At 35.7% G+C, this 144,179-nt stretch overlaps 2 protein-coding genes and 1 long non-coding RNA gene across 7 annotated transcripts; 1 reads left to right on the plus strand and 2 right to left on the minus strand.

Moving 5' to 3' along the window:
* Window positions 1–24,862: 24,862 nt before the first annotated feature.
* On the minus strand, window positions 24,863–34,399 carry LOC126828009 (outer dense fiber protein 3-like protein 2). Its single transcript, XM_050557592.2, has 5 exons — window positions 34,270–34,399; window positions 31,851–31,952; window positions 28,015–28,122; window positions 26,189–26,281; window positions 24,863–25,020 (listed from the first exon to the last, which is right to left on the minus strand). Exons 1-5 carry the CDS (start codon window positions 34,307–34,309, stop codon window positions 24,863–24,865), a joined length of 501 nt encoding a protein of 166 aa, XP_050413549.2. The 5' UTR covers window positions 34,310–34,399.
* Window positions 33,289–103,806, plus strand: LOC126827648 (neuromedin-U receptor 1). 5 transcript variants are annotated; one of them, XM_050557085.2, is made up of 2 exons: window positions 33,289–33,540; window positions 98,633–103,806. In XM_050557085.2, exon 2 carries the CDS (start codon window positions 98,645–98,647, stop codon window positions 99,893–99,895), a length of 1,251 nt encoding a protein of 416 aa, XP_050413042.1. In that variant the 5' UTR covers window positions 33,289–33,540; window positions 98,633–98,644; the 3' UTR covers window positions 99,896–103,806. The 5 variants fall into 5 exon arrangements, with proteins under 5 accessions (XP_050413042.1, XP_050413043.1, XP_050413041.1 ...); XM_050557086.2 differs by lacking the exon at window positions 33,289–33,540 and adding an exon at window positions 61,306–61,475; XM_050557084.1 differs by lacking the exon at window positions 33,289–33,540 and adding an exon at window positions 61,741–61,937.
* A 12,818-nt stretch (window positions 103,807–116,624) lies between these two features.
* Window positions 116,625–118,187, minus strand: LOC126827343 (uncharacterized). Its single transcript, XR_007682670.2, has 2 exons — window positions 118,027–118,187; window positions 116,625–116,851 (listed from the first exon to the last, which is right to left on the minus strand). It is a non-coding gene; the product is annotated as an uncharacterized LOC126827343 (long non-coding RNA).
* Window positions 118,188–144,179: the final 25,992 nt, after the last annotated feature.

The following is a 144,179-nucleotide window of genomic DNA, read 5'->3' on the forward strand; positions in this document are numbered from 1 at the left end:
GCACATGCTGTTCACCGGGACCAGCCCTATAAAATGCACCCCATAACTGGTTGAATCATTCACACTAAAACGTCAGCAGCATGCCACGACCCACGACAGCCCAGAGGAACCAGGCCCTTGGAAGACTCGACGCTGGCCACACTGCCCAAGCTATTGCCAATCACTTCCAGGTCAATGTTCGGACCATCTACAAGCTTCAGCAACGCTTTCGGGCCACCAACACCACGGATGATCGCCCCCGAACTGGTAGACCAAGGGTTACCACAAGGCGACAAGACCGCCATGTTGTGCGACAGCACGTCCAGAATCCCTTCACACAGGCATCTGAAGTGAGACAGCACGCCAGACAGTGTGAACACACCGAAAACCCATCAGTCCCGATACAGTGCGCCGACGTCTCACCAGAGAGAACATCCATTGCCGTAGACCTTACCGTGGACCGATCCTCACCCCTCGCCATCGATGTGAACGTCTATAGTGTGCCCAACAACACCAGAACTGGCGACACGGGCAATGGATAACTGCTCTGTTCACATATGAGAGTCGGTATTGCGTATCAACTGCAGATAGCAGGACCAGAATATGGCGTCGACGTGGCCAACATTATTCTGACCAATGTCTCATTGGGAGGTCCAAGCATAATGGTTTGGGGTGGAATCGGACTGAAACAGAGAGTGGGTCTTGTGATGTTCCCAAATCTTGGTCCAGGGAGAGGAGGCGGCATCACAGCAGTGCGCTACATCAATCAAGCTCTCAGACCCCACGTCATACCACATTTCGCAAATCATCGAAACAACGTTTTCCAGCATGACAACGTCCGTGCCCACACCGCCAGAGTTACTCGGAACTTTCTACAGCAGAACGGTGTCAACAGTATGCACTGGCCAGCCCTTAGTCCGGACTTAAACCCGATTGAACATCTTTGGGATGAAATTCAGAGGAGACTTAATAACGTCGTACCGACCCCTAACACAGCCGATGGATTGCGCCAGGCTTTTCTGGGAGTGTGGTCCCAGGTGCCAATGGCGTTCATCAATCGTCTGGTCCACTCCATGTACATACGCTGCGCTGCTGTTCTTGACAGTAATGACACTCGCAGTGGACACACCAGATACTGATGTATAGACTGTACAGACTCTAAATCTCATCGTAATGTCTTGGAATTGTGATGAATTAAACACTAATGTGTCAACATACTGTTCACAAAAAAAATGCTTTGATCCATTTAGTAAGTCGTTTTCTAGAATGATTTGATTAAAGTGCCTCTCTGATTTTGAAATCGTACTGACGGTATTTATTATACGCCCACATTTTCGTGTAGACGTACATTGTCGTCGCCCCTGTCCGCCCGCCGTCCGTCCACAATTTGTTTGTAAACACTCTACAGGTTACAATTGGACGGTCTAGAGCACAAGTGATCTAACTACCAACCGTTTTAGTTGGTTGTTAGATCACTTGTGCTCTAGACCCTCCAATTTTTATCCGATTTTGACGAAACTTGAAATATAGGTCTATCTCCCTAAGATCTCAGTTCCTGTCGATATTGGTATGTATCGGACCATAGCTAAATGGATTATGGCCCCTGATTGTACGAAAAATCACGTTTTTAGCTTGTGGAAGCTCTAGAGGTCACAATGTTGATCCGATTTTGATGAAACTTGAAATGCATGTTTATAACCGAAATATATTGGTTCCTTTTAGTATTCGCGCATATCAGATCGTAACTTCCTGAATTATGGCTCCTGATTGTACGAAAAATCACAATTTTTATTCGATTTAAAAAAAAACAACGTGTGGATATATCACAGTTATACACTGATGGTTGAATTCAAATTTCGTAAAAATCGGACGAAAACTGACGGACATAATGGCCGCCCCTTGTATGCAAATAGTGTAAAATTACGGTATATCAAGGTTGTGGACCCTCTAGAGGCCACAGTACAGTTTTATACGATTTTGATGAAACTTTAAATATGTGTTTTTATCATAAAGATCTTGGCTCTATTTGATAATCACACATATCGGAACATAACTTCATGGATTATGGCCCCTGAATGGTAGCAAAATCGCATTTTTAGCTTGTGGATCTCTAGAGGTCACAATTTTTTTTCCGATTTTAAGAACCGTTTAGATATATCACCGTTCCAACATAATGAATGTTGAATTGGAATTTCGGGAAAATCGAAATGAAAGTGCCCGTCAAAATGGCCGCTCTTTGTACGCAAATTGTGTATAGGTATGTAGTACAAAGGTTATGGACCCTCTAGAGGTCACAATTTTTATCCGGTTTTGATGAAACTTAAAACATATCTTTATATTCCAAAAATCTCAGTCCCTTTTGATATTTGCGCATTTCAGACCATAACTTTCTGGATTATGGCCCTGATTGTACAAAAAAATCATTTTTGTTTTTAGCTTGCCCTCTATTCATCTCTTGCAAAATGTGGGCGTATCCTGCCTGACAGCCACTGGTTTGCTGTTTAGTATACTTAAAACGAATTAAAAGCATTTTGTGGCGTAGATAGTGTCAATCTGATTAAAACACAGATCCAATTTCGTTTCGTTTTTATAGTTCAAAATTTCGATTTTACTTGTCTTTACTACACAGTCATGTAGTGTCGGCCATAGAAATTTTAAAAAACGAAACGAAATATATTTTAATTAGATTGAGATAGTGTGTAATTAAATCCGTTTCGTGTATTTTACTTCCCTAGGTAAACTAATTGAATCTGATAAATGCCGGAATTTAATCAGTTGTGACGTAAACACAAAAAAAGCATATAAAATGTATGTAAAAGTACATGAACAAAAAGAAGAATGGTATTTAATAATTTATATCCAGAATGTCAATAGTATCACACATAAATAAAATATGAAAACGAAGTTTACTTTGTGTATACTTAGTATATGTCTTATGCTGTCAAATACTGACAGAGACGCTGCAATTTTATTCTTATTTAGTAAGTATGAATATATAATAGATGTTAACTTAATAAAGATACATTATGTACGATTTAGATAAAAAAAAAGGCGTTTTTGCAGGAAATAACCGATTGTTAAGTACCATTATTATCTCAGTGATGATAACTAATCTTTGCTACTTCATTCATCAGATACTAACCTATGAACATACACAGTTTCAATGCTATACCTGAAAGAAACGTTGAATTATACCTATTTTTCTGAAATCACCCAGGATGGCCCATCGGGCCTAATGGTGTGGGTCGATGGACCACCACATGGGGACCAATGGACCGTTCAATGCTTACAATAAGATATACAAACATTCAAGAGCTTTCATATAATTTAATCAAAGAATAAATAAAAACTATAATTTTGGCACATTTTTGTTGAAGTAAGATCATAATACCTGACCTATTCAATACCATAGTCATCAATAGAAACATCAAAGTGTATAATTCCTTGTGGCCTTTTTGTGGTATTTAATTTTATTGGTTCGGGCTACTGAATGAGATGAAATGGGGTTTAACGTCCTACTGTTCTGCTCCGATTGGGCTAATGAAGACGGGAATACGCCATGCAGTGTGCGATGACGGAAATTTTGCCCGGGCAGCAGCACTATGGCCTATTCTTCTCTTCTATCGAATTCCAACTCCCAAAGAATCTCTTATGTGCATGCCAATGTATACACGGCACCTAGACAGCTGTCCTTGTCGGTCCCTCCCGTTCTGCAACACAGACAAGGGAAAATCCCGATGAACTTTCTCGGCCAATGCAGGGACCGAACACGCGGCCTCCAGCATGCAGCTATTATATTTGAGCCTGTTACACTTACATCGGTCCCCACAGCATTTAAATATATGCTTAGCTGTTTTTACTGTAGAGTAAGTCACTCTGGCATTTTAAGGGCAAAGCCTAGATAACTACTAGGCATATGTGTTGGTGTAAAACACATCTTAATGACACTTAAATACTTTGGGACATGAAAAGTATTGCAAAACACGAAAGAAACACTTTAACTGTGATTAAATGTACTTGTGAGGCTGTTAGGCAATGTGTTGATAGCACTCTAGGCAAATTAGCAATATAGGCCTATTCTAGGCTAGGTCAATGTATCATAATGAAGGCCTATAGATTTTGATTTTGCCATTCACATGTCTGATACAAGGGGTGTCTCCCCTACCGTAAAAATGACCGAAATTGATCCGAAAACCACAGTTGACCTTGACCTCGGAGATTCAAAACAAGGTCACCACAAGGTCCCTATGATTGATTTACTTCACAATTTTCGTGCTCCAAGTTGTGGGTAGAGGCCTGCGCTGACCGAGTGTGCCACGCCCACCCCAAACTGGGGAGATGGATCAAGGTCATTTGATCCGACATAAAATTATGACCTTTTGGTCGAAAATCTCCCAAAACTTTGGGTACCATCAAGCCACAAAGGTCAAAGTCAAGGTCCAGAAGATCGGTCACGGAGCTGTCACCTGAAAAAAAGGTCATGGCCCTAGCTGGCCTTTTCTGCCTGCGGCAGTCACTTAAGCGAAAGGCACGTGACCAACCACAGACTTGGTTAAAATTACATCCGCAACCCCGAATCTTCATCTGAACGCCAAGAACCCATGGATGGGTCCTGAGTTTAGGTATTCGCAAAATATACCGACCCCCGGGGAGTCGCCCGTTGACCTCAAAATTGACTCCCGGTGACCCGAAATGGGCGGAACGGACCCACAAAATGTCAGTTGACACTTATCTTAAAATATGTTAATGTAGTTGCAGACAAAAATCTTATCAACATTTCCTCAACGCTAACATGTTTATATAATCGAAAATTTCAAAATGATTTTGGCCCCATACCATAAACTGGTATGTTCCAAATTTAGAAAAATGCAAAATTATTGTTTAATATAGGCGTATAAAAGTAACTTAATAATGTATAATCATTAGGGAAATACAAATATACGTGTAAATCAAAACCTCTTATCTATAAGTAAATAATTGATTAAGAAATGATCTAATCTATTCAACAGATGAATTATTTGAATTTTGACCTCGTTCTACGTCCTTGTAAAGTATTATGTTACCCAAACACAACTGACAATATAAACATGTGAATATTTATATCAATCTTTGCAGGCTTTTCTGACCACATTAAACAATATCTTACAATATTACATGGGTTTTGATAAAAAAAATATAATGTGGTTGCTTACAAAATTCTTAAAAAAAAAATCTAGACCACACCACATCCTCCATATATTTGTGTCGAAAATTTCAAAATGATTTTGGCCCCATTCAAATTACCAGAAACTGGTATGTTTCAAGTTTAGGGAAAAGGGAAAATTTAAAATTTGGACTTGTAGCATGACGGACCGACTGGCATAAAACATCTACCCCCCCCCATATCATATCATGTTGGTGTGTCGAAAATTTCGAAATAATTTAGACCCCATTCAAATTCCCATAACCATTTAAGTTCCAAGGTTAATAAAATGGGAAAATTTAGAATTTTGTTCTGTAATATGGGCAAAAAACACCCAAAACAAGTTCTTGTATATCAAAATGTTACTTTAAAACAACATTTTAAAATTCACACATAAGGGATGGTGGTCACTTCTCTCTATGACAAAATAAAAACAAGTTAAAACAGGAAGTCCAACTGATCGATGTTTGGTGCCATTACTGCAGATAGAAAAAAAAATTGTGGGGGAAAAAGGATCTGCTTACTTTAATTGGCAAAGCGAAATTCTCGCAGTAAAAACCATATAGGTGGACCATTAGATTATATAGAGATTAAAAACTGTTCGTGCGATTATTTCCATTTAAAACAGTTCACTACTTCAACGTTTCAAATCATATATAGTCTGCAGTCCATTCAAATTGAGGATTACTCTTCTCAGACAAAAGTTACCTGAAAAGGGAAAGAAGAGCCAGCAGAAGAACAATTTTAAACATTTATAATAAATACATGGCATTAAATTTTCAACAACAAATAATAGATTTATATGCATTGTTACTGTTAATAAATGGTTGGATTATGTTATCCAAAGACAACTGACAAATTCAAAAATGTGAGTGTTTGTATCAATCTTTGTAGACTTTTCTGACAGTCTCTTGTGACTGGTATTATATTGAGAGCCAGCTACGCAACCCTAATCGGTGCTTGTACGTGAGGAGTGGGTTAACTGTCCAACTTCGTGGGATTTTTCTGGGTACTAAAGGCCCATACACTCAAGTATATTATTGAAATAAAATTGAACCATATGTTGATCCTGAAATGACCTAGTTCATGTCGAATGGATGTTAAACCCCCACCTCTCCAGGACCCCAACTCCCATTTAGGAAGTGGGAGCCATAATTCCATAAATGCTCTGATCAACTGGAAGTGTTTACTCACTATTGGCTTCATATTGTAAAACAAGTGGTTGCGATGTAAAATACTCCTACTTTTTGCAAGAGGTGGCCCGAGAACAAGCTAAAAAAAAATAATCGATTTTCGTACAATCAGGGGCCATAATCCACTAGGTTATGGTCCGATATGCATCCGATATGCATGAATATCTATAGGAACCTAGATCTTTAGGATATAAACATACTTTAAGTTTATCAAAATCAGTTAAAAATTGTGACCTCTAGAGGGTTCACAACCTTGGTATTACATACTTTTACACTATTTGTCTACAAGGAGCGGCCATTTTGTCGGGCAGTTTTGATCCGATTTTTACGAAATTTGAACTCAACCATCTTTATAGTGCAACAGTGATATATTTAAATGTTTTTTTAAAATCGGATAAAAACGCAATTTTTCGTACAATCTGTTGCCATATATACTTTTATGCTATTTACTTTCAAGGAGCGGCCATTTTGTCCGACAGTTTCAGTCAGATCTTTACGAAATTCGAACCCAACTATCATCAGGGTGTAATGATGATATATACAAACATTTTTTAAATCGGTTAATAATTGTGACGTCTAGAGGGACCATATGCTAAAAACGCAATTTGTTCGTACAATCAGGGGCCATAATTCAGGAAGTTAAGATCTGATATGTGCAAATATGGAAAGGTACCAAGATCTTCGGGTTATAAACATGCATTTCAAGTTCCATGAAAATTGTGACCTTTAAAGTGTCCATAAGCTAAAAACAACCAGGGCCCATATTCCATGAAGTTATATCCGATACACGCCAATATTGAAAGGAACCGAGATCTTTGGGAGATAAACCTATATTTCAAGTTTTGTCAAAATCGGATAAAAATTGTGACCTAGCTGCAGAGTGTCCACAAACAATATACATCCACATGAAAATGTGGGTTTATAAGCGTATAAAAATAAATTGATGATCCTTGGCAATATGAAGACAGTACGTATTGGGGTGGATTCAGCCGTGAGAAATTTGATATCTTCCTAAAAATGCAAATCAGGCATCGATACTGCCAGGATTACAATATATATTACATACACATTAAAATGTCATGACTTCGGTTCAAATGAAATATTAACAAGACAAAGCTTTATGGATATAACAATAATCGAAACATTATTTCATCAAACTTCGTCAATTATTGTCCTGTAAAAAGGAGAAGTTTTGGATCTGTCAACTTCTAGTCTTCATGTTGCGTCGCAATAATGCTGTGTATTGTTTTCCTGTATAAAAAAATATATGATTTGCAAATATTTCTTGAATCTAGACCTTAGGTGTTCGGCCCTGTCAGCTTAAGAGGGTGCAGAAATGAGATGCCCGAACATATTCCATCGCGGTCTACGAAGCCGTTAGTGCACCAACTAGAAAATATTCAAAAATATGGCATTACTTTTGAAACCGAAATCACACTAGGATGTGTCTGCCTGAATTTTAGATTTTTTTCGGGAGAGGCAGAAATGAAATGGCAGATAAATTCCCGATTTTATTTCTCGGGCCCGCGGCTGGTAATGTCGGTCCCCGGCGGAATTCTTATCTCTGGAGTGCTAATTCAGTCTTTGAATACTGCGACCTTTGGTTTCGAAAACAAATTCAACTCCAGCAAAGCAGAGTGACTAGTCTTGGAGTGACGCTAGACACTGTTTATTACACTGATTTTATTAAAAACCAGTAGCTGGCAGGCAAGATACGCCCACATTTTGCAAGAGATGGATGGAGAACAAGCTAAAAACAAACGGGATTTATGGTCTGAAATGCGCAAATATCAAAAGGGACAGATCTTTGGGATATAAAGATATGTTTTAAGTTTCATCAAAATCGGATAAAAATTGTGACCTCTAGAGGGTCCACAACCTTCATATTGCATACTTTTACACAATTTGCGTACAAAGAGCGGCCATTTTGTCATTCAGTTCCATTTCGATTTTTCCGAAATTCAAATTCAACCTTCATTATGGTGGAATGGTGATATATTTAAACGGTTTTTAAAATCGGAAAAAAAAACATTGTGCAAGCTAAAAATGTGATTTTCGAACAATCAGGAGCCATAATCCAGGAAGTTACGATCCGATATGCGCGAATATTGAAAGGAATCAAGATCTTTGGCTTATAAACACGCATTTCAAGTTTCATCAAAATCGGGTGAAAATTGTGACCTCTAGAGGGTCCACAACCTTGATATACTATATATTTACACTGTTTGCATTCAAGGGGCGGCCATTTTGTCCGGCAGTTTTGGTCCGATTTTCACGAAATTCTACCTCACCCGTCATTAAGGTGTAATGGTTTTATATTCAAACGTTTTTTTTAAATCGGAATAAAATTGTGACCTCCATTGGGTCCACAAGCTAAAAAAACTTGATTTTTCGTACAATCAGGGGTCATAAATCAGGAGGAAGTTACGGTCCGATATGCACGAATTTATCGAAAGGAACCAAGATCTTTGGGTTATAAACTTGTATTTAAAATTTCAACAAAATCAGATAAAAATTGTGACCTCTATTGGGTCCACATGCTAAAAACGTGATTTTTCGTACAATCAGGGCCATAATCTATGAAGTTATGGTCCGATACATGCCAATATCGAAAGAAACCGAGATATTAGGGAGATAAACCTATATTTCAAGTTTCGTTGAAATCGGATAAAAATTGTGACCTGTAGAGTGTCCACAAATAATTGTGGACGGACGGATGTCCGGACGGACAGGGGCGACGACAATATACATCCACATGAAAATGTGGACGTATAAAATTTTTTATCCATTAGTCAATTTAAGGATATCAATTCCCGAAAAATTAATTAAATGAATAAACCAAGAACAAACGCACAATTTCTTCAGACCAAAAAGTCATGTGATTTCGGACCTGACTAGCAGGCAAAAAGGTTTTCCCCCAAAAAATATTATATTTCTTCTTTTTTTCACATCAGATGTACACCTGGAGCAGTCCGCCATATGGTCAACGAAATTAGAAAGATGCTGTTTTGGGTTAACCAATATGGCGTTGATGGCTTCACCAAAATAACGTTATGCCGCCTCCATGTCATTAAAGCTTCTTGCTCATTACAGTGTAATAGTGATATTTTCAAAAAAAAAATTTAAAATGGATAATAATTGTGATCTCTAAAGGGACCACAAGTATAAAATGCGATTTTTAGTACAATCAGGGGTCATCATTCAGGAAGTTACGATCCAATATGCGCAATTATCGAAGTAACCAAGATCTTTGGGTTATATAAACATGCATTTCAAGTTTCATCAAAATGAGATGAAAATTGTGTCCACAAGCTAAACATGTGATTTTTCGTACAGCCAGGGGCCATAATCCATGAAGTTATGGTTCCACATAATTATGTCAATATGGAAAGAAACCGAGATCTTTGGGAGATAGATCTATATTTTAAGTTTCGTCAAAATCGAATAAAAATTGTGACCTGTAGAGTGTCCACAAATTGTGGACGGACTGGCGGACAGGGGTTACGATAATATACGTCCACATGAAAATGACGGTGTATAAAAACCAACCCTGTAAAAATATACATAAATGGAATTAATATCAATAACATTTAATTTATAATACATATAATTCACTTTAAAATACAAACATTCACACTGTATTATATTATTATTCTATAGTATATATTTAATTCTATACTAATATCTTTACAATAAAAATTACTATGATATCTCTAAATATTAGATACCTATATAAAAGTAACATACCTTGAAAGGGGTTTTAAAGATCTGTGTTGAAACAACACTACCATATAACACTAGCAGCTAGAAGGTATCCTATGAATCTATGATTATTTTATGCTAAAACTAAACTTAAACCTAATTACTAAATGTTAATACTTTTTGCTTAATAGCTGTATATTCGTACAACCAGGGGCCATAATCCAGAAAGATTTAGTCTAAAACGCGCAAATATCGCACGGGGCTAAGATCTTTGGGACATAAACATATTATATATATATTCTTTGAATGGCATTTAGTAATTGGAACATAATCAAAAACACACTTTTATGGATAACAATTACTATGGTTTATTTCACTGCGACGTTTCAACAAGGTTTCACAAGTCGTTATCAAGCATATATACAAATAGATAAAAATGAGAAAGATATGAATATCTTGGATAAATACTTAGCTGTGTTGTAATAGACCGAGTCAATGGAACATATGAGGAGTCTTGCTTTGATTGGATTTTTGTGAATCTTAATTGATGCTCTAGCATATGGTGGGTGGGGGTGGTCTGGTTTAAACTTGTTGAGGATGCTGTTGGTGATCTTTTCTTCTTCCAAAAGTGACTTCAAAATTTTCCCGTAATTTTTAACATGTGTGTTGGTTGGATCTTTTCTGAGGCGTCGGTAGGTTGAGGTATCTTTAAGTAAGTCTTCAACAATGGTATGATATTCATCTGTGTTTATTACTACAGTAGCTTTCCCCTTATCTGCTGGCACGATTGTTATCTTTGGATCATTGCGTAGTTCCTTTAGTGCCTTCTTCTGCTTCTGGGTGATGTTACTTGGTTGCGGTTTGGCTTTAAGAAGTAGGTCGGTTACTTGATGTCTGAGGTATTCCACTTTCCCACCTGGTGCTAACTGTCGCAGTCCCTTTTCAATATTTGCTATAAAGGTATCTGTATGAGGTTTTTGATGTACTGGTAAGAAGAGAGAACGCCAATATCACCACCTCAGTGTACCGAAAACCAACACATACAGATCAATATATCCACTACCAATCTAATCACCCCATCAGCACTAAAGCAGGCATTATCACCACTTTAACCAAAAGAGCCAAGAATATTTGTGACCCTGAATCCCTTCCCGAAGAAATTCAACACTTAAAAGAAGTATTCACCAAGCACAACGGATACCCAGAACAAATGGTCAACAAGCTCATCAATGCCACACTATTCGACCTACCAAAACCTGATAAACCCAAAAACGATAAACCCCCAATTAGAATCTTCATACCCTTCCACGGCAACATCTCCCACCAAATCAGAAGATTATTGAAAAGGGAAGCACATATTGAAACCACTTTCTTGAAGGGCGCAACAACCAAAGACTTGGCAAAAGCGAATGGAAAGTTGAACCCCACCAAACCCTTCTCACCAAAAGGCTGTGTCTACAAAATTAACTGCAGTTGCCAGGAAAGTTACATTGGAGAATCTAAAAGACCATTAGATATCCGACTGAAAGAACACTTGTCAAAAGCCCCCACCAATCAATCTGCAGTTGCTGAACATCTGAATGACAACCCACGGCACCGGGTCGATTGGACCAAAGTTAAAACGTTGGCTGTGAACCACCACAACAAAAGAAACAGAAGGATACATGAGGCGATCAACATTAGAAGACATGAACCGAAACTGAATCGAGACCCAGGCGTCTATATCCCCAGAGCATATGACCGCATTATTAAATTGTAAACACAGTCCCCCTAAGTAATTCCCCATGCAAAACCATATGTAACTACTGGCATTTTCCAATACTGAATTGATTGTATATTCCATACCCACAACCCTCACATTTTATAATCCTCTGTTATCAATATGTAAAATTTGTATGTTTCAATTATTTTCTACAATTTATTTAGCTAATCACAGTATTTTATGTCTATGTAACGAAATTACAATATCTTACCACTCATATTTATAATTATAAAAGGTTTCATCATAGGGCATTCGGCTTAATTTATCGTTATTTATTTATATTTTACTCCACACTTTGATATATATTTACCTTGTAAATACATATATGCAACTTATTACTTAACTATAAAACACAACCATAAAATTCTATATTTCTTAACTGTTATAATTAATGTAAAGATTATGGTTTCGATATAGTTCTATAAACCCTCAGTTTGATCTTCTTGAATGTTTATTTAGTCAATCTTAGTATATACTGGTTTCAGTTATGGTACAATGTGTATGGTTTCAATATTTGTTAATCTGGGTTAATCCCCTCTTTCATCTTTTAATTGTACAATAAGCCAACTCTAATATATATGATTATGCACCTTTGTTACATCAATAGCTTGTTATAGCTAATCATGCTCACTCACCTTGCATTCCATTGGATAGTTCGCACTGATGTTTGTATATATATTCATATCTTTCTCATTTTTATCTGCGATATCACCTCGGTGGAAGCGGACGTAAAATACAACTAACCCATCATCATTTTTATCTATTTGTGTATATGCTTGATAACGACTTGTGAAACCTTGTTGAAACGTCGAAGTGAAATAAACCATAGTAACTGTTATCCATAAAAGTGTGTTTTTGAATATTATATATATATATTTATATATAATATTATTTTACTGTGTATGTAAAGAATAATATATGGAATTTACACATCTTACATTCACCACATCCCCAGACAATACCAATCATATTCAAATACACATACCTTAATTTGATCAATGAAGACTTGACCAAAAGTATCCTCAGTAACTGCAATAACTTATAAACTTTGGCATGAAATACAAGTTTAAGATTTAGAGAATAATCTTATGTATCTGACACCTTCAAAATCCTAAGTTAGACTGATTTAGATTGTTAAACCTGTAACCCAGGAAGTTGGGTTTGTTAGGAAAAGTATCCAAGGAGAAGATGAGATGGTAGTCACTGATGTTGTCACAAGAACCTGTCCAGAAGATGAACATTCAGTGGCTATCAAAATAAGGGTCAAAGATCAGATGAAAGTGAAAATTTGTTAATGTTTATTAAGCTGCTGTCAGTGTACTGCAGTGTAGGCTAAAACCTATTTATAATTAAAACAACAAAATTACACACTATCACAATCATGTGTTTTTTTCAACATGGTGTCCATCCAGCCACAATTAAGAACTGTTTACCATCGAGTTTTATGGGAAATATCAAATGACTGCAAGGCATGTTGAATTAATTACAGACCCCAAATTAGGCTAGATTAGCTTAAAAGTGTACCGCATGAAAATCATACAGCAGTGTACCGTACATCTTTAGGTATTACAAAAACACTCTGACAGACATTTCTAGTGGTGGGGTACCCCTGACAGAGCTATGTAATTGCCAGACATTTGTAGTGGGTGAGTATCCATGACAAGAGTTATCTAATTTCCAGACCGCAGCTAGGCTAGATTAGCTGAAATCTCTACCACCTAAAACAGCTTTGAAGTTGTTCAGTGCTACCACATGAATTATGAATGACCACTGCCAGACAGTTTATGTGGTGGGTTACCCCTAACAGACATGCCCCAAAATGCCACGCCCCAAACTAGGATAGCTTAGTGGGCACTGTTCCTGTGTTCTAAAAAAATAATTTTTTTGCCAGGATGCGTAGAATACTAATACCTAGCACGTATGGAAGAGGCAATAGCCAAGTTTGGGGGCTTCGTCCTAAAAAAAATTATATATATAGACCTAAATGAAAATAAACAAAATGGCCAATAACCTCTTTTCGAAGAGAATGTTACTGATAGCCGAATCCCCTTCAACTGTCGCTTAATACGGCATGCAAAGTATACAAGCATAATTGGATATTATTGTTTCAAATTCTATTTTCTCCATGGGTCGGAAAAATGACAACTACCGAAAAGCGACGATTCTAGAGTCCGCCATTATTTGTGTTATTGCACTGCCGCCAAAATGTACGAAAGTGAACGTAAGCATTTGAAATTGAAATGAAATTGTACCATTCTATCAGGGATTCATATTTTGATACCGTTACGGTACTTGAAAATAAAAAATAGACCTATTGTAAACGCAAAACCTTATTTTCATTCAGTCTTTGATGATCAGGGATTCATATTTTGATACCGTTACGGTGCATGAAAATAAAAATAGACCTATTGTAAACGCAAAACCTTATTCTCATTCAGTTTTTGATGATATGAAACTAAACTTGATTACTCAATCAACAATCTTAATCCCCTGACCACTGGCACTAAGGTGGTAATTAATAACACTATCATAGGAAATGTGAATATGCCGCATGTGTTTTGGATGTTTTGTTACGAAAAGAGTTCATTGCGTGAGTTAGATGGCGAGAAAAAATATATAAACATTGTTTTATTTATTTAAATTTGTACTACGATTTTCGTCTTCAGCACCCCTGAAAACCTTGAGAATGAAATATTAATTGACAAAATAGCAAATAAACGGCATGGTTGTTATATGATTTTGTTTTGAAAGGACCTTTAACTACCTTTTTCTCAAAACTAATTTTTATGGCTTGGACAGTTTCAAACGGACACAGCTCGGCCAATTTTGACTGATTTAAACCATGTGAAATAACAATAACTCAATTTTCCAAATTTCCTCATTGCGACTCCGTTTGCCCTCATAGGTCACATATTTTAAGTTTCATCAAAATGAGATGAAAATTGTGACATCTAGAGGGTCCACAACCTTCATATTATTTACTTTTACAGAATTTGCGTACAAAGAGCGACCATTTTGTCGGGCAGTTTCGTTTCAATTTTCCCGAAATTCGAAACCATCATTATGATGGAACGGTGATATATTTAAACAGTTTTTAAAATCGGATAAAAAAAATTGTGAACTCTAGAGAATTTACAAGCTATAAAATACGATTTTTCGTACAATCAGGGGCCATAATCCAGGAAGTGACGGTTTGATATGCGCAAATAGCAAAAGCAACCGAGATCTTTGGGACATAAACATATATTTTAAGTTTCATCAAAATATGATAACAATTGCGACTTCTAGAGGGTCCATAACCTTGGTATGACATCTGTTACAGTATTTGCGTACAAGGAGCCGCCATTTTGTCAGGCAGTTTTGGTCTGATTTTAACGAAATTTGAACCCAACCGTCATTAAGGTGTAACGGTGATAAATTTAAACGTTTTTTAAAATTTAATAATAATTGTGACCTTTAGAGGGTCCACTAGCTAAAAACGTGGACAAATTTATATTAATGATGAAAGAAAATAGGGACCCACGTCTTATGATAAGACAAGTTTCCTGAAAATTTCAGGAAAATCTGATCAAAACTGCAGCCTCTATTTATGGGTTATAAACATACATTTCAAGTTTCATTAAAATGAGATAACTAGCGGTTGCTAGGCAAGATACGCCCACATTGTGCAAGAGATGGATAGATAACACGCTAAAAAAAAATGCAAATTTTCGTACAATCAGGTGCCATAATCTGAAAAGTTATCGTCTGAAATGCATGAATATCAAAAGCGTCGGAGATCTTTGGGATTTAAAGATATATTTTATATTTCATCAAAATCTGTCAGACAATGTGACTTTAAAACTATATGAAATCAGGGAGCAGACAATTTGTTGGGCAGTTTCGGTCCGATTTTACGAAATTCGAACTCAATCATCATCAGGGTGTAAATGTGATATATTTGAACGATTTGTAAATTAGGATAAAAAAAATTGTGACCCTTAGAGGGTCCACAAGCTAAAATCGCGTTTTTTTCTTACAATCACAACATCGCGGTGTCGTCGCCTTGTGGTAACCCTTGGTCTACAGTTCGGGGGCAATCATCCGTGGTTTTGGTGGCCCGAAAGCGTTGCTGAAGCCTGTAGATGGTCCGAACATTGACCTGGAAGTGATTGGCAAGGGCCTGGGCAGTGTGTCCAGCGTCGAGTCTTCCAAGCGCCTGGTTCCTATGAGCTGTCGTGAGTCGTGGCAATGTTGCTGACGTTGTTGTGTGAATGATTAAACAACCAGGTATGGGGGTGCATTTTATAGGGATGGTCCCGGTGAACAGCACCTGCAGCATGAGTTACAAGAAAATCATGGAGAACACATTACCATCTCAGAAATCAAGTTGCGTTTTTGAGAACATTTCCTGGGTTCAATTCTGTGCTCAGGTAAAGTTGGAGATGTGGTCACAAATATACAATAAAAACATTTGGCAAGTTTTATGCAATGCGTCTATTCAGAGTAACATACCAACCTGACGTTTCTTTTGCTGCTTAGTATATATATAAAAGACCGGTCTTCATTAATATATTATATAATTTGTTGTTAATAAATACGCATTTAGAATAATTTTGACTTCTCTCATTTAGGCTGAGGCTAACTGCTAACCTTGTCTGACGAGAGTTAACTTCCCTTTGCCAACTTCGTTTGCAATTAACGATTTATGGTATTGGTCGATAAAAATAACACAATCATCAAGGGCGGATATCTTGAAAACGTCCCCTCCCCTTAGATTAACCCAGAGGTTCGTGGAGTAGAACGGAATGAAACCACTTGGGATGCCGGAAAAGCCAACGGATGGGAGTTATGTAGCAAAACGAATCGGACTATGAGCTCTTTTGTAACCCCCTAATTTCTGAGCCAAAACTCTATGATGTTTATAAGCCTTTGTTTTTTTTAAATTGAATGCGTATCCATAATTAATGTCTGTCGCATGCTATCTCGTAAAGAAAGGAGGGGGAGGGGGGCTTCTTCAGATAATCTATTATGATAACGCACTCGGAGTCCCTGAACACAAGGGGGTCACGGCGGGTAAGACGCTGGCTCGCTAGCCTGTAGGTCGAAGGGCTTGACAGGGACAGCTGTCTAGTCGTTCGGATGAGACGAAAAACCAAGGTCCCGTGTACACATTGGCGTGCACGTGAAATATCCCTTGACAGTTGGAATTCGATATAAGAGTAGGCCGTAGTGCCGCTGTCCGGGCAAAATTTCCCTCATAGCACATTGTATTACGTATGCCCGTCTTCGTTAGCCCAGTTCGGAGCAGAACAGTAGGACGTTTAACTCCATTCCATTTCATTTTCCCAGAACACAAAGCCCATACCCTTGTGACAGTCTTTTGAACTTGGGTCAAATTGATAAACTCTGGTTTCACACCGAGTACCAATATTTGTTTTTGTTCTCCAGTCAACATTGTGTGCACCGAACGGGCAGACATTGTGTTTATGTGCAAATGTTCATGGATTATTTTATTCTCCCCAATGGTGTTTTACTAATGTCATGTGCAGTAGCTAATTTATAATTAGAGACTTTTGGCAAACGTAAATTCCTGGTCCGTATCGCGTATCCGTATGACTTTTGCGTGTGACGCAATCGATGTGTGTGTATTTCTTATACGTGATACCAGCATAGACGTCTTTGCGTGAGGCGGCACACAGATGCGGCAGCGCGTATCGAACAGCTGTCATACGGAAAAGGTCCGTATAACATTGTCGTCTTTTCACCGTCTTTTTGCGACTCTTGTGACGTTCTAATGTAGTATCATAGCGTTTTTGTGAATCTATGTGCATCCTAGAACTCGAAGGTGTATGCATGTATTTGATGTGATTTTAATCATGATAAAGACTGAAACTTAATCATTATTTTTGATGGAGTTTTTTCGGAATTATCATACTTTTCTGTCTGCCTGTCTGCATGCTGGTTGACCTACGTGCTAAATTTATGGAGGTGGGACCTTGCAAATCTATAAATGATTTTATTCTATGGTAAAGGGGTATAAACTTTCTGAAATGAAACCAAAAATTGCAGCTGTCGATGATTTTTAATAAGATTCGACATTATTTTTTTTAAATAGCTCAGCGACTGCTGAGCTACCTCCCCCCCCCCCCGGGAAATTGTAGGCAAGGCACTTCGCTAGTACGGATCGTGATCTTGGTAGGTATCTGCTATCATGAAATCAGCTCAGCTCTGAGACGCACACGTACGGGACGGGAAAATCTGCCAAAACTCTAAAACTACTTTGACGTTACGTATCACGTATACGATATGGATACGCGATACGGATTGGAAAAATTCCGCTTGCCAAAAGTCTCAAATGCCTATTACAGTTACTCCTATGTCCTGCATTACTGTGTCGAGAACAGCAGCAGCTTTATCTTGGATGGTCACTTCACAAGGGCGACTAAGCCGTGGTTCGTCTTCAGTGTGGATCCTACCCCTTCTATACGAAAGAAGCACTGCCATCTAATGTTTGTGCCATGTCATCATGAATTTGCTTTGGCCTAAACTTTTTCATATAAAGATACTTATGCACGGCTTTGCATTCGATTTTCTCCATTTTGAAAGCAAATGCGAGGGCCATGGTGTTTGACAGTTTGACAGCTATATACAGGAAATTATAGCACGTGGAATTCATTGGCGTTTTTGTGAGTCGATTAGATTAGGTTTTGATTTGCTAGTACGATTTGGTATGATTTCGATTTGATTAGCTATGGTCCACAAATGTGAAATTTGATAATTACGATTTGGTAAGATGGCTGCCATCACGGACACCGATCAGAAAAAAAAATTGTCTTTGCTAATTATTGATGACTTGTTAAAGACAAATGAAGGTTATCTACGCAAAAAAGGAAAAATGGTTGCCGTTAGAAACAATCTCCTATGTCCAACAAGTTCAAGTATTTTTTTTTGAAAACTGAAGTGACAAAACATGTAAAAAGTGTCCTGAGAAAACCTAGGATCGAGGAATATATTGAAAAAACTGTGAATGAATAAAATTGTTTAGAGGTGATCTAACATTCTTGTGGACTATAAAGTTAACATTAAACACGTCAAATGCGTTTTAAAAAAATATTTTTTTATGGAGAAAAACAACAATAAGCATTAAAAATTACTTACGACGTCGAACATTCCGCCATTTTGAAAAGTCAAATCTAATCGCCTAAACACCTCCTGGGACGATTAGGTCGATTTGCCTATTCAGTTGAGTTAAATCGTCTCACAAATGTAACGATTAGCATAATCAACTTGGTTCACAAATGCGTATAATAGCCAATCCGTCTAATCTAATCGGTTCACAAAAACGTCTCATGTTTTGCATGTCAAGCACATACTGAGATTCTGTTTTCTCCATTTTGAGAGCAAAATGAGAAGGTCATGCTATTTGATAACTATATATAGGAAAATTTTCATGATTTGCATGTCAAGCACATATTGAGATACTTTACTAGCAACACGGACCGGTTGGTTGAGTTTGGTCGATCCGTTTATGTTGAAGCCGGAAACTTTTGAGACACCCGTCGTAATACTGTATAGTTAATTTGAACTCGTTAGCTCTCTCATTCATAAAAGATATATTAAAAAAAGTTAAATATTTTCTGATTAACGAAAGAAATAATAAGTTGCAATAAAATGCTCTATATATGAAAAGCGTTAAATGGTAGGGTGGTTGACAGTTCTCAAATACTTGTGCTATAAAAATTACCGTTTTATCAGCCTGTTTCATCTGTGATCACCACCACCTAAATGAGCAAAGTTTAGTCACGGGGTCGCACGTGCACTGAAGGCAGCAAACATTCGCCCAAAATGGTAAATCACCTGACAATATTCATTCACCTATTTATCAGTGAAGCCACGAAAAAACAAAAATCTTCTTTACACGTTGGACTTTTGAAATACGTAGTTACGAACTTGATTAAAACTTTGGCTTAAACTCAGCGATTTTATTTCTTATTTAGTTGATTGTACCCAATGACGTAAGACTATGAAATTTACTTCTATTTTACCGTAAAACCATGTGGTTAGTTGCCGCCTTAGTGAGTTAAGAAGTTAGGTTGTTGCCAGCTCTAAATACACACAAAAAAAATGAGACCGGAAATTAACTGAACGAAATGTATTTCCGTAGTCTTGATGACCTGGCGCCTGGTACGTTCGGGCATTTTTATTCGCGAACTCTTAGGGTTTTTTTTACTGGCACGCGCACAGGGACTTTTTCTTTTTCTTTTAACAAGTACCCAAATCGGGGATTTCGGGCGGAGGTAGTTCGGAGGTAAACAGTCTGTGAAGTACAACATTTGCCACTCTACCTGTGTATCGCTAATTATAAACCGAATGTGTGAAGACAGTTCATACATATCACTCAAAAATTTTTCAGTACAAACTCAGTTGATTCACGCTCGATTTGCTACTAAACAAACCCATCGGTTTATTTTCTCAACAGTGTGACCCGAAGTGACCGCGGATTTATTGACCTTGTATGAACTTATCCATAGCTATATCCTTACACCGAGAGAAATTATCTAGTCTCGGTGAAAAGAACCATGGTCATCTGGTAGAAAATTACTTTTGTATTTTTTGGAACGGAAAACAGTGTTTTTAGAAGCAAACTAACCTGCCGCACGTGAGGAAGTCATTATACTAATAATAAAAGGCGAGACACCTCTTTTTGCGACGAAGGCTTATCACTGAGTAGTAAACCGTCCACAAACAATAATATAGGAAGCCTAGTGACAGTGTAGTAAGTGGGCTATAGACTATAGGTTTGAGTCGAGATTACTGGCTTTCAGTTTACTCTGTTTTTGCGATAACCAATTATGTGAGAAATACCATACTGACATTCGGTTTTTAAAAGTTGTACGCGAACTAAATGCGTTTGTTAGATACTGATAGAGCAGCCCCGAGTCGAACAATCGCCGCCCGAGCTGTCTTCGTCAGCTAGTTTCACAATATCGTGCAATAGGTGTATTAATGTGATTTTTAGGATTAACCCCGCAAACAATGCCAAAATAGTGTTTTCACTGCTTACAGAAAACTGAAATTTAAAAAAATTTTTTTTTATGAGGGTGACACTCCCTATCGAGCTGCCGCTCGGTCTGCGCAGCCTCATGCCTGGCACATACTGTCAACATTGTATATTTTTCCGTTTCCGCCCTTCCCCCCACAATATATATTTCACGGCTACGTTGCGACGGTACCAGCATACCCAGTTGTTGACACCCATTACATCACTCCTGTCTAACAAATCATAAAGCTGTGGTGTTACGGTGGCGGCATAGTATTTCACCGTAACACCACAGCCACTCTAACCATTCATAATACATCTAACTACCCCTTTACAGCACTTCACTCCCTACACATTTCCCCTCGTCCTACTTTCCCAAACGTCACTGGCATGCGCACAGGTACTATTTCTTTTTCTTTTAACAAGTACCCAAATCGGGGATTTCGTGCGGAGGTAGTTCGGAGGTAAACAGTCTGTGAAGTACAACACTTGCCAATGTACCTGTGTATCGCTAACTATAAACCGAATGTGTGAAGACAGTTCATACATATCACTCAAAAATTTTTCAGTACAAACTCAGTTGATTCACGCTCGATTTGCTACTAAACAAACCCATCGGTTTATTTTCTCAACAGTGTGACCCGAAGTGACCGCGGATTTATTGACCTTGTATGAACTTATCCATAGCTATATCCTTACACCGAGAGAAATTATCTAGTCTCGGTGAAAAGAACCATGGCCATCTGGTAGAAAATTACTTTTGTATTTTTTGGAACGGAAAACAGTGTTTTTAGAAGCAAACTAACCTGCCGCACGTGAGGAAGTCATTATACTAATAATAAAAGGCGAGACCTCTTTTTGCGGCGCAGGCTTATCACTGAGTAGTAAACCGTCCACAAACAATAATATAGGAAGCCTAGTGACGAGATTACTCGCTTTCAGTTTACTCTGTTTTTGCGATAACCAATTATGTGAGAAATACCATACTGACATTCGGTTTTTAGAAGTTGTACGCCAACTAAATGCGTTTGTTAGATACTGACAGAGCAGCCCCGAGTCGAACAATCGCCGCCCGAGCTGTCTTCGTCAGCTAGTTTCACAATATCGTGCAATAGGTGTATTAATGTGATTTTTAGGTTTAACCCCGCAAACAATGCCAAAATAGTGTTTTCACTGCTTACAGAAAACTGAAATTTAAAAAATTTTTTTTTTATGAGGGTGACCCTCCCACACACTCCCTATCGAGCTGCCGCTCGGTCTGCGCAGCCTCATGCCTGGCACATACTGTCAACATTGTATATTTTTCCGTTTCCGCCCCCCCCCCCCCCACAATATATATTTCACGGCTACGTTGCGACGGTACCAGCATACCCAGTTGTTGACACCCATTACATCACTCCTGTCTAACAAATCATAAAGCTGTGGTGTTACGGTGGCGGCATAGTATTTCACCGTAACACCACAGCCACTCTAACCATTCATACTACATCTAACTATCCCTTTACAGCACTTCACTCCCTACACATTTCCCCTCGTCCTACTTTCCCAAACGTCAACAACACATCTCATACATCCAGTTCGCTGATTAACCCTTGTACCACGTCTACTGGATGACCTGGCGCCTGGTACGTTCGGGCATTTTTATGCGCGAACTCTTAGGTTTTTTTTTACTGGCATGCGCACAGGTACTATTTCTTTTTCTTTTAACAAGTACCCAAATCGGGGATTTCGTGCGGAGGTAGTTCGGAGGTAAACAGTCTGTGAAGTACAACACTTGCCACTGTACCTGTATATCGCTAATTATAAACCGAATGTGTGAAGACAGTTCATACATATCACTCAAAAAATTTTCAGTACAAAATCAGTTGATTCACGCTCGATTTGCTACTAAACAAACCCATCGGTTTATTTTCTCAACAGTGTGACCCGAAGTGACCGCGGATTTATTGACCTTGTATGAACTTATCCATAGCTATATCCTTACACCGAGAGAAATTATCTAGTCTCGGTGAAAAGAACCATGGTCATCTGGTAGAAAATTACTTTTGTATTTTTTGGAACGGAAAACAGTGTTTTTAGAAGCAAACTAACCTGCCGCACATGAGGAAGTCATTATACTAATAATAAAAGGCGAGACCTCTTTTTGCGGCGCAGGCTTATCACTGAGTAGTAAACCGTTCACAAACAATAATATAGGAAGACGAGTGACGAGTGTAGTACTGTAAGTAGGCTATAGACTATAGGTTTGAGTCGAGATTACTCGCTTTCAGTTTACTCTGTTTTTGCGATAACCAATTATGTGAGAAATACCATACTGACATTCGGTTTTTAAAAGTTGTACGCGAACTAAATGCGTTTGTTAGATACTGACAGAGCAGCCCCGAGTCGAACAATCGCCGCCCGAGCTGTCTTCGTCAGCTAGTTTCACAATATCGTGCAATAGGTGTATTAATGTGATTTTTAGGTTTAACCCCGCAAACAATGCCAAAATAGTGTTTTCACTGCTTACAGAAAACTGAAATTTAAAAAAAAATTTTTTTATGAGGGTGACCCTCCCACACACTCCCTATCGAGCTGCCGCTCGGTCTGCGCAGCCTCATGCCTGGCACATACTGTCAACATTGTATATTTTTCCGTTTCCGCCCTCCCCCCCCACAATATATATTTCACGGCTACGTTGCGACGGTACCAGCATACCCAGTTGTTGACACCCATTACATCACTCCTGTCTAACAAATCATAAAGCTGTGGTGTTACGGTGGCGGCATAGTATTTCACCGTAACACCACAGCCACTCTAACCATTCATAATACATCTAACTATCCCTTTACAGCACTTCACTCCCTACACATTTCCCCTCGTCCTACTTTCCCAAACGTCAACAACACATCTCATACATCCAGTTCGCTGATTAACCCTTGTACCACGTCTACTGGATTTAACAGGGTTGTATGATTAAAGTAAACTTACGGTACTGGTCACAGCAATCGAATTCTAATCTTTTTAGGGCGTGTGTCGTTGTGCTCTATTTTAGATGTGTACTTATTTTCATATTTAGCTGTGATAATTATTGGAAACATAATAGGAATATTATAAATGGTATTTAACATCCACAATATAAGTTTAGTAAGCACTTTCTACATCTTGCGTTTATATGAAAGTTTCAATTATGGTCTAATGCATTTATAAAAAATCAGCCGAAAATGTTACTGATATTTGGAGTTGTTTACTCTCTCTCTCCCTCTCTCGTTCAAAAAACTTGGAGCTGCGCATGCGTACAAACGTTAAATTCAATCGTTATTTGTACGTACGTTAAAAAATCCGAATATTACCGAATTGAGTATTCCTTCCAGATCAAAATTTGATATTTTAATGTAACCAAGAACTGCAAGTCGTATTGTCACTAAGATTTAACTCCCTTGATAATGGGAGGCGATCATACTTTGAAGCATTTAAAAACACATTTCCAAATGGTTACATCCTCAAAAATCAAACGTGGTCAGACTTCCATTGTTGATGTATGAAGTTTTTATTGTAAGCCTTATCATATAATGTTTATAAGCCCCAAATATTGTCTGTCAGTTAGATTTTCTTCAAACCCTGAACCACTCTATGGTCGAATTCTTCTGACCTCGATAACTTTTAACAGAACATCATGGTTTCGACTATTTTGTGCTTTTATGATAATTTCCCAGACTTTACAACAGGGCTTTGTTCAAACATTTTGCTTTGATATTTCGGACAATGGTACGTTTGATCCGCCTGTTATCGGACCATCGTATATGGGATTTGCAAAACATAGAACTACCAGCAAATAACTGTCCTGTATATATTTATGACAAAGTTAAACCCTCAAAATAACCCGAAGGTTTTACATTACATGTAAAGATAAAGAATACAAAATATATATTTGGATAAAATTAATATGTTAAATATTGTAGATGGATATATAAATAAAAGTATAGAATATATAAAAATAACCGTGAAACAAAAATGATGGCATCAAAGACAAAATAAAACTATTACGCCGATGTAGCTTCTGTTAAATTTGTAGTTCTGAAACCAGAATACATCCACGGAGTAGGTCTTCCTTTAAAGCAGATGCCCATATTTGTTGGGATACCCTTTTCTGTTTGATTTGAAGGTGGTACGTGGGCATTCGGGGCTGGGTTAGTAAAGCCTTAAAATATACAAAGGAAAATAAAAATGCGATAACGCACATATTAAGTAGTGGGATAATGTGAAATAAATAATGGTAACACCTAGAATCATCTGTCGCACAGGAATTCATCCATTGTTAAATAAATCAAATGGATTTTTCCATATTAGTGATGTAGAAAGGAGGTCCTGTCAATAAGGAACATCGGCTAGTCGTTCTGATGGGACGAAAACCTAGTTCCCATGTACACGTTGGCGTGTACCTAAAAGAAACTTTGACAGTGGAATTCGTTGAAGATTAGCCAGAAACGTCCTGTCCAAGTCAAAATTCTTTTCATTATCCCGGTTGATGCAGAAGAGTTTGGCCCTTAAACCCCATTGCAACCAATTTCAGAACAGTTTACAGAATATTCTGAAAATAATGTTATATAGTGCATCTAAGTGTGCCGGATGCGATGCGACAATGTAGAAATATCTTGTTATCGTCACCATGTTTCATGAAAATTAATAATTTGTGATGTTCGTGTCATTTCATCTAATACATTTAGTGCAATAGATCACCGGCATATAATCAATTGTATCAATACATCTGTTGCACAAAAAATTCATTTGATTGATTACACGTTTTTCTAAAGGGTTCTATACGCCGCTTTTGACCCAAAAGTTATAGAGAAAATGCGTGTTCAGAAAGAGTATAAATAGATAAGATTAATGAAACAATTTTCTTATTGCAGTAAGTAATATCCAATGAAAAGCGGGTAGCTATTGCTTGATTTTTCAGAACCAAATGACCTTGTTGTATTCGTTAATATTTTCTTACAATGGCAATTACTCACTCCTCTACGGGTTATAAATGTTTCAGGGACTAATTTTCAGTGCGATGTAAGTCATTTTGGTCCTTAACAACTAACTGGTGGCCACTGAGATTGAAAGGTCCAGGCGGTTTTTCTCGAGCCCTTCTACCAATTGGTGTAAAACGACTATCAGGGACGTCTTAACAGCGTTGTATGCCCCGGGAAAAACAGTGGACTGCCACCCCCCCCCCTCCTACACAAACACTCACAGGAATAATAATGTAAATCATCGATAACATTAAACACGTATTGAATGCATTGTTAAAACGTCCACTCGACACAATCTAGGATACAAACTAGACCCCCCCCCCCCCCGGGTGTAGTTAGTATACTAACCTTTAAGATCTTTAGTGCGTTTAGACATGGAATGACTGGGGGCATTGCGTGGTAAAGTTGGCATATATGCTGCTGGTCCTGGACTTCCTTTACCTGCAAGTAACAATGGACAAAGAGCTTCCTAACTTTTGTACATGTATATTTCTCGCCCAGCAAAGCATAACGGTTTGAATCTAAAATGATACATGATCGCAGATGAATCTGAAATGTGTCAGAAAACTGAAAAAAATTATTTAGGGAAATTTTTGCTTTTGACTATAAATTTTTTAGAGGGGAAGACATATGTACAGGAGAAAAATGAATTGAAACGAAATGGCAAGTGTAACTCCAGGGGAAATATCCGTAACCATTATTAAGATCAATGGTGACATAACCAAATACCAGAGTTGAAAACAAAAGGTGATTCGCTTACTCTTTTGGGAGACTAAATGTTCAACTAATCATTTCTTATTTACATTAGAGAGACATACGAGTTATAATCTATCTTGTAATTCAGCAGATTAGAACAAATAAAATGAAGGTTAGATAATAAAACGATGTTCATAGCCCATTTCAAACTGTGACTTCGCGCTCTAGCTTTTATAATTCTGATAAAATGATTTGCGGTCTGAAAAAAAGAACCGATTTAAAATAACTTTGGAAAGAATTATGTTTCAGAATATTGCCTTCACGTCGGATAGATTATAGCTATTAGTTTCCAAAGATATTTTTCCCGTCTTGTTGTCGCATTAATTTTCAGTTTATTGCAGACTGTTGTTTATTTTGTAGTAGGAAGTTATCATCAGATCTTGACTTGCCATGAATACATTTTACTTTGAGATTTCAATATGTTCAACCACGCTACATTGTTTGGTCGATATTATTTGTTTAAGACAAGTTGATAAGCACTTAATTTTGTTTTCAAACATAACCTACGTGTTTGTAAGTGTGCTTTGATTGGTTGCAGGAAGGTGTCGTGCATCATGGCACCATCTGTTAACCTAATAATGTCTCTCCAGGTTGTTTCCGTAGGTTTATCGAACTATTGCAGAGACGTCAATAATACAGGTGATTACTGTAAAATATCCTATCATCACAGTCGGTGGTATTTGTTTTTTGAATTAAAAACCGACATCAAAACAGAATAATACATAGAAAAAGCAAAATCAAAGCTAAACTGGATTTTATTTAAATGACTTGAATTTATAGATATTTCCAATATTATTACCCCATTCTGAACAGATCATTATATGGTTGATTACAAATACCTAAACCGAGATTCAGGTGACCTTTCAGCCCACTCGAAATCTAAGTCAATTCGGTGATATAGAGAGTCCATTATGGGATTGTCATGTGAATAAATGTCTAAATAATAATAATCTTATTAACGATGACTATCCATTTATTGTCAAATTTAAGTACACAGTAGAGCAGCTAGTAAACAGCGAAGATCAGCCCTTTTCGTCAATGTGGCTGCCAAATCCAACTTCGGATCCAATCCACTGTTGACCGACTGAAGAAGGATCTCGCAGTTTAGTGTAAGGAATGGGTGTTGCGTGATACTGCTTTGCCATGCTAATGACAGTTACTTGATAAATTGCTCTGATAAGTCCACGTACTATTTTGTCTTGAATACATTTACCGACTTTGAGTTTGATCGACGATTGCCTACTATGTATTTTTGCCAGTGCAGTCAAATAAGAAAAATATAAGAAATTATATTTAGTTACCTACATAGACTAAGGTTTTGTTAGTGGACAGTAATCTATATTTTGCGTGCCAAGTTTACAATTTTCTGGCAAGAAGAGACACATTTTCATACAACTGAGGAGTGTAGGTTTACTTACTTAGATGAACTCTTTCAATGCGTTTACCCATACTAAATGCGGGTGCCGTAGAAGCTCCAGGTTTCTTGAATTTTTCGACATAGTATCTATTCGGTCCAGGACGTTCTTCTGAAGAAAAAAAAATCGATTATATTATAAAAGATCCAAAAATTCAGCAATTGTCAAACTACCAACACCAACGGCTGTGCAGTCTGCATCTCCCATCTGAGTTTGGGACCACCTATTTAGAATATTGTTGGGACCCACAACAGCAGGTCGATAACTAACGAAAGGCCATTTTAAATCGCTCTATAGCCAAACCAATAGACCCGTTAAGTCATCCCTGTATTAAGACCCGCATAGATATTGGTATCGAATTAATATTATTCACTGAAATCCCTTTATGAATTTTTGTCCCGAACCCTTTCTCGTTTAGTATTGAAATTTTGTGGCAGCCGATGAATTCGAAATCTCCTATAAAACCGTTAATCTCGATTTTTACTCGAATACAGCAAATAATACCCTCGTCTTACTTTTAGATCAATGGAGACTAACAGGTCTAGAAATTGGTATTACCCGGTATTTTCTCTTTGTCACGTACCAGGTCTTTGGTTTTGTTCTTAAGGTTATGATAGAATCACTGGGAATCTGAAGCACCGTGGCATAGTGGTCTGGGTGAATGTCTCCAAATGCATCATCTTTATTAATTCATAAAGCAGTGGGCAATTGTTGCATTCATCAGTAGAACATTTTTGAATTACCACATTAATTACTATACTAAACAAGCTGTTGACATACAAGATACGCCCAGAGTTTGCGAAAGATGGCAGAGACACAAGCTAAATATAATAAAAAAAAAAGAAAAAAAAGGCTATTTCACTTCATACAATAAAGTGCCACAATCTAGGAAGCGAGATCTTTGGGTTATAACCATACATTTTAAGTTTCATCAAAATCGGATAAAAATTGTAACTTTCCTAGGGTCCACAAGCTAAAAACATGATTTGTAGTACAATCAGGGGTCAATCTAGGGAGTTAGGTTCTGATATGCATCAATGTCGAAAGGAGATGAGAGCTTTGTGTTATAAACATTTCATGTTTCTTCAAAATCGAATTAAAATTGTAACCTGTAGAGGGTCCACAAGCTAAAAATGAGATTTGTCGTACAATCAGGGGCCATAATCCACGAAGTTATTGTCCGATAAATGCCAATATCGACAGGATAATAACCGAATAAAAATTGTGACATGTAGAGTGTCCACAAACAAATGTGAACGGACGTCCAGATGTGACAGACAGGGGCGACGATTTTATACTTCCATATGAAATGTCATATTTCGTAATTCAAGACACACATTATAGACCAATAACATAAATACACCAGTGAAAATGTTTGATGCGTCTATTAAAGCAAAAATAAGGTCTTCTGGGATTGAAATAAGAATATGGTAAACAAATCATATGACTATGTAATGAATTATGTTTTAATTGCTTCGCATATCTTTTTCCCCGCGGGAACATTAATGTGCTCTTGAAGGGTTGCTCGATGACGTAGCTTTGGGACAATTTGGCGGGGAAAGACAACGAGGTGCATTTATATTATGATAAGCGGACTCAATATCGTCCATTACAATCACGGGCTTGTCATTTTTAGTAAACGTCACCATGGTTACTATATTGACTCGGGTGTGTTTTTAATTAATTTATCAATTTGTTTACTAATCGAGGATTGTCTGAGAAGGTACCCGATAGCCAGTAGTAGAACCATGCGTCTATGAGTCTAAATTTCCTGCTAATGTGTAAACAGGGTTAATGGTGGTCGATGAAAACACGATAATGTATTTGTTTTGCTCTAATATCACTAAACAATTTAGATATTGGTCTAATAAATTGTAATACCAAAGAGCCATAAACCAGAACGCCGACAAGAGAAATTCAGTCTTACTTTACAAGCTTAGTACATGTTTGCAAGCGTTCAATTGCTGATAAATATTCACAACTGGATATTCTTAATAAATTTGAAAATTGATATTCACGAGATAGTGTTCCGTGATAACGTATAACACAACAAATAGAATTTCAGAAAGATCAATAAGGTCATAAATTATATAAGAATACATCAATACTTTTTACTCCCACGCCCAATATTTTATATTTTAATTATGCATTAATATTGGAAGGGTAAATTAAAGATCTTGCAAAGCTATCAGTAGCGAATTTTTGCTATATCATTGAGATGAGTGAAATCGTGCCAAGTTAATGCGTCAGCGATACTAACTTTCTTATTCGCTACAGGTACTATTCTGAAACTGTTTTTGAAATTATTTCTAAAAATAATTAAAGCATTTCAAAATAGAATTACCACAATGAAAAGAGCATAATTGATTAGAAACTACAATAAAAAATTGAAAAGTTATATATAAACCACTTTATATACACTCATATTACATGTGTGCTTTTAGTCCCAAGGAATAGAGCTATATGCACTTGAAGGGATTAAAATTTCTTACATTATCCTGTCTAAAAACGCCTATCACACGCCATATTGTTTTGACTCGATTATCTCACAATACTCACTAGATGTAACACTTTCATTCCGTTTTATTGCATACAAGACATTATTTAATTCTTATACAACCCCCAATGTCACAAAATTGGTCATTTCATAGCGTTATTATTTACAATTCCAACTTTAAGCGCTGCTTCGTTGGACTGGATGTGAACCGAATGCTTGGTTATGGGAAATCCCCTTTGTTTCATTACCTATTTCCTGACAAAATCTGGTACAACAGATAGTTTAACGAAGCGACTGTGTGATCTAGAAAGTCACTAATGAAAACTATATGTGCATTAACCAATTGGTGATAATATATCCAATTCCTAGAAGTAAATTATTGCCTTTCAAAAAATAAACCTATCAGATTGTAGCATATGCTAATAAAAAATGCACTGATGCATATGGTCCAAATTTATGTTTTGGCGTTTGGTATAGGTTAAGCAAAGCAAGACCACAATCTTTTATTCAGATAGTTATGTATGTTTGTAGGGGTATGGGTGTGATTTGGATGTCCCTGTTAAAATACAAACATACCAACCCTCACGTTATAATCAATACTAATATAATAGTACCCGCATTTAGATACAAGCAACTTACATAAGAATAGTGTTCACTCAGATATAGGTAACTTACCAAAGAATATTGCTCACATTCAGATATAGGTACTTACTAGAGGTATAATACTGCTCATGTTTAGATTTTATTATTTGTGCTCATAGTCAGATGTATGTAACTTACAAGTATAACACTGCTCACGTTGAGATACAGATAACTTACTAAAGGTACATAATAGTTAATGGTAACTTACTAAAGGTACACTAGTGCTCACATTCGATACAGTTAACTTACTGAAGTTCAAGGTATAATACCCCATTTAGAGAGAGAGAGAGAGAGAGAGAGAGGGTTTAACGTCCAGTCGACACAAACTAGGTCATTTCGGGACTAACACATGGTTCAATTTTATTTCAATAATTCGCTTGCGCGTAGGTGTCTTTGGCAGTGGGAGGAAACCGGAGGACCCGGAGAAAACCCACGAGGTTGGACAGGCGACCCTACCCCTTGTCACGTACAACCGGGGAGGATTCGAAACCCCGCCAGTTGACTCAATGACAGACGCGTGCAAACCATTCGGCCATCCCCCCACCCCCATTTAGATACAAGTAACTTACTAAAGCCATTCAGGTATAATAGTACATCAATTCAGTACCAGCTAACTGGCATAGTTCTCATACTCATATACAGGTAACTTATATTACTTACATCCAAATCAAATAACCTATTTAATACCAGTATCACTTACCCGTTTGCAATGGTTTACTTCTGCGGCCCATAGAAAATGCCGGACTATCATTCTTTATAAATTCGTGCACTATTAGATAATTCGCAGGTCCTGGAATTTTATCTGAAAATAAAGAAAACATCTTGTTACGTGAAAGTATGTTTAACCATAGATCTTATTTCGGTCCATGGTTTAACAAAAACTTTTTTGAATCTATTTGAAAATAACTTCAACACAATAATATATTGAGTTGGTTGAGTGTTTATTCATGTCAGAGAGTAATGGCTGCTATTTTAAAACCATTTTCTCCTGATATTATTTTAATATCGAATATCACATGTTAATTTTTAATATGCCCTTCTTTATCTGGAACATGGCTAATAATAGATTCAAACTTTTACCGGCATAGTCCAAATCAAATAAAGATTGCCATTTGTTATGTGATTAAATTGAGCAGGATGTATTCATTATTTTAAAAAGAAAAGAGAGCGCACTATTCTAGTCACGATTTAACATAATGATTCTAAAAATAGTCGCCCGATTTATAATAATACAAATGAATTCATAGGACGTGAACATTATGAACAGCGCTCTATGAATACATTTGGTATATTAATATTAATTTATCTGAACTGGCTAAGAAAGCTCTTGAACTTTTTACAAAAGTTTCCGGACTTATGTGCTGACATAATATTTAAAAAATATTTCACTCTATTTGGTTTCGTCATATGCTTTAGATTACAAATCTTCATGTTCTCTGTGTTTTAGCATACCAGTTTAGAATCTAATTGACATCGTCAATCCCCCCCCCCCCCCACAACCATTTCTAATCTTGAGGTGCATTTGGAAGGATGGCGCGATTTAAAGTGTTCAAGATTACACCGCTTTAGATGGTGTTGGATTCTAAAATCATTTGCATGATGTCAGATAAGGAAATATATCCCGATTAGCTCAGGAAAAATTGCTCATTAACCGTGTTGCATGAGCGCCTCCACCCGGCTCCGAAATAAAACAACGTAATATGCAACTTCCTTTTGTAAACCTTTCTTAATTCCTTTTATTGCAAATTTGTTTCTTAAAACCTTGAGTTTAGTTTATCTAAACATTATGAGGTTATTGAATCTGTAGTAAAAACAAAATAAATCTATGGTTCACTTATACCATCATTAACTTTTATTTTCTAGAAGTAAATAAGGTTATCATAAGGTATGTTGTTCATGAATTGGGTCTCCTGTATGGTTGCTTTTTCGGGTAGTATAAGTATATAACGTTGTGTTTTTATTAGTGTAGTATTATTATTGACTTACCAAGGCATATATCGATATCGAAAATACATTACTGATATTTGGTTAGGTAACAGATGTTGCGAGGATTGTCAGCTCATTTAAACACACGGCATGTCTGTTGGTAGTGCGGTACATAATATGTTATCTTATAGTTAAGTTGATGACAGCATGACGAACCGACTCCATTATCAGATCAAATACCAGTAATTATTATATCGGTGCCAGTAATAGATAACCAAACATTATTATGAAAACAACTATTTTGGTTTCAGTGACTCGATATGGAAACAAATGATTCAATCGTTACATGGGTAGTCGATTGGTAGGAAATATTTTTACCGCGAAGTAGATATAAATAACATACTAAGTTATTAAATTGGTTTGAATCCGGATGTATTAAACCTGCCGTATGTTTACCATATAAGGTAAGTACATTTCATGAAATTACATGCATCAGATTGACAATTATCAAAACTCTAATAATTAATTACAGGTGTCAATTTCAGATTTTCATGTTGATGATGGTACACGTGAACCATAGACTTTTTTTTTACAGATTCAGTAACCTCATAACGTAAAACAGTTCCTCTCGATTTGTATTAATTTATATTTTCCTGGATATTCCTTTTATCCACAAGCAGAACAGCAAGATGGGCAGGGATTTGGGACCAGTCCAAAAAGTAAATATATGCTGCATTGTGACGTTTAAACCACATTAAAGTATGCACTATGTAAGAGCTATATCTGCCTACTGCAGGTCTTGTTTTAAATTTAGTATTCTTTAGACATTTATTAACATGACAAGATTATAATCAACTATCTAGACCACCGAATGACCGAGATTAAAATGGATTTGAACCCCCCGCGAGATTTTAAAATTTATCTATAAAATGGACAATCGAGGCCAAGTCTCGGGTTTCAAGTACCAATCTTACGATAATGAAGGACCTACACTATATCTCCAAACAGTCATTACTTCTCTAAGAATAAAGTCATTTGAATGAAATTTTTAATATATTCAATTTTCTTTATCTATTTTAAAATTATTATAGCAAGAACGTCCAGCTCTTTATTTAAATCTTTCAAAATGCATCTTAAAGTAAAACCGTCTACGCCTGATATGAAAGTTACTATACTTCTAAACGTAAGCTTACCTGCATCAACATTTAAATGTTTACTTTCGGGATAAGACATGGGAGTTCTTTTACGACAACTGTATGCTGGATTCCTTGGTTGTATTACTTCCGGTTTCGTATGATAATCCGCTGGACCAGGTTGGTAGTATTCAACTATTGATAAAACGCAATTAAAATTTTAACAACATATAAATATCGCTTCCGGCCCCAAAACATGTTACTTACTCTCAGGGCTTTTCGTAATCGTATGTTAATGGCCTTAGATACCTGTACCCGATTCCTAGAAAATTCTTATGCACGTTCTTGTGCTTAGATTTTAAGTAGACTTTGCATTTAAGTAAATTTATCTTATTTTGATTTCCCAGAAAATTCTAAAGAACTGTCTTGTGCTTAGATTTTAAGTAGACTTCAGTGTAAGCACAAGCACGTTATTATGTGTTCAAAGAAAAAACTTAAGCACAACTTCGTTCTTAAACATTGTCAATCTAAGCACAAGTCCCAAGCAAGGTATACGGCTTGCTTACCAACCTTAAGCCTATTTTTGCTTCAAATAAGATGGCTGACCGTAGAGTTATTCGGCGGCATTTCCTACATCTTTTGATACCAAAGAGACAATTGAAAGAAAGAGAAAATCCTTTAGAAACATGTTCTTGAGAAGAATGTTAGAAAATTTCGCTTCTACCCTTAAACAATTTATTGTCCCCCGCCTTGCGAAGAAGGCAGGGGACTATTAAAGTGGGCCTGTCTGTCTGTCCGTCCGTCTGTCTGTCACACTTTTTGGGACACAATAACTATCTTTCTAATTGAGCTAGAATGTTCAAACTTAGTGTCGGTGTTTATTAGGTCAATGCCTTGACGGAGTTTGAAGATTTTCTGCTTAGGGTAAGCAGAGATAAACAATTTGATTGGTTGATGCTTTGGAACACGATAACTTTAGTTCTAATTAAGTGAGAGTGATGAAACTTGGTGTATAATTTCATTACATCAATTTCATTACATCTATCTGATACAGTGATGATACTTAGTGTATATTTTGATTGCTCGATACTTTTGAAAAAAATAAATGTGCGATTAAGTAATATGTGTCATCTATTCATTTTGGGATTTCGGCGGGGGACATAAGCCTCACTGTTGGCTTGTTTATTTACCAATTAGTAAACAACACAAACACACGGGCGACTTTAAGATCATGCGCTCTCACAATTATTCAGTCCGTTTGCATGTGCTTGCGTTTTTTTTTTGTTTTTTTAGCTTGTGGCACATTTTATATGTCAACAGGGGTCATGTCTAATGCATTTAAATCGACCATTTGCCGGGAAGCAGACGACCAATTTATGACATAATTCGCATACCAAAATTGTTTTCTTGACGTTAGAGAGCATCGTAGTCTCAGTTTACCAGTCACAATGTGCTTAGACTCATACTTGACTTGTGCTTATACGTAAGAACGGTCTATAAAGTTTCTTACGTAAGAAAAAGTGAAACATGACTTGTGCTTACTTTAAGAATTTTCAAGGAACCGGGCCTTGAAATAGTAATTATTGAACTTGATACGTAATAACCATCACGAAAACATGGTTTATACAAAAAATATTTGATATGCAAAAACATCAGCATTTGCTCAATTCTTATATTCACGATTAAACACAAATATAGATGACCATTGCGTTTCAGTTTAAAATAATTTTCTTTAGGATTATACACTTACATACCATTTGTATCAAACCATCTATATTTTAATGTTTTCGCATTACTTTTATCCATGAGTGTTGATTTTAAAGCATAAGAATTTGGTGCTGGACCATATCGACGTCCTGTAAATGTAGAACAGAGCAGACATATATAATAATTTATTGCATGAAGTGGTTGGTAACCATTCAGATTTAGGGCCTGATTAAGCTTGTATGGGGTCCCTGGTTGGAAATGTCATTGGAACGCTTGCATCAACAATGAAAAGGGGGACATATTCTGGTCATTGTCCGTCACATACTAACACAAATGCAATGTGTATGTCAGTATGGCAAATACACTTATTTGGCACAAACATATACAATACAATTATGGAACAAATTCTTTTAAAACTAATTCCGGGGACTCCGACTGCAGCCCAGTTAGCCCTTCCTCCACCTAAACCCGGTCCAGTTTAGATCTTTTAGATGTTTTTCACTTCTAAAGTTAATCGTTTATTTTTATATTTATTATATTGGATTAACAAAGAACTAGAAACCTCTTTAACGCCCAACCACGACAAATTCCTGAAATCTTTTATTATAAGTGTGTTACTCCTACACGAGTCAAACAAATAGAAATAGTTAGAGTTTCAGGGCTTATGAAGAGGGGCATACGCCGGGCAAATCTTAGCTGGCAGCGATCTCATACTCTTATTTTGACCTTGGTTTATCGTCACATCCGGATGAATAGACGTTATGCCTTCCATGGCGGTCTGCCCAGCACCGCTGACACGGAAAGTCAGACTAAAAAAGTTCCGAGGAGCTTTCACCAAACTTTCCCAAAAAGTCAAAAACATTTAATCCAATTCACACCCAAGTGAAAACGACCTTTCTCATCGATATATCACAATTCGATTGTTTAAAATTACATGTCGTCCGTCATCGATTCTTTTGATCAACATGGGCTTGCAGGTTCGCTATTTAAGCGAGAAATTGTAATAGGGTACAACATGAATATCTTACCGACCCTGTAAATCCTCTCTTCTGGCTGTCATTGACTTAGCAACAGCAGTGCCTATTGTAGATCCTACATCATACTTATTGGGTGATGGAACATCGTCTTGCATTGCTAGAAAACAACCAAAAATTAATTAAAGGAGCTAAATCGCTATTCTTTGGCACCTAGAAATGGACACAAATGGGTCGCAACGCATATAAAAATTGTAATATGAATGTATATATAAAATGATTTACATTCAATCGTTTCTGTTTCTACTGTAATTTCTAATCAGTTATATTCAGCGAAGAGTCTGAATTGAATGACAATCTTTGGCGCCTGGTTATTCCTGTCTGCACTGGTAGTATTTTCCTACATTGAATATGTTCAGCCTCGTTCACCGAGTCGCTTTATACAACTGGCACTCGAAAGCATTCTGGCACTGGATTCGTGTGCGAATATTAAAATTTTCATTTTGTCTTATATTGGATATCAAGGGTGTCCAACTTTTCACGGTCAGATAACAACATGAATGTTGATTTAATTGACTAATAAGGCGTGTTTGCAATATCGAAGACTGTGGATGATACTGAATTAAAGAATTGTCTTCTTTAAAGTCCCAACATGCTATACAAAAACCATTTTGGTCCAAGAATTATTCCAATCTACAAAGTTATGGTTATTTTGAGTTTACATTGATTTCTATTGGTTTCTCTTAAACAAACAGTATAAGTAAAATCATTGCGCTTTTTATCCTAAGGTTCGCTAGGGTTAATTTTAATTCTCGGATGTGTTTAATTACATAATTTCAACCGTCGTTACATTAAAATAGTACATAATATATTTAATATATTTGAGTCAATGCAATTGAGTAGGCAATTAATCGGATCTTCGAGTGTAATATCTGATATCACTGATTGTTCTTGTTTTTAGTGAATAGTGTATTAAATGCAAGGCGTATGAAGCTGTTGTTCCACTCAGCTCACCGTAATCAACTAATACAGGGATTAAATGCGCGAATCCAGAGAAATGGGGTGGCAGGGGGTCAATTCATGGGTCAGGGATCCGAAATAGGATGAAATGACGACGTTCCGTACTGTTTCTAAATTTTACGGGGAGACTACCCACACCGACCCCATCCTTTCACCTTTGCGTCCCTTTTGCGTCTTGGGCGCAATTCTCTCCCACCCCTTGCTGAAACCCTGGATTGGTTGCGGCTTCAAAAGGACTTTAAAAAACACAATCCTTATAGAAATTGTCAATGATACACGATAGGCTGACTATTAACAACCCGACAACAAATCTTCTCAAACCATTACAACAGTACGGTTTATCTAGTTAACGTATAATTATATTATTAAAATTACAACCAGTATCAGGCAAGAAGCAGACTGCATACCGTTCGTTTTTTGAACTTTCAAAACAGAAAGCAGCAGAGAAAATTATTTATTTGTCACCTGCGACCATCTTCACCGATTTTTAAATTGCAGCACAAAACGCAGCTTTTGATGTATTTGAGTCCGAACTGAAAGGTTGCCTTTTTCATTTCCGACAAGCAATTTGGAGAAACATACAGAATTTGACTTCAGAATGAATTCTCGTGCAATTCAGTTTTTCTTGTCGAATTCCACTTTTATTGTTAACCACATTTCTGTGAAGCGGACTATTAATCCTTTTTTGATAATCCCCATGCCTGCCTGTCATGAGAACAATAACGAGACGACCCCATAGTGACACGTTGGTTCTTTTCAGCAGCATGTTTTGAAAAATAACAACAATCAATATAGCAATCAAGGTTTGTGATGGGGGAATACTACATATTAAAGGCTTCCTTAATAAAGCAAATAAACCAGTATTTACAGGTTTATCAAACCTTTCAGAGATATTCTTTTGGCCAGTGAATAGGCAGGGCCCTTGCTGTCTTCTCTAATATTATAATTAGCAGGACCTGAAAGTATTAAGTAAATCAAGAAGAAATTATATCAGTTATACTAGCTGAATTTTAAAATTCTTAACTAAGCCTGCACTTTATGCAGAAAATCATAATTAGAAAATATAAGCCATCGTCATAGACAACGAACATTCCTGAAAATCCGTTACCTAATACCAGCCGAAATCAGGAAAATATGTAATTAATAGATAAAACAGAGACCCATTTGATTTATAATGCAAGGATGGATCATTACTAAATACCTGGAAAATCGTTGACTTGAACTAATGATTTACGACTATTTCCAAACGATTTCTTGGGCCCTCGACCCCAATAAGCAGAATTCGGTCGATAATTTGGTCCAGGAGTTACAAAGCCTTGAAATAAAGAAATAAAGCAATACATAACTTTTCGATTTCAGTAAAGTGTTCAAATTGGGTTATAATAATATACTTCTCCCCTATGAAGTACATGATATCCCTCTATAAGCACGATTCCTCAAAATCGTAGTAAAAACAAATAATTTCTATCCTGTAAAGCCGTAATGACCCAGAAGACCCAATATGCATTTTCCACATTTAAATTTAAAGATGCCTAATGCAAGACCAGAGAAAGGGCTGGCTGTGCTTTCTATAATAGTTCAAGCACCGATAATTTAAAATAAATATATTGCCAATTACTTTATCTTGAGCGACGTTAAAAACAGTTGATGTTTTAACAAGAAATTGACATAATTGGCAGGTGGAAATATCCGCTCACAGTTCATATTCTCGATTGTCGAATACCATTGTCATGATAATATATACTCTTAAAAAAAGTAGGGGATATTGAAATGCAAATACCTATGCAGGTTGTGATATGATAAATAGTCATGGACACTTGACATGCTTTGAGAGTATGTTCACAGATGAAGAACTTATCGCCCCAACAGAACCACTGAGCTGCATGTGCGACACGCAATAGCGCCATACACGTGAGAGGGGTTCATTGTCAAATTTGATTGATGAAGGGTTGATGAAAACTGCGGCTTGCTGGTTTATCCTATCCATGTTTGCTTTCCTATCGGTTCTTGCATACGATTTACCGTTTAGCGCATCTTTTCTTTAGTGTGTTACGCTTAATTTGATCGGGAGACGTGTCCGTCGACGTCAACGTCAACCGACACCATTGCAAGAATTGGCCGTGGCACTGCAAGAGGAGTGGGTCAGATTGCCCCAAATCGTGATTGGACGGTTGATTAGGAGCATGCCACGACGAATTGCTGAATGTCTGAGGATTGGTTGGGCAATTACTCATTATTAAGACAAAAATCAAAAACGTCTATTTTCACTTTTGACAGTTTATCTCTTTGCGAGGAGTGAAATGAGGCCGTCAGATAAGTGTTCATGTGTAGGCAATTGGCCTGTTATCAACATGCACTGGTTACCTCTAATAAAAACAGCAGTGCATTTCCGCAGTTTTGTATTGTTTCTAAATATCCCCTACTTTTTTTGAAGAGTATACAAAGCCTCGATGGTCCGTCCATTTATCTGGGCTCTCCAGCCATATTAGCGTCTAACTGAGATGCGGCGTACATCGCCAAACTTACTCAATATCTAAACCACCCGGTGGTTGATTACCGCACAGAAATAGGCTGGTTTAGCTCTCGCATAATGCCTGTTTAAAAAATAAATAACGTAATAACTTTGATGATAAAAAAAGGGGAATCAAAAACTATTTCAACGCATATTTAAACATACAAAGTAAAACAGGGAAGATGATTTACCATATACATCTGCCGGTGTTGCAAGACTGCTTAATGTTCCAGCATTGGCATGTCTATGTTTCATACTGCATTTGGGTCCCGTTGTACCCACATCATTAACTTTAACACTGTACCTAGCTGGTCCCATGCCGGATGGTGCTTTAGCAGCTAAATAAAATAACATTGTTTTAAAATGTCAATTACTTATGCATCAAACAGTTGTTACTAGCATGAAATTGTTAACAGTATTTGTTCAAATTAATTTAAATGCATTCACATCAAAATAGAACGAGAAACTGGATACGATAACAAGCCAATTAAAGCTTAATAAAGCTGGCATCACATGGCATGAAATTGGACTTAATGTATGTGCAAGACTTCAATCTAGTTTATTTCGATACGAAAACAGCCACAAAGACAAAATCTACTAATTAACAAGGATATCATTAAACAGTAAGTGGAATGTTTTTCTCTTTAACTTTGAAATGTAACTCCAAAACGCTTGTTTTAAATTCATGATTATGCTTAAATTACATGAAAATAACAAATCCTCTCCACACCGTTTCCTGTAAAATAGACGGTCTTAAGAAGATAGTTTAATCTTGGGTTCATTTCGTGTTCAGAAATTGGCAGACTTTAAAGTCAACGTTTTAAATACTTTCTGAACTTCCATTAATTGGACAAACATACCCCCTTTATGCCCATTTAAAGGAAACGTTTTTTTTTTTAGTTTTAGTTTTAATAGTAGTTACCATCATCATCATACATTGTTCTGGATCGCCCTTTAAGTGATATCTTTTTATGTTTCCATGCCATATCTCCACCTGTACTATAATCTGCTGGTCCGGGAGTATTTTTATCTGTAATCGAAAACATGCCTTATAATTACATGTAGTTATAACCTAAATGCGACCTCCACCACCCCAAACCAAAACCAACAGCTTTTTTATTTGTGTACAATTTGTGTTGAGTGAACGTTAAACTCTATTTCTATTCTCCTGTGAAACATTAAAAACCGGCAATACTATACATTAAAACATCGAAAAACACAGGAAAACACCGGAAGACAACCGGAAAACACCGGAAAATACCATTTTATACTGAATACCGGAAAACACCGGAAAAACACTAAACACCGGAAAACACACTAAATACCGGAAAATACCCTAAATAGGTAACCCGGAGACTGGCACTCTAAATAGGTAACCGGGAGCCTGGTCCTCTGTGTGCCTAGGTTAGGGTTAGGGTTAGGGTTAGCTTCCGGTTTATAGTATAGCCCTTCTCCGGGTTACCTATTTAGGGTGGTTTCCGGTATTTAGTGTGTTTTCCGGTATTTAGTGTTTTTCCGGTGTTTTCTGGTATTCAGTATAACATGGTGTTTTCCGGTAGTTTTCCGGTGTTTTCCGGTATATAGTATAGCCCATTAAAAACCTGTTGGTTGAAATTATGCAAATTCTGTTTCACTTAAATGAATTTTCCATACGACAAAAATTAACAAGGATAGTCAAAGTAAATCAGCGCTACCTACATTTCTCGAAACAATCTTTGATGGGCCCCTTTTAATCCGACAGCATCTAAAAGCCGAAAAATTATCTACCGTTGATATTTTGATTTTGTTTTCTTAATTAAATAATCAATTTGGTTTCATTTTAGTGGGGATTATTTTCCGATGACGATCAGCGGTTTAACTTACGTTTTGAAAGTTTCTGTCTTCCCACCACTGAATAATGAGGAGGTTCTGTATGAGTAAAGGTGATTTTAGGAGAATAATCTGCAGGTCCAGGAGCAGGTATACCTAGAAATATCAGAGTAACTACATCAAAAAAAAAAATGATACTAATGGTAACAATAAAGACGTTTCCAAAAACGGAGGTCGTTACTGTAATCATATTTTCAAACTTTTTAACTTCTGCAGAATTAATTAATATTAATTTTAATAAGAAAATAGTTGTTACCTAAAGATGTTAAAGGTTTTTCACCGGGTTTGACAATATATTCTCCCATCGCTGTTCTTGTCACTGAAATGAATAAAGACTTGTCCTGAAGGATCACCATTGATCACTGAAATTATCAGCGCTACAAGGGAGCAGCCACCATCAGCGAAACAACCATGGTTAGATTTGAGGTATGCCACATGAAATCTGTGCTAAGAAATGCCATTAGATATTTTAATACTGTTTGATAGAGCAAATAAAACTGAACAATTTGGTGTATCACACTTTAAAAAACTCCAAAAAATAAGCGAACAGCGAGGTGTCAAAGTTGGGTTTTTCATTAATTTTTTAACAGTAAATGTCGGCCATTTTGTTTTTTTATAACAGATATTGCAGTTTTTAGCTAAATTTATCATCAATAAATTCTAAATAAATCATCAGTAATCCAAATTATATCATGCTTTCAATTATTTGTGGTATATTTTGTAAATAAAAGAACAAAAACAGAAGTTGAGGTTTGTTTACTTAAAATTACAAGACTGTTTTTATTACTATTAATTGCATTCCCATATTCGTCCTCCGTGCTGTGTGACACTTAGTCAGCGTATTGACTGTGTCCTACACTCTTAGTGGACAGAGTGCCAAGAAAAAATATCCGATATAAAACTCGCATTTTGTGTCAACATATTTTAACCTATATGACTAAAAAGCCAATTAAATTACCTTTCTAGTGATACAAGTTTCGTTTTTTTTTTATTGATAATCCACTCAAAACACAAGTTAAAAAGTACCCACGCTAATATTACGTCGCCGACAGTTAGCCATTGTTTTTCCATTAGCAAATTAATTAGTGTTCACGGCACGCCCGGGTTTTGGAGCGGCATCTCGCTGGGGATTCTCATAGCTCTGGAAGTTTTTCACGTACGTCATTGAAACTTACAATGAATCATCACGAGACCCCCCGCAAGGTTCCGCGGCATCCTCGATCAAAATGGCGGGTATACTTTTCGAGATACGACTGTTTTAAAAGATTGAAGCCAAATTTTTCTAGAACCCAATGTTGCGGGTGGAATTTTAAAACGGTGGGTACCTTTATGAAATATTGTAGATTATAATGATATATGTGTCTTCGGGATTAAAAACTATTTTCATTGAAGAATAAGCCGCAGAAGTTTGTTTGCCAAGCTGAATTCTGACGGCGAAAACATCATGGGCGATTCCATTCATAGCAAAACGGCGATCCCCTATGACGCACATTGTTGTCATCACGTGATTGACTTTGTTGAGTCTGATTGGACAAACTTCGCGTGCCATTTCTGCTATAGGGGGTGAAAGGTGGGTAACCCTTCGACGGACGCTATTTCACGCACGATATAAATAAAACAACAACAACAACAATTTTGACATTTATGTGTGGATTTGACTTGACAGTTGTCTTGAAACCGAAAGACAAACGTATGTCTCACAAATTAGTTAATTTAAGATATTAATCGAATTAGTAAAACTATAATTATTTACCAAACATTTCGTCAATAATCAAGTAGTCTATAGCTTAGATAGGCCTATCAATTATCATTTTTTTTTATTTTTTTTTTTTATATAAACAATATTTATTCAGATAACTGAAAGGATTGGGGAACAGGACTTATCATTTTGATTATGAAACTCCAGAAAAATGGTTTAGATCTAATTTTAGATATTAATATAATTAGTAAATTATATTATGTAAAACTACAATTATTTACCAATCATTTTATTAGTAAGTAGGCTTATTAATATTAACATTTTGATTCAAATGTTACTCAATTAAAATTGTTTAATTTTAGATATTAATATAATTAGTAAAATTATGTAAAACTAGAATTATTTACCAAACATTTTTCAATAATCTAGTAGGCCTATTATTATTTTTATCGTATTGTAACTCAATTAAAATTAGTTAATTTTAGATTGTTAATGTAAGTAAAACTATGTAAAACTTCTGTTTCAATTCGGGACTTCTAGTTTGTTGTCATTCAAATCTGCTGTACTCTTGATCTTGCAATGTTTTTTTTTCAAAAACCACTCTGACTTATTTTTGCGAAAGCACAATCTAGTTCTGTTTGAAGTGGCTGCACATAAATAAACAATTTTATCCAAGTAGGATAAGGCCTGTTGTAGTGTTCATTTCCAGACATTCCCCTGTATATGTCCAAGATCAGACCATTCCTGACAAAATTGACTGGGGTAAAAAAAATGAGACATTGATATCTGCATTTAAAGAAAAAAAAGAATAAAATAGTTAATGTTCCCTGACGACTGAAGCCAAGAGATGTTAATAAATATTTGATCCGTTTTTTTTTTCTTTATTTGCAGATATTAATGCAATTTAAAGGGACTATCCCGGATTGAACAGAGTTTCAAAATTAAAAGTCCGAGTATGTATGAAATTTAAGCGCCAAAATATAAAGAAATGGTGTATTTAAGGGTGTGACGATTAGTCGGTTTAGTCGGAGTCGGTTCGGTTTTACCTACAAACCGGTTCAAGTTTCGGGAAATCGATAGTCGTCTAAAAAATACAGCATGATATAAACCAGTCGCCCGAATATTATAACATGTTTTTTTTAAAAAGATACATGTATTAACGATCGACAATTATGGGGGCGAATAAGCAATAAGCTACATCATTGATAAATGGTCGACAATAATAATAACGAGACAATATACTATATTCCGTAATCGGTCGGGGATATTCTCGCGATTACAAGCGTGTGTGTTTTTGCATACCTAATGAAGTTATTTTAAGAATACGTTATTTGATTGGTCGGTCGCTAAGGTCAATGGTTGAAGTGCCCAATCAGAAACAAGCAATCCTCCAGGTTAGGTCAATAGACATGCGCACTGAGCTGATGCCCAGATACGCTTTCTCGTCGGTTTATCACTAATATTATTGATCAATACGTCATTGTTTGAAGTTTTTTATATGTTGTATTTATTACTTTTATTAAAAAGGTTAAACAGGAGATTTGAACAAACTACATAGTACAAACAAAACCAAATTTTTTAATGTACTGGACACGTAAAACATAGAACTGTATGTATGTCGCCATTACAGTTTTAAGCTCCGTATATAAAGCCAGTATATTAGCGTGTATTGTAGACTATGGAAGACTAATATTTTTCAGTTAGTTTTCATTACCGACTAAACCGAATCGGTTCGGTTTTTTAGCCGCCGACTAACCGGTTCAAGTTTTGCTTAGTCGTCACACCCTTAGGTGTATTTACCCTATCTCAAAATTTACGCACAAAATATTGAGTCATTTGGACGTGAACGTCAAAACTGCTTATCCGGACACGTAACCCTATTTCTTTGGAGGTTGATACAGTGAATGACCCATGTGCTGTACTTGATAACGAAAGATAAATTTCACCTACACATTATTTTTATAAAATAAAAGTCTATTTTTATCCAGACACCGCATAATACAGCTTTGGGCACCGGTCCCCATTTCCAGATTAAGACTGACGGGTTTAAGTTGTTTGAAAACATATCAAATATATTGAGTTAGTTGCTCGGCCCTAAGGTTGACTATTTTAAGGGATTTTAATACAAAATTAAGCAGTTTTATTCTCCAAAATATCATCGGGATTGGCCCTTTAACTAAAATAAAAAAGAGAAAAAGAGATACAGGCCTTACCCTACTTCCCGGTGGACTGGTTGGATCCGGACTATTGTTGGGATTTCTGATGACATTCAGGATGATTTAATTGTGCAAAATGTTCATAAGGTATTTGAAAAACGTGACTCTTTACGAAGGTGCAGGAAAGACAAAGAAAGAGATGATTTTGATAAGAGTGTTTTTATGTGTGTGCAGCCAGTAGAACTGGGTTTTGAGAATGTCGACAACGATCAGGAACATGAACATGAGGTGACCTCTCTAAACGATGAGATACTAAAAAAGGAGAAACATCTATCAAAACTCTCTCATGACATTCTGCAACAGCGTCAATTTTTTTTTTGAAACGTGATGTCCGCTACAGGCCTAAGAATGTGCGTGAGCGTGAAAAGAGAAGTGCACAACGTATTAAAACACTTCAAACAGAACTAGGTTGTGCTCTTGCAAAAATAAGTCAGTCAGACAAAATAATTAAAAAGTTGAATCGGAAGATTAGAAAGTTGAGAACTAACAGGTGGTTCTGGAAAAAACAGCAGAGTACAGCAGACTTGTGTGACAAAAAAGAAAAATTAAAGTCCCGAATTGAAAAGCTTGAAAGCGAAGTACTAGCTCTTAATCAAAAGGCCTCTAACGTATCCATGGAGAATCACTCGACTCCAGTCCCAGTGCTTGTTAAGCAAGGTGCCTTCACACATCAAGTGAGACGCTGCATCCTTGAACTTGTTTCTTTTGAAGTCGCCACTGACAAAGTGCCTCATGTCATGCAAAGTACAGCCCTCCATTTGTTCCAATGTCCTTTGGATAAAAAGCAATTGCCTCAACGCCAAACTGTGCTCAAGGTCACGGATGAAGGCCAGTATATTATAAAACTTATGTACTCCGCTCTGCTGCAACAGGCCAGACATTTCGGTATCCATAAAGATGGTACATCCAGGAAAAAGAAAAAAATACTCGGGAATGTCCTCAATCTATCCTCAAGTGAGTCACTTCCTCTTGGTTTTCGTTGTATCGCCAGTGAGAATGCCATCACCATCACTAAAACAGCACAGCTTGAGCTAGAGGAAGTTGCTGCCTGTGGGAATACTCTATAAAGGCTTATTTTTTTAATGTCCTTCTGCGAAAATGACTAAGTACAGCTAATTAATATGCGCATATGTCATCATTTCTTTACTATAATATAGAATTTTGCAGTGAAAATGCTTACTTAGGGGGTTCTCATGCTGAACTCTTTGAAAAAAAAATTATTTTTTTTCTCTGAACATTCCAATTGCTACTTTTGATTACCATGGCAACGAAATTGCGTTTTTGTTAATACAGCTGTGCAGTGCATGGGTAATCTGGTAAAACCATACTGATTCATTTTAAGAAGTACTTTGACCATGTTTGAATTAATCTTATAACATTTAAACATATAAATATTTAAATATATAATTTATCAGATTTCAGTAAAACATAACTTGATAAATAATAGTAACATTAACTGTGTATCAGTTAAACTATTTACAAATCTATCTACATTTTGTATGTTCACACACATTCATCAATTCAAATTTTAATGTAAAAAAATCACATTTTTCATTACTTTTTATATAATAACTGAAAACCGCACGCTATTGTCAGCTAAGATTTATTAAAATTGTAATAATTTGAATGATAATAATGTCAAATCGCGTGACGTCAGAGCGTTATTTTCCCGCGAGCGTCTCCTGTAAACAAAAAGTAATTTCGCTAACATTTCGATAATTTTTTAGCCTAAATCTTTGCAGATATTGAAATTTAAAAACTATTACAATTCAATTGCTAGTAATGCATTTACATAAAATAGTAATTCAGAATCGTAGATTGAAGTGGGCTATATTTCAGCCGGTGGCTGTCCGATTTCACGCTAAAGTCACGTGACCTGAAACCCCTATTTAGAGATAAGTTACAATGATCCAATTTCATACTTTATTTTGATTAATTTTATTGAAAATATTACCCTTATTCTAATTTCTATCAATTATAGATGTTATAACTGCAGGAGTCCATCCAGAAATTCTGTTTAGCGTCTGTCGCAACGTCAAATTCCGGGGAACTTCTTACTGACGTCATGAGACAACCAATATTTATTGTTAGTGTTTTGAAACATCCGCGGAAAAGACCTCGAACTTGGATTACAACGATGAATAAATAAATATTTTGACGTCGTTTTTTATTTCGGCGATAACCGGAACGTCACGGACGTTTTTCAAAAGCCGTTAAAAGTATTAAAACCTATCCACATTCGGTTTTTTTCTCTCAAGGAAACATCATTTTGTTTGCGGTTGTTACAAAAAACGTAACCTACGGATTTTCATGGGCCCATTGTATTTGTGACAGATCTTTTAATTAGTGGGGAAAACCGTATTTTTTCTTTTTCTTAGACAACAAAATGGCGGCATACGGCACAAATCACCGTAAAAACAAACAATAGAGACTTTGCTTATTATCGTAACCACGGTAGTAATAACAATCGAGGCTAGACTATTATAGTTATAGCGACAACTATCAGCTCTTACCTAGATATCTAAGACTAATGCCTTTTTTTTTTTTTTAATTTTTTTTTATGATTTTATGATCCTAACCCCAGTAGCAAAGTAACCGTAGGCGAAGTAGGCCATATTATGCTTAAAATTCAATCAAGAGAGATCCCACACAGCTAACCATTTTAACTAAGGGACGTATTCCATTCTTCTAGTTTTCTACCTAGGCCCACTAACTTACCTTTATTTAATGATAATTTCGGTGCCGATTCTACTTCCAGAATGTCATCTTTATCTTCTTCTTCTTTTGTGGCATTAAACACCCCAAGCAAGAACGCAGGAAGCTGAACTACCGGTTCGTTATCCATTTTGATTTAACAACAGTGGCTTTTACAAGTCTATGAATCTCCACTAAAAATCCCTTGACCACATCTCTTTAGCACGGATTTGGCATTATCTAGCCTAGTCTCCAAGGGTCTTCTATGACGTCACAATAAAGGTTACGTCAATGCATAGTTTGTGGCGTGAACAAAATTGCTTCCTGTATTTCATTCATATTATTTGGTCTGTTGTATGTAAGTACGTTCAATGATGTAATGCCTAACCCACATTTATATCACACTGCTAGTTACTAGCGGTTGACCTGGCGTAGCACGGGTATAGCCATGAACCGGAAGTAGCACACCTCCGAAACCAGAAGCGGTAGGCCATCGCCACAAGGTGTTACTCCGCGGTCCGAGTTACCCCTCTATACACACCCAATTTCAGCCCCGGGAGAATCCTAGTGTAGCCGCCAACCATGAACAAACGATAGTCACAGATATTAGTTAGGATCGATATAGGCATAGGGTATTTGGTTATCATTTATAATATAATCCCTGTCGAAAATGTAAATTCCTCAATAGGCCTAGAATGCTTAGGCCTACCTTTTGATGAAATTACGGACTGTTATGTCTGACTCATATTTTAGAGTAGAAAATGTTAGTTCGTTTTAAAGACTTTACTTGTTTCTTACACCAATATGTATTATTGGTGTATACATAGACCAATATGTATGTATAGATTCAGATTAGAGTCAATGCGCCTGACAGACAGCTTGTTTTTTTGCTCTACAAAGATGGTGATTTTTACTGACAATTAATATATTGTCCAACTTGAAAATCAGTGACATACAGTATTATGTGTTTCTAGATAGGTTGAATGAAAAATTGTAACATTGAAACATTTGGATTATGCATTTCCTGTGGATTTCTCAAATTCTATTATGGATATTGGTGAATTCATTTCAGTATATATTTTTTGGGGGGGTTGGGGGGGGGGGCAGTTTCAACCTTACAATCAATCAGTGTAGTTATGTGTTTTTCTTACTCAAGAGATGAGTTGTTAGAATTTAATTCACATCATTATCTTAATCAAACAGTTTTCAACAAACTTAAGGAATTACATATTAGTGCTCATGTCAAAACTAATAGGGGAAAAAGAGGGGGTAGCAGAAAACAAAAGCCAGTACCAGTGATTAAAAGTATCATAAACAGAAACTCTGATTCATTTAACTGTGGTCACAACAAACGTGTTATTAAATCTAATCTGACTTAAGTTCATCCTAAACCTAAATCTGAAGTGATTAAAATAAGACTCTTTAATGCTCAGTCATCCAGACAGAAAACTGTTGAAATCTCAGATAATATTATTGAGGATGATATTGATTCATTCTTTATTACTGAATCATGGTTACATGAATCTGGTGATGAAGCTAAAATTGCTGATCTTACGCCCCCATCATACAATTTCAAACATGCACCTCGTCTATGCTCTTCTGGAGGTGGCATCGCTGTGTTGCATACGCAAAATCTTGATGTCAAGTTCACAAAATCAGATCGATTTAGGTTTCCCTCGCTAGAAATACTTGAACTTTCACTTGTCCTTGGAAATCGTACTGTGCAACTGATATGTATATATAGAGCTCCACCATCAAAGGTCAGTAAACTAACTGATACTATATGCTATGCTGATCTGCCTTCTCTTTTTGACGAATGTCAAACAAAGAGGGGTGACCTTGTCATAATAGGCGATTTCAATATTCATTATGAAAGCCAAGATAAGCCATTTACTAAAAAAAGTCATGGATCTGTTGGATTCAAACAATCTTATTCAACACATTCCATCGGCTACACATAAATCTGGTAACATATTGGATTGGATTATTACAAGACATTCTGATAATATTATTAGGGATGTTGTCGTCGAAGACAAACAGATGTCCGACCATTTCCTCATCACATTTGAACTTCTTTCCCCTAGACCCTCCAATGCAGCAACAACCATCCAATGTCGAAATATCAAAAAGTTATCTAGAGACGATTTTAAATCTGATCTTGAAAATTCTATGCTCCTTACTGACCCTCCGGAAAATGTGGACGACTTGGTAGATCTCTTTAATGTAACTCTCAAAACGTTACTAGAAAAACATGCTCCTGTTTCAGTGAAACCCAAGCCAACAAACCCCTGGTATTCAAGTGAAATTCACCTGGCCAAAATCAAAAGGCGTAAAGTAGAGTGGAAGTGGCGGCAGGCCAAACTTGAAGTTCATCGACAGATCTACAATAAAGTCCGAAATGACACCAACCTTCTTATCACAATAATCTCATCTGTTCTAACGCAATGTTTGGTCTCTTTGGAAGCAAAACAGAGATTGTGCTTCCACAAAATTCAGACGATGAAGAATTGGCTAATGAATACTTCACCAATAAGATCGTTAACGTGAGAAAGAGCCTTGATAATAACCCTTTAGATTATAAGGGTCGCAGTTTCGATGGGGATTGTTTGCTTACTTTTCACCCTTTCAATGATGCTGAACATTTGAAACTGATTCACATTTCCAAACCAACTTGGTGCCAACTAGATCCCGTTCCCACAAAGCTCATAATTGAGTTCTTGGATACGTTACTATCAACCATAATGAAGATTGTGAATCGCAGTCTTGTGTCTGGTGTGGTGCCCACTGTGTTTAAAACAGCAATCGTAAAGCCCTTGCCGAAGAAGTCAAATCTGGATATAAATGACCTGAAAAGCTACAGGACTGTTTCAAACTTATCGTTTTTGTCCAAAATTCTTGAGAAAACATTCAAACAACGACTTGTGGAACATTTAAACTATAACGATTTGTTGTACAAGTTCCAGTCTGCTTACAAGCCTTTTCACGCAACAAAGACAGCATTAAATTGTGTTTTGAATGAAATTAACATCATTGTAGATAATGGAAATGTTGCCTTATTGGTTTTACTTGATCTTTCTGCTGTTGTTGACACGCTTGATCCAACTGTATTGATAAACTGTCTTCATGACGAATTTGGACTAGATGGTACTGTGCTGAAGTGGTTTTCATCATATTCCTAGACAGAAGTCAATCAGTCATCGTGAAAGACAGTTATTCAACATCAGTGACCCTACAATGTGGCGTCCTTCGAGGATCCGTTTTGGGCCCCATCTTATTCACGCTCTATACTAGTCAACTTGGGCAGATCATAACAAACTTTAGTATTTCCCATGATATATATGCCGATGATACCCAGTTACTTGATAGTGTTTACGAAACAATTCAATCCAATAATCCTCTTAAGAACATTGAAACATGTATCTCAAGTATAAAATCATGGATGGCTTTTAACAAGTTCAAACTAAATGACGATAAAACGGGAGTTATTCTAATTGGACCACCATCAAGAATATCAAAAATAAAAATAGATAACATTCAGGTAGGAAATTCTTTGATCAAACTCTCCAGTCAAGAAAAACTCTTGCAGTATATTTTAGATTGTAACAACAGCATGATTACTCACATGAACCATCTTACTAAAACATGCTACTATCATATCAAGAACATTAGTAGTATTCGTCATCTTCTCACAATTGAAGCCACAGCTACACTCGCTCGCTCGCTAATTAGACTATTGTAATAGTCTCCTCCTCGGTGTCTCAAAAGAATTATTACAAAGGCTGGAAAAAATTCAAAATTCAGCGGCTCGACTAGTCACAAATGTTCCTGTTAGAACCAGTATAAACCCTGCATTAAAATCACTTCATTGGCCCTGTATGGCTGAAAGAATTGACTTTAAAATTCTATTTATTGTGTATCGTTGTTTAAATGGAACTGGCCCTGCATACTTGAATGATATTTTCAGACTTTACCAACCACCAAGAAATTTTAGATCTCAGTCTCAACTTAGTTGTGTCTACATGGAAGTTGAAATCATTCGGATTCAAGTCCTTGGAAGTTGCAGCTGCATTTAAGTGGAATTCAGTACCCGTATCTCTCAATTCTGCCCCGTCACTAACAATGTTTAAATCACATTTAAAGACCTATCTGTTTGACAGTTCATACAGATGAACTTAGTTTTGTTTGAGCAGACACTTTGTTCTGGAGTTTAGCGCAATATAAGAATCCTTATTATTATTATTATTATTATTATGACGGCTCGCTCGCAGACGTCGATATCTGTGCGCACAGCATGTAAATACTGCGTTACATATATTTAAAGGCACATTCCCATGTACATATTTTGCTTTATTACACTATTTTGCCTATACCGGTTTTTTAGGACTTCGAATTTTGTCTAATGGTTTGGATTGTTCGTGCTTGGTTTTATTTTATATAACATTTTCCCCCTTTTTTAAAGAAACGTTTATATGCATACAAGTTATTACTTAGTTGAAATAAAAGGACAGTGTGCAATTAACTGTTTGAAACATTTTTACTTTAAATATCACTTATTTGTATGAACTTAACTGTTAGCAATAATAATTATTTAAAAACATTAGTCTTTCAAATATCTGGGAGGTCTCCGAATTCTATTAGGATCTATTGGGATCGGTGGTGGATCGTTGTGGACTGCCGTTGTACTGGGAAGCATGGGATTACAACTGGACCGTGCTTTGATAAAACAAATCTTCTTGCATTCCATGTTGTACCATCATCTACTCTGAATATGAATCTCCGACTATCTTTATGATACAATGAGGATTCGAAAATGCCGGAGAGAGTTTATGTGATCTGATTGGACGTTTAACACGAACAAAGTCTCCAACTCTGAACTTCGATTTTACAGCATTACGGTTACTATCAACATACTGTTTGACTTTGTTTTGTTGACTTGCTATGTGTCTTCACATCTGACGCAAGTCTGGTTTACTTGAAGTACAATCAGAATCTGAAGATGGTTTTAGCTGGAGAAGTATGCGTCAAACCTTGCCTGGATGACCATCATGTGACATTTGCAGGACACGCTCTTGCAATGAAGACGGAATAACAGCACGAAAACCACGAGATATACACGAACGATTAAATAAGGTAAGTTCATCCTTATGAGTGTGGTATACTCTGAGTTCTGGTTTAACTTGTTCTGGCCAGTCGTCTTGAATGTAAGCTCTCAGCTGTTGAAGTTCTGAAGACGTAACAAGACAATTCAGGTTAATATCCATATCACCAGTATCAGAATCCAGACTGTTTATTGACTGGCTGGAGGTTATGAGTCTACTGAGCATATCCGCGACTATAAAATGATATCGGAGCAATCTTTCGGCTCATCTGTACATATGTAGAGGACGATGCCCAGAACCAGTCGTCGAGAGCAGTGTTTTAAGTGCTTTGTGATCTGTTTGTAGGATGAAATGTCGACCATACAGGAACATATGCCAATGCTCTGCAGCATGAATACATGCTAGGGCTTCTCTTTCACTTGTTAAGTATTTCCGTTCCGCTGAAGAAAGTGTTTTAGATGTAAAAGCGACTGGTTTCTCAGTGCCATTGACAATTTGTGACATGACAGCTCCCAGAGCATACCCTGATGCATCGGTCGTAACATAGGTTGTAGCGTCAGGATTAAAATGAGCTAGGATCGGTGGAGATAAAATCTTTTGCTTCAACTAGGTAAAAGCACTTTTCTGACTTTCTGCCCATTCCCAATGCATGGCTTTACGAAGTAGCTTTCTCCGAGGTTCGGTAGTATCTGCATAGAAAGGAACAAATTTCAGGTAAAGATTTGTTGTTCAAATAAAAGACTGTAGTTCCGTGACGTTGGTTGGTTCAGGAAGTTTAATTATAGCCTTGGTGCTGGAGATCAATGGTAAGACACCATTAGCAGAAACGCGAAAACCAACAAAATCTGTCTGATTTTGTCCAAACTGGCATTTTTCCACATTAAGCGTTAGCTTATGGTCAGAAAGTTTACGTAAGACGGCAGAAAGACGTTTCAATTCCTTGGAAACTTCATCCCTAACCTTCGCAGTTTTTGTGAAACAGGTGCAATGTTTGGATTCACCCTTGGTTTGTGAACAAATGGAGTGATTTTACCGAAACCGGAAATAGACTCGGAAAATCAATCAACATACTGATTGTGTTTACATCCGAGCATGGTCAAGGTTGTCTTACAAACTGGAAAACAAGACGATTAAATAAGTCAACACAAGTCAACACGAATTAAATTGCTGCAGTGTTTGACAATATAAAATTGAAAGTTTGGTATAAGCTGTTCTTGAGAGTGAACCGGCAAGTAGACAATCCCAACTGTTGGAATAACACTTCCATTGTAACTACATGTAGTTAAAGCTTGTGTGGCAGATTTTAAAGGAAAGGTTTGAAAGTTTTGGTCATATGTAAATTCGATTAGAATTAATACTTTGGCATCCAAATCCATCAATAGGTCTACATCGACATCATTTATGTTGAGACATCTGTAAGACACTGTGAGTTGGCCTGTGGAACTGGAAGTTGAACTTGTCTGACAGAGTTTTCTTGACCTGAGTTCCGGCACATTTTCCCAAAATGACCCTTATGTTGACATCTGTGTCTTTTTTTAGTTTTGATAGCCCCGAACAAACCGCTGCAGTTTCGACCTTTTTCGAATCCACCATAGCACTCTCAATTTGCTCGGCCAATAAAACTGCATTTGATAGTGTTAACGTATCTGGCTCCATTAACAAACGTTCACGTATTCTTTGAGAATTTGTCTTTTCAATGAGCTGATCCCAGATCATTTCATTTGGCAGAGCACAAAGTTCTTGTAAGGTGGCTACGTAGTTTGTGACTGACTCGCCTGACCTTTGACCTCTTTGACGAAAACGATACCGTTGCATAATGACTGAAGTTTTTGGTCCAAAATGTGCTTCTAGTTTACGAACTGCTTCAAGAAACGTTGGGCATTCACCTAAAGAGTGAAAAATACGCTGCCCTTCTGCGCCAAGACATTGCAACAACACGTATTTGTGATACGTTTCGGTAATCAATACCTCCTACGGTGAATAAATCCCACACCCCTTCTCAGTCATAGACTTGCATCTTGTAGAGCATTTCCGACAGTCAATTTTTCAAAATACCCCCACAAGGACTCGCTACTTTGGCGCTCACAAGGGGAATTCGTTGAGGTTCGGAAGTCCGTTCGTTTGACATTTTGTTCTCTGGTCGGATAAACTAGTGATCTGGCGACGGGCGGTATCTGGTCAGATCTATTTATCTCAACGATCGGTACCTGACTGAATACTGTCAGACAGTATTTCCGGCAGTCTATTTTTCAAAATTTTCTTGGGGAGGTTCCCCCATACCCTCCGTAAAGACTCCCTACTTTGACGCTCCTGAGTGAGCTTCGTCGAGGTTCGCAAGTCCGTTCGTTTGACACTTTACCTCAACGATCAGTACCTGAAATACTGCCAGATTTTATTTCCGGCAACTTGTTTTTCAAAATTTTCTGGGGGAGCCCCCCTACACCTATTTGAAGCTCGTCCCTTTGCCCCCTTAACCTTGGACTTTGCCCCAGCTTTGCCCCTCCAACCACCGACGGCTAGCGCCGCCACTGCAACAACACTGCACGTTTGCGAGCATCTGCGACATCTTCCGTGTCGAAGTTCGTGGCGATCATATACGTTTCAAATCCACTGTATCAGCCATTCCACGGGACTGTAGGCTCCCCTGGTGTAGAAAGAAATGGTGTGGGTGGTGGGAGGTGTAACTCCGCCACCCTCGTCGACAAATGTTATGTTTGACTCATATTTCAGAGTAGAAAATGTTAGTTCGTTATAAAGACATTATTTGTTTAACGTGACTATTGTTACGACGAGTCTGAGCCAAGTTTAGAACGAATTCCAAAATGGCTGCCAATCTCCAAAACACCAGCTTTGAAAAAGGAGCAGTATTTTCAACTTTTTCAGAACTGAGGCAGCAATTAAGAGATGGGAAGGGTTAGGGTTACGACAATTTTTACGACTATTCAGTTTTTAACTTCGCCGATGGAGGGCTGGGAAAGCATCGTCGTAACAATAGCCTGTTTCATACATCAATATGGCGGCTCGCTCGCAGACGTCGATATCTGCGCGCGCAGCCTGTAAGTGCTGCGTTACATATATTTAAAGGCCCATTCTCATGTACATATCAGATACAACACGGACCACCTGACATCAAAGATATTCCGGAATCCGGATAGGCTACTACCTAACACTAATAGCATTGCCTAGTCATGGGCACACGTTCTTTATCTGGCACCTATGCTGGCACTAAGGCTCTTTCTCGGTCAGGCACTTTTCCGTCGTGGCCCATTTTGTCAAACGTTTAATAATACGAACGAATACAGAAACTGTATTAGAACTAATCATTTTATAAAATTCACGAAAGATTAAATTTAGTTAAGAGACTGTTAAATTATTCAACAGAAAAGTCATAACTATAGCGCTATTTTGTCTCTCAGATATTGCATTTTTTTAAACTTTAGTGTGACTCAGTACCCGGTTTGGCTTAGTACCGTAGGTCTATGCCTAACTTATTAATAGATATTCTTCCAGATATACATCAAAACCTCTGGAAATATGAATAGTTCATAAGTTTTGATATTCAGTCTATTTAACCATGAAATATTCGGCAGATCATCCGTGTCAGTAAGCATTAAAATCAACACCCGAAGTCCAATGCGTACGTGTTGGAACCCTCCGGGACTAAATGCCTAGTGAAAGATGTCTGCACTTTTTATTCAAATAATCAATAGGCCTATTTCCATATAATGCTTGGTTTAGCTCGGGGTAAAACATTGATTTATTTCAAATCTGAAAGGATTTAACGAAATCCCACATGTTGGTATTAAATGGTATTAAATTTCATTATTTAAACATACCTTATATAATGCAATAGCTAAACATTACAGGTCTTTCTTTAGACCTGAAATGTTATCTTAATTTTTAATTAGACATTAATTTAACATACATTATGCAAGAGCTAAATCGGCCTATTAGAGGCCTTTCTTTAGGCCTGAAATGTAATATAAACTATTAATTAGACATTTAATAAAGATACATTATGTAAGACGTAGATAAAGAACTAGCCATTCTTGCTATAATAGTTCGAAAGAAGATGATGTAAAATGAATAATTTGAAAATTTCATTCAAATTACTTCATTGCAAGCGAAGATATTAGCCTTTGAAAGTTTGACAGACGTGTGCAATAATTTCAACCACCGTACTGGTTGATCGAAGCTAAGTCTCGGTCCTCCATATTTGATTAAATCAAAGTATCGCTGAACCATTCTAATCTGTTTAATATCGGATAAATCTGATGCCATCGAGAGTTGATTAAGGCCTGGATCAGTTAATTAATGTCTAATTAATACTTTTAGAAACACTTCAGGCCTAAAGAAAGACCTGCAATAGGCAGATTTAGCTCTTGCATAATGCATGTTTAACAAAACAAGACCATAATCAACTCTCGATCGCACCGCACCGGATACTCGAGATTTTAACTAAATTAGAACGGTGCGCCATTTAAAAATTTAATTTAAAAATGGGAAAGCGAGGCTTAGTCTCGAATATACATGTGCCCTGGTTGCCACTACGCACACATCTTGTCAAAACTACAAACAGTGATAACTGGGTTCAGAATGAAGTAATTTGAATGAAATTTTCAATATTTTCATTTTACATTATCTATTTTTGAGCTATTATAGCAGTAATGGTCAGCTCCTTATCTAAATCTTACATAATGAATCTTTAACTTATCCAGACCATAATCAACTCTCGATGCCATCGCTAGCCTGCGATATTAACTGGATTTGAATACATTTTGTGGTGGATGATTTAACGTCAAAGTGGATAATCAAGACTTTGTTTTTTTTATCGTACCGACTCTAGTAATGATGATCAAGGCTAGGCCTAAAATTTAATCGCTAATATCTCGGTTCAGAGAGGATTTTCAGCATAAAATTATTCTCCTTACGTTATATATTTTTTTTAACTATTATAGCGAGAACCGCCAACTTTTTATCTGATCCCCCATAATACCCCGTTAATCTACAATGCCTGGCTATTGTTGACTATATTACATGTATTTATTCAACATGTTACGAAAATCAATATAAAATATATATTTTACGTGAAAAATTAGGATTTAAGAGACATGTCATATAATTTATCACCACGACAAGTAAATAATGTTTATGATTTATGCAAATACTGCCCGATCGACCTTGACCTCAATGTAACATTTCGTTTAAAATGTCCACGAAATCGAGGTCTTCAATGTTGTTCTTTAGGTTTATTTTACGAAAACATAAAATTCATCGACACGGGTCCTGTGCCCAGAGACATTCCAACTTTATAAATTAATTTGTTTCAATGGCATTTAGTAAATGAACAAGAGTATACAGGTCACAATTCTATGGAATACAATTACTGCTTAGTACTGAGCGACGTTTCGACTAGGTTTCTCTAGTCATTATCAAGCAATGATAAAATATGAAAATATGATAAGGCAATATATAACTAAGTATTGTTTATTGCTGAAAGTTATATAACTTATAGCAAATACAATAAATAAATAAATACAAATGTACTGTAAAGGTACAAATAGTATAAAACAATATAGCTTCTAGAATAGACTGTCGCTTAATAAATGATAAATGTATATATTTTGTTAATGACTTTAAAATAACTGGTGATGTGAAAGACACTATATGGAATACTATATTGCTGTAATTTACAGACTTGAAGGTACTTATACCCCGACAATAAATAATAGATGACGCGATGATTTTGTTATGCTGCGTGTAGGCGCTTCATATCCGCCAAAGAAGTTGAACGACAGAAGTTCTAATAATTGATATACGGCGTAGTTTCGGTTTTTACTTTTTCTCAGAAAAAAAAGACAAATAAATAAGAATGCAGTCCCCTGACACCCACACTACTCAGATAGCTGTATATTTAAGTAGGCTAATGGTTACTCTGGCAAACAGCCATTGCTAATGGTCATTGCACGTTTTGTCAAGGGAAATTCGTTTATCAATAATTAGAAAAAACAAGCTTTTGTAATCTTATATTACTATTTATTCTATTTGTCTGATTCTTGGTAATAGGAGGTGCTCGAAATTTCATAGCCTTCTTTAAAACAAATAATCCAATAAATACTGGCGAAAGTCACGATAACTAGGTAACTTGAAATATAAATAGCAGGAACAGTTAAAATATGAAATGAAATATTTGAAGCGGATCAACACGCAGTCGTTGGTGCAGGTGCTGTGTCTAGGGGTGCGGTCCCGCTAAATGGCAACATCATTGACACTCCAATTTTACTCGGCCAACACCGGGGACGAACCTTAGTCCCCCTTGTTAGCTAGCCAGCGTATTACTCAGTAAGCCATCGCGGCCCCTCTGACATATAATATAAATAAATAGACAGATAAATAAATAAAAAAAGTGATAAGCGATATTTTCGTATTTAAACCCTACAACAAAGATTTTATGCATATCACATTTAACACGAAACATCATTTCGCCAAGGAAAATATCTAACAACATTTAGATTGATATTGAATAACATGTAATCGATTAATCGATCCCAGAAGCCCTTGATTACATTTCTACCTTATTTAAGTTATCATAGTAAATTCATAATAACCAGCTAGATTTGCTTTCACATCACGCACACAATCAATTTATATTGAAACCGATTTATTCTTAATGATTTAATTTTTATTTTCAATGAACTTAATTGAATCTTATTCTCGAGTGTTTATATGCGATTGATTAATCGATCAAATGAAAAAAAATACAATTTCACGATTGCTGGGAATGTGGATCTTTCACGATTCATTCCAACATTTTGGGAATTGTATATGATTAGAATGCATAGTTTATGTACAGAACCTGTTTGAGTGTCATGTGACCTGTCCATAAGGTTTAAAAACCTTCAATAATGTTCACTGATTTTGGAAACCGTCAATAATGTTTACTGCTTTTGGAAACCTTCAAAAATGTTTACTGCTTTCGGAAACCTTCACTGCTTATAGTGCGGTTACTTGTCTGTCATGGCATTACAGTGCAATTCTATTTCCAATGCATTATAACTATACAAACTGTACAAACTATTATTACAACCACATCTCTTGTATAGATCGAAGAATATTTCACACTGCGGATCAAGCAGCGAAGTATACTTTGAGTATGGATTTATTATGCTAATCGAACGTCGGTTCGTATAGACCAATCAAATTCAATTTATGCATATCCCGCCACCAATAATGTACAATTCAAAAGGAATGGACTTTAAGGAAATAATCGGATTCAGTGGAGCTTGGTTCCGTTTAAAAAATGATGGTGTTAATGATCAGATGTTTAAAGCAGGTGGTGTCTGGTAAAATCAGATTGTAGACTGGATTTTCAAAAGACCTTACAATCCCATCTTACTTCATCATATTGGAACAAAGTCACCCTACAGGACAAATTATTTCATGCCACTTTACATCGTATAAATAATAAGTGAAAAGGTGAGTCTCGTCTTTCTGAAGATATTTTTCAGCTAAGTTAACCAGATTATACCCACCATATTTTCTTTGGCAATCGAAATAGACGGAGCAGAAGTGTGTCTGTTTTTACAGGATGTGTGCAGATGATCAAAAACAAAAACATAAGTACGCTATTTTCATTTGATTTGATTCACAAGATACACGTCAACACTTACATTAGCACCTATTTTCACAACATGCGCGTGCGTGCGTATAATGGTCTTATTTTTAAAAGGGATACGTGAGGATGGTGTACAGCAAAGCTGTTTCTTTCTCGTGTCGATCAGGTTATCGTGTACCAGCCATACTATAGTGAAATAATATTATCAAACAATAGAAACGCAATAAATATGTGTAAAGAGTATGGAACAGTGTTAATTATACAGCTAATGACATAGTTACGGACATTTGTTATCAGATTGTATGTGTATATTTGATTAACGTGTAAGTATATTAATTTCTCAGGTGTGCAACTAAAGAAACTAATGTTTTGTATTATTTATAGAAAAGAGAAAGAGCGCCTGTTTTGTATTATGCTTATATAAATTTCCACGCAAGATTTAAAAAAGTAAAATTCGGAATTAGGTGGTAAGAGTTGAATATCTGGAATACAAAAATTTGTGATACCCTATCCGCGATTCAGTACTTACGCTAATTTACTTACGCTAATTCCCCCCTTAACGACATATTCATTAAATCCTAATTAAATCATCCACTCAAACCCCAAATGCTTATTGTTGTTGTTGTTTATTAAAGATTTAACGTCCAATACAATGAATGTGATATTATGGACAGGTTGATTTAATTAAATTATTTACACTTGAAAATTGTTAAAAACAAAAAAATGTCCTCGGATAACAAAAGTTCCTTAAACCACACTTATAAACTCGCCGTCGTGAGAAGAGAGGACGGATCATCTTCTTCCTTTGTCATAATAAAGTCAAAACAAGAGTATATTTGTAATAACAGGGGCAAATAAACTAAACTTTTTTTATCCCCACTTTCCCTCAACCAATCAAATCAATTAGTTATTAGTGAGCGTATATCACTATATCGGCAGTTGTTTTGTATGTCAGCGCAAGCATAAGTGAAGTTATAAATTAGTTTTGAAACCTCTACACCAGTAAGCTACATTTTATAAGCAATTCACACATTCTTAACATGTCGATTCACATCCAGTTACAACGTTAACAGAGAGGTTCAGATGCAAGCCGAGATCGAGAACGAGGTAATAATTTTTTTTGCATGCTACGTCATGAGTTCTCGAGGGCATCCCCCAACAGCGACAGAAAACGCCTGGACCCTTTGAAGTGTTAAGTGAATTCCGTAGTGGTTTAATTTTATTTTAGACAATCTTTTTCATAATTACATGTATACCGAAACACATCCCTTTCAAATATACCAGCCTGTGTTAGGCACTGTGTGACTGGTCGAAAAAAGCGAAATAATAGAACGGATCGACACTTTCAAACAGTGCACTTTTTGCTCTACTCAATTTTCAGGAATTTTTTTTTTTATGGTGCATTTATTTCGCTTGTGGCTATTAAATTTATTTTGATGATAAACTTGGTGAACTGACCATCGCGTTTTTTCTGATTTTTCTGAACGGTGAAAGTGCGTCACGTATTCCGAGAACGACGACGTCACCTCGTTCCCGTTCTCGTTCATGGAACGCGTCTGAACCTCGCTAATGTAGCAGGAAAGAAAATCTCAAAGACTAGGCTACGTCAAGCTTTGTGAACCCGATGACGTAACAGTATGAAAGTGTTTAATGTGGTGTTTTCTTATTACCGTTATTTTTTCTATATGTTTATGGAAATATGAACTACTCCCAAGTTTTATTAGGAGTGTCAATGTTTATTGATATTTGTATACAAATATAAAAAAATAGGCTGGGCCTATAATCCCATATCGTACCAATAGTATGGTATCTGTTAACAAATCAAAGTTTAAATAAGCTTTTAGGGAGCTACAGATGCTCAGTGTGTAGGGCCCTGGCTTGTTAACCTATAAGTCCCATGTTCGATCCCAGCGTTGGTTGAGGCAGGTTCTCGGGATTTTCCGACTCATTTTCCCCTTGTCCGTGGTGCTGGAGCAGCGTCGAGTCGTTCGAATGGAACGAAGACGTAAAAGAACCCTCGAATGTTAGAATTCGAAATAAGAGCGGGTCGTAGCGGGCAAAAGTCCCCTCATAGCACACTACATTGCGCATCTTTGTCTTCATTACCCCGGATGGAGCAGAAAGAGAGGACGCTACCCCCACCCACCCACCCACACACATTTCATTTCACTGCTTTTATTTAAGGTGTAATGTAAATGCGTAACTGTCTTGCATATGTAGTGTATATGTTATAACATTCATGTTTTGTTAGTGTGAAAACCCATTATTCGGTATAGCTTTCTAGTGAAATTTAATTAAACATAACTTGTAAACTGCCAAATAAATCCGGCTTAGTTCTATCTGGAAAACACAGGAATATAAGTGTAGCTGATGAAATTTAATTAAAAATAAGTTTCAAGATTTGTAAATAAATCATAGCTGAATTTTTTTCTAAAATAATTATCGTCATAAGACGAATACATGTTTTCTATATAAATGTGTTCGGCTTAAAAACTAAATGTATTGCTGTTTGTATAGTTGAAGACGTCAGACATAACATAAATTGAATGTTATTTTCGATTGTTAAACCATGAGCTGACTTTGTATGTTTATGCCTGTAATGCATGTGAGGAATTTATCGGGGGAAGCTGGTATTCTTAAGATGTATCAACAATATATTAGGTGGGTAATGGTGCTTGTTATTTCATCTCATATGAGTGAGTAGATAGACGCCTTGTCTTGCCAATTCCGCAAAAAACATCTAATTGTTAGATGGGTTTCAAAATTACTACCGACTTCACACGTTACAGTTCTTATTGAATCTCTACGAAAGCCATTCCCATTTTTTTTTAATTTCAAGTTTCACCCCCTAAAAAAATTATCTTGAAATTAAGTAAGGTACAAAAATTTTGGCAACAAGGTGCGTTGGTTGAACTATGTTTTTGACACAGAAACAAGTGTATGTGTTTCTGATTATATGTATCAGGTTAATGAGTTAATTAGTATTCCAGGAACTTTCGTCTTTACCTGTTCTGTTCTGAAGAAAGGTGTGTTTTAGAACTTGGTGTGCACATCTATCATTCATAAGACGTAAATGAAATCGTGAGTGTAAGTCTGTCCGGGGTTGAAAAGCACGACATGGTGTGGTCGGAAAGTAATGCGTATTCTGCGATACCACCCACAGTGGAAGCGGATGGTTAACCCTACAAGCCAGCTAAGAGTAATGTTATAAACGATCGATTTGTGTACAGGCCAACTTATCAAAGTCACCCAGATACTTGAGATAAGGGTTATTCCTCATATTGATAACAAATCTATGGTAATAAACTATATGCACCCGTTTGTAAAGCGTCTGTATTAGATAAAACTGATAAAATATCTGCATTTTAACGTCGAATGTCTCTAGTTTCATATCGGGTCACATGAGGTGTTGACAGTTTATTATTGATCTTATTGGATTATTGGGGATACGAGTACCTTACAAGTAATAAATTACTGTTGTATTATCATATTGAATGAAGCTATATCTATAATTAAAAAAACAACAACAAAGCAACGTAGTATCCATTAGGGGATGATTATCGGATCTTTGTAGATTCCGCCCGTTATGTCAGTTTCATGTTACACGGAAAGGATCCAGCTAGCGTTAATATTGTCAACGTTATATCCATTAGGGGGTGGTTATCGGAGCTTTGTAGATTCCGCCCGTGATGTCAGTTTCCTTTTACACGGAAAGGATCCAGCTAGCGTTAATATTGTCAGCGTTATATCCATTAGGGGGTGGTTATCGGAGCTTTGTAGATTCCGCCCGTGATGTCAGTTTCCTTTTACACGGAAAGGATCCAGCTAGCGTTAATATTGTCAACGTCATTGTTAGTTCACAAAGTCTGTTGAACTTGACGAAGGAGTCGATATACCATGAATCTAAAATAAGATATACATGTACGCTGTAATATATGAAAGAGGCCTTTATGTTATTCATATAAAAAAGAGAACAAAAATTGTTGTACATTGAAATTGATTTAAGGACAAAGACATACTAAAAGGATCATCATGTTTATTTAAACTGCACCAAAAAATAAAATATTCGTTAATGACAAAAAATCATGCAATTCATTATTCAGTTACTGTAAAAAAAAAAAAAAAAAAAAAAAAATCAATACAGCCATAGGGGAATCAAAATGTTTTCAACACCATTGTTGACTTGTTACAAAACACTAAGTTGGTGTAAAAAGGTAGGACCGTTTTATCTCATTTCATTTCTCTCAGGTGTAATTTTAATAATTCACTGTTTTAATATTCATGGTAAAGTATATCTGAGTCAGAACTTAAAGTTATAGTTTTATGTTATACCATATGTTTTTGTCTATTAATAGATGCTAAGTTCCTTGCAACCCAAGGTGTACGTATATAACATACTTTTTTTAATAAAGAATAGGAAGGCTCTGTCAGTTAGTATTAGTTCAGAACACTTTAAATCCACTCGAAATCAACGAAGATAAATAGTTGGTTTTAACGAAAGTAAAGTTGCTACGCTATTCCACATATTTCTGAGCGATTAATTGAAACATTCTAGGCCAACTGTCTGTATTCGGTAAACAAATTTAGACAAGCATTCAGGGAGCATTGCTGAGGCAATACATGACCCAACTAATTTTACATTTAAACGAGAGGAGCCACGGTGACTCGGTGAGTAAGAAGTTGACTCGCTAACCGAGAGGTCTCGTGTTCGATCCCTATGTTGGCCGAGAAAGTTCATCGGGATTTTCCTGCGTGGTTTCCTCTTGTCAGTGGTGCAGGACGGAGGGCTGGAAAAGGACAAAGTATAGTCATTCGGATGGGACGAAAAGCCGAGGTCCCACCTACCATTGGCAGTTAGAATTCGATATAAAAGTAGGTAATAGCGCTTCTGTCTAGGGCAAAATTTCCCTCATAGCACATTGTATGGCGTATGTCCGTCTTTATTAGCCCAGTGGGAGCAGAACAGCAGGACATTAAACCCCCATATCATTTCATTTTATTTCATTTTCATTTATACGAACTTGATACTGCAAATACATTTCTGTGAAGATATAATCCAAATACGTATAGATGGAAGAAATTATGTCAACAAAGGCCATGATTCACTAAAAAAAATTAACAGAATTTCAGGAAACACGAACCTAATCTTTAACTCTGCTGTATAACAATATACCAACCCCAGTTAACCAAAAGAACTCTGGAACACAAAAATGACAAACAGACGGGAGAAAACACCTATAATCATCTCCTATATCACCGATAGTGGAGTAATAATGAGTTTTATATAACGATGACATTTTTTTGTAGGGATACTAAAGGCATTTAAATTAACACAAACAACTGTACCACAAACGAACAAATTATACAACTAACTGTTTTGTTTGGTGTCTTCGTATTTTATTTATTACACATTATGGCTACTACGTAATAAGGACAGGTATTCTTACTCTGGCCTAAAATAAATTACAGTATGCAGAATGCATGTAACGGAAATGAAATGGGGTTTAACGTCCTACTGTTCTGCTCCTATATTGGGCTAATGAAGACGGGCATACGCCATACAGTGTGCTAGGAGGGAAATTTTGCCTGGGCAGCGGCACTATCATCTACTCTTATATCGAATTCCAACTGCCAGGGAATCTTTTACGTACATTCCAATGTATACACGGGACCTCGGTTTTTCGTCTCATCCGAAAGACTAGACAGCTGTCCTTGTCAGGCCCTCAGTCCTGCATCACTGACAAGGGGAAACCACGCCGGAAAATCGGGATGAACTTTCTCGGCCAATGCAGGGATCGAACACCGACCTCCAGGCTAGCGAGCCAGCGTCTTACCCACTTAGCCACGTGATCCCCTGCATGTAACGGACACCCAATCACAGCAAATAAATGATTTATACGAACACTATTTCCACGATTATCATGAAATGATTGTATGTTTTCTTTGGAGATAAGACTTCCATCAAGCATAAGCATAATATAACGTTTTGGAAATGGAATGAGGTTTAACGTCCTACTGTTCTGCTCCTATACTGGGCTAATGAAGACGGGCATAACTTTTTGTAAAATTTGCTGAAAAAAAAAAATAGAAAAAGCATCGGTTGGGTATAATTAGAGGAGACGAGAAATACGTTTTTGGTCTAAATATAAAGACAGATATATATAACCATCAACCGAAATTGCAAAAAACAAAGGAGTAGGAATTTGAGACAAGTTTTGTCGATTCCTGCCTAAACGTATTCCCCATTTCTTTGTAATGGTGTTAATGATGAACGGATGTTTCATATCATATTGTTGATAGGTGTCTATTTGTTTAATATTTTTTTGTACCGATATATAATATACAAAATCTCTGTCTGGTGAATGTAATTAAGTATAAGGCACGTGATGCTTTCCAGAGAGAATAGAGATAAAGCAATTTAATGTAACGTACCCCGTGGTTTATATATTTGCCAGATTAGCAATAAAGAATAAATTTATATAGCCATTTACCGAATCCAATAGTATCAGCAGTTCTATTCAACAAGATTTTCAATAATAATTATAATAATAATGTCTATAACTATTGTTTCTTATATTAATTCATGTTGTCAGATAAGCCAAAACTGCCCAAGGAACGAGCTACATTATCAACGGCCATTATAGATGAAGCACGGGTTGTTTTCTTTTCTTAGAAATCAAAATAATTAGCATTTACTCTTGTTAGTTTTGTGTGGCGTATTTTTGGCCACCCCAAAGTCACCTACAGTTTGCTTAAATCTGACGAGATTATAAATATCATATCAAAATATTCGATCGATATTTTGGGCAGATGGTCCGATTGTACTCGACTGAAGGCTACATATAATATAAGTACTTGTTCAGCCGATGCAAACATAGTCTGTCTCGGTGGGTCGAATGATCTTAGCATGAATTAACTTGTCGCCATAAGTCCAATGGCTGGCGAAAATATCTGGTTAATTTTTGCAGGTTGAAATCTGGAAAGAATGAGTCCAAGACTCCAATGATCGATCGTTCTTGTTTGTACAACCAGATTAATATTTATGTTCCATATCAGTCTTCGTTGATAGTTATCAAAATATATTGTAGTAATAATATAGGACTTAAGGGAATCGATTAGTAGTAATCAACGGTATTACTGAAGGGTATAAAGTATTATGTACATTAGTCTGTTTAATTGAATACTTAATTGAGTTTATGTCAATAGGACAATAATAGAACCAACTTAAACAATCAAGACTAGTGCACACCATGAAGTCTTTGTCGGTTCCATCATCGACAAATACTCTTTATTGGTGTTTGTCAAATTATATAACCCGACAAATCTTCGACTATGCATTGTAGTTGCATCTGCCCTAAATGTCCGACATATTGTCCCATAAAAAATCCATCACGGTAGATAAAGCTAGGTTCATCTTTTTGGCATTCCCTTCAACCCATCTCCGTTAGCTTAACTTGGTAATAATCCGGCAACAGTTATCGTAAAAGAGAATGATTTCGTTTCATAGTAGCCTCGCCTTGTACTTCCGGTCTGCAGCAAATCATTTACTTAAAGCCAGTAGGTTTAAAATTGTTTTATAGATAATTTAGAGGGAGAGGGGGTGGTGGTATATATAGTATGTTTAGACGTAACGATTATTAGTGATGACAAATCGGGTTGTCACTAAGTACTAGTCCTTGGTGTGACGTAGCCTTAAAGGAACCTATTATTTAAAACTGTAAACATTTTATCATTTTAAGCTGCGTAGATTAATTATTCAGCGCGATTACACTTCTTTTTGATTTATAGAAAATTCAAAGAGACTGTATTCCTATATTGTGGATCGACCCTCCAGTGACTTCATATATAAATGTTTTCAATCGGTTGTTGATCCATTCTTTGCAACTCAAACAAAAACAAACAAATTGCAACTGAACAAAAAAATTGAATTAAGGAAAAAAACACATATTGTATTATGTTTAAAAATCAATTGATAATAACATCAATAGTTGTTCCATCAAAACCTACAGCTTACAAATCCTCCCCACAAAGTTGTTTTAATCTTTTGATCGAACTTTTGACAGCGTATGTTCATTAAGAACCAGTTTTGTCGATAAAAGTGCTGTGGATTTAAAGAACCAAAGTCGACCATCCTTAAAAGTGAACATTCATTCATTACAAATCAAGCACTTAAAATAATTAACATTCCCAATATCAAACATGTACGTTGGTAGAAGAAAAATAAAACGTATAATCAGCACATTTATTCAATATACCCAATCATACAATGGTTTAATTGAGTCAAGAGAGAGTTTCCGATCATTTCCTCTCATTTGATGGTACCACGTGTTTGAGGTCAATAGATAAAGGTTAGGTCTAGCAGACGAACGTTATGAGAACGAGGCTGGTCGTGATTCCTGTTGTTTCCGATCTATGTAAAAGTTGGTAATTCATTGACTTAGTGAATGTGAAGTTATATACTAGTGCATCTATGTATAAAGCAGTATTTTCTTACTAACCGTGGGAATATTATCTAGAGGCTTGTATATTGCCATTCGAAACAATGAATTTATTTCCTCTAAGATCTTTATCTCAAGTTTATCCGGGCTGATCATTATTAGTTGTTATATTATTATTAGTAATATCGGAGTAGACGCTGAATTTAAAGTCTTCATATTTCAAGTTTTTCGAATGGTAAGTTTAAAATATCTTTGATTTTAGTAACCAATATGTTTAATTTAAAAACATTGATTTCATTTCCGATAATGTTTCAACCAATTAATTACTTCTGTAAAATTTACGATATTTTCTGACCCAAAAGAGCCGTTTTAAGTACTTTCGAAGAAAATTATGAATTAACATGCAGTAAAATACTGAAATAATAATATGAATATTAGAACTTACTAGGCCATATATTATTGATCCCAAACTTGTACCTGACATGGAGTACAGGGTCGCCTGTCAAACCTGGTGTTTTTTTTAAAAGAAGCTTCGGTTCTCTCGCAAGCAAAACAAATTAATGAAATACAATTATGCATAATTACGTTAGTCTCGAAATGGCCTAGCTTGTGTCGAGTTAACGTTTAACCCCAATTTATGTCTCTTATGTATTATTATGCTGAGGTATGACTGTAGATTTTTTGAAGAGCCATTATTGAATGTTTTGTCAGATAAAAAAAATACAGTTAATATCGCATCGTATTTGACAACGAAATCGGAAAAGGAAAATAAATGTATCCAATGAATACAACTAAGTAACTATAATGTAGCGTCAAAATTACAGTTAAAAACTTACCATGTTGTTTTGAGACTGACATTCCAAGTTTTGTATTTGTAAAACATAACCCGAAAGCAAACACTAATTTTACTTTTCTTTTCATTGAATACCACGAATTTGTACTTTATTGACTGTGGATTAAAACATTTTGCCTGGAGCAACTCTACTTTGTGCGACATTTTTCGGGCATCGATTATTATTTGTGAAGGCAGCTGCATGGGATGGTTCGAATTCAGTTCGGCATAGAGGGGGATTTCGGTTACAAAACGATTGGAAACTTTGAAGTTGCTTAACTCATGGGCTAGAATAGCAGAAAAACGCATTTTTGATTGGCTGTTTGGGATTCAGGTAAGGCACATAAGGTAGGCTATATGGAAATTGCCGTATTCTCCGTGGACTGTAAACGATTAATTGGTTAATTGGAATTCGAGTCAGACACCTAAGTTAAGCTATATTAGACCACTTGCTGTATTCAGCAGGTACTGAAATAGCAAAAAAAACCCGCGTTTGCGGCCGTCAAATTCTCTTTGGGTTGGCGGTGTTGGTGGTGGTGGGGGGGGGGGCTAGACGTATGTAACCCAAATTTTTTTCAGGCATTTCAGGTTATGCCCCCCCCTCCCCAACATGTATCAAGCCCGTGCGCCTATGTGATTTAGTTCGAATTTTGTGAAAATCGGACCGGAACTGCCCGACAAATTAGCCGCTCAAGGTTCACAATTTTTAACCGATTTTGTATGAAACTTTGAAGATAGGTTTATATCCCAAAGATCTCTGTTCTTTTTGAATTCGCGCATATCGGACAGGAACTTCCTGGATAATGGCTCCTATTTTCCCCACCACCTCTTGCAAAATGTGGGCGTATCTCGCATGGCAACCGCATGTTATTTTTTGTAGAACGATGCCACTTTAAATTGAAATAAATGTAATTAATTTTATTTAAAATCCTATTCGTAATATCCGTTGATTGACCTTGTAATTATCAACGTAATATGCTCTTAAGCTATTTTACACGACCGGTCGACGAACTGTTACAAAATCGTTACTTGCAAATTGGAGCTTTCAGCAATGTATTGGAAAATTGTTGTCAAAATTATGCAAGATATCACGTTGTTTCTGTTTACAAATCTATAATATGCACGGCTTTACTATGCCGTTGTGGACGCTGGCTCGCTAGCCTGGAGGTCGGGTGTTCGATCCCTGCATTGGCCGAGAAAGTTCATCCAGATTTTCCGGCGTGGTTCATCCTTGTCAGTGACAGCTGTCTAGTCGTTCGGACGGCACGAAAAACCGAGGTCCCGTGTACACATTAGCGTGCACGTAATCGATCGGTTGACAGTTGGAATTCGATATAAGAGTAGGCCGTAGTGCCGCTGTCCGGGCAAAATTTCCCTCATAACACAATGTATGGCTTATGTCCGTCTTCCTTAGCCCAGTTCGGAGGAGAACAGTAGGACGTTTAAATCCATTTCATTTCATTTCATTTCTAAACCGCCGTCATCTATGTCTGTTAGTTACGCCACTCTGTCGAATTGCGGTATAAATTGTCTACTGACTATTATGCCAATCTAGGCACCATTTTACTCTTGATGATGTGGTAATTAGATTCATCGTCTGCGCGATCTACCTGGTGGTTTGCGTTCTCACGCGACTTTTGGAAACATAACCTGATGTATATAGATCTATTTCGTTTTCGAATGGATCTATATGAACGTTTATTAACTTATATAGCTATAGCACTGCAACGGGGGAGAGAGGTTTGTGTGCTTTGGATCATAAGGCCTGTCATTGAGTCAATTGGCGCGGTTTCGGTCTCACGTGTACGTGATAAGAAGTAGTGTCGCCTGTCCAACCTCGTGGGTTTCACAAAGCTTACAAGGCTGTTTGTACATTTTATTTTATCACCGTAATCACTGTAATAGTTCACGAAGAAATAACCCGTTCCAAAATTGGATGTATTTTTCACAAAACACGAATTCGGTATTGGAAGCTTTAAAAATTGTAAGCACACTATATGCTTAGTATTGGAAAACCTTCACTACGTCTTGACTTGCAAAAGTAGGTTCTTTATCGTACACTTTTATAGAAAGTGTCTGATTATCGCCCTTTACCACTAGAGGGGTCTGCTTTGTTTACCTTCGAGAGCGAACCAGGCTGGCTAATACCGAACAGGACTATGGTCTTTTTACCACACGTTCATCATAATAATATCACGTTGACGTCGTATATTTGCCTTGGTTCGTCAACAAACTTACATTTATAACACTCGTGCGTTCTTAACAAAACTTATACATATTATAATTTCTTAGAATACATGCGTTATTTTGAGGAACCTGGTCTGTTTTACCGGAAGTTTAAACGACCCTGCAAATGCTACAAATCTAGGCACATTCAACTTATTGGTTTAGTTGTAAACAATCCTGTATCACGGCGCATACAAAACCACTTCATACATAGGGAAGGAAGAATAGTAAGGTAATAATGATATTGACATCATACGATAATAAGTGAAATATGGCGATATCTTCACCATCTTTCTATCGCAAAGATGTATAATATCTAAAAGATATCTATTTATATTTGTTTAGATTTACACGTGTACCTTGACATTTATCATCAACTTATGTCTAACCCAATACCTTTTCTTATAAACAGTATCAGTTACATTAGCTAACACTTCAAAACTGTCTGGAACATGGAACAATTAACGTCTTTTATAGATGTCAGTTTATTACAGTTCACCGCCATGCGTTTTTAATTCTCCTATATCGCTTATTCTTAAATGCCAACAAATTGGCGTAGCTTCTGTACTTAAAGGGCGCATGGCTCTGTTCTTTGGGACCTTAAAAAGGACGGAAATGGGGCTAAAAGCACATTCTAATGTAGTATGGATGTATATAAAGTGATTTATGTTCAGTTTTTATCTTTTAAAATCGTAATATCTAATTAATTATGTTCGGTGAAATACGTGAACAATCCAGTTTGAACGGCAGTCGTTTACGCCTTCTTAGTCCACGCGTTTTGTAACGTTTGTAAATCAGACATTAACCCTGCATTGTCTTATAGGATATGTTTTTCTTTGTTTATTCCAAATGGGACCCGGAACCATTGAATACTCGTGTACTAATTTTAAAATATTCACGGCAAGATAACAACATCAATATTAATTGACATGGATCAATACTAGATTCTAATTCGTGTGTATACTTTTGAATTTTATGCTTTAGCTCATTTAATTGTTATATTATCAATGGAAATAAATTCTTTCCTGTCTCATCTATTAAGAATAACACAACTTTATTTGATATGATGTTTAAATTGTTCTTTTTTTCAAAATTGTAGGATGTTTTACTCATATACCCTTGATATAATTATGTAAAACTTTGTTTAGAATCCCAGGCGATCGTTAATCGAGGTTTACATTTTCGCCTGAACGCAAGCCATGTCCATGAAGGCTTTGTAGAAAGGCTGGCTTATCATGTATGGAAGGATAATGTTGCCAATATTATTTCAATGTTAACTGTACAAACTGCATATATCAGCAGTTCAAAATACGTATTTTAGTTTTACAATTTGCAATTTCCATTGTCACAGTGTTAAAATATATAATACATTTTTGAATGATACAAAATACAGTATAATAGTTATTTTGTACGTTACACTTCTCCATTCTGCATTTTGCACTATAGACAAATACATAATGGAACTTAGCATATTAGAACATATACCTTATATGGGATCTACGACGAAGCTCATTTGCATACGGAAGAAAGTCCGGCCTAGGAAGGAAATTAATAATTTACGCGATTAATCTACAAGTCAACGTCAGTAGAAGTGCCAGAGTTCAATCTGGCAAACAATTAGTCATTATATAATAAGTCGGCTTACCATGCAATAAGGGCGAATTCGCTGGATAACCAGGACCTCTGTGAAATCATGCCCTCTGTATGGCGAATCCGAGCCTTCGATAAGCCCCACATTTTTACTTTATAACCTCCCCTCCCCCCGGCCCCCACTTTCACTGCATCTCTTCTCGTTCATTCCTTCTATTGTTTCAGACAATAACCTTGTTAAAATATTATGAATTATTTACTAATTATTTACTTATAGTTATATCGTTTATTTTCAGTCTGTGATATAAATGTCTTTTAATGTTTCATTTTTATATTGTTTGAAACATTTGAATGTATGAGCCTGAATTTTAATTTAAAAAAAAAAGAAAAAAAAGATGCTGGCTCGCTAGCCTGGAGGTCGCGTGTTCGATCCCTACATCGGGAGTTCATCGGGATTTTCCGACATGGTTTCACCTTGTCCGTGGTGCAGCAAGGAGGGCCTGAAAACCCGAGGTCCCGTGTATGCATTGGCGTGCACGTAAAAGATCCCCTGACAGTTGGAATTCGATAGAGGTGTAGGCTATAGTGCCGCTGCTCGAGCATAATTTCCCTCATAACACACTCATTTGCCGGTCGAAGGAGAACAGTAGGACGTTAAACCCCATTTCATTTTTTCAAAGTATGTAAATATAAATGTGCCAGAAAATTATTAATATATTTGAAAAGAGAAACGAACGTGCTTTTTAGTTATAAGTAACATGATAATTGAAATTCGTATGAAGACAGGTATGTTTAGGCCTACTTTAAATACCCCAACCCCCGTCCTTTAATAGTTTCGTACCACCCGACTATGGTCGTTTTTCTTTCCCCTTGTCAGTGATGCAGGGGGGCCTGACAAGGACAACTGTCTAATCGTTCGGATAGGACGTAAAAACGAGGTCCTGTGTACACATTAGCGTGTACGCACGCAAAAGATCCCTTGGCAGTTGGAATTCAATACAAGTATAGGCCGTATTAAGCACCGCTGTCCGGGAAAATTTTCCCTCATAGCACATTGCATGGCGTATGCCCGTTTTCATTAGCCCAGTCGCAGCAGAACATTAGGATGTTAAATCCAATTTCATTTCATTTCATTCATCGTCTTCCGAAGGTCTGTAAATATGAGTTCCGCCCCCTTCTACTGACAAGGTCGATCGCGTAAACTATTAATTTCCGCCCTAGTCCGGACTTTTTTCCGTATGCAAATGAGCTTCGTCGTAGATCCCATATATAGGTATATGTTCTAATAAGTTAAGTTCTATTATGCATTTGTCTATCATGCAAAATGCAGAACGGAGAAGTGTAATGTGCAAAATAACTATTATACTGTATTTTGTATTATTGAAAAGTGTATTCTGTATTTTAACAGTGACAATGGTATTGTGGAGCGATGGAAATTGCAAATTGTAAAACTAAAATACGTTTTTTGAACTGCTGACGTGCATTTTGCACCGTGAACCTTTACCTTGTGTTGTGTTTTGTTAAAAAAACATATTTTTGAATTTCGGCACACTTCACACTTGATCTGGCGTGCAGTAAGTTGTGTCAAGGGTGTTTGGGGGTTGGGCCCGGGTAGGCCCAGCCTTTGTTGTTACTATTTTTTCTTCAACAACAGGATAGGCTCGGTATTTTCATGTCACTTATAATTTGTAATAAGAATAGTGCTTGACCATGCTTCCATATGTCAAAGAAAATGAAAGTTGTAATGATCTCAGTTAAATTCAGTCCAATACAATAAATGGGTCACTTTTGGTTTTGAGTTGATATCATTATTATTAAGTAGTAAGTGCGGGGGTACTGCACCACACACGAACAAATATACAAGACAAATCTACCCATAAGACATTGATGGTTGGGTCTTGCAGACTGGAAATTGCGAACAATAAATTATCCTCACTTTGCATCCGTTCAATAACCTCGGTCGGCAAAGATGATAAGCCAACTTTAGCTTCACATCCAAACATAACGGCGTATGGTGATCGTTTGATTCCAGAATGCAGACTGGATTTTTTCTAGAATTGTACAAATTTTATGCCTACAGACCAATCATTTATGTTATTATCTCCCATCCAAGCAACAAGCATATCCCTGCCCTTTCCACAGATCCTTGAATCTGAAGGTGTCGAGGTTTACCATGAACCATGACAGCTTCATTTCAGAGATAACCTCGGCAGTAAATTCATTTCCATTGTCACTCTTGAGGATAGATGGACCACCAACAAGAAAAAAATACCCAGTAGACGATGGGCATACTCAGCAGCACACTTTGAGGTTAATGCTCGTAGAATAACAAACTTGGTCAGGTGGTCTTGATAGAGCATGGGCCATGGACTGAATATCAATAAGATCCATTTGTGCGCGCGAGGCGAATTCCTTTGTGAGAATTTGACGTACCACCACACTCTTGGTCCTTGGGCGCTTGCGCTTCTTCTGACATTCCTGGCACTAAGACTTGAAAATTTCATGAGTCTTGCGGCCGCACTGGACTCTTATTATTCATTCATTGGACTGGGCCTACCTGTAACAATATAGTCGTTGCGACATTATTTTTAAATTTATAGACAAAGAATGGAGAAATAAGATGACTTTATATTTCATAAATTAATATATTTGGCAAATTAATAGTTTCAGAACATATTCACATATATATTATATATAGTGTGTACTAAATCAACTTAGTCTGTAATTGACAGTTGACACATAAAAAGAGCTATTTAGCCAAAACATATGTCAATAAAATACCACCAAATTGCACGTGAGTGGAATGATTATAATTGCGTCATTTGGCTTAAAGTAACCAATTATATCGTTAATTGCACGAGTTCAGGGCCAAAAACAGGCTTTCTGTGCGTGATATGCAGGAGTCTTATAAAAGAAATCATAGTAAAGTTTTAAGTTAGACTTTTATTAGATTCCAGAGAGGTTCCATTTGACTCCCTAGACAGCCGCGAGGCTGGCTAGGGTAGAGAAATGGTTTTTAGCTTGTATGGTAATCTGTGCTTGTATACATGTATTCGGCTATGCTATATAAAATGTAGAAGCGAACTGTTGCATTGTTATTCCTGGTAAGACAAACGTCTTAAGAAACTGTAAGAAGTAAATACACAGCGTGAAGCAGAAGTAAAGACAGCTAGAGACAAATTCTAAACGATCACAAGGCTACAGAAATATGTAGTAAGAAAAGATGCATGAGTCGTATGTAGGATGTGGCGACCGGTTTTTGGAATTTCCGCTTTCCACGTCTGACAAAAGACCTATGGTGCTACATACCTTCTTTTTAATTTAGGAAAACACCCCTGAGTTGTGTTCCTGGCTAAAAGACGAGTTTATCTGGCTTGTGAATTATACACTCACCTAGCTTAAAAATGTCGGCGTTTTTAAAACTTTTTATTTAAATTCGTTTACATTGGTTATCTTAGATAAATGGATTAACATTAGTAATAAAATATCCATGCCAGCTCGTGCCAATAAAGATGCATTCAGTGTAAATGTATTTAACGCGTTTATGGACGTGATAACATATGAATGATAAGTGTTGTGTAAACTGAATTTGTTTATTTGTTTATCTGCTTGTTAATTTATCTTTTGCAAAATAAATCTTGAAGGTGGTGTGTAACCGTCACGGCAAATTAATCGGATTTTAGACATGCCAAACATACAAACTCTACTCTCTGCCTACAATTATCTCCATTTGAGCTGAGAACTAACACGAATCTATTTAATCGACATTTTAATTCCTAGACAATTTTATACTGTGGGTGACTATCGCATCTTATTTCATTTAGCTTGTTTTAAGTGAAATAACGGCCGATATTGTTTATGAGATAACGTATGCAGGATTCGGCTTTGTATTTCCCATAATTCCTCACAAAAGGCGATCCGAATTGGTCTGCTAGTTCACGTGATCCGAACAAGGGATTGATGTTGCTTGGATTTGCGGCTAAATTTGTTGAATGTCGTGGCTTCTGCTGTAGTTAAAATCCTAGCGGTCACTGTTCAGAAAGTATTTTATTGCATGATGTGATTACCAGTATATATTATAAGTCCCAAAATAGAACAATATGTTATATTTATATCTTGTTGTGTACTCTTAAAATGTCGTATATTGTTCACTTTTATTAATGTAAAATGCATTAATACGGTGAATATACAATGTGTGACCCCTCTTCCCCCTCATACACGCACTGTGACGCACATAAAACATACTCCTTCTCGGGATCCTTTAGAATTTAGATCATAAGGAAGTCTGTCAGTGAGTTGAGTAGGACCTCCTGTTTGCCTCCACTGTTTTGTTCCCTACGCGCATGCGAATTGTTGAAATAAAATTGAACCATATGTTCACTTTTATTAATGTAAAATGCATTAATACGGTGAATATACAATGTGTGACCCCTCTTCCCCCTCATACACGCACTGTGACGCACATAAAACATTCTCCTTCTCGGGATCCTTTAGAATTTAGATCATAAGGAAGTCTGTCAGTGAGTTGAGTAGGACCTCCTGTTTGCTTCCACTGTTTTGGTCCCTACGCGCATGCGAATTGTTGAAATAAAATTGAACCATATGTTTTACTCCCGAAAACACCTGGCTTGTGTCGGGTACCCCCCCCCCCCCTTACACACACACCCACAGACACGGTAAACGAAGTAGACAAATACGTTATGTTTAAAATCTTCAAACAATTAACAGTTTTTGTCTAGCAATGACACTGATTACTTTGTAAATCAAAACTCCAAAGACATATAATTTGCAGATGTATCTATCAGTAAATGATGTTTTTCGTTATAAAATCGATGATCACTCTAAAAGACTATCACGAAGTGCCATTGGCGACAAAGGCTTGGCCCAATTAAACTTAAAGTAGCTAAGTCTCTAACTCAAAATCATCCAAAGTCTTCGACTTTGAAATCCCGAATTATTTGTCGGTTTAAATCATTATTGATGTTATGATTTTACCGGGAACAGATGGGCTTCTGATATCCAATATTTAAGGCAAAATAAACATGTTACCATTGGTACACGAATCGTGGGCCATAATGCGTTTCAACGCCATTTGTAACAAGGGACTCGCAGAACGAGCCTAGACATATTCCACAAGTCATGTCAAACAGTGACGTCATATTCTTATCTGGTGAGCACGCGCAATACAATACTATCGGTGTAGAACGGAATAACCAGACACTAGAGATTGCCATTCGATTGAGTCTTCTGGCATATTTCGCCGAACATAATTGATTAGAAATTACAGGAAAAACAAAAACGATTGAATGTAAATCAGTTTATATACATTCATATTACATTATTTGTGTCAATTTCTAGGTCCAGATATTAATGATTTAGCTCCTTTAATATCAGGTTGCCGCTATCAGAACCGATACATATTTTGGTTATCATCTACGAACAGGAAGTGACATAGGGGGTCCAGTCCCGGATGAAAATGAAGCACTGACACTGGATGCATTGACATAGCCTGCGCCATTTCCTAAATCCTAAATTTTAATACAGTAATAAGCACTTTTACTGTAATTACTGGCAGATATTGTTTACATACAAAACTCAAACATATATATACACTGATTTAAAAATTGTTAGGGTATGAAAGGACCTTCGTAAACAACGGACTGGCTTGTGTAGAAAAGAAAGAACAGTTAGTATCACTGTGATAATTTAAGAGAGATAAAGATGGCGGTGTAAAATGAATAGAAACCATTATAAACTTAAAAGTGTCATAATTTTTGAAATTCATCGATCTGTATGTTTTTTTTTATTATAAACAGTTTACTTTTTATTGCGTATGATCTTAATCTAAACTGTATTTTGGCATGATAAACCGGGACTTATTAAAATGCAGAATTAAATACTCGAAAAATATAAATGAAATGTCGTAGTACTTAAATGGTAAACAATATAACTTTATTTGTTATTTTTTGTTAACAACATCACCTACATTTATAAAGAGTTATGTTAGGATTCTAAGATGCTGGTCTCTAGTCTTTATTATTCTCTCGTCCAGTAATAGGCTCATAAAACGTATAACAAACAATTTTCTGTTAAACACATTCTATTAGTTATTACTGACACTAATTCGCCATTGCTGTCTTAAGTTGCTGTCAATAGACGTGGGTTCTAGTATAATGATGGAAAGGGTTGAAACCTCTATAACATGATTTTTTGCATGTTAGCATTCCGACGCGAGCGAAAATTATATCTATTTTAAATCTTTTAATCAGAATTATGTTCCAGCTTTATTATCTTGCACCGCAGGGTATAGGAGAAGTGCTTTGTAATGGGGAGCTCTGCCCTTCCGCCTCGGTTTTGTTTCCGGAACATATCCCATAAATCCTTCAAGATATCATTATGAAACTTTTTACACACTTCAACCTATTATATTTTATGTGTGCCTTTCTTAATTAGTAATTTTTAAGTTAAATACCTTTTTTTCTAAAAAACCCCAACAAAACACCTAAATTGTGTCAACAGTAAGGAACAAAATCCGTTATATTTCAGCACCGGCTTTATTCATATATGAAATATTTTAAAAAAGAGAACAGTTCCTTAGGACACAAACAAACCCACACATAAATGTATTTTTACTCAAATGAACAAGATCTAAACATTACCACTACATAATATTCGGTTTTATTAAATGGCCTTTCAATCAGAAGTGCGTTGACCATTTCAGTTAGTTAGTTTTGTATTGATTGATTAAATATTAATAAATATATCGGTAAGTCTAAGATAATAAATGATCAATGATGCCAGATGTTTTCTAGATAACAATTCGTGTTAACAGCCTCTATACGTAATCAACAAAATGAAAATACACAATGTCTATTGATTCAGTCGTTTGGTTCTTATACCTTCTTCCCACTAGATTCTTAGAATATATTTCAAGCTGCGCAATGTTAATAAGGTCTGGGCTTTAAAAAACATCAAAACATATCTTTCTGGAATGCTCTTTCCCTCCCACAGCGGTAATGTTTATGTTTCTATGAACACCCCACTTCTCCGATAACGACCATTAACTGACTCGCCTTGATTACCAATCCCAGTTGATGATTTTCCGAATCACTTTCTTCCTTTTATTATAAAATGTAAGACATGTCTTCTAGCTAATAAATCGATGATATACTTAATTTAGAATTCTTATCTAAAAATACCGCTAGACCTCTATATTCAACATTTCTACGAATATAAAAACCTTCTTCGCTTCTTTTATTAGAATAAAACAGCATCTTAATGACCGATTGAATACGACTTTTTATATGCCATACTCGCTTTCTTCTATTTCGTTACATGACAGACATGAACTCTAATTTTTCGGGAAATACAGACCATGATTTATTGAAATGATATGAAATTATGTTTACTTTTGTGTACCATGAGGGCTAACGAAGTCGTGGCCGCGTACTGTTCTATGAGGCAGGGGATCTTTAACATGTTGCAATGGGGTGTTCTCACTTTCCCAGCAGCTATTGTTTTCCAGGTAAAATCATTGGACCAGTACTAATTAGATTAACAATGGTGTTAAAACTATAGTCTTTTTCATATCAATATTAACCACCTTACATAAAAGTTATTTTATTAACAAATTTAACATGTACATATATATTTTTCATATCAATATTAACTACTTTACATACAAGTTATTTTATTAACAAATTTAGTATTGTACATGTATATTTAAAATCCGACTAAATGTGATATCGAATTTCTGTATTCATATAAAGACTTCTTGGTAAATTGCTGGAATTGGCTTAGAATCTGCTTTAACCGATTCTTTCATTGCTGATAAAAACATGTCAACTTTTAATTTGCTTGGTTCAGCTTGATGATTATGGATGTTTCTATAGGTAGTAACCAGGTCATTCCTGGTATTGCAAGTAGCAGGGCATTCACGAACAGTGCACCTCCAGTTAATGGGGGCTCCTCTTCTTGTCTTAACACTAAACTTATAATTATCATAAACTAGGCTTCGAGTACCTCTCGTGTTTGGAATGAACCTAACGTTTACCTGTGCATTAGCCATTTTTTAATGACATACACTTTGAACTTTCAACTATTTAATAAACTTTTATCACAAACAGTGTTCATCGTAATTAAGTATAACATTAAACTGACATATGAACGAAAAATCAGACAGTGATTTATAGTTCACACATGTCATAGGTTAAATTGAACTGTTCATGCAATAATTAAAACAGAGTATGACTCACTAATCTATAGCTAATCCCTAATCCGCTTAATTAGTAGGGTTAATCTGCTGGGAAAGTGAGAACAAACCGTTGCAACCGGAGACTCCCGCAAGGCGTGCCGAATAACCGAAATCCAGCAGTAATTATAAATAGTGCTGTCCATACAAGATAAACTATACATTTAAAAAACAAATCACACCAAATGTTTTAGAGCAATATATAGTTATTATAAGTTGAATAAATGCAACCTTTGCTAAGGTTGGTCAAGAACATTAGTCTCGGTCACCAAGAACCTGCTAGTCGTCAACGTCTGGGTCTGTTGTCAACAATTGACAAAAAAGTTCCAGTGTCCATGCGTAACAGGGAGTTTTTTTTTTTTTGTGTGGTTAATTATCCAATAAATTTCGCCAAGTCAAGTAAGAATTGCGCACCTTCCCGAAAAAAATCCCATAATTCATGTATTGTTATAAACAAACATTTTTAGAATTAGGATTAATTCAAAAACATAGATATTGCCCATGAAGAAAGAAATTTTACAATAAAAAAGTTGGATATTGAACTGACAATACAAAACATTGCAAGGACTGGATATTCCTTGCACCAAACAAAGAAACATAACAAATAAATGAATGAAATGGGGTTTGTCGTCTTACTTGTCTGTATCGACAAAGAACCATCACAATCAACGAGGGTGGATAGTACGACGGAATGATGTTTCTTACAACTTTAGGATTTGCTTGAAACAAGTTCAATATCGGTTTTCTAATAAATGAAAAGGAAAACTAGGCAATAAATTATTGTTCACAGCTATATATGAAATAAAAATGAAATGGGGTTTAACGTCCCACTGTTTGCTCCGACTGGGCTAATCAAGACGGAGATACGTCACACAGTGTGCTATGAGGGAATTCTAACTGCCAGATGATCTTTTACGTGCGCGCCAATATATACACGGGTCCTCGTTTTTTCATCACATCGGTACGATTAGACAGTTATCCTTGCGAGACCCTCCACCCTGCACCGCTGACATGATAGGGAAAACCACACCGGAAAATCTCGATGAACTTTGTCGGCCAATGCAAGGATCGAACACGCGACCTCTACGCTAGCATCCCACTTAGGCACCGTGGCTCATCCGTCCAATATATCACCTATTTATTATGGATTCATTATATAAGATTTAGATAAAAAAAAACCTGACCTTTTTTGAAATAAATGCAAACAAAATGAGAATATTGAATTACTATATTTGGTTTATTTTTAAATGATACTATACAAGTTAGTCGCGAGTGTTGAGTAGCCACCCCCCCTCTCTCTCTCTCTCTCTCTCTCTAGAATTACTTTATTCTAAGCGAACTTGTGGATGTTTGAAGTTTTGATTTGACAATACATAGCCCAATTAGTCTCGATTGCCATGTACCCTTGTCACGATATAATAAAGAAAGTCTCGTTTTGTTTTCAGTCTTTTTAATCGGCAATCTGCGTTAGTGGCGCCCATATTAACTTTTAACGAAGATATGGCGGACATTGTTTAACAAGTTTATCTCATCTATCCGATGTTCTAGAGAGTTTATTATAATGTTTGTAATGTGATTAAATCTCTAAATAATAATTAATATAACATTTGAAGCCAGAAAAGTACTATAATAGACAGATTTAGTTCTAACATAATACATGTTTAAATATAGTGTTAATTCAGGGCTATCGTATATGTTGTATACGTATACATCTTGAAGCGTCTATTAAAGATCACCTTCTAAACTGCGTAGGCATATGTTTTAATATCCGAGACGCTATATAGGATAAGCCACACCTGATTTTTCCCAAGGGGGTCTTTGGGAAAATAGAATTCTATGTTGATAGCGTAGCACGTGTTGTTAATACTTATATTACCGGTCTATTTACCTGTATTGTACCTATATACTTAGCCTATCTATTGTTTCACCTGCTGTGTAACAGACATTTCATGTTGTTTGAATAAACCATTAGAAATACAAACCCAGTAAGATGGAGCAATAATGTTTTTCAATCGTGATATACAGGCCACAGATATGGCCCATTTTATTAGTTGACAGTACATCTAACTTTTGCTTTTTACATCTACATGTGTACCTTTAATTGAATTATCTTGTCTCGGACTTTTTCCAAATTGCATCACCTTAGAATTAATGTTTCTTATGCGATATATATGTTGATCAAGTCAAAGAGACTGGACGTCATAAGGCATGTACCTATACAGTCATGGTTCCATCTCATACTGGTACACGACAAGGATTTTCTCCGGTACCACAACAGACCTGTATGTGTGATGCTGCGGATATTCAGAACTAACTTTGACTTTACGTTGTGTATAAAACTTCAAGGATCAATGTTTTTACATCTTTATAACATCCATAATGCAAAGGTTACACAAAGGAAACTACACACAGGTCTATGGAATTGAATAATATAAGCTAAATCTAAGTTCTCTACCACTTAGCGTGTGATCTGTGGCGAGAACCATTCCGGCCTCTAAGCCGAGTAGGCCGTGGGTATGATGTCCCCTAGGAATTCCGAATGATATCTCTCCTTCTGAGAATACTCCTTCTGAAGGGAAATTTAACCTCGCTTTTTCTTATATAGAAAGTATAGATGTGTCAATTATTCAGGTGGGACAATTACCATTTTTGGGAAGGTGTTTCGTATGGACACCGTTTTACGTCAACATTATTCTATATATTTAATAGGACTAATCTATGCACGAGATGACTGGACGATAGCGCCATACTTTGAGCAATTGATGGTGGCAGAAAATTCATCTCGGCCATGATGACATTGTGACCTATAAATATCAAAAATCGAAATAGCGGAGCCTTCAGCTTTTTTTTTTTTTTATCGAAAAGTGTCACTCCCAAGAAGAAAAGGAGAAGAATGCCTATATCGCGGATATATATCATTTCGTGTTTTGAAGAATGTTAAATAATTTACAAAGCATTGAACTACAAACAATGGACAAACAATTTTGACGGGTATATATGGGACTTGAGGTACATGATGTAGTGATTGAAATATAACCCCATTTTCTCAGGTGTTACCATGAATACACCATAATACTATATACAGTTGACTACAATATACAAGATATTGATTCTGTGTTGTTTCTAATGTCAATTATAAAATGTACTGTAAAAAGTTCTCAATTCCACGCATGAATAATAATTTCAAATTGTAGTTAATGGCTCTGGCACACTGTTGCGTATGAGAGAAACGCTTTCATACGCACAACACGGCCTTGGAAATACAGAATTGTTCCAATCTGATTAAAACACAGATCCTATTTCGTTTCGTTTTTTACACTTCAAAATTCCATTTACTTGTCTTTACTACACTAGGATCTGGGAGTTGTTATATAACCCGCGTTCTTGATGATGTGAGGGATTAACCAATGAAACGGTCTGTTACGGCGAGTTTTTTTTTTTTTTGTGTGAGGTACAAAGTCGCTCGTATGATCCCTGACACGACCCCAGAATGCAAATGGTGAGATCTTCTGGCATACTGCATTCATTAGCCAAGTCGGAATAGAACAATAGGAAGTTAAACCCCCATTTCATTTCATTTCAATGCGTTTGATCACTGCCAAATCCCGACTTAGATTGTGTCGACCCCTGCACGTTTATTCCCCCACCCCCATCCTCGGTACTTTCAAGACCAGCAACGGGATTTCGAAGAAGAATAGGCAGGGCCGCCGCTGTCCGGGCAAAATGGCCCATCATTATATAATATTACAAATGACTTGGTTGAAAATTAAAAAAAAAATATATTACAAATGACTTGGGTGAAAATTATAAAAAAACAAAAATAAATATAAAATAAAAACAAAAAAAAACCCAAATATTAAAACTGACTTGGGTGAAAATTATAAAAAAAAAACAGATTACATTACAGATGACTTGAGTGGAAAATGAACAAAAAAACAAAACAAAAACAAATTATATTACAAATAACTTGGGGGAAAATTAAAACTGACTTGGGTGAAAATTATAAAAAATTTTTTTTTATTAAAATTGACTGACTTAGGTGAATATAACAAAAAAACAAATTATATTACAAATGACTTGGGTTGAAATTAAAATTGACTTGGGTGAAAATTATAAAAAAAACAAATTATATTAAAATTGACTTGGGTGAATATTAAAAAAAACCCCAATAAATGGTATTATTTTTCATGTCCCTTATCAGCCACCGTACCATCCTCGTCCAAACATGCTGATATACGTAATCCACTTGCAGATATACATGCTGATATACCTGATCCACCTGCTGATATACATGCTGATGTACCTGGTCCACGTGCTGATATACTTGATACACCTATCAATGATAAGCCAGATGTTCTTGAGCGCCCAAGGTCCTCCTCCTGAACGTTCCCGTGAATCATCGGTTTCATCATCTATGTTGACTACTGTCTCCATCTCCCCTCTCCATTGTCCAGACCCCGAAGGCTGTATGACTTCATCATGGTGTCTCGGAGGGCGATTTCATCGTCGCCAATGAAGAAATATACATCCTGATAGTCATTGGGTAGAGGATCTGGGGCAGAGGAAACCAGTGATGCCGTCTTCTGCCAATTCCTTGATTCCAGAGTTATCATATGCGTCTGGTGCTGATCCTGTACTACCGAGGTCTGCCCAAGTGAACTTGCAGTGCGCGTCTACAAGGGTCATTAGTACAACAGAGTAAAATCCCTTGTAGTTGAAGTATTCGGAACCACTCTTTAGAGGACACGTGCAGGCAGTGTGCTTCCCATCTAGTGCACCGCATGTATGAGAGACGTTCCACTGCGCTGTTGAATACTTGCTCCCAGGGGCAAGGTGACGCAAAGTCAGTGCGAGCTTCAGGCCCGGGAGTGTTATTTCGGGATCCTAGTGCCCATTCTGGCTAGCAGTTCATCGAACATCTTGGGCGCGGTGGGGTGGGTGGTAAGGGGGCTGATTTTCTTGAAAGATCTTTGGTCCTTCTACCAGGCTAGGCCATCTTCAGGCCAGGGCGTGTTATTTAGGGATCATAGGGCCCACTCTGGCTAGCAGCTCATCGAACATCTCTTTGGAGGCTGAAGTTCTTGAAAGGCCTTTGGTCCTCCTACCAGAAGCAGGTCGTAGATGACAAACTGCGGTCGACTTCCGATCCATAGTCTCACCCAGACTTCACGTATTTTTCTTCTTCTCCCCCCTTCACCGTTATCTTGGATATAGTGAACTGCCCAATCGTTCAGATCATACTGGTGTTGGAGAAAAGTTACATCCAGCCTCTTCAGTCAGAAGTCAACGAAGATCTCGAAATTGGAGCCCAAATATACACTTTTGCAAAACGATGGAGATACGCTGGCCACACGGCAGTAGTTGTACGTGAAATACGTTAATCAATCATGTAATTGGATATAGAACTGATTTGAAATATTTGGGGCTCCGGATATTGTCTGCTGTTTTATTCCCGTATTCCGCCAATTCCGGACTTACAGGCTATCAGTGCACAAAAGCTACAACTTTTCTAATTTGTGGGTGGGGTTTCATTGGCACGCTGGATCAATAACGTGGATAACAGATACATTTTAAATACTAAACTATGCATGTGTGTTTCTTATGAATCAGAGGTTTGCAAGAAATCATTTATTTGATAGAACTATAAGGGAAGCGTTGGTCTCTTGTACGATGTGGGTGTGGGCGTTGAATATAATGTTTCATGCTGTATATACTTCAAACTATAGAATTTACATAACTAGTAAAATGAACCATGTATGTGGTTTCGTCTAATTTTGACTATCGGATACAATTATACAATTACTAGGTTCTTAATATTGTTTCTGGGTACGGCGCGGAACCCTAGAATTTGTATCAGATAGGGTAGGTCAGACACATATTATTAGTCGAAACTTTGAATTTCATTTGTGGCGTGTGTTATCTATTTCTTTGGTTTTCCAGATTCGAAATTTCTTAGTACGTTTCGTAATTGTGAGAGTGCCCCGGGGAAAACTAACTATTCTAGTGAACGCCCTTTAATCAAATAGCAAAACTATTACCACTAGTATGCAGCAAGAAATGTTTGTTTGTACTCCCACTGCCTTCTGTGTTTCCTGTAATCAACTGATTTCCTATTTAGATGTAGACCACTGCTAAAAGAATAATAATGACCTGTGCAAATTTCATTTCCTCGGAGATAACATGGGAAAGAAAGTTCATTTACTCTGAGATAACATGGAAAAGGGCTTCAAAATCTAACCCATTAATAAGATATAACTCGAATGCTGATGACCAGGATGAAAGCCTGTGTAATCTGCGACAGTGGCTGTCCATCATGGCCTTCCCACCCATTTCCAAATTAATACGCCTTAATGCTATTGGTTGATTCAATGAAAATGATCCAGCTGTAAGCAATTACAAGATGACATAACGTGTTGTTTATGTATTGAATGTTTAGTTTAATTCTTTTCACCACACCAGTTTCCTTTCGCCTCAACAATTTTGTCCGGTATCTGAAGAAATCAATAAACACAGGCCGTCTTTTAATGCTATGTTATAAATAAATTACTTTACAATGTTATTCTTGAAATGTAAATCGTGAAGATCAGCTGAGCGACTCTTCCACGCAACATAAAATTAATTGTGCATAGGCAAGAAGCTGTAATATTAGTTTCTAAACAGCTTTCTCTTTAAGGTGACTTATCGCCCCTTAAGAAAAGCTGTTTTACGTCAGATAAACTACGGAAGTAGTCATGATTTGTTTTCAAACAATAGTAATAATAAATGCACCAGGCTGGGCTTCATCAGACGTTGCTCTTACTTCCCATTGTGGCTTTTTGGTGCTGCGCTTTAGAACAGCAGTTATAAATTATAAGCTATTATATGTTAATACCGCTTTACTGGATCACAAAACTGTTTATATCTTTCCCGCTGTTTGGTATTCATTCGTATTTTTTTTGGAAAGTATTTATAAATAAATTAGTTTGTACAATAATTTGTTACTATACCTTTTCATGAGAATGTGCATATTCTGTTCATTTCACGAGTTAGATGTCATTACACAATACTGCTTTTTAATTGAAGAGATCCTGCTTCTCCACTGTTAAAAGCTCCGTATTGTGCTATGTAATCATTAACAGTCATAAAGATTATGATCCTTGTCGACACACAAAAGTGGTATTCATTGGAATGGGACTGTGATAATTGTCAAAGATTATAACAATACTATTATACTAGAAAACATCTTAAAGGGATAGCTCCACATTTCACAGAACATCGTAAATGAAGTGAGTTCATATATCAAGTATCTAAATCAAGCCAAAATGGGACGATAAAGCATTTTGTATCAATTTTTCAAATCAAAACGTTCGCTAGATTTGCCTAAATGCGTTACATAACTCATCAAACTAATCTCATTCTTCATTTCCAAGAATGATTTGATAATAAAAAGCGAACATCACTTATCACTGTGGATTAAAACCATTTTCAAAACGTTTTACGAATTCGAAATCACCGAATTTTACGAACGAAGAAACTTACAATGCATAGATGTAAATTTGTGTTTTTTGAGCTATTTTACTAATTCTTTTTTCTTTGAGTACCTTGAAAAAATCATTTTCAACTGCAATTTCTGAATTGCGAAAATTCGTCGCTGTAATTTCGTCCCGGAAGTTGAGACCAACTTGACAACTTCTTTAATATTTGCACGATTTTCATGAAATTTGTAATGTAACTAGATCTTACCGATGTGACTTCTAACTTATCTCCCCTTGAAGAAATTAAGGATCAAATTTTCAAACAAATTGACAAAATATAGGTCAGATTGCCTTGAATTTTGTTTTCTGTACTAGCGAAGAAAGTACTGATGCATACACAATATATTATGAAGTCTATCGATCGTACTGGAAGTGCCACCATCTTGAAACGTGAAAAATCTCTAAGGCTTTTGCGATATTTTACTTACAGACATGAGAATCACATTTTCCGAATCCTTGAAGGAATGCCTAAAAATCTAACGGAGCAGAATTTTAATTTTGGTAAACTGATGGTCGCCATTTTGAACTCAATATGAAAAAAAGTGAAAAATCCACGTTAACGGACGTGAAAATGAACATAATAGGCCGTAGTTTGAAGAATACGTCTCCTATTACCAAAATGAATACATTTCTGTATAGCAGGGATCGGGGTCGGATTTTTGGTATTTGAAAATGTCACAATTTCGAATTTTGCCTTTGACATTCTCGTGCCGTCAAAGTTTGCGAGTTTTTGACCGATTTTAATGATTATTTTTTCTTGATGAGATTCTTTATATAATCCATGACATGTGTCAGGAAGTAACCGTGAATATGAAAGCTTTCATATCTATCTGCCTCGCAGATCTAGTTTGTGTTTATTTCAGGTAAAGTGGTCGTTGATAACATTTATCAAATTTCATCTTCTTTCAGAGTTTGTCATTATTAAAACCTAATCAAATCATTGTATATACTCCAAAACAAGTTACTCATTAATCAATTTGTGTTAATTTCAATGTAAAGTGGTCGTCTTGAAATTAGTTATTAGCAAGAAATATAATCCTTAATTAAAATAGCTCCCCTTTAGGTACACATAATTAAGGGGTATCTCTGGTTGGTCAGCATTAACTAAGTATTATTGTGTACATGTATATATTGCCTTAATATATTTTCACATTTTACCATTGCTTGATAATGACTAGAGAAGCCTAGTCGAAACGGGGGGGGGGGGGGTGGCTGAATGGTTGGCGTGCGCGCGCTGTATCATAAAGTCTGTCATTGAGTCGACTGGCGTGGTTTCGAATCCCCGGTTGTACGTGGCAAGGAGTAGGGTCGCCTGTCCAACCTCGTGGGTTTTCTCTGGGTCCTCCGGTTTCCTCCCACTGCTAAAGACCTCTACGCGCAAGCGAATTATGTAAATAAAATTAAACCATATGTTAGTCCCGAAATGACCTAGTTTGTGTCGAGTGGACGTTAAACCCCATTTCTCTCTCTCTCTCTCCCTAGTCGAAACGTCACTCAGTAATAAGCAGTAATTGTATTCCATAGAATTGTGACCTGTATATTCCATTTCAATTACTAAATGCCATTGAAATAATTTGCTGCTAGTTTATGGATGGCTATCCATAATTACTGAGAGTTGGCATTGTGTCGAAAAGGTATCAAGGAGCTTCAGATACCTGCGCACAGTTAGTTAATCATTCTTTGGAATATGTACGACATGTCTTTTGTTACTTTGTACCAAGACTTGACATAAGCCAGGTATATCGGCCTATTGCTAAATGACTTTTCGTATTTTTTAAAAATGTTTTTAATTCCAAAGTTTTGTTTTTACAACGGGTTTACTAATTTTTCAATGAAGCCAGGTATCTTCGTTCTTACGAAAGTGATAAACAGCCTTTAGTAGTTGAGAGTGCGTACCAGAATTGATTACATTTGCCATGATGTTATAGATATAGATTTGTCTCGGGGATGACCTCACATGCCTTTCCTGTTTTGTTAATGTGCAGCAAATGACATTCATTATCTTCTTTCCTTGGCATTAATCAATTAGTACTGGAAAACTTTTGCTTTATCTATGCTGTCGCTTACATCAGCTTTATTACCAAAAAAATCGAATTAACTAGCATAGGACAAATGATTATAAAACCATTTGACACATTCAGTGGTTTAACGACTTCTCTATTTTTATCCACATTGTACAAAACTGGTAATATGTGTTGTCAGTTAACAATACTGTGACGTCAGATCGAATTCTTTAATAAAGGCTGTCCTAATAGGATTTGTTAGTCGAAGGAACTAGATCTCACCAATACTCAACACCTGTGTAATTTTTTCTAATTACTAGATGTGTCCAATATTCATTAGTACCACCAGTATTAGTGAATTGGAGACAGGTAGATAGACGTTGAATATCTGTGGTAGCTCTGTAGCGGATTTCCACATAGTCCAGTGTCTCAGATAACTGACGCAGTTTGGATTTGGATTCATCAGAAAACCGTGATGCTAGTTAGTACTGATCCTTCTGTACTGGTAGTTATGATTTTCTTATTTTGGTTACAATTAGGCGCCATTTTTTTAAAAACAAAATTCGGCTTTAAATTATAAAGAACAACATCAATGACATTCTATTAAAAGGGTGTTTTTTAAATGCCTTCAAAGGCTCATTCACGCAACCATATTGTGGAGTGCATTCTGCTGACATATTAAAATCTAGCGAAGTGATCCCCTATTGCGTCAAGAACTAAGCCCATTGACAAATATATAGAACCTGTAATGCAATTTACAGTATTTAACACGTAATACCTTTTCCACCTGCTACTAATTCCATTCTTTGCATTCTGAATAACATCTGTTAACAGAAGGGTTGGTATTTCCAATATAATGCACAGTAGCAAGCCAATGTTAGTTGTTGGGTTGTAAATGAAAAACAAAACAAAAATGTATGTGTAATGTTCCCATCAACCATTCAATTAACCTTTGGGGGTTGGGTAGCCGAATGATGTAACGCGTGCGGTTTAGATCATAAAGTCTGTCATTGAGTTATATGGCGTGGCTTGTGTCGAGTAGACTTTAAATCACCTCTCTCTCTCTCTCTCTCTCTCTAGCAATTGAGATTTCATCTTTGCAAACTTTACAATCATCATACGTTACACTATCAACTCATTATAGTCATAATTTTCAGCCCTCTCGTATTGCCTATCACTATCTTTATTCTGTGATACGCTGCTAAATACCGGGATATAAATCTCCAGAATACAGATATACAGATATGGCTATTAATTTTGATATCTCAGTACATTATAATATAATCTCTTGAGAATCTCGTGGTTAGAAAATGGTCCAATTTTTCGTTTTCATTTTGATAAATATTCACAATGATAATAATTAAACGCAAATTTGTATTCCCTGATCATATTTCGAATAATAAATTACAGAACAGATTTTGTTATATACTCTTCAAAAAAGTAGAGGATATTGAAATGTATTATACCTATGCAGGTTGTGATATGATAAATAGTCATGGACACTTGAATGCTTTGAGAGTATGTTCACAGATGAAGAACTTATCGCCCCAACAGAACCACTGAGCTGCATGTGCGACACGCAATAGCGCCATACACGTGGGAGGGGTTCATTGTCAAATTTGACACTTCAAGGAAGGGTTGATGAAAACTGTCGCTTGCTGGTTTATCCTATCCATTGTTGCTTTCCTATCGGTTCTTGCATAAAATTTACTGTTTAGCGTATCTTTGTTTTAGTGTGTTACGTTTAATTTAATCGGGAGACGTGTTCGTCGACGTCAACGTCAACCGACAACACTGCAAGAATTGGCCGTGGCACTACAAGAGGAGTGGGTCAGATTGCCCCAAATCGTGATTGGACGATTGATTAGGAGCATTGCTGAATGTCTGAGGATTGGTGGAGCATTTAATCATTATTAAGACAAAAATCAAAAACGTCCATTTTTCACTTTTGACAGTGTATCTCTTTGCGAGTGAAATGGGACCGTCAGATAAGCCGCCCATATGAACTGTTTATGTTCATGTGTAGGCAATTGGCCTGTTATTAACATACATTGGTTACTTCTAATAAAAACAGCAGTGCATTTCCGCAGTTTTGTATTATTTCAAAATATCCCCTACTTTTTTTGAAGAGTATATTTTTCAACATGGCTGTGCCTTTGTAGTGTATCTTTTAAACTAAAGATATGGTCTTCGGGAATATTTATTTAACCTGTTCAACCCGTTAAACTATCTGAAATTATCATGGAGCACATTCTTTTGAACCTTAAAATAGACGAAATGGGTCTAAAAACACATGTTAATATAACATGGGTGTCTGTAAAGTGATTTATGTTAAATTTTTAAAAAACAATATTGTAATTTCTAAACAATTATGTTTAGTGAAATACGTGAACAGTCCAAATTGAGTAACAGTCCTTTACGCTTGCTTTGTCCATTCTACAAGTTCTTTTATTATAATTTATTATTTGCCGTTTGTCAATGAATCATTACTAATTACTCACGCATTGTCTTGAAGGATATGTTTTTCTTTGTTTATTACAATGGCGCCCAAAACCATAAAATGGTGTAGCGATTATAAAATATAACAACTTCATTTTACAGTCAAACGTCTACACAAGGGATACAAATAAAAGGATAAAAATTAAAAAAAGAGTCAGCAATGTATCCCATCTAGCAGCCCACACCAGATACACGTTAGCGCACAGAAGAGGAGATAAGCTTCTGAATGGCTACTTTGGCGTTTGGTGGAGAAGGGGGATCCTTCTCCGCTCCATGCCGGCATAAAAAAAAAAAGATGGACTTTTGATATCCAATATTTAAGACAAATTTTACAATCGGTACACAAATCGTGTACCATAGTTCGTATCAATGCCATTTGTAACAAGAGACTCGAAGAACGAGGCTACACATATTCCACAAGCCATGTCAAACGGTGACCAATATTCTTATCTGGAGAGCATGCGCAATAAATACTATCGGTGTAGACTGGAATAACCAGACGCTAGAAATTGCCATTCGATTGAGACTTCTGGCGTATTTCGCTGAACATGACCGATTATAAATTACAGTAAAAACAGAAACGATTGAATGTTAATCAGTTTATATACATTCACATTTCTTTATTATATGCGTTGTGACCCATTTGTGTCAATTTCTAGGTTCCAAAAAATAGCGATTTAGCTCCTTTAAATATTAGCAGTGACGAATTTCACAAAGACCCATATCCTCATACATGTACATGTATACATGTGTAAAATGCCGTGAGGTATGAAATTAACAAGAAAATCATCTCTGTAACAATAATTTGTTGTACCGACGATTCTGGGTTTCCTTAATTAATTTCGCTTTGTTCAACCTAAGTTATGTCCTTTGAACTTTTAATAATAAATTATCTCTTTCCATGTGGCTACCAGACTGAAGGCTCATCAAAGCAGAATAAATGTATTTATAATGAGTTAACAATAAAATATAGTACACATATTTATTACGAAGTTTACAAAAAACAGGGTTAGCAATAAAACATAGTTAACATATTTGTAGTTTACAAGAATACAAAACATATTATTTATATGTTTGTAAGAATAAGGTTAATAAGTATGAAAGCTTTTTAGTAGAGCATGCTAAAATGGAGATTGAGATATCTCCAGAATTATACACAAATAAATGGAAATATCTTTTTAAGAATTAACAGATTGCCTCCATAACGATTCCCCATTGATGGATTTATGTACTTAGATCTGTGTATAGTAGGAACCCTGCGACTCACCATTTATATAGAATAATGTATTTTATCATTTAAGATATAAATGTACTTAATATATGCTTGTAGAAATCTGACGTAAATAAAGTGTAGTAGTAAAAAAAGGTTGACAATGAAATATAGTAAACATGTTATTTATAAGTTACAAGAATAAGGTTAACTATGAAACATAGTAACCATAATTTATAAGTTAACAAGGATAGGTTTAATAATAAAACATATTTATGAGTAAGTTTACAAGAATAGGTTTTACAATGAAACATAGTAAACATATTTATAAGTTTGCAAACATATTTATAATTAATTTAAGAACTAAACAAAATACGAGATGGAATTAAGTCATTTTGAATCTAAAGCGGTATAATGGCAAGCGTTAATAGATATATATAAACTGATTATATTATTCAATTATTGTGTTACAATGTATCTGCAGTACGATACTGTTCAGAATCAATTAACGACATTCAAATATTTGAGAAATCTCCAGATATCACATATATAATTGATATGTTTCATAGCTGATGACTTTATACGTGTGCACGGAAATGGTCTTGGCACTGTAACAAATTTTAGACTAACTTGAGCACGGGATGTAAAACGTATGTGTCAAAATTAAGTAATTACACTATCTATTTGCATGTAAATGTTCCTACAAAGTAATGAAAATAAAAATGCTTGCGGGTTTAGTCAGGAAATAAGCTTCGTTAACGCCAAAACATAACAACTTATCAACAATAATTATATAATCTAGGTAGATCTTTATTAACAAAAGCTTTTATAATTCAGCCAAAACATTATTTTATGTCGAAATGGGAAATATTCGTTCTAATATGATTTAAAATAAACGAAATTTCTAACCCAAATATTATTAAATTTAATTGCTTCAAAGGTGCAGTTCTTGCACCAAAAGATAAACAATATATTATATCACTTATCATTATAACTTTGTTTCAAGAAAATGTTGAATATATATTATTTTTGTGTGATATTGATCTCTTACTCTTAGTAATGTTTGGTTTAAACAATATTTCATTCCGTGTATTAATATTTATATTGGCGTATTTTCAGCACTTTGGCAAGGTGCGAGGACTACAAAAACTCACATAAAACTAACAAAGTCAGTCGGGACTAACACGTATTATATCTGTAGCCGTTGGGTAGCAGTTGGGCAAACGACAATACCAACGCCCCCCCCCCCCCCCCGTCACGCAGAAACGCAAGATCAAATCCATAACGTCCATAGATAACGGGTCTTGTGATCTATAGGCTATAGCGCACGCTGTATATAGATGTCATTGTCGTGCATGGTTTTGATCGTTAGTTTCATTAATAGAAGTTAAATACATGTATGTAATGGAATCTAATTTAATTTATTGTAAGCCTTTGAAAAAGGCTCTACGTCATCATGGTGTACATTCATTAACCCTATAATGATCGGGTATCTTATTTAATCACTCACCCCATATGGTTTTACAATACGTTTATACTTTAGAACTTCATAACATGTACCCAAGCTGTGATAATTATAATAAACAACCTCCTATTCGTTCTGATGTGGGCACCTAAAGGGCGTCCTAATAAAAATATCAACTCTGGTTTCCAAATATAATATGATTTATAATGTATAAGGTAATTAAAAATGACGACCCTGTAACCAATCCTACTTTCTCGTCATATTAACCTATTATTTCTAAAATACCTGAAGTAATTCGCCGACTTTTGAGTTCAAGTCAGATAATTAAATTCGTTTCAATGAACCTAGAGAAAGCACGCCATGGTAAAAGTCGACGTCATGACACCACGAACTACCTATGCCACGGTCGTCCATCGATCATTAATTATAGAGGTTACGGGTGCACATTTAATTAAACGTGCTTGGCAATGGATTTTATAACAATATTTGGTTTACGTATGTGTAATTATGCTTGGGTTTAAGTTCTTGACAAGCAGAAGAGCAAAAAAACGAAAACCAAACAAAAAAAAAACCAAACAAAAAAACAGATGCGTGATTTAAAGGTTTACATTACGTACATGTTTTCAGCCTGTTTTCGTGGTTCAGTGCGTAAAACACTGGTGTTGGCCGAGAAAGTTCCTTTGGAATTTTCCGGAGTGGTTTCCCCTTGTTAATGGTGTGCAACGGGGGATCTGAAAAAGAACAGCGTCTAGTCGTTCAGATTGTACGAAAAAACGAGGAACCGTAGGTGGAAGAATAGCGGAGTCTCGATTCGCGAGAATCTAGCGAGTTGATTATGATCTTTTTATGTTAATACATGTCTAATTAATAATTTATATAACATTTGTGGCCAAAAGAAAGACCCGCAATATACAGGTAGTGTAAATGAAATGATACTCTTGCGTTTTCATCAACCGTATAAAAACATATCAATTTATTTTCTATTTTCAGATTTCATTAAATATGGAGAATACCACTTTGAATCCCCATAACTGCACTCCTAACTGTGAAAATTCGACAATAGAAGACGGATTATTACAAAGCCTAAATGATGAGAAAGCTCTGCATTTTATACCGGTAATGATATGGGTGGCCTTCTTGATGGTGATAGGCGTACTGGGCAACTCTCTGGTAGTGTATGTCTACAGACGCCGCTTTAAGAAAACTTCGTCAAACTATTTTATATTGACCATGGCTATATTTGACCTTGTGGCATGTGTTGTAGGAATGCCCACAGAAATTTATGATTTACGATATCCATACACGTTCTACAGTTCCATTGGTTGTAAGATCTTTCGGTTTACGGAGACATTTACAATATATGGCTCCGCCATTGTGCTCGTAGAGATAGCATTCGATCGTTATTTTAAAATTTGTAAACCACTAATGGTGATCAGTTTGTTTAAGATCAAGATGTTGTGCTTCATGGCAGCAGTTCTCGCTCTTATATTTTCCACCCCAACCGCTCTTTTGTTCGGCATCACACACCCACAAACTCCCATTCCCGGAGTGAGGGGCTACGATTGTTCTATTGAAGAGAAATACCTGAAGTCGACGTTTCAGAGAGTGTATTATGGAGCTTTATCTGTAGTGTTCGTCACCACACTCCTTGTTCTAACGGTTCTGTATGTAAGGATTTGGGTGGAGATAAAACAGCGTCGCAGCATGGTGATTGGTGATCAGATATCATCTAAACCTCCTGGGACACCCCAGGAAAAGAAGAAGATTCGCGTCAAGTACGTGACCAGTGGCAGCAATGATGAAGTTGATGACGATTCATCAGAAAACGGGAACGGACAAGTGATGTGCGAAGAACAAAAGAGAACACGGTTTGGAAGTTTGGCTAACTACGCTTCTAGGATCCGCATCACGCGAACAACCGTCGTGTTATTTGCGGTAACCGTCGCCTTTGTTATTAGCTACCTTCCATCTATAACCATCATGCTGACCAGGTCATTAATTAAAAATCTAGAGGACAACAGGAGCATTGGGGTTGAAGTCACTAGTAAATTTTTCTCCAATTTTTTCTTCATCAATAACGCAATAAATCCTATTATATACAGTTTCTTAAACTTGAATTTTAGACGTCAGGCACAAAAGACAGTCAAAACAGTTTTCTGTTGTGAAAAACGACAGTCGCCTAAAAAGGGTGATTCGGACAGAAGTACAAAACGTGAGATATTGATGATAGCCATGGCTGGTCGCGATGTATGATTTCTGGGGTGCATATTCTCGGCTATATAATTATTCATATTAAAGTATATAAGACACGGACACTTATCCCCTCGCCTAAGACAATTATTGGTGAACAATCCCTGTTTCATATAAAATTGTATCATCGGTGAAATATTTCAATGGTTGATCACAAGAGTGCTTGACATTTTGAAATACCAAAGAGGATATTTGTTTGTTTTTTACTCTTTCACAATGTAAAGTATAGGTCAAATTACATCTGTGAAATATTTACATGGTTGATCACTTGACATTTTGCAATACCAAAGAGGATCTTTCACAAAGTAAAATAAACAACTATGAAGTATGTCCATCATGGTTGATCACAAGAGTGCTTGAAGTTTTGGAATACCAAAAAGGAAATTATTGGTTTATTTATTTTTATTTTCATGTCGACGCATATTTTCGTCGCTTCTGTCCATTCGACGACCGTTAGTTTATGGACACTCTTTTATCCGATTTTGACGAACCTTGGAATACAGGTTTATCTCCCAGCGATCTCGGTTGCTTCCGATATTGGCAAGTATCGGACCATAACTTCATAAATTATAGCCCCTGATTGTACGCCCCCCCCCCAACGTTTTAGCTTGCGGACACTCTAGAGGTAGCAATTTTTATCCAATTGTGATAACACTTATCATGTATGTTTATAACACAAAATTCACGGTTCCTTTGAATATTCGTCCATATTGGAACGTAAGCTTTAGCTTGTGGTCCCTCTAGAGCTCAGAATTTTTATCCGATTTTAAAAACCGTTCAAAAATATCACCGTTTCATCCTAATGAAGGTTGAGTTCGATTTTCGTCAAAATTAGACCGAAACTGCCCGATAAAATGGCGGCTTCGTACCATAAAGTGTAAAAGTATGTAATACCCAAGGCTGTGGGCCCTCTAGGCCAGAATTTTTATCCAGTTTTAATGAAACTTGAAATATAGGTTTATATCTTGGTCCCTTTCAGCATTGACATGCATAGGAACGTAGCTTCATGGATTATGGACCCTGATTGTCACAATATTTAATCGATTTTGATGGAACATAAAATATATGTTTATATCACAAAGACCGTGGTTCCTTTCGATTTTAGCATATATCAGATTGTAAAACTTGATGGATTATGGAGCCTGACTGTAAGAAAAATCATATTGTTAGATTGTGGACATTATAATCAACATATTAAACAATGAATAATTTGGTCATTGTTCAGTGTCCCCGATTTGAGCTAGTTCCCTGAAACCATTCAATAAGGACGCTATTTTTATCAGCATATGTATGACAGAGTAAATCATAAGAGTATTCAGCGTGAGAGGATGAGTCCTATTGATTTTCTCTGCTCTCGATGTGGGCGTATCTTGCGTGGCAACCGCTTGGTTTTTTTTCACCATGTAAAATATAGATTAAATGCAATTGACACACGAGTTCAAGGTCACATTTTATTTCCATAATCACAATAATGTACAGTTTTCTACAGTTTTGGATTTCCTAAATATTTATCTATTACTGTATAATGATTATGAGAATTACGATTAGAGATCCAAGGTCTGTTTTATTTATAATGGTGAAGAATATTATGTAAAAGTAAATACAGTTGGATATGTGCATATGTACATAATGTTACCAATATATTTCAATGCATACTTTATCAGCGGCCGGGCGGTGAGGACACTGAATATCCCGAGTTCGGTTCCAGGCCAGGGCCGAGTATAATTTTCAAGCCGACTACCCACTTGTCATGGATAGCGCCCGTGGGACATATAAGTGAAGTGTTTCCTAGTCGTTCGTGTGGGATGAAACAACGAGGCCCATCTTTGTAGACATTAGCGTGCATGTAAAACACACTTAACAGCTGGAATTCGATGAAGAGTATGTGGCAAAAATAACCACATAATAGTCTGAAAGTGACAGAAGTATTGTGTTGACTAGACGTGAAACCCCATTCCTTTTGTTTCCTCATCAGAAGATGATAATTAAATAATTGGTTACAAATCTACGCTTTGTATGTGAACGCTATACTTGATTTCCGTAGCATATACGGTATTTACGAGTTTCTGACTTGAAAAATGAGCACAACTCGCAGCGTTAGTCATATTTTCTATTTGCATATTCTATTGTATTCCAGTCGGAGACTTTTATTATCGTAAATACATTACAAATATATTGTATAACCTAATTATTGTACGTGAAATAACATGGGCATGTCAAATGTGATTATGTACCTCTGATGTATGTGAAAGCCAACTTATAGAACCTGTTATGGTTGGTAATTATGTTAATACCGTATTCCCATACATCTTGAAGATGCATTATGTAAGCGCTAAATCTGTTCATTGCAGTTCTTTATTCTGGCTTCAAATGCTATATTATAAATTGTTATTTAGACAGTTATTCACACAAGCCCATATAACTCTACCATTTGGTAGCTGAGATATTGAGTCTATACAACAAAGTCTGTCGTCACATCTTCGTCACATATTTCTTGTAAAAATTTTAAACATTCATAACATTAGCTTGAAATTTTCAACACTTTATCTAAATCTTACATAATGTATCTTGAATAGAAGTATTTTACAACAATTAATAAATCGCTCGGGTTGCTTCCTGTTTAAAAGGCTGCTACTTCTGTTTTATGTGTCAAGGGTGTATGCCAACGGTACTTGATACCATTTACGTAAATCACCGTTTAATGTAGACATAAATGTACTTCATTAAAGTGAATTTAACTAGGAAGGCGTCTACAGTCTGCTACGATGGATTTAGATACTTCATTCCTAGCTTTCTACTTTCTAGAACAGGAACAAGGCACCAAGCTCCACTACTCATCGTATTGTTCTTTTTCTTTGGGGCAAAGCGCTTAAAAAAGACTAAGGCTACGTTAATTCAAGTACGGTCGACATGGAACTTGGCATGATTTTTCCTTGGATAATTGCAACGACTTTTAATAGGACGGAGAAATTCCAATATGGCACCGATGAGCCATGTTAAGTACCTGGTCCATATTACGCCCATACTTTCGCATTTTGTCATAGTATGTGTAAACTAAAAGAAAAACGGACTAGTATATTGAATATTGTCCACCATTATGGTAGCTGAATTCATGTAAACATTGTAAATATAGATTTTCATAGTTTAGAATGAAATATGTATCCAAACAATGTCCGTTACTTGTGATCGTTTTCTGGTATAATTTATAGAGACCCTTTGTCGCCGAAATCTGTAAATATATCCAACTTAAAACTGTTCCCCAGATTGTAATTTTATAGAATTTTCCTCGACAGCAAAAGTTCAGGAATATTTACTTAATGGTCTAGCATAAAACTGAATGTAAGCTCTAGGTGTTCTTAATTTTATGGTACTTTAGGTCAATTGCAGTTAATAAAAAGCTCGTTTTAACACGAAAACAAAATATTTTTATTGTTATTAAGAAAATTGTTGTTGGGATACCACACCCACACGTATGCGTCTTAACAATAAGTAAAATTTGCGCTTAATTTTTAAAATTATCAATCGGTGATCAATATATTAATTTAATAATCGATTATCAATATGATAACTTAATAATTAATCATTGTCAGATTTAAAGTGATAAGCAATTTTTAGTGATTTGTGCTTATAATTCTAAATGTAATTTCGATGTCATTGAAATGTCTCTCGAAACTAATATATTGTACATGCCTTTAAATCCATGTTGTATTTTGTATGAAATGTACATAAAATGTTGTTGATAATATCCTTATATGTATTGCTTCTTATTTAAGTTTTACATTCCGTTTATGTTGTTCATTTCAGTGAAATACCGGTAAATTATCAGTGCAATAACTATGTATTGTAAAGGTCCCATATTATTCTCCTCTGGTTTTGTTATAATTATTGTGTATAATAAAGTATTTAGAACTCTTCATCTGGTGTTTAAAATAATTTCTACTAGAGATGCAAGGCCCTGAATAAATGCACTTGAAACAACAATAAAAGAAAATTCAAGTAATCCATAATAAAAGTATGTCCAATTTCAAAACATAAGCGACATTAAAACATATATCTAGACATTAACGGCTTATAAAAGTGTGCGCATTTTTAGTTGAGATTTACAATTCCATCAACATATGGTTCAATCACCTAAGCGCCATTTAATACAGACTCTGCCAGTGGCGACATACAGCTTTGTTAATGCTGCGGAGATGAAATTGAATGATTTGCATAAAGAGTTGGTGTCAGCCGCTTAATCCATACTCCATCAAAAAGAATCTCGATGATTCTTGCCTAAAAGAGATATATAATTGGGTATCATTTGCATAAATACCGTGTTTATTTACAATTTTTAAGAATCTCTAAACTACCCACATGTACTATTGGGACCTTTAACCAAACATTACCTTAGTCCTCACCAATATCCAGACCTGACCCCCAGTCTTTAACTACCTCAATATCCAATACGAACTCCATCCTGTTCAAATAACCAGTAGGCCTACATCAATATACAAAAGTTTATAATATATACAATACCCACTTTAACGATCCCCATATCGAATACGAAATTGAATCAGTCAAAATTCCCAGTACAACATCAATGCAAAGTTTATAACCTATTTGAAGTCTTGCAGGGTGGAAGCAAGAGTAAGAGTTAACAACCATAACATAACATCCCATAGCAAATCAGCTGATTGTCAAGTGACAAGCTGATCAGCATCATCACGTTATGTTTTAGAACAGTAACAACCCTATCTGCACCCCCGGGACAGGGTATTCTTAATATTTCGATACGATACGATATGTGAAATTACCATAATCTGTCTGATTTGACCAATCATAGTCCAGGTCTTATTGGTTGTTTTATTTAAATTTAGAAGTTTCCGAATCGTGGTAGTTCTATTTAAAATGCTCAAAACCAGACAGTGCGAGAGGGAACTTACAATTTCATTGAATAATATAAATAGACAACAGCAAGGGTGTCATCATATGAGCGTTTCTGAATGACTGTTATTATCGAAAGACACAGATTTTTGGGCAAAGCAATACACAAGCTGTGTTAGTTTGACTTCGGGAAGATGCAGACGAGTGATTAAGAATAGTACGTAAGGCACTGTACAGACTCTGTATTGTGGAATTTTTGGAACACAGTCTAATAATATTAATACATCTAACATGACATAACGCTTGAATTAAAGATATAATCAATACAACATACCATCATTAGAATGGTTTAATTAATGCGACGCCATTAGTGTTCTATATTTGGTCTAAAATGGTTAATCGCCTTTACTATGTACGTGCCTTATTTTTAATGACTTTAGATAATATTGCAAAATCAATACCAAATTTTATTTGTGAACTTTGATACAATACTAAATTCCCCGTCACTAATCAGTGGTTAAAAGCATATGAAATTAAATAACTGTGTGTAATAATCAATTTAAAGCATATCTCTATACTCTAGAGGATATAACGCTATGTTTGATTGCAAAGAATCTGAAAAAAAGTGTAATTAAGTGTCATTCAGGTGACATACCTGAATTACGTGGTGGAAAGCGAAAATGGACAGACTATTTTGATTTGATTAAATGGGAATAAACACTATCCCAAGAGAAAACCTACTAAATTTGGTCGAAGTTCAATGGGTAGAAAAGTAGAAAATTTTTGAATATGAGATGATTCTGGTCTATTGAAGATTACAATTTTCAAATAAATAAATTCATGTATTCTGATGAAAAAGACTGTTCAAGGTTCGCCTTTTTACTACTTTTGGCTCTAATCTTTAGAACCTTAAAATAGACGAAAGTGGGTCTTAAAGCAAATACTCTTAATAAAAAAAGTAGGGGATATTGAAATGCAAATATCTATGCAGGTTGTGATATGATAAATAGTCATGGACACTTGACATGCTTTCAGGGTATGTTCACAGATGAAGAACTTGTCGCCCCAACAGAACCACTGAGCCGCACTTGCAACATGCAATAGCGCCTTACACGTGGGAGGGGTTCATTGTCAAATTTGACACTTCAGGGAAGGGTTGATGAAAACTGCCTCGTGCTGGATTATCCTATCCATGTTTGCTTTCCTAACGGTTCTTGCATAAGATTTATTGTTTAGCGTATCTGTGCTTTAGTGTGTTACGTTTCATTTGCAATGAGACATCTTCAACATGAAGAACGTCTACGTGTTATTGGCATGCTTCAAATGGGTTCTACATAGCGAGCTTAATGTGTCACAGCCTGTGATCAACAGACTGTAGAACCGGTACCAAGAAACACACAATGTTGATGATCGACCTCGTTCAGGTCGTCTAAACGCAGCCCATTTGCATGCGCAACGACCGCGTGTTGTGCCTTCGTTAACTCGCCAGCACATGGCAAACAGGCGTCAATGGTGTAGGCAGCGTAGAAATTGGGGTTATCGGCGATGGGTGCTTGTAATGTTCTCAGATGAGTTCAGATTTACTCTGCATTTCACTAATAGGCGTGCTCGCGTTTGGAGGCGTGTAAATGAGCGTCATGCAAGCGTTAACGTCAGACAGCATGACAGACTCGGGCGTGGGTCTGTTATGGTGTGGGGAGGAATCACCATGACTGGCAGAACGGACTTGCATATTGTTCAAGGAAGGGTCACTGGTGTGTACTACCGTGACCCCATCCTGGCACCGATAGTTCTGCCCTTTGCTCAACGTGCAGGTCGACGCTTCATCTTTCAAGATGATAATGTCCGTGCCCACCGCGCTCGTGTCGTGAATGACTACCTCGTGCGTCACCATATTGTCCATATGCCTTGGCCAGCCATGAGTCCTGACCTTTCCCCTATACAGCATGTCTGGGACATGATCGGGAGACGTGTTCGTCGACGTCAACGTCATCCGACAACACTGCAAGAATTGGCCGTGGCACTGCAAGAGGAGTGGGTCAGATTGCCCCAAATCGCGATTGGACAGTAGATTAGGAGCATGCCATGACGAATTGCTGAATGTCTGAGGATTGGTGGAGCAATTACTCATTATTAAGACAAAAATCAAAAACTCCATTTTCACTTTTGACAGTGTATCCCTTTGCGAGGAAAATGGGACCGTCAGATAAGCCGCCCATATGAACTGTTTATGTTCATGTGTAGGCAATTGGCCTGTTAGTAACATACACTGGTTACCTCTAATAAAAACAGCAGTGCATTTCCGCAGTTTTGTATTGTTTCTGAATATCCCCTACTTTTGTTGAAGAGTATATTAATATAATATGAAAGTATATAAAGTGATTTATATTCATTTAAAAAAAATGTAATTTCTGATCAATTATGTTCGGTGAATTACGCTAACAGTTCAAAATAAACGGCCCCCTTTTAGTCTACTAATTCCGTTCTACACGTTTTTTTAATTTTTACTTTGGCGTTTGTGGAACAGCCACTAAAAATAACTTCTGCATTGTTTTGTGGGATATGTTTGTCTTTGTTCATTAGAAATGGCACCCGAAACCATAGAGTACACGACTTGTGAACTGATTTTAATAATGTTCATTGTATCCTAAATTTTGGATATTAGGATCCCATATTTTAAAGGCAAGATAACAGCATCAATATTGATTGAAATGGACCAATATTGAATTCAAATTCGTGTTTTTAATTTCGAATAGCATGGATAAGATCGAGTTAGAGATTTAGCTCCTTTAGCATGGCACTATACCATATAATAAACTTTATTTTAATCATTTTGAAAACAAAGCACCATTAATGCAACACGCTTTTCACATTTTGATGGAATATATTGTACAGTTTCGAGGAGGAAGTAGAAAATATCTAAATTTGCCCTAGACACGTTACTATAGGCCCCACTAACATGAATGTGAATAAATCTGCCAAATTCGGTAGAAATTCGTAAAACAGCTCGGCAGAGAGAAAGCAGCATTAGATGTTTGAAAATGTATAATATGTCTCCGTATGGTATTGCGCAATTTCATTTCAATGAAATGGGACTTCGGTACCAATGAGGGTACTACTTTATTTGAACAAATCTAACAATTTATTGCAAATTTTTCAAGTGTTCAGCACAAAATTTCAAAGTATAAAACGATTATAGACTAAATTCAAATAATTTTGACGAAAAACCACTTTTGCTCCATAAAAATACCCCATATTGGAACCCAGCAAACATTTTTAAACAAACCGGAATAAGTAGGCTACCTCAAAACTATTGATGACATTTTTTAAACTGACGTCAGTGTCACGGTTCGGTTATAGTTACCGGTTTTGACTCGGTGCACCATCTTTTTTAGTTACTATACCATAGCTCCCGGACTAAAGTGTATACAACCTGTCAATCGCCCTGTGTTGGATTTAGATGCGGAGAGGCCCAAAGCTATTCCTCTCCTATCCATCCCCATACCACCCCAGGACTAGAGGAATATGAAAGTGTGTTTTAAACCGAAAATGACGACAGAAGTTTAAGACAGTACAGTGCGTGCAAAAAAGGCTAATGACAGTGTCAGAACTATTAACACCTTGGCTGGAGGCCCCCTATACATGTATATCTTAAGGCCATATAAGCTTCTGCCTGCCAAAGCTAGGGTAAATTCGATACTGGGTGTCATTGTTTGACTCGGTTACGTGTGTATGGACCAAAGTGAAACTACACCAGTTACCGTACGTGATAGGTTCCATGTTGCATATGAAACCCATATTTATAACAGCTGAGAATGTATTTATCATGTTACCTCAACCATTTTTCTATGTCTTTTTGAATTTGAAATTATCAATAATTCTGCTGTTTATAGGTATTAATCTTTGATCGGTGTTTTTGTATTTCTTATTTATTTAGATATTATTCCCTTTTACTTATTATTATTAGTTCCACTTTGGTCTGTTGAATTCTTTATTGGCTCCTATGTCTTTGTTTACCATTTTACTTGTAAAACATAGATCTATGTTTTAAATGACTCTTAGTATGAAGGAAGTGGGCGGTAATTAATGTATCACTGTTACTACCAGAGATCAAGAGGAAACTTAGCATTGTGGGTATATTGCACTGCTTGTCACTGATTTTTTAAGGTTATTAGTCACATCTCCTGTTCTTAAGTTCATTTACCACCTAAATATTCATTTTGAAGTTAGTGGTTGTGAATCCTATGATCATTCCCTACATTTAACACCTTGTTCCAATGTCGCACCTTTCATGTTAATTAAATTTCTAATTAGGTGTCATTCGGCGCAAACCAGCATTATTCTCTTCTTAAGTACACTGATCACCAGAAATTTCATTCTTAAGTGGATGATAATGATTTCTAATATTCCATACAATTTAGGCTTGATTTCTTACTCGCACCTTTCATGTTGATTAACATTTTAATTACCGAAGGGGGTCGAGTGATATTTTCGTTATTTTTGAGTTTACTTCATTTATTTTATGTCTCATATTTTGCTCCTAGCAGTATAAAAAATGTCCATGTAGTTTTGTGTAATATACCTGGAGTAGATCACGAGATAATGGAAAAATCGTTTTCAGTAAAATCGAAAAATAGCTAATTAGTGACCTTTGACCTCTTCTTAAGTGGCCGTTCCACCAAAAATCCCATTCTTAAGTTATATTTCCTAATTCAGGGCACATTCCTCTATCAAATGCCATTGAAATGGAACTTGCACCTTCCATGTTAAATAAACCCATTTTGGGGGTACTATGGGTGGCTCCTCCTACCACACCCACCACTGGCGCAACTTAAGAATTGGGTTTATGGGGTCTCCTAACCCAGTTATACACCACTAGCATGCCAAACCTTCCGCACCTTCCATGTTAAACAAAACCCACCTAGCTCCCGGACTACTTGGTGTTAACCCGATTGCACTGAATCATCTTGTAGACACCACACATCATAATTAACTATTCCTTTAATTACTTCTAACTCTGTTTATTTCTTATCAGTTATTCCATTTTCTAACTGAAGATAAATTGAAACTACGTCTTATATAATAGGCAGGATATACAGGTGCAGAAAGCTCACGAAATATTATCATTTTTTGTTCTGATTTCATAAACAAGCACTCTTTAATTATCATAATGTTGTAGGGAGCATCAGCTGACGCCGTTAATAAAATAAAACATTATCACTTTATCTTTCAGATAATTTGAAGTGTTTTAAGATTCACCTGTTGTGAAAATGAAAGGCATTTATTCTATTTCCTGCAATATTACACGAACTTGGTAAAACTGATAATTAATAACATCCCCCCAAAAATTAATATTTTTGTGCAAATGGAAATGGATAGTACACAGTTTGGTTTTATAGCAAATGGTCAAGGAAACTACTGTAGATAGTGTACGTATCATCTCCCTGCTTGTAGCCAACTAGATAACTTATATTGTATACTATTAGAACTTCAATGCATATTTAACAGTACGTTAACGCCCCATTTCCATTTCATTTCTTAGTGAACAAATTAAAGTTTCAAGTTTCTTATTAAATATGTTGCTTTTATTTGAAATGTAAATTATAACGTATTTTAACTTCTTTTCCACTAATTTGTTATCAATTTGTTATGTGGAAAATGTTAGTACATATGGTGCCGTTTTAGGAAAGAGAAACAGGTGTACAAAAATATTTTTTTATTCAATAGCACTGTAGATAAAACAGTAATATTAGACAAACCGCAATGTCAAAGTTATAGAACAGCAATTTAGCTATTGGCTTTAATGGAAAGAAAGTGTTAACTATTTTCCTTTCCAAATATCACCTGAAAATTAGCCAGAAGTAGAAGTAGTTAGATCGACAATTCAGCTTGTCCTCACCCTTCTATAGAAAATATTATTGGCTTTAGAGCGCGTTTGAGAATTTAACGGAAATTAACATTAATCTGAGATAAATAAAGATAAAGCTTGAGGTCATTCAAACAATTTGAATTGTGATAATAATCATATAGAGGAAATAACCTTACGTGATTTATAAAACAATCACGTTCTGGATAAAATGTGGCTACTTAAAGTTGATTAATTCTACTGTGTGTTTAGTACCCCTCACGCAATTGTGTCTTTTTAGTTAACATTCAACGAGTTCAATTAATGCACGAGATGTTATCTTATTGTATAGTGATTATGTGGATTATAACGCAATGTATAAGCCGTTAAATAAATCTGATTACATTGGTTTCTTACTGTGTCTGGATAAACCAGTCTATACGCCAAACGCGTGCGCAGTGATAACATTTCCCTAAAGTTTCTTTTCCAGCGAAGATTACAATTATATTGATTAGTTGCTTTTATCCCATGAAAAATTGCAGGCGAGACGCCTAAAAGATTTACACCACCCCTATTTGCTTGATAAAGACGAGAGTATCATCGTCGAAACTTTGCATGTTAATAAACCAGTAATTGTTATTCCATAAATATAGTGTTAGTGTGTCTTATAAATTGTGTTTGGGATCATTTACAGCCCGAGAACCCCTTTTTAAGCAAATCAATGAAACAGGTCTGTAAAAATGACGGTACGAAGGAAAAAAAATTATACAATGCAATTATTAGTATTATTAACACAGACAATTAAACATGGCGTTGTGAAATAAACAGTAGCTGTTATCAATTTAAAATGTAGTCAGGGTGAATAGGGTTTATTAAAGTATAAACTGACTCAATTAGCTATGGTTTTTTATATTTTAATTATAGCGTGTAACGATCTTGTTCAATTAGATTTGTCTCTCGTTTGGTTTATTTTCCTAACATCAGCGCAACAGGCTGGTCGTGTTACGCTTCAAGAAACCGCGCAATCACTCTGAGGATAAAACTGAAACATTTCTATGGCTAAGTTTCCCTCGCGTGTCATCCTGGCCAAAGGGACTTAAGGACAGTAACCACAGCACTACAAATTTAAGACTTACTACACAAAATCTCATCAATAGGTATTAGAGTGAAAACTTGTACAATTATTGTTAGTTACTTACAAAATCGCTCTCAGAAAGTCTTCCTAGGTAGTCACAAGAAATAAGAAACTGTGCCTAAGTTAAGCGAGAGTCAGCATTCCAGTCAACTAGTCACATGTATAACCCAAGCGTTAGATTTAGTTGCCAAAAACAAATTTCGATATAAACATTACAGTAGTTCAGTTGTATTTTGCGAGTAATTACTGATAACTGTTCATGGGAGATAAATCTAAAATCATTGGAATGTGACAAAGTTTCACAGATATCCTTGATCCAGAAACACCGAACTTTGCACGTTAGTTTCTTATTGATGTGTTTGATAGATTAAAACAACAAAAGTTTTATAAATGGCTATATTTTAGCTAAAATAAGGCGAACAATTTTGAGTAAATTCTTAAATTAAGTGTATTCGGGGGCCTTTTTCCAAAAATGAAAAAGGAACTATCCGGTCGTCATTTTCCCAGTATTAATGACGCCATGTCAGCCGTGAAATACTTTTTTTTAGTGTGGCTGAGGAAAATTGCTGCCTGACCGGCATCCAAGCCTTGAAACATCGTTGTCAAACGTGTATACACATCGAAGGGGACTATGTAGAAAAATAAATGGAAACCATCGACTTTGTACAGGTCTTTCACAGATATGCTTAGAGTTTTTCAACCAGCCCTTATAGTCTGGTCGGGGTAGAAAATTTGTGGGAAGAAATTCCTACCCAAATGATTTCTTCATTTTCTGAAACAACTATGTCCCTAGTGTTCCAGAAAAATTTTCCCCGCCAATCGGAGTTGAGCAAATTTTTGTACAGCATTTTGAAATTTTGACCCCCTTGGTCAACATAATGAAACTGAAAACCATTTATAACTTCAAAAATATCAATTTTACAGCCTAGAAATATATTATCAACAAGGAATCCAGAAATGACGTCAAAAGTAACGTACGATGTCACCGTGACGTCAGAATACAAAATGGCGGAACTATGACGTCACTGTGATGTCAAAATACAAAATGGCGGAGACGTGTTGTGAATAAAGCAATAACAGCAAGCAAATAGACAAGAGGAATATTCTGGACACCATAAAATATTCATTCGGATCATTTGTTCTACCCCGTACCAAATTCATCTTCTAAATCAATGCTGATTTGTTCGCTATTGAGACAACCCTCCCCGTGGCATCCTCCACACGCTTCAACACATTTCAAACCATTCTGTGTACAAGAACATGACGAGCATTGGTGTTTCAACGATTTACATTTACACCAGATGAAATTCAGAACGTTGTCTGGTGCTGATGGAAGAACAGTCGCGATGGGAACGTATCTATTATCTATCACTTGCCAACCCCAATTCACAGGATCGACGCCATCGTCTAGTTCATCCCAAATTCTAACCTGAACATGAACGTGGTGAGCATGCTGCTCGGCCGCGGCAGCTGTTGGAGGAAGTCTATTGATTTGAATGGAAATTTTTTCAGCAATCATAGCTTTGTACCTTAGGTACCGGACTTTAGTCAGAGAAATCTCATTTTTGTGACCATACATTGACATTGCACAGAATAACCTTTCCCCAGCTTCAGATACTTCGGACTGGGAACTTCCAGGTGAAGCTATTGTCTTGCTAGTTTCCTGAAAGATGTCACTGTTCGTATGTTTAAGAAGTCTCAATTTACTGAATCCGAAACAACCAGATTTCCCTCGCCAAACTGTCGTATTTGGTTCATAGCCGTCGAACACGACGATTGGCGAGGGAAATTTTTTTTACAAATGACCGATAGTTTTCTAAGATGTTGGAGATATTCGTACCCTTATTCCACCTTACAAAAATTAGCAGACCTCCATCAATGACAGTTATTTCACTGGCGAGGGAAGTGTTCGAAACGGGTGAAACGTTCTTGAGCAAATGCTCAGCGAGATCGGACTTGGTTACATGTCGCATGAAAGCTCCTGCAAACAGTGAGGACGGGAAGGCACTCAACTCATATTTGAAGAACTGTTGAATATCTGTACCTGTGCGCTGTGCCACCGTAATACATCTTTGAAAAAGAACTTCTGGTTGCACTCGCACTGTCTTGCCTTGAACTTTAACACCTGGTACCTCGCCAATCGTCGTGATTGACGTCTATGAACCAAATATTAAGGGTCATCAGCACGAGCGCCGAGCTGCTACGTCTAAATATAGGAGCAGTGACATTTCTCTGAAATTGGACACCACAGTTATCTATAGTCAAGCCCAGTTTCTGGCCAACATTGAAAACAAAATCCGTCTAATCAATCAGGTAGTCAACGATCTTGAATTTTGACATCACAGTGACGTCATAGTTCCGCCATTTTTTGTTCTGACGTCACGGTGACGTCGCACACAAAGCCGTGTATAGGGAAAGTTACGACAACTCATTTACAGGCGCCATTTTGGTGTCCCAACTATAACGCCATAAAAACTATGACGTCATGGCGTCATAAAGCTTTACCTTACAAAACGTTTTATTAATATTTTTTTCTTGGTATAACGTTTTCAGGAATTTTCGGAGAGCGATATCTCGTAATCAGTGTATTTTAGTGGTGGGGGGGGGGGGGTGTAAATAATTTCTTTTTAAATTCTTCAAACACAGAGTGGTTATGCAAGCGAAATGTGTGGAAAAATCGAATTTGACAAACATCAATAAAAAAAATGTATTTGTCATTTGGTGGCGGGCATTTCTTTCAATATGACTGCCAAATTTGGTAAAAGAATATCACTTTAAAAAATAAAAATAAAAATGAAAAAAAAACAACAACATTAATTTGGTAATAAAAGGGCAGATATAATCTCAAAAATTTAATTTCGAGAAATCTTGATGGTAGAAATTCACAATGGCTGGCAAAATGAAATCCAAATTGGTGGAATTTTAATTAATCGTCATTTCTTTCCGCTGGGTATGACTTTATGTGGTATATTAATCCCGAAATGACATAGTTGCTCTTAAATGAATATATTGTTAACGCGCTTTAAACATCAAGATGCAATAGACTTGATGTAGAAAATTTTAGGTACATTGAAATGTTGGCAGTAAAGATAATATCATAGTTTTTAGTTACACATTGTTAACCAACCGCCCATAGATCCTTTAATGATAATAAATCATATACTTTATTCAGCTCGACGCAATATTTAAAATGATTACATGCAGTTCGTTTAACTTGAATGTAGATATTATATCTATGTTGCATATATAGGACCTTTCCGTTGAATCATATCATAGAAGTATCTTATTTCATAGTTTTACGTATTTGTCGACATTATAAAGGTGTACTTGTTCTATTGTTCCATTTACCCTATGCATTTTATTGTTTCACTTGACTAAACAACTAAACAAAAATTTTTGTAGGAATGTATAGAGGCTTTTATAGATTGAACAAAAAGCTGATAAATATTGAGATGTGTGGAACATGTTCGGGGCGATTTGTAACAAATCTCAGACACGATATATATTTGATACTAGATGAGCATCAGAACAACATGATTATTTCATTGGAAATGGGGCGCAAATAGCCAAAAGAGTCGGATAAACTCTAAACCAACTGCGTCTCCTTCACTGGGCCCCTTCAATGTCTGTCTACCTGTGGAATAACATGTACATTATTTGTATCTGTTAAATTTGTGCGGTTTATATATTAGATTAATATTATTATTTACCCATGGGCGGGGAGTGATAACGTCTTACCCCAAACAAATTGCAAAAGAAACCAGAAAGTTTCGGAGAGCGATATCTCGTATATCAGTAATGTCACTGATGAAATATATGCCCGAGACACATGTCACGCTTTATTTAAATTTTACCGATTTTACACCGATTTTAAATTATTTATCCATTAGTCAATTTAAAGAAATTTCTATTTTCGAAAAATTGATGATACAATTAATGATCGATGACAGAAAACTGACACACAATCCGGAATGACTCTAGACCAAAAATCATGGAATTTCAGGCATTTATTTTGCCGGCTAGAAGGCAAAAAGGTTGTATCTCCCAAATTACTATTTACATTTTCATTTTTCACTTTACCCGTCTGCACAAAAAATCTGATTTTTAAAAGCGTATGCAATTTAATAGCGCTTTTTTTTGGTGTATCTTTTATTTCACTTTCTTACGAATTAGACTATTCTTATAACAATAATGTGCGCTTTCTGCATAATAATAATAATAATAATAGTTTGTTCAGCTATACTTTTCGTTTAAAAAATGTATTCTATGACATATATATATACATCCTTGTCGGGGGCAGCCAACTTCGACACAACAATATGATAGGACATAAAATAGATAGTGAGTAGGTACAAATACTTGGGACCCAAGATGGCGTCTTACTACACTTGAGGTCATATTTTCTTGACGTCATATGAAATTTCTGGCTTCACTGTTGTCGCAACTTTATCTATATACGGCTTTGGTCGTACGTTACTTTTGACGTCATTTCTGGATTCCTTGGTATCACTTTCCTATATGTTGATAATATATTTCTAGGCTGTAAAATTGGTATTTTTGAAGTTATAAATGGTTTTCATTTTCATTATGTTGACCCAGGGGGTGAAAAGTTCAAAGTGCTGTAAAAATTTTTGCTCAACTCCGATCCGCGGGGAAAATTTTTCTGGAACACTAGGGACATAGTTGTTTCAGAAAGTGAAGAAATCATTTGGGTAGGAATTTCTTCCCACAAAGCTGGATTTGTCACCTTCTCCAACCAGCCTATTATACATAACCAGCTCACAGCTTCGCTTTTTTTTCTGTTTAGTCGAATTTAAAGCAAGATAAATATCGTCTATAAAGTTGATGTGTTTTATATGACCCATTAAAATATTGACACAGATAGGTCTACTATGTGAACTCCGTTTTATTTCATTTGAGATACAGTATATATTTTGTTATAAATAATGTTAGGTACCAAGTCAGTGTAGATTTTATCACGGATTATTCCCCATAGGAAAATAACAGCACGTTGGTGTTTTCTCTGGACAAAAACCGTCCTTTTTAATTGGACATAAGACATCAGGTATAACAGACAGGTCGCGGCATGTGCCAGTACAATCAGGCTTGGAACCTAAAACGATAAAATTATTGCGATAGTGGTTACTTGATAAAACCCACGTATTTACACGTGAACGGGTGTTGAAATTGCTTATTATTTTTGGCATGTAGAAACACTAACATACTGAGCTACCCGCAAGTTCTGATTAGCTCATGATAGAACGAAATGACAGGAACTCTTGATCACCTGTATCTTTGAGACGACTTGGTTTAATGATCGGTGTATACGAAACGTAAACCAGTAAACCTGGACCAACGAACATATGTCACATGATATATCAGATATTTTGAAGATTTCACTTCCTGTCTGGTTATATACTCTGTATTCGATGTGGTATCATTCTGGGGTAACACAGGGAGCGAAAGTTTTGTACTTAATCAAGTGAGCCCTTTATTGTCAAATTAATATGAAGATAAAGGTTACATGTTGGAGATGTGTGGGTGCGTTCTAGTCAATAAACAATGCAGGGAAACAACACAGGCAATGTTACTTTAAAAGCAACAAGAAATCTGAAGCGAGTTTGGCCACATGAATCATCAAGATTCTGTACCAAAATTTCTACGTTTAAGATAACTGACCGACTATATTATCGTATGTCGGTATATATATTTCCGATGTGGTTTCCCCGGCAAGGAACACCGCCTAGCCTTTCGGTTGGAATGTATGGCCTCGGTCCCGTGTACACCTTGGCTTGCACGTAAAAGAACTCTTAACAGTTGGAATTCAATTGGTGTCCGAGCAGAATTTCTCTCATTGCGTATGTCCGTCTTCATTAACTCGGTTGGTGCAGAGAAGTAGGATGTGTTAATCTGGATTTCATTCATTCATTGTCGGTATATATCATTATTGACGATGTAATTTATGGTACTGGAAATATGACGTATGTCAGTAATGAAGTACAACTGTGCTATATTCTGATTTATTGGGCTGTTGGGGGGTGGGGGGTCTAAGGCGTGCTGTTTAAATCAATCATAAGGTCTCTCATTGAGTCATGTGCTTTCGCTTTCGATATCAGACTTATACATTGCAAGGACTAGGGTCGCATCCGCTTTCCTTCCGGTGATTAATGAATAAATGATCTACCATATTGTTAGTCCTGGCATGACATACTTAGTATCGAATGGACGTTACCCCCTCCCACCCTCTCTCGCTCTCCGTAAAACGAACCCTTTGAGAAATACACTTACCATTAGAGGTGTTCTCATCACAGTCGGCCATTAAAACAACAGATATTAATAAGATTATTGCGAATATCACTTTGGCCATTTTATCCTGTATCCTGGTGAAAAATGGAGCTATAAACTATGCCTTCCCGTGCTTAAAACTGAATGTGAGTAAATCGTGTCAGTTATTAAGTATTTAAGGTAAATATGAATATTTGTAATGGCGAGATATGGTTTTTTTTTGTATGTTAACACATATACAGAAATTTACATTTTAAAGTGGTGGTCGTTATAAGATTTGACTGATAACGACCAGTTTCTATTCTCAACACAACACCGGTGTTCTCTGACCAATTTTAACAACTACAAAACACCAACGGAATCTGCCCACCAGGGCAGTTTCAGCGCCTTAGCCTACAAAATATCGGCGTCGCACAGTCAGACGTATGGCGTTAACAAATATTTGTTTTGCATGTATTGCGATCCTCGTGCACTTACTATTAGAGAACCAACAACTTCAATGCTGTTCTTAAAAAAGCATTAGAACCCTTCATGTAATAGTTAAAAGGGGGACCGCTACTTTAATCATATTTAAGCAAGGCGTGTTTTTTTATGTCATGTCAAGTATTATTTTTAATGTTTTTAATATGACAGTTATAGTGTTAGGTATGTAAACAGACGTGTCAGTCCATTGTTTCATCCCCATTTTATCACAAGTACATACAATATGCCAAGCCTTGATATTTTGGAAGATGTTTCAATCTGGCTATGGTTTCATTTTATGAGGTATTCTAGATGCGGGGTTTAGATTAGTTTATCATTTTATCGTAAAATAAAACAATGGACATGATATTTGGGTAAAAAATATCTAATATTTGGGTTATTGTAATTTATAACAGTAAACATAATATAATATTCGACTTACAGTAGCAGACACAAGATATTTGGTCAGAGGGGGTTCTCCGAGAATATTTTGAAAATTCAGGGTGTCAATGGTTATGTGTGTCGCATATCTGGACCCAACTATAACATTCAATTTCATCAGCTACATCCCTCCAACCAACAAATAACTCAAATTTATACATTTCATAGAAACAGAATAATAATTGAATTTTTTATACTGTCATTTAGGCGGATGGGGGGAATAGGCACCTATGGCTCCCAACTTGATCCGCCACTGTCTATTTATAGTGATGATTTTTATATTTATTGATAACTGCATTTGTCCTCATTTAACAGGATGTTTTAGAGAAAGTCGTGCGAGAGACTTCAACATATTTCATTAAGATGAAATATTAATTCATTATTTACGACGTTAAATGTCTATAAATAAAAGCTATTCTTGGCGAAGAAAAAAAAACAAACATATGTCATACGCTCAAATACAGTGCAAATGTTTAGGCACAATCAAACAATATGAAAAATATGATAAACCGTTAACCTCTCTGTGTACTGTTTTTCAACCGTACAAAAGTCTTATCGACCATCGACCAACCAAGTAAAAAAGCCACGGTGGCTAAGTGGGTAAGACGCTACGCTAGTTCGATCCCTGCATTGGCCGAGAAAGTTCATCGCGAATTCTCATTGTCAGTGGTTTTGTCTAGTCATTCGGATTGGACGACAAACCTTGGCAGTTGGAATTCGATATAAGAGAGTAGGCCATAGTGCCGCTGCCTGGGCAAAATTTCCCTCATATCACATTGTATGGTGTATGCCTATCTTCGTTAGTCCAGTCGGAGCATAACAGTAGGAGGTTAAACCCCATTTCATTTCATTTCATTTTTTTGATTTCAAGTAAGTTAGCAGCTAATAAGAATAATAATATTATGTCCATTTATAAAGCGCTAAATCAACAAAATTTAAGACAATAAATTAAGGGGGGGGGGGTGAATCTAGAACAAAATGGTGCACTCTAATAATTCCACACGTCAGTTTTAGTTATCCGGTGTTTGATTAAAATGGTTTGCGTAAAATTTCTGTTGAACACTTTATTGACATGTGAAGTTTTCCAATAGAAAAACATTTGGAGTGACAGGAAGCAATACAAATTTTTAAAAATATAAACATGTATTTTATCAACGTTTACTGTTTTATTCTAGGTTAAACCAATAACACGACTTAGGTTTTTGTTCTTTATTTCAATTTTATTATGTCCAGCCTTTGATTAACATCAGCTGTTGTATAATATTTTGTTAAACACCTCTCTGATATATCTAGTTTATAGTATCGGAAATAGACTACAATTCACTTGCGGTTAGGGATCTTTAGCAGTGTGAGGAAACCGGAGGACCCGGAAAAGCCCACGAGTCGACAATTCTCCTTGTGACGTACAATCGAGAATCGATAAAAGAATTCGGTAACAATGCTTCGATGACAATATTTCACAAATTAAAATGATGTTGAATACAATTTTCATATTATTTCTTTTTTTTACAATTTTATAAATAAGTAAACTATTATTATCTGAATTCTACCTAATGGACTAAGACTAGTAATTATTTCCCCTTATTTCATGATGGGTAGTGCGAGTTATAAATAAACAATTTTTTCCTTACTTTTTTTCTCTCACCTCTTCCTGCATTTTTGGGCTGACTTTTTGGTCTAGAATTGGAGAAAAGGGATCAAATTTGCAATTTCTTAGCAGTTTTGGGTAATACTGATGATATTACAGCGGAGGGATAGGGGGTGTAAAGTGTCATTCTACACAGTCAACATCAAATACCCGTAACAAAAAATCTAAATGGTCAACCCCCCTACAAAATTATGATGAGGATATTGCCAAATGTTGTCCCCATTATGCCTATAAAGATTGGAACCAACGGAACGTTGAGCAAAAAGCTACAGCATGTGATGTTACAGCCATTTAACATTGAAGTCAATGGGCAAATAATTACTAGTCTGAATCCTAATATTTTGTTACTTTAAAATGGTTAGCTCCCTTTTTATAAGGCAAACCAATACAAATGATATTTAACTAAACCGGTAAAAACTGGTAGCTGGCATTATCATTTTTACAGTTTATCGTTAAAAATAACTAGTTGAAAATTTTGAAATATCGTAGTCGTTATATATGAAAGTTTAACTATTTCATTTCATACTTAGATGTCACCGTAGTACAGATAGATTTCAATTAATTTAATTTATATATACTATTCAAAAAAAGTAGGGGATATTTTATTTTGGGGGCATAATACTAAAATATGCAAATGACTACGAAAAAAGTCACTATAGAACCTAACAGAAGAAACATTTCCAGTTACATGTGACGCCCAAACGCACCAATAGCTACCGCATGGAATGCAGGTGATGCTTGGGATCATCATGGGGGTCCAACCCAAGATTTGCACGACTCTGACTTTGAATGTTACAGTCATTGTGGCATTGAATTCCAGGGTGGAAACATCAGTTTAATTGTTTTAGTGACCAGAAAACAAATTTTGATATGCGTCGGCTTACCCAAATTGAAAGGTTACGTGCCCTTGGCATGCTACAGATCGGCACAACACAGGCGGTTGTGGCGCGGACGATGAATGTTTCTCAGTCTGTCATAAGCAGGCTATGGTCCAGATGCCGTGATACACAATCTGTACAGGACAGACCACGCTCAGGTCGACCAAGGGCGACAACTCAAGCCCAGGATCGATTTATCCGTACCTTGGCCTTGAGAAATCGTGTCATCACAGCAAATCAGATCAGCGCTCGTCTTCAAACAGACACTGGTGTGAGAGTGAGTGGCCAGACGATTCGGAATCGACTGCATAGGGGTCACCTTCGCGCCCGACGTCCTCGCGTGATCCCTTGTTTGAGAGATCATCACATTCAGGCAAGACGTCGTTGGTGTAGGGATCGTCAACACTGGGTTAATCGACGCTGGAGCAATGTGATGTTTTCAGATGAGTCAAGGTTCACTGTTGATTTTTTGGACTGACGTAGGAGGGTGTGGCGTCGTCGAAACGAGCGCTTTCAAGACGTTAACGTCATCAGACATGATCGATTTGGGGGTGGTTCTGTTATGGTGTGGGGAGGCATCACTGTTGCTGGAAGAACGGCTTTACATGTTGTTGCAGGGCGTGTTACAGGCCAGTACTACCGGGACAACATCTTGGCAGTCCATGTTGTGCCGTTCGCACGACGTCATGGCCGCCGTTTCATCTTCCAGGATGACAACGCAAGATGTCACAGGGCCAGGATTGTTACAGGTTACCTCCAACAACAGAACATCACCACATTACCTTGGCCAGCACTGAGTCCCGACCTCTCCCCCATCGAGCATGTCTGGGACATGCTTGGACAGAGGTTACGTCAACGTCAACAACGTCCTGCCAATGTCCAAGAACTTGCTGCTGCGTTGCAACAGGAATGGGACAATCTGGACCAAAATGAACTTAGACGTCTCATTGGGAGTATGCCACGTCGGATCAATGCTTGTTTGGCAAACAGAGGAGGATTTACCCGTTACTGACTTGGTTGTGATGCTGTGGTAACTTTGCTGTTTGACCCCGGGTATCATTTTACCCTTATAATGGTCAGTCTGTGCCTTACTTAGTCTAACGATCATTTGGAATAAATCGAGGATGTGAACTTCATTTCATTTTGTCATTTGTTTCTTCGTCAGTTTCATTAGGTGTCTTTAATAACACTTAAAAATCAAATATCCCCTACTTTTTTTGAATAGTATATAAGAGATTTATCGAATTTCAAAATATCTAGATCAACCTGTAAATCTGCTAAAATGTCATTATTAACAAATGCTAGATAATAGGTGATCAATTTAAACAAATAACATGTTTTTACCAATTTAATAATAACACAATCTGTCAACACCATTTACAGTGACATCATAATAATGTAATTGACATGTGTTATTATTGAAGTAGATCTGAATTAATCTATAAATAAAATAAACATTTAATGAGTTTTGAACAACTGTTACAATTTGTATAAACCGCGAAACTTCTCTAATTCTGAAAACAGTATATTGTGAATAATTGGATGAAAAGATGAAAGTGTGGGGGAATGAAATTTACTCCATAAACTACTAGTGATGACAGTAAGGTTATACAATAAGTTCAAGTTTCAAGAGAAAACAGATTTAAAGAATTGTAGCGGTTATAATTCTAGAAATAACCAAGGGTCATAATAATATATCTAATCGTTACCGCCTTCATTGGTGAAGAAAAGTAGAATATTAAACCCCATTTCATTTCATCTAATCTTTATCCCTGGGAGCATTACTCCAAACATCTACGCATCTACATTATCTAGGTGTAGTATCAAACTTCAAAATGAATTCCTCTTGTTGAGGAAGGTGGAAATATTAATTGAATGATAATATATCACCAGATTCTGCAAACAGTACAGGAGTCGGGTTGTAAGTTAACGGTGATGAATTTAATGACATTAAACCTTATACAATGTGAATGTCTTCACCTGTTTCAAGTTGTGGCGATAATTCTGTTGATATGACGTGTTTTGATGATCTGCTTGTTTTTAATTTTACTGGTGAATCTAGGAATATTGTCCATGGTGAATCAAGAGGTAACCAACTAAATGATGATTCTTAGATTTATTTTTAATATCAGATGGAACTGGTGATCATGATTGGTGGCAGAAAAACTTTGATTGTAGTGAAAACTTTAATAAAAATCATGGACTAAATACATTAGATTGTTCATCATATCTAAATAATGATTGCAATTACTCCACCCTTAGGTAACATTGATAATGATATAGATATATGTACAATCTTTAATATTTAATCTAGATTCATGATCTATTTTATATATATGTATTACTGCATAATACAGTGCGTCTTGTTTCTTTAGTAAAATTTAGTGGATATAAATATTATATGTGTAAATGAAACTTGCGATTTTTATGCAAAAGAATTGAAAATAAATGTTCTACCCAAGAAGGACTGCACATTTATATTTCTTTATTGTTTTCTTTCCTCCGATCATATTATAATAATATAATACAGGCTGTGCTATCTTTTAAAATGTACTATATATATACTATAAATGGAACTATATATCTACATACTCCAATAATTTAGCCACCTAGCCTTTTATGGGTTAGAGGGTTCGCATTCCCTGGTTTTCAATTGCTGTAAATGAACGCGTGGCAGTTCAAATCCAAGGAGAATTAAGTGAGAACTAAATTAGACAAGTAACCATTATATAAAAAAAAATCAGTACAATTCTCAAATTGGCATGGTAGCCGTCTTGAATAAATTCCATTCTGTCTCATTTTATGTTCATCTGATACCCATCTGCATTTCCGGGAATCGTTGAGTATGTTGTCTTATTCCTGCTTAGTGATCCACTACTGTCTACTCATCCCCCAGCAGGATAGTCTTCATCCTAAAGTGCTAAGAGCATATAATTTCTCCTACATTCATCGAAATAATGCAAAACCCCACTACTCCATTCGAACCCTGTAGGTGTATGCCCCTACATGAACAGTAATATTGTCTCAGGAATCTAATTTTATACAATTCTTGGGTAACGTCCCAGATAATGCAAACTCCAAGGCAAAGAGAGAGAGCGAGAGAGAGAGAGAGAGAGAGAGATATGCTATCCACTGGGAAAACCTAATGTGAATGTTTAGGGAATCTTTGTTCAATATTATCATTGATAGGTCGGGTATGTGCGTATATTCAAGATGGCATGTATATTTCCTCCATGACCCGAACTAGCCAGTGAGAATATCTAAATATAAATATATACAATATTTATTCAACCCAAAGCTTAATAAAACTGTTTCCAATATTTAAAGATACATTATGGGAGATTCGATAACGAGTTGGCAGTTCTCACTATAATAGTTAAAAACTAGATAATGTAAAGGCAATTTGCTGAAAATTTGATTCGAATTGATCCACTATGAGCCGAGAACTAAACGGTTGAAATTTCCGCCTAGCCTCGATCATCATTACTAAACAGCATAGTCTCGATTATCCATTTAATCGTTAAATCGTGAAGGAACGTTATGCAGTAAATCGGCTCATAATCCACTAAAGATCACAGGCTAGCATAACCATCTAGAGTTGATTATGGTCTGGATTAATGTCTAATTAATAATTAAGATAACATTTCAGGCCTAAAGAAAGACCTGCAATAGACAGATTTAGCTCTTGCATAATGTAGTAGTTGTTTATTAGTAGTAGTAATTGTTTATTAACGTCTCACCAGTTATAAATACATGTACATCACATTCATAAATTATAATATACTAAGAATTAAAAAACTGCCATTCATTAAGAATTATGAGAGACGAGATGTACATTATAAAGACACAAATAAATAAGCATAGTAAAATATAAATAACAGAAAAAAAAACCAAAAAAAAAGACCCCACACCTAGGGCGGAAATTTTAAAATTAATATCTACACTTGGCTAAAAATAAGAACCCATTCACGGACATGGATATAAAGTTTGCCTCCATCTTTTTAAAATATCACAGCAGGTTTTGGCACTCAACTTAACTACTTCGTCACTGGTCAGAATAAAAGACATTTTATCAGAGTTATTAAAAGACGCAAAGTTTGGACACACAACTTGCATAAAGGTGAATAAAACATTCCCTAAATCGCTATATAGTTCACATTCTAAAAAACAGTGTTCTTCATTTTCGACTTTATCGGTACAATAAAACCAAAGACGGTTCTCAACCGGAATTCCTTCATATCGCCCAGTTTCTAGACGGAGCGGAGCTACTCCACATCTAAATTTCGCCAGAGCACTGTGATGGGAGGGAATAAGATTGTCCGTTACATATTTCACGGGTCCATACACAAACTTGAACAAACGATAGGATCCGGAGCTTATTATGACCTTGGCCGACTTTAGCACTAACATGGGTTACATCATTGAACAATTTTTCTAAAGACATATGGAAGTTTTTTTCGAAAACATCACAAACAAGTTTTCGGGTATTTACATGACTATTCATATCTATTTTGATATCTAGTTTCTTTAAATGATTCTTAACTCTAAAATTCCATTTTTTGGTTCTTTTTGCCTTTAAATTACTCCAACTAAAAATAATCTTAGTTAGTCGACTATCCGTCAAATTGCATAATCTACCATAGTGTCTGATCACACTATCCCATTGGCGAACATGTTATAGGCACCCACACCATGTCCCCGTTAACAGCAGCATTTGGGGTGTATCTGTCTACTCCCAGGAAATATCTGCACGCTCTATTCTGTACAGCTGTCACACAACTAAATTGCAGGTCACCCCAGATCGCCGCACCGTTACTAATAATAGGATAATATATGTTTAGTGTGGGCTACCTACATAATGTCGGCTTCATAGAATACATTCGAATAAATCCCGTTTTAAAAGTTATAGAGATAATTTATTCTTAAATACAATTATATACAAAGCTATCAAATGTATATTGATTATATACTAAATAATCACAAATTGCGTATCACAGATATAATTTTAATATTAAAAAATAATAAACAATAAAAATACTATTATAACAACTATTTAACACATTTCTATCAATAAATTATAGATTAATGTTGTACAAATATTGTAAACGTAACAAAGACAAGGCAGTTAAAAACATTTGTCCATATTGTTGCAACAACCAAGAATAATTCCATTTCATTTCTTAACATAAATCATGAAAAATGCACCAGAGAACATTCTGGAAAATCATCAGGAAAGCCCTCGTCACTTCCACTAAAATAATCAGAATAACAAATGGTCGCAGCAAATGATCCAGATACACATTGAACAACTTCTTCATGGTCCACTTCAAATTCATCTGATTCCATGACATCATCAAAATATAAACCAGTAGATGGTGTCGCTGTTTTTAACCAGGAACTAGTCATGTGATGACCATCGGAAATGTTGTCACCACACAACATAACGTCATTGTTTGTACTTTCTATATTAGGAGATATTACACATGCATTTGTTTTATATAAATAAACGAGATCATTTTGATCTTTGGCGCCAGCATAACTACAAGGCGATACTGCTGTAACTATTGCTTGATTGTCAAATATGTTTATTTGATTTGAAATTCCCGAGGCATCACTATTTTCTGCTAAGTTGTTCCCCTCGGATTGATTTTCGCAAGAGTTCATGAAATGTAAATAAGACTGGAATTGATTTAGTGACGTTGTATTATCAAATTCTAGAGAGGATTTTAGACATGTCACCCAGTCTTTTGTTGGCGAGTGTTGTTCTTTCTCTTGGCTCAAAGATTTGTTTTGATTACACAGACTTTCTGTGGTTTGAAAAAGTTGACGACGGCATCTTGGTGGGTTATCCTTATTTCTTAAAGTTCTTAATTTTCTTTTTCCTTGACGACAAAAAACCTGTAAATAAATCCAAATTAACATTTTAGCTTGATACCAAGCATGAATACGACTGCGTCATATACGACGACATCTATAAATCAAAAAGTGATCAAATAATGTGGCATCGTTACTAAACGACTAGCTTAAACTTTTATAAACACGCCCAGATCAGCTTTCTAAATATTAATTAGAATGACGTTTAACTCGAACATAAATATACATACATTCAGTTAAAGGTACTGAACATATTTTAAACTCTTATGTTTGCATATTATCATAAGACTTACCAAAGTCAAGTGACTGTTTTCATCTGGTAAAAAATCCATTTTTCTAAGAATATTACAATTAAAAATTGATATCCTGTACAGACGAAATATACTACTACTGAATGAGGTCTAATACTTTGAAATGTCTTGTCCTTTTTATACTATAATATTTTTGGGAGACAATCATTTATCCAATGATCTTTTAGGTTTATCAACCATAACCGTTAAGTAGATTAACGGTAACTATATAATCCTAATTAACCCATTCATTAATCACGAGTATATTAAAACAGAAATTGGTAGTACCATTTTGTTCTCCAATCGACAACTTTGAGGTCCAACTCATGAACTATTAGGCTTTATTTGTTTGTTATCCATGTCTAATTTTCTTACAACTTCTTTTTGTTTATCAGTATGGTTGTTCAGCATACTACATGAATTAATATAATAATATATTAGTCCTTCCCCGAAAAAGGGACCGAAAACAGTCAGTTACTAATATTGGTAGTGTATATATATCTGTATCATATGTGTAAAAAAGAATAGATTTGATACATTTTGATTGTTCTTAAAAGTGCTTAAATGGTGCTGTTCCGTGCGGTTGTTCTGTTCACCCTTTTCATCCATCTTTTTATATGGAAATAGTCTTAATGAACTCAACCTGTCCATAATATCATGATTAATGTATATGACGTTAAATTGTAATAATCAACAACAAGAATGGCTCAGTTTTTAATGGTTCTCCTTGTGTATATAGTGGTAGGATTTCTTCTTTTGAAGTCAACTCCCTTGAGATCAAAGTTTGGGGCACCACAAAAGGGTTGACTTACTAAACGTATTTACAGTACATCCATCCAGATCAATGAAATTGAAATCTTATATGGTGCAAGAGCCAAGGAATGGGGTGGGGATTTTATTCTTTCTAAACTAAATTTACAGAGAGTTATTGCCCCCGTCTCCTAAACGCTTTGGTAAAGATGTTGTTATAGTTTAATATAATATAAAGATGTATTACAATTTCCATTAATTAATAATCTATGTCCAAGTTAAATTGTAGAAATGACAGTAATTTAATATCAGTGTCATATAATAATAACATCAACCTGGATTAAACTCTATATAAACAACATTTAACTAAACATACATTTATCTTTATTAACATATTTAACGACAGGTATATCATGATGCCCAATTCTAATGATCTACATTTTTAACAACCTTACAATTACAAGGACTCATGTCATTTTGTGTTTTTCATTCCCCACCCCAGTGACGAAATTTCATTTATTTAATCAAGATAAATTACGATCTTAACTATTCATTTTTAGTTTTGTACTTTTATCGACAAAATATATTTTTAATAACTAATTTCTAATATGCTGAAAATATAATTATGTAAGATTATAATAATATGTTGATAAATATAGCGCCATCTAAATCTGACCAACAAGGTTTTGTTTTTTTATTTGTATCCATCTGTTAATGTAATCAATTATGGAAATACAAATAAGAATTATTACAGTTGGCAGTAACTGATTTTTTTGATAGACAGAGTATAACTCATTTGTTGTATAGTTCGTAAAAGATCAATTTCATTAAGTCTAACGATGTCGCAGACCATGTACAAGGCATGAGTAAAATCTAATTACATTTAGTTAAATTGTAGAAGCGCCGATAGACCCCTAACTGATTAATAATGATTGTCGTGTGCGGGACGAAACCCGAAAAGACAAATTTTTAAACAGCATGGGTTAAATATAATCACATTTAGTTAGACTTTAGAGGCGCCGATAGACCCCTAACTGATTAATAATGAAGCTGCGACATACACCTAGCAGATTAATAATGATTGTCGCGTGCATAAATAAAAATCCGAAAAGACGCAAATTATTGAGCAACATGGGTTAAATCTAATCAGATATTGTTTGCTTTTGGCGGCGCCGACAAGACATTTTTTGTATTATTACGTTTTCTTTTAACTGTTGATTTTTAACTAGTGTTTTTGTTTTAATTGACCATAATGTTACCAAAGAGCAGCTTCGGTTGGATTTTAGAACATTATTATAATTATTACATTATTATTATTATTAAGACACCTAAAAAAACGGACGGTCACAAGAAACTGAGATAGAGGGAGGGTCTTTAATCTGTAAGGGATGACATGAACCCAAAAGTCGATCGGATATTGTCTCTCGCTACCAATTATATTAAATTTATTTTGGAATTCCATTGGTCTAGAAAAAACCGGTGGCACATTCGCAAAGCATTTTATCTCATTTGTTCAGTAAAATGAGAATTTAAAAACATAAAGATTTCTTTAGACATTAGAATTCGAGAGAGCGAGAGAGAGAGAGAAAAAGAGAGAAAGAGACAGAGAGAGATGGGGTTTAACGTCCACTCGACACAGTCTAGTTCATTTCGGGACTAATATATGGTTTAATTTTATTTCAATAATTCGCTTGCCCGTAGGGGTCTTTGGCAGTGGGAGGAAATCGGAGGACCCGGAGAAAACCCACAGGTTGGACAAACAACTCTGCTCCTTGTCACGTACAACCAGTGAATCGAAACCACGCCAGTTGACTCAATGACAGGCCTTATGATACACCGCGCACGCGCTAACCATTCGGCAATCCACCCCCCCTCCCCCTAGAATTCGAGAAGGAAACACTCTTTCATGTAGAAACTACTAACGTGCCAACATTTTGTGCTATCATTCAATTAAAACAAATTTCTCATTTTTGTCTAGTTAAATACAACACAATGCTATATCTATTAAACAGATTGAATTTTGGAGAAAGAAAGATTTGCCATCAATCAAGCACATTATAGATTTGATAATTGTTAAAAAAAAAAGCTATATATATATATATATATATATATAAAGCTATATATATATATATATATATATATATATATATATATATATATATATATATATATATATATATAATACCAACCAGTTACGGTGGCAGCATAATAATGTAATTGACATGTGTTATAATTAAAGTATATCTGAATCTATAACTAAAATTAACATTTATCGAGTTTTACACATCTGTTACAAATATTACAAACTGTAGTAAACACAAACACATACAATCAATGAATAAATTAAATGTGGTATAGTTAAAATAGATCTGAATCTATCAATAAAATCAACATTTAACGAGTTTTAAACAACTGTTATAAACTTGTATAAACTGAAGTAAACATAAATAATGAATAAATAAATGGATGTTATTTGTCCTATAGAAGAATAGTCTAAAAAGTAATATAATGTACTATGCATGCATTATTGTAATGTTATAAAAACCTATCTTAAAAACAAAATAAATTATTAAACAATATACTAGGTTTTTTTACGATTCTCTTTAAGGAACATAAATTTTGTATCTATGTATCAAAATAAAGCAGCTACTGCCGAAAAAGCAAATATCATTAATTAAAAAGATGGCTTACCGCTAATTAGTATGCCAATCTATCAAAGTTAACTGAAGGATTAACGGTTTATAGAAATTTGACATTAAACGTGGTATAAACTAAACTAACTGTAATAAGATTGATGTAAAGAAATAGCAGTGATTATTGTATAGCTGACTGTGATAGGATTACAGTATGTTTATATAAACTAGTTATATACTATAGTATATAAAACATGTAGATATTCAGTATATCATTAAATCTTCTACAACATACTTCTACCATAATGACTTCTACACATCTTCTAGCTGCACGTTTATTAAACAACTGGTTAACCAAGAATCAAATAGATTCGTGCAATACAGGAAATAATGATATCGATGAGAGTCTGTCTGGTTTGGGGTGGTTACGAAATCTGAACGTTGGTAAATTAAACAATACAACACCAACAAGTAACATATATTCACCATCTACAGTATCCAGAGACGTCTTACAGACCAAAGAGATAAATAGTTCTACAAAATACAGACATCACCAAAACAATGGTTTCATTAAACCTCCATATTCATACGCCACCCTCATATCCATGGCAATCAACGATACGGAGGAGAAGAGAATCAACATATCTTCTATTTACAAGTGGATCACTGATAATTTTCCTTATTACAAAATGACAGATTCTCACTGGAAAAATTCAATTCGACACACTCTATCTTTAAACAAACGTTTTGAGAAGATCCCTCGACGACCTAATGAATCTCGTAAAGGTGGATATTGGAGAATAAAACCGGAAGTAAGTGACATCATGCAAAGGGGTGCCACAAAGAAACGCAGGACGAGTGACGATCGATGCTGTCCTCCATCAACTAAACGATTTAAAACAAAAGAAGAACCCTTGGCGGTATTAAATTATGATGCATTAACAGAGAAAAATTTTGGCGGCCATTTTTCTCTAAATATTCCAACAGTACAGGAACCTGTTTGTAAAAATGATTTTAATTGGTCATCAGAGAAACAACAATACCCTAAAGAAAATAGTGTTAAAATTAAAATCGAAAATGGGATAAATGACGGCATTATTCCAGTCACTTCCGATGACGAATTTAATGACATTAAAAGTTATACAATATCTTCACCTCTTTCAAGATATGACGATAATTCTGTTGATATGACATGTTTTGATGATCTGCTTGTTTTTAATTTTACTGATGAATCTAAGAATATTGTCCATGATGAATCAAGAGGTCACCAACTAAATGACGATTCTTTAGATTTATCTTTATTATCAGATGGAACTGGTGATCATGATTGGTGGCAGAAAGACTTTGAGTGTTTCCCATATCTAGACAATGATTGTAATGAAATATATATTCCACCCATAGATAAGGTTGATAATGATATAGATATATGTAAAATGTTTAATCTTTAATCTAGATTAATGAATTATTTTACTTTTAATGTTTTTGTACTGCATAATATAGTGCTTTGTATTTGTTTATTAAATTATTGAAATTTTTCCTTATTGTTTTCTTTGTTCCGGTCATATAGTAATACCATAATACAGATTGCACAGACTCCCCAATCATGCCTGGATGTATTGTATGCGAAACGAAACAACCTCTGTCCCCGTGTTCCCACTGTCCCAGAGCAAAGCTTCACTCTCGAACACAATTAGACGATCACAATAATTCTAGAGAGATATGCTATTTATTGGGAAAACCTTCTGACTTTTCAGGGCATCTTTTATCAAAACTGAACTCTTGAAAAAATCCAACAATACCAGTATCTTGAAGAAATCCAACAATTCCAGTATCTTACTTACAGTTCATGGCAAATATTTCGTAACTTTTGAAGATATTTTTGTCTTCCTATGCTGTGACAGACCTGGTATTAGAGTTTTTATAATTTCCCAGTACAGTATAAAATGTATTAATTGATCTAGAAATCGCAAGTTTCCTTAAACGACATCATGGTCAGTTGGGAGGTGGTTTGAACATTAAAAACCGAAGATGCATTCAACTACGTCTGGGTTTAGCTATATCTATATATTTAATATTCAATATTATCATTGATAGGTCGGGTATGTGCGTATATTCAAGATGGCATGTATATTTCCTCCATGACCCGAACTAGCCAGTGAGAATATCTAAATATAAATATATACAATATTTATTCAACGCAAAGCTTAATAAAACTGTTTCCAATATTTAAAGATACATTATGGGAGATTCGATAACGAGTTGGCAGTTCTCACTATAATAGTTAAAAACTAGATAATGTAAAGGCAATTTGCTGAAAATTTGATTCAAATTGATCCACTATGAGCCGAGAACTAAACGGTTGAAATTTCCGCCTAGCCTCGATCATCATTACTAAAGTCAATACGATAAACAGCATAGTCTCGATTATCCATTTAATCGTTAAATCGTGAAGGAACGTTATGCAGTAAATCGGCTCATAATCCACTAAAGATCACAGGCTAGCATAACCATCTAGAGTTGATTATGGTCTGGATTAATGTCTAATTAATAATTAAGATAACATTTCAGGCCTAAAGAAAGACCTGCAATAGACAGATTTAGCTCTTGCATAATGTAGTAGTTGTTTATTAGTAGAAGTAATTGTTTATTAACGTCTCACCAGTTATAAATACATGCACATCACATTCATAAATTATAATATACTAAGAATTAAAAAATTGCCATTCATTAAGAATTATGAGAGACGAGATGTACATTATAAAGACACAAATAAATAAGCATAGTAAAATATAAATAACAGAAAAAAAAAAACAAAAAAAGACCCCACGCCTAGGGCGGAAATTTTAAAATTAATATCTACACTAGGCTAAAAATAAGAACCCATTCACGGACATGGATATAAAGTTTGCCTCCATCTTTTTAAAATATCACAGCAGGTTTTGGCACTCAACTTAACTACTTCGTCACTGGTCAGAATAAAAGACATTTTATCAGAGTTATTAAAAGACGCAAAGTTTGGACACACAACTTGCATAAAGGTGAATAAAACATTCCCTAAATCGCTATATAGTTCACATTCTAAAAGACAGTGTTCTTCATTTTCGACTTTATCGGTACAATAAAACCAAAGACGGTTCTCAACCGGAATTCCTTCATATCGCCCAGTTTCTAGACGGAGCGGAGCTACTCCACATCTAAATTTCGCCAGAGCACTGTGATGGGAGGGAATAACATAATGTCGGCTTCATAGAATACATTCGAATAAATCCCGTTTTAAAAGTTATAGAGATAATTTATTCTTAAATACAATTATATACAAAGCTATCAAATGTATATTGATTATATACTAAATAATCACAAATTGCGTATCACAGATATAATTTTAATATTAAAAAATAATAAACAATAAAAATACTATTATAACAACTATTTAACACATTTCTATCAATAAATTATAGATTAATGTTGTACAAATATTGTAAACGTAACAAAGACAAGACAGTTAAAAACATTTGTCCATATTGTTGCAACAACCAAGAATAATTCCATTTCATTTCTTAACATAAATCATGAAAAATGCACCAGAGAACATTCTGGAAAATCATCAGGAAAGCCGTCGTCACTTCCACTAAAATAATCAGAATAACAAATGGTCGCAGCAAATGATCCAGATACACATTGAACAACTTCTTCATGGTCCACTTCAAATTCATCTGATTCCATGACATCATCAAAATATAAACCAGTAGATGGAGTCGCTGTTTTTAACCAGGAACTAGTCATGTGATGACCATCGGAAATGTTGTCACCACACAACATAACGTCATTGTTTGTACTTTCTATATTAGGAGATATTACACATGCATTTGTTTTATATAAATAAACGAGATCATTTTGATCTTTGGCGCCAGCATAATTACAAGGCGATACTGCTGTAACTATTGCTTGATTGTCAAATATGTTTATTTGATTTGAAATTCCCGGGGCATCACTATTTTCTGCTAAGTTGTTCCCCTCGGATTGATTTTCGCAAGAGTTCATGAAATGTAAATAAGACTGGAATTGATTTAGTGACGTTGTATTATCAAATTCTAGAGAGGATTTTAGACATGTCACCCAGTCTTTTGTTGGCGAGTGCTGTTCTTTCTCTTGGCTCAAAGATTTGTTTTGATTACACAGACTTTCTGTGGTTTGAAAAAGTTGACGACGGCATCTTGGTGGGTTATCCTTATTTCTTAAAGTTCTTAATTTTCTTTTTCCTTGACGACAAAAAACCTGTAAATAAATCCAAATTAACATTTTAGCTTGATACCAAGCATGAATACGACTGCGTCATATACGACGACATCTATAAATCAAAAAGTGATCAAATAATGTGGCATCGTTACTAAACGACTAGCTTAAACTTTTATAAACACGCTCAGATCAGCTTTCTAAATATTAATTAGAATGACGTTTAACTCGAACATAAATATACATACATTCAGTTAAAGGTACTAAACATATTTTAAACTCTTATGTTTGCATATTATCATAAGACTTACCAAAGTCAAGTGACTGTTTTCATCTGGTAAAAAATCCATTTTTCTAAGAATATTACAATTAAAAATTGATATCCTGTACAGACGAAATATACTACTACTGAATGAGGTCTAATACTTTGAAATGTCTTGTCCTTTTTATACTATAATTTCAAACTATTTTTGGGAGACAATCATTTATCCAATGATCTTTTAGGTGTACCAACCATAAGTAGATTAACGGTAACTATATAATCCTAATTAATCCATTCATTAATCACGAGTATATTAAAATAGAAATTGGTCGTACCATTTTGTTCTCCAATCGACAACTTTGAGGTCCAACTCATGAACTATTAGGCTTTATTTGTTTGTTATCCATGTCTAATTTTCTTACAACTTCTTTTTGTTTATCAGTATGGTTGTTCAGCATACTACATGAATTAATATAATAATATATTAGTCCTTCCCCGAAAAAGGGACCGAAAACAGTCAGTTACTAATATTGGTAGTGTATATATATCTGTATCATATGTGTAAAAAAGAATAGATTTGATACATTTTGATTGTTCTTAAAAGTGCTTAAATGGTGCTGTTCCGTGCGGCTGTTCTGTTCACCCTTTTCATCCATCTTTTCATATGGAAATAGTCTTAATGAACTCAACCTGTCCATAATATCATGATTAATGTATATGACGTTAAATTGTAATAATCAACAACAAGAATGGCTCAGTTTTTAATGGTTCTCCTTGTGTATATAGTGGTAAGATTTCTTCTTTTGAAGTCAACTCCCTTGAGATAAAAGCTTGGGGCACCACAAAAGGGTTGACTTACTAAACGTATTTACAGTACATCCATCCAGATCAATGAAATTGAAATCTTATATGGTGCAAGAGCCAAGGAATGGGGTGGGGATTTTATTCTTTCTAAACTAAATTTACAGAGAGTTATTGCCCCCGTCTCCTAAACGCTTTGGTTAAGATGTTGTTATAGTTTAATATAATATAAAGATGTATTACAATTTCCATTAATTAATAATCTATGTCCAAGTTAAATTGTAGAAATGACAGTAATTTAATATCAGTGTCATATAATAATAACATCAACCTGGATTAAACTCTATATAAACAACATTTAACTAAACATACATTTATCTTTATTAACATATTTAACGACAGGTATATCATAATGCCCAATTCTAATGATCTACATTTTTAACAACCTTACAATTACAAGGACTCATGTCATTTTGTGTTTTTCATCCCCCACCCCAGTGACGAAATTTCATTTATTTAATCAAGATAAATTACGATCTTAACTATTCATTTTTACTTTTGTACTTTTATCGACAAAATATATTTTTAATAACTAATTTCTAATATGCTGAAAATATAATTATGTAAGATTATAATAATATGTTGATAAATATAGCGCCATCTAAATCTGACCAACAAGGTTTTGTTTTTTTATTTCTATCCATATGTTAATGTAATCAATTATGGAAATACAAATAAGAATTATTACAATTGGCAGTAACTGATTTTTTTGATAGACAGAGTATAACTCATTTGTTGTATAGTTCGTAAAAGATCAATTTCATTAAGTCTAACGATGTCGCAGACCATGTACAGGTGATAGAGTAGTTCTAATTAATGGTAATTAATAATTAAATTTTAAACAGCATGAGTAAAATCTAATTACATTTAGTTAAATTGTAGAGGCGCCGATAGACCCCTAACTGATTAATAATGATTGTCGTGTGCGGGACGAAACCCGAAAAGACAAATTTTTAAACAGCATGGGTTAAATATAATCACATTTAGTTAGACTTTAGAGGCGCCGATAGACCCCTAACTGATTAATAATGATTGTCGTGTGCGGGACGAAACACGAAAAGATAAATTTTTAAACAGCATGGGTTAAATATAATCTCACTTAATTTTAGTTAAATCTAATCAGATATTGTTTGCTTTTGGCGGCGCCGACAAGACATTTTTTGTATTATTACGTTTTCTTTTAACTGTTGATTTTTAACTAGTGTTTTTGTTTTAATTGACCATAATGTTACCAAAGAGCAGCTTCGGTTGGATTTTAGAACATTATTATAATTATTACATTATTATTATTATTAAGACACCTAAAAAAACGGACAGGCACAAGAAACTGAGATAGAGGGAGGGTCTTTAATCTGTAAGGGATGACACGAACCCAAAAGTCGATCGGATATTGTCTCTCGCTACCAATTATATTAAATTTATTTTGGAATTCCATTGGTCTAGAAAAAACCGGTGGCACATTCGCAAAGCATTTTATCTCATTTGTTCAGTAAAATGAGAATTTAAAAACATAAAGATTTCTTTAGCCATTAGAATTCGAGAGAGCGAGAGAGAGAGAAAAAGAGAGAAAGAGAGAGAGACAGAGATGGGGTTTAACGTCCACTCGACACAGTCTAGGTCATTTCGGGACTAATATATGGTTTAATTTTATTTCAATAATTCGCTTGCCCGTAGGGGTCTTTGGCAGTGGGAGGAAATCGGAGGACCCGGAGAAAACCCACAGGTTGGACAAACAAATCTGCTCCTTGTCACGTACAACCAGTGAATCGAAACCACGCCAGTTGACTCAATGACAGGCCTTATGATACAGCGCGCACGCGCTAACAATTCGGCCATCCACCCCTCCTCCCCCTAGAATTCGAGAAGGAAACACTCTTTCATGTAGAAACAACTAACGTGCCAACGTTTTGTGCTATCATTCAATTAAAACAAATTTCTCATTTTTGTCTAGTTAAATACAACACAATGCTATATCTATTTAACAGATTGAATTTTGGAGAAAGAAAGATTTGCCATCAATCAAGCACATTATAGATTTGATAATTGTTAAAAAAAAAGATATATATATATATATATATATATATATATATATATATATAAAAAGCTATATATATATATATATATAATACCAACCAGTTACGGTGGCAGCATAATAATGTAATTGACATGTGTTATAATTAAAGTATATCTGAATCTATAACTAAAATTAACATTTATCGAGTTTTACACATCTGTTACAAATATTACAAACTGTAGTAAACACAAACACTTACAATCAATGAATAAATTAAATGTGGTATAGTTAAAGTAGATCTGAATCTATCAATAAAATCAACATTTAACGAGTTTTAAACAACTGTTATAAACTTGTATAAACTGAAGTAAACATAAATAATGAATAAATAAATGGATGTTATTTGTCCTACAGAAGAATAGTCTAAAAAGTAATATAATGTACTATGCATGCATTATTGTAATGTTATAAAAACCTATCTTAAAAACAAAATAAATTATTAAACAATATACTAGGTTTTTTACGATTCTCTTTAAGGAACATAAATTGTGTATCTATGTATCAAAATAAAGCAGCTACTGCCGAAAAAGCAAATATCATTAATTAAAAAGATGGCTTACCGCTAATTAGTATGCCAATCTATCAAAGTTAACTGAAGGATTAACGGTTTATAGAAATTTGACATTAAACGTGGTATAAACTAAACTAACTGTAATAAGATTGATGTAAAGAAATAGCAGTGATTATTGTATAGCTGACTGTGATAGGATTACAGTATGTTTATATAAACTAGTTATATACTATAGTATATAAAACATGTAGATATTCAGTATATCATTAACTCTTCTACAACATACTTCTACCATAATGACTTCTACACATCTTCTAGCTGCACGTTTATTAAACAACTGGTTAACCAAAAATCAAATAGATTCGTGCAATACAGGAAATAATGATATCGATGAGAGTCTGTCTGGTTTGGGGTGGTTACGAAATCTGAACGTTGGTAAATTAAACAATACAACACCAACAAGTAACATATATTCACCATCTACAGTATCCAGAGACGTCTTACAGACCAAAGAGATAAATAGTTCTACAAAATACAGACATCACCAAAACAATGGTTTCATTAAACCTCCGTATTCATACGCCACCCTCATATCCATGGCAATCAACGATACGGAGGAGAAGAGAATCAACATATCTTCTATTTACAAGTGGATCACTGATAATTTTCCTTATTACAAAATGACAGATTCTCACTGGAAAAATTCAATTCGACACACTCTATCTTTAAACAAACGTTTTGAGAAGATCCCTCGACGACCTAATGAATCTGGTAAAGGTGGATATTGGAGAATAAAACCGGAAGTAAGTGACATCATGCAAAGGGGTGCCACAAAGAAACGCAGGACGAGTGACGATCGATGCTGTCCTCCATCAACTAAACGATTTAAAACAAAAGAAGAACCCTTGGCGGTATTAAATTATGATGCATTAACAGAGAAAAATTTTGGCGGCCATTTTTCTCTAAATATTCCAACAGTACAGGAACCTGTTTGTAAAAATGATTTTAATTGGTCATCAGAGAAACAACAATACCCTAAAGAAAATAGTGTTAAAATTAAAATCGAAAATGGGATAAATGACGGCATTATTCCAGTCACTTCCGATGACGAATTTAATGACATTAAAAGTTATACAATATCTTCACCTCTTTCAAGATATGACGATAATTCTGTTGATATGACATGTTTTGATGATCTGCTTGTTTTTAATTTTACTGATGAATCTAAGAATATTGTCCATGATGAATCAAGAGGTCACCAACTAAATGACGATTCTTTAGATTTATCTTTATTATCAGATGGAACTGGTGATCATGATTGGTGGCAGAAAGACTTTGAGTGTTTCCCATATCTAGACAATGATTGTAATGAAATATATATTCCACCCATAGATAAGGTTGATAATGATATAGATATATGTAAAATGTTTAATCTTTAATCTAGATTAATGAATTATTTTACTTTTAATGTTTTTGTACTGCATAATATAGTGCTTTGTATTTGTTTATTAAATTATTGAAATTTTTCTTTATTGTTTTCTTTGTTCCGGTCATATAGTAATACCATAATACAGATTGCACATACCCCCAATCATGCCTGGATGTATTGTATGCGAAACGAAACAACCTCTGTCCCCGTGTTCCCACTGTCCCAGAGCAAAGCTTCACTCTCGAACACAATTAGACGATCACAATAATTCTAGAGAGATATGCTATTTATTGGGAAAACCTTCTGAATTTTCAGGGCATCTTTTACCAAAACTGAACTCTTGAAAAAATCCAACAATACCAGTATCTTGAATAAATCCAACAATTCCAGTATCTTACTTACAGTTCATGGCAAATATTTCGTAACTTTTGAAGATATTTTTGTCTTCCTATGCTGTGACAGACCTGGTATTAGAGTTTTTATAATTTCCCAGTACAGTATAAAATGTATTAATTGATCTAGAAATCGCAAGTTTCCTTAAACGACATCATGGTCAGTTGGGAGGTGGTTTGAACATTAAAAACCGAAGATGCATTCAACTACGTCTGGGTTTAGCTATATCTATATATTTAATATTCAATATTATCATTGATAGGTCGGGTATGTGCGTATATTCAAGATGGCATGTATATTTCCTCCATGACCCGAACTAGCCAGTGAGAATATCTAAATATAAATATATACAATATTTATTCAACGCAAAGCTTAATAAAACTGTTTCCAATATTTAAAGATACATTATGGGAGATTCGATAACGAGTTGGCAGTTCTCACTATAATAGTTAAAAACTAGATAATGTAAAGGCAATTTGCTGAAAATTTGATTCAAATTGATCCACTATGAGCCGAGAACTAAACGGTTGAAATTTCCGCCTAGCCTCGATCATCATTACTCAAGTCAATACGATAAACAGCATAGTCTCGATTATCCATTTAATCGTTAAATCGTGAAGGAACGTTATGCAGTAAATCGGCTCATAATCCACTAAAGATCACAGGCTAGCATAACCATCTAGAGTTGATTATGGTCTGGATTAATGTCTAATTAATAATTAAGATAACATTTCAGGCCTAAAGAAAGACCTGCAATAGACAGATTTAGCTCTTGCATAATGTAGTAGTTGTTTATTAGTAGTAGTAATTGTTTATTAACGTCTCACCAGTTATAAATACATGTACATCACATTCATAAATTATAATATACTAAGAATTAAAAAACTGCCATTCATTAAGAATTATGAGAGACGAGATGTACATTATAAAGACACAAATAAATAAGCATAGTAAAATATAAATAACAGAAACAAACCCCAAAAAGACCCCACACCTAGGGCGGAAAATTTAAAATTAATATCTACACTAGGCTAAAAATAAGAACCCATTCACGAACATGGATATAAAGTTTGCCTCCATCTTTTTAAAATATCACAGCAGGTTTTGGCACTCAACTTAACTACTTCGTCACTGGTCAGAATAAAAGACATTTTATCAGAGTTATTAAAAGATGCAAAGTTTGGACACACAACTTGCATAAAGGTGAATAAAACATTCCCTAAATCGCTATATAGTTCACATTCTAAAAGACAGTGTTCTTCATTTTCGACTTTATCGGTACAATAAAACCAAAGACGGTTCTCAACCGGAATTCCTTCATATCGCCCAGTTTCTAGACGGAGCGGAGCTACTCCACATCTAAATTTCGCCAGAGCACTGTGATGGGAGGGAATAAGATTGTCCGTTACATATTTCTCGGGTCCATACACAAACTTGAACAAACGATAGGATCCGGAGCTTATTATGACCTTGGCCGACTTTAGCACTAACATGGGTTACATCATTGAACCATTTTTCTAAAGACATATGGAAGTTTTTTTCGAAAACATCACAAACAAGTTTTCGGGTATTTACATGACTATTCATATCTATTTTGATATCTAGTTTCTTTAAATGATTCTTAACTCTAAAATTCCATTTTTTGGTTCTTTTTGCCTTTAAATTACTCCAACTAAAAATTATCTTAGTTAGTCGACTATCCGTCAAATTGCATAATCTACCATAGTGTCTGATCACACTATCCCATTGGCGAACATGTGGAGGCACCCACACCATGTCCCCGTTAACAGCAGCATTTGGGGTGTATCTGTCTACTCCCAGGAAATATCTGCACGCTCTATTCTGTACAGCTGTCACACAACTAAATTCCAGGTCACACAGATCGCCGCACCGTTACTAATAATAGGATAATATATGTTTAGTGTGGGCTACCTACATAATGTCGGCTTCATAGAATACATTCGAATAAATCCCGTTTTAAAAGTTATAGAGATAATTTATTCTTAAATACAATTATATACAAAGCTATCAAATGTATATTGATTATATACTAAATAATCACAAATTGCGTATCACAGATATAATTTTAATATTAAAAAATAATAAACAATAAAAATACTATTATAACAACTATTTAACACATTTCTATCAATAAATTATAGATTAATGTTGTACAAATATTGTAAACGTAACAAAGACAAGACAGTTAAAAACATTTGTCCATATTGTTGCAACAACCAAGAATAATTCCATTTCATTTCTTAACATAAATCATGAAAAATGCACCAGAGAACATTCTGGAAAATCATCAGGAAAGCCCTCGTCACTTCCACTAAAATAATCAGAATAACAAATGGTCGCAGCAAATGATCCAGATACACATTGAACAACTTCTTCATGGTCCACTTCAAATTCATCTGATTCCATGACATCATCAAAATATAAACCAGTAGATGGTGTCGCTGTTTTTAACCAGGAACTAGTCATGTGATGACCATCGGAAATGTTGTCACCACACAACATAACGTCATTGTTTGTACTTTCTATATTAGGAGATATTACACATGCATTTGTTTTATATAAATAAACGAGATCATTTTGATCTTTGGCGCCAGCATAACTACAAGGCGATACTGCTGTAACTATTGCTTGATTGTCAAATATGTTTATTTGATTTGAAATTCCCGAGGCATCACTATTTTCTGCTAAGTTGTTCCCCTCGGATTGATTTTCGCAAGAGTTCATGAAATGTAAATAAGACTGGAATTGATTTAGTGACGTTGTATTATCAAATTCTAGAGAGGATTTTAGACATGTCACCCAGTCTTTTGTTGGCGAGTGCTGTTCTTTCTCTTGGCTCAAAGATTTGTTTTGATTACACAGACTTTCTGTGGTTTGAAAAAGTTGACGACGGCATCTTGGTGGGTTATCCTTATTTCTTAAAGTTCTTAATTTTCTTTTTCCTTGACGACAAAAAACCTGTAAATAAATCCAAATTAACATTTTAGCTTGATACCAAGCATGAATACGACTGCGTCATATACGACGACATCTATAAATCAAAAAGTGATCAAATAATGTGGCATCGTTACTAAACGACTAGCTTAAACTTTTATAAACACGCCCAGATCAGCTTTCTAAATATTAATTAGAATGACGTTTAACTCGAACATAAATATACATACATTCAGTTAAAGGTACTGAACATATTTTAAACTCTTATGTTTGCATATTATCATAAGACTTACCAAAGTCAAGTGACTGTTTTCATCTGGTAAAAAATCCATTTTTCTAAGAATATTACAATTAAAAATTGATATCCTGTACAGACGAACTATACTACTACTGAATGAGGTCTAATACTTTGAAATGTGTTGTCCTTTTTATACTATAATTTCAAACTATTTTTGGGAGACA

The sequence above is a fragment of the Patella vulgata genome, chromosome 7, assembly GCF_932274485.2.
Source record: "Patella vulgata chromosome 7, xgPatVulg1.2, whole genome shotgun sequence".
NCBI classification, from domain to species: domain Eukaryota; kingdom Metazoa; phylum Mollusca; class Gastropoda; family Patellidae; genus Patella; species Patella vulgata.

Coding starts and splice junctions, on each gene's coding strand:
- LOC126828009 (XM_050557592.2), bottom strand. CDS start 34,309: ATGTCTTATCCCGAAAGTAAACATTTAAATGTTGATGCAG. Junction 31,953..34,269: donor ACATTTAAATGTTGATGCAG/GTAAGCTTACGT, acceptor CTTTATTTTCAG/ATAAAATTCCAGGACCTGCG. Junction 25,021..26,188: donor ACGCACTAAAGATCTTAAAG/GTTAGTATACTA, acceptor GTATATTTTAAG/GCTTTACTAACCCAGCCCCG.
- LOC126827648 (XM_050557081.1), top strand. CDS start 62,698: ATGCAAGCCGAGATCGAGAACGAG. Junction 62,722..98,632: donor AAGCCGAGATCGAGAACGAG/GTAATAATTTTT, acceptor TTCTATTTTCAG/ATTTCATTAAATATGGAGAA.